This window comes from Alternaria ethzedia, assembly GCF_023757985.1.
Source record: "Alternaria ethzedia strain BMP 0044 chromosome Unknown scaffold_46, whole genome shotgun sequence".
Taxonomy (NCBI): domain Eukaryota; kingdom Fungi; phylum Ascomycota; class Dothideomycetes; order Pleosporales; family Pleosporaceae; genus Alternaria; species Alternaria ethzedia.
This window is the reverse complement of record NW_026056239.1, coordinates 1-138296: the sequence shown is the minus strand read 5'-3', so window position 1 is coordinate 138296 and position 138296 is coordinate 1. Positions and strand designations below refer to the sequence as shown.

The following is a 138296-nucleotide window of genomic DNA, read 5'->3' as shown; positions in this document are numbered from 1 at the left end:
CACGTTTGCTTACATCTGAACTCTCAGCCGCCAGTCCGCCCGACCATGCAGAAGCGCCAGTCCCCTCTCACCGGGTGGGAAGTCTTGACAAAGAGGTGGACGTGGCTCTTGCGAAAGCCAAAGCCAAGGTCGTCATCACGATGTTCTGCAGCGTGGTTATCAGCCAGGGTCTCGCTACGATTGTCGCCATGGTCATGGCTGCCGTGGCGATCGGACAGGCCCTGCTTCTCATGTTCTTCTCGCTCATTGTCATGATGTGGTTCATGAAGAGCATCATCAAAGACCTGTAGGTGGTGGACTACGGCTGGCGTTGGTATCGGGATGGTATGCTGGGCTCCTGAGCTTTTTCTTCTCTGCGCACGGTTCGGGGTGATTCGTGGACCAGCGTCTAGCTCTCTGTCAACCAATTGATGCAGGAATATGGCTTGACTCTTTTGATTTTGTTCCAGCGCATATGAATTGGAATCGATGAGGTTATTGTCTCTCGTGCCGTTCACTTCTCCATCGTAGTGGCTGACCCGTCGATTTTATCCGGGCAGAAATATGGGGAAACATCGATTTAACTAGACTCCTATCCCCTTGCAATGTTCGAGACGAAACGACATGCTTGGTAAAGTATTGTCGCCCTTCGTTGAGGTCCAGTGCGAACTCTCTAGCGCGGAAGTCAGCTGCCTTGCCCGCGCCTAACACGGATGCGATGGCTCTTGTTCGTAGGCAACAGCGCCGCTATTGGCAGATCAGGTGTTCTTCTATGTGCTGACGGAGCAGGACGTATGGAGAGATGCGGAAGTACTCGCTAAGCCTCGAGTGCGGGGAGGCTGGACCCTGCCAAGCTGTCGACACCACGTGCCGACTAGTCAGCTTCCACCCGGCCAAGATCGCAGGCCACCGCGCCCTCGAGTGCGGACACCGCGTACGCCCGTATGCGCATCCGGTATCCGTACCCCCAAACTGAACTTGCGCTCTACACTACCATTCCTGCGTCTTTCTCGACTCGAAACAACGCGGTGCGATGCGACATTGGTGATGTGACGTCACCAGCCATGTGCGGCGCGGACCGCAACGCCAAACCACGACACCCAGCAGTGCCAACGGCGCCACAACCTCTGATCGTGTTCCCAAAGGGGAGAGATGACATTGTAAGTACCGAGGCGCGTATGAGGCGCATCAACTGCCATGAGGAGGGTATTGCGATTTGAAGAGCTCGCGCTGCGATCCCAAATCACCGCCATCCACGAGTACGAACTGCCCAGGCTCCTTTCATCTATATTGGCTTCATACTGACTCTTGGTTTTCAGAAGCGTACCAGGCTGCGGCTGCCTTTCATCGTCCGTCAACATGCCCTTTACCGCATACGCACACGCACCAGTCCTCGACCCCACCCCGTATCACCATCCCTTCCATGCGCACGAGATCAGATAAGCCGACCGAGTGAGAGGGAGAAAATACGGCTACTGGCGTTGCATCGTCTGACCAGTCTTTCTCGATTGATCAAGGCAGGAACTTGCCCTGACGCCAGAAGATGACAAGATATTGGAGCAGTGCCGGGCGCAAAGCCAATGCTATCAGATGAGATGTAGAACACAGCGCATCGTCATATATCTCCGCGCTCGAAGATCTTGGCGGTTTCACTCCGCTATGCGTTGGCGGCCGAGACTGATGCTCCCGTCATCTGCACATCGTTCGCCTCCTATCTTCAGACGAGCCTCCTTCCAGTCGATTCGGGCCGGCCATGCGATTGTCTGCAGCACCTGTTTCAGCCCGCAACGCGCCCACGATGGCCCTCTTCAGCCTCTGTCCCCTCCACGAGGTCTGGAAAGGCGAAGCCGCTCTTTGCTGTGCCTGCGTCTTGGTGATACACGAGGAGGACGTCACATACATACACGCGGTCGCGTGGAGTTGACCTCGCTGGGGTGATGGGCCGGTGAGCTAGATCATGGGTCGTGTCGGGTAGCGAGGAGAGGCGGAGAGGAATGCGCACAGCCCGATGGCCCCTCGACGAGCTCAGATGTGGCCTATACTCCGCACTGGTCCCAACATTGCAATACCGGTGCCGCGCCTTAGCAGGCAACAATATCAATGTCAAATTATGTGGGAGGAAGCCGACATGATGCCTCATTGTCAAATGGTACCGACCCGAGCTGCCCGTCGTACCAGCCTTGGCTTGTATTTCCCGCATTGCTCGCCCAATTGGCATGACGAAAGGTTCAGTGTACTTCTCTTCACCCGAGCCTTTTCTCGAAGCTGAAGACGGTCCACAGAAGGGAATTACATGACGGAAAGGCTAGACTACATATCCAGGTTGGAAGTAAGATTCAAGACCATTGGACTTCTCATCTCCCATAGGGATGAGGGTCTTGTGTATCACCCCTGGCAGAGAAGACGATGCATCGCAATAGAAATATGTTCCTTGGCTCACTCCCGTTCTTTCCGCAGCAACTTCGGGTGAAGACGAGCCCAGCATGGAGAAGGTAGTACACTGGCTATAGCTGATACTCATCCATGACAAATCGCAAACAGGAGACATTCATCCGGTACAGGGAGAGAAATGACAAGATGCTGATAGAATCTTTGCTATGCTAGCTAAGTTTCTTCGCAGTAACTAGGAAGATCTTGGACGGTGATACATGCATAGCAGAAACGTAGCCTCCTTCTCGCCAACATCGCCAACAAAGCCCGGTGGAAGGCAATGGTACACATCCTAGGTGTCGCGTTGTCTGAAAGCCGAGCGGATCATGTCCAAGCGAGCAATGTACAACTCGAACTCATCGCCACTCTTCCTCCTCAGCTCTTCGATGGTGGTTCTAACCTCGAGCACACTCCTGATGGAAGCCATATCGGGGTCCTTGCGATCATGCATTCTGTCCAGAATCGCCATGATGTCGTTATTGGCGTCGACATAGGCTCGGAGTGCGTTCAGGTTTGCCTGCACCGTATCGGTAGTAGCGTCCGATAGGATGAGCTCGAATTCCTCGTCCTCTTCCTCCCTTAGCGACTCTCGACGATGACGCTCGGCGACAGCCAGCTTATGACTGGCTAGCAACATGCTAGACTTGAGCTTCTCCACGTCTCTGATGACCGATTGTGCCCTCCTCATGATAATGTTGGCAATCAGGATCATGACGAACCCGCTCAGAAGCAACACGCGAGCATCTGTGTCCGACCCCGAGACATAGTGGGCATTCAAGTAGCCGAAACTGTGAAGGATGATCTTGGAGTTACAGACAATGACAGTTGCGAGGTTCGTAAACAATATGATATTGAGCCAGATAGGTAGAGGCGAAGGGCGGCAGTCCATTACGCCTGATCTTGGGAGTCAGCGGAGAAGCACAGGGAAAAAGGGTACGCGGTTGGGTATGATAGACTTACGGATGAGTTACAGGGCAGGTCTGATTGAGGTTTAGCGATATGGAAACCTTGCAACGGTTCTCGCCCGATGGGTAAAGGTAATGTTATAGGGATTGCGCAATATGTCACGATGAGGACATCCGGGAGGAAACACGCGATATTTATCATGCCGTCTGGAACGGCCTTCGCTCTATAATCTGGTTGAAACCTTGATGAGGCGTGAAGCAATGATTCCTGGTCTTTGGCTTCGCTCGCAGTGCACTGTGGATGGCATAAATTGCCTCGACATGAGTAGACAATCAGAATATTGGTAGTGCTCTCGATGCCGGCGGACCGTTAGCCAATAGAGAAAGCGATACATCAGGTGCGATGCGAGCACTTGCTTGACCTCGCAACTGCGCTGGCGCTGAACTGATGGGGTGAGAGTAAGGGCGTTGAAACAGTGTCTCATATTTGCCTCGCAGCGACACAAATTCGGAATGACGACAAGAGTTCAGGGAAGTACAAAGGAAACATAAGCTGAAACCAATGTCTCTGTTTATGCAACCCTCACGCGGTTTCGGCCTCTCGAGCAGCTTTGTGGACGACGGACGGATTGAACAAATGTCATCGACGAACACCTATGCAGACGAGTACATGGTACATTCATCATAATATCGTGCTTCTATCACGAAGATTTAGCGGGTGCGACATCTTATCTCGGTCGACCTGAACATGATCGTGTCGTCGGGCGGAACGAGATGCGTTGCGCGTGGGCTTGCTGGTGAGCTGCGAAACTGTGCCACACGACACCACAACCACGACGGGTAGAAATCAGCATCAAAAAAGGGCCAGTACTTCGAGATGACCAATGCGACAAAGAATCCAATTTATGACGGAGACTGGTTCGCTTTGCGGCTCTGGAGAGATGTGCGCAGCCAGGGGACTTGGGGCGGGCGTCCCGCAGCCAGAACCGCCGCAGCTCACCAAGACCTCTGCGTGCAGACAGGAACCCAACTCCAAACGACGTCAGCCTTTCTCAATGAATGAATGTGCAAAACTGTACTTAAGTCGACATGCTCTTGCTACCGCGAGAAAATAAACGCTGCTTTCGCGGTTTCCCATGTCGCCGTTGAAAGAAGGTGCTGCGCATCCCTGCCATCTGACATCAGCTTGGCTACATAGCGCACAGGCAAACTCTCCGGCCCAACCACGATCACTCCTGGCCAGACCAGCAGCGTAGCGCCCACGCTACCCCGCCATCATGACACGCGACGGTATGACCCTTGCTCTGACTCGCTACCGCCATCCGCGTTGTACCTGATCGTCGTACTAACGTCGTGTATATAGTTGACAGCTCCACCGCGTCCACGCGCCGTTCGGTCCGCTTCTCAGCCGCTCGTGGCATCAGCTTCCATGAGCCGCGCACTCGTCGCCCTCGCGCGAAGCTTCGAATCCCGGCGGGTTGGACCAAAGAAACCTCCGAAGTCGACTACCTGATCGACAAAGGATACTCAGAGAACTCCGACGAACCGGAGTATCTTGTGCGATGGGCTGGGGTGGACGACAACGGCAATGAGTGGCCCGACTCTTGGGGGATCGCGAGCGTGATAGGAGATGGCTCGATCGAGGAGTACGAGGCTAGGCATGCGCAGCGTGAGCATGAGGAGATTGACGTCGATACTGCAGCCGAAGCCTCCCTCGAGCCCGATCCCTTTACCATCAACACCGCCCGCGCCCCAGCGCTTCCAGCCACGCCAGCTGTGCAGGCAAAGAAGAAGAAGAAGAAGAATACAAAGGACAAAGAGAAGCAGAAAGTGATGAAGAGGGCAGTGCAAGACGATGACGACATGTGATCGATTCTGGGAGAGGGTCAAGACAAACAGAAGAAGGGGAAGGGCAAGGAGAAGAACAAGGCTCAGAAGAGCGCAGGGCCTCGTTACCGCGTCTCCGACATGAGTCAAAGAAAGGACAAGCGCGACAGCGGAAGAGGCAAAGCCAAGGTGCTGGGCGGAGGGCTGTACGCGCATGCGGATACTGCTGGGAACTCCGACGATAGTCTCTCCAGTCCTACGTTCAGTTCCTTATACGACTCCGTCAAGCGGCGCAGGGCCAACAAGTAGGGCGCTTCGCAGCGCAGCCTCGCCGGCTAGCTCGAGAACGTCCACATCGCCGTACCACGCTGGTGTCTCGAGATCTTGCTGCCTCACACTCCCTGAGACGCAGGCTCATGGTCGTATCGATATCGAGGCCGCACCCGGTGCGCAGATTGGATCATAATAGAAGACGAGCGGAAGAAAGAGCCACGAATAATGGCGACCATGATGATACCCATGCATATCTATGTATTTTTGATGAATGAATGGAAACCTTCCTTCACATCACGTGTTCATCATTCCACTTGGTTGAGGTGTATCTACAATGTGATCCCCCGTTTTCGTCCTTGATGACGAGGTTAAAATTGACTAAGTTAGATGTAGGCAACAAATAGCTATAGAAGTTCTCATCACAGCAATCTCTTAATCCAATACTTCGTGGTCGTTTCGTGCCATGGCTGCCATTCTGCACGCATGAGTTATCGGTTCCGGGACTGGATGCACGCACGAGCTCTGAGTATCCTTTCGGCTAGGGCCCAAACAAGAAAGGCTTTTAAAAAGTCGAGAATGGCGTTTTGCCCGGGTAAACTGAGTGGTGGCCGTCAAGAGTCCATTGCCCGTCTGATGTATCGAAGGTTGGAGGGAAGGGGCGCGACAGCACGCCACATGTGGTGCAGTCTTGCTACCGCTCATCAGGCTAATTCCGTCTTAACACGAACAAATTCAAGCTCTGTGAACACGGTCTTTACACCATCGCGATGTGCCGCACTCCATGCATCGCCGGCACAAGTGCGAAAACTCATACATGCGACGTGGTGCTTCTCCTATCGCCAAACGCCGGGAAAAAGTCATGCCAGGAGCTCAAACCTGATAAAGGATGTAGGGCGTGCAACATCACTTCTACAAAAAAGCTCCTTCTGGTCCGAAATCGTTGATTGAGAAGGCATGGCGGCTGTGGGAAACGTCAGACCCCGTGGGTGATGGATTGCGAAGTTCCCGGCCTGACTCGCGCTCCGCCAATGGCACTCAAGAGAGCGCCGCGGGAGTGGTCATGTCGCGACAGCTCCGCGTTGGGATCGCCAGCCGCGTCAAAACTCGTAACATTCATCAACACGCGCATCTTCTTCCCGTACGCAGGGTCTTTCAACTCAAAGACAGCTCATCAGTATAGGTGCGACGCGATGACAGCACTTACACATCTATATGGGCCCGGCCTCCTCGTCTAAGAGAGATGAGCTGGGCATGAAGGTGCGCGCCGCTCGGTGAGGGCAGGAGGCGATTGCGCGTCAAATCCGCTCAACGCGCGCTCGCTTCAGCAGGTGAGTATCGCAATACGTGGAGTTCACTCTTACAATGCGTGCATCATCAGCAAAACGAAGCATGTGGATGTTGGAGTTCCGTTCGTTTGTGTACCCTACTGGATATGGCTATCTTTTGGACCAGTGCCGACAACGTCACAAGGACAATGTGCAACCCACGCCTTCAAAATCCATACGTCTCACATCAGGCAATATCTCTTCCAGGGAGATACATCACCAGCTCAAGCGACCAAACTAGCGAGATCACAATTGGCTGGAAGATACACCTACCTTTCCCATGGACCGAGGTAACACCCAAAGCTTGACTGGCGCTGACAAGGCATGCAGCACTGGGACATCTCGCTACACCTACCCAGGACCAACGCACGACGGACAAGATTCGGTGAGCTGTTCATTACTGGAGTCTATCCTTGCATCCCTAAAACCATCGCGCGCATCAAAGTCATCAACTTCTCGCTACCGCTTAAAACCGCCATCGCCAACTCGAAAACGCTGATCGCAGCAGACATAGCCAGCTGGGAGTGGTGTCTAGTAGTGATGGGTCGTGCGAGAAGAACAAAAAAACATCAAGCTTTTTGACCCCGCTAGACTCCGACATCACCTCACGACAGAACTCAAGGCCACGCAACACCAGACCCATAAGACTACATCCTCGACACCATAGCCACACTTCTGATGGGGGTTAGTATGTCTCCTTCGCGCTTCATGCAACAAAGGCCGGATATTCCACTCACTACTCGTCCTCCGGTATGTGGATGACTTCAACCGGGCCATCAGACACCAACTTCCACTCGTTGGTCCTACACTCTTCGAGCGTCTTGCCGAGATAGTAGACACCCACACTGTCCGGCTTCCAGAGGTCATTTAGATCGTACCACCTCGACGGCGACATTTCGTTTTCTTCTTCGTCGTCCTTCAGATCCAGAGGGATGGCGTAGATTCCACTGATGAAACCGTTATCTCCAACCTGCCCTACGGCGGCGTATGGTGTTTGTTGCGTGTTGATGCCGCGGTCCTTGGTGTGCTCCTCGGCGTTGATGATCCCGATGTGTACCAACTTCGATTTGTACAGGTTTGGGGATTCCGCGTTCCCGGTTGCATTCGGGTCAGCTTCGAACCACAACGGACGCGTCTGATTTAAGGGTCCAGACGATCCTCCAGACTGTGTTGGTCGGGCGACATCGTCACTGCCGTGTGACTTTCCCAGATGATGTTTGGCGTATATGAACGGGGTGGAGACGGCGTTGGAGTAATGATTAATCTCGCTGATAGATGAAGGAGCGTAATGAGCGGTGAGCTCGGCTGGAAGGATCTCTAGATAAAGATCAACGTTCTTGTGGTGGCCCATGCCGTAGGTATGTCGGCTGGACAGCTGCATTTCGACATCCCGCATAAAAGTGACTGTCGACTCTCGGTTGAAGTTCATGCGAAGCACTTTATCCAGATCGGTCTCTCCGCCCAACTGAGACACCCGTAGTGCCGCGTATTCATCCTGTCTCTTCACGTATTCATCCAAGATGTCGCCAAATTTCTGTTCATCCTCGATCTGAGGTGTAGACACATGAAGTCAGTAAGTTTCTTCAAAGCAGCGCATACACCGTAGTTCTTACATCGACTTTGAAGAACTCGCAGATTTGTTGCTTGAAGGGAAGCGCTTGCTTGTCGTTGCTAGCTCGCCACCTCGAGAAATCTGCATATTGTTGGGCCCCAACGTGTCGCGCTTTCTCGTTCATGTCAGCCACCCTGCCAAAACCTAGCGTAGGTAGGTGTGGACATGCGTTCTTGTTTGTCGACATTCGATGATGATTGAGAAGGCGGGCGGGGAGTGAGAAAGGTGCTGCACGTTGAAGAAGACGGAAGGATGCCATGAGCGCGAAGATTGTTGAGGTGAGCTGAGGTTTAATACCTAAGCAGGTGAGATACGTGGGCACTAGTGGAGGCAGGCAGGTGCCCAGGGTAAGAGGGGTTCTAATAGGCTAGAGGTGAGACTAGCGAAGGGTCTAGCGCGTTGACTGTGATAGCAAAGGTCACGCCCGAATCATCAACGTCGCGATATTATTGTTGAAATCTCGGTAGTGAAGTCATTTCGCACGGATGTTGATCAACTAGTAGACTATTTTGGACAAACTGATCTGCCCAGGCTTCCAAGCGGAGAAATCATTGTGTTGTGCATAGCGGCTGCAACACCAAACATGGTTCCTGTGCGACTACGTCAAAGCGGCGAACGATTGTGGAAGCAAATTCACCAGACTGTGGAGTCTACAACATAAAACTTAGATGATTGCGCATTCTCTCCCAGTGGCAAGACGGTGGCAAACGCCGCGACAACCTGCGGGTTTCTCCACCACACATGAGCAAAGTCAACACCAGTCTGCATGTGTCTTTGAAGGAATACCAAGTGTTTAGAACCCAGGCAAAGAAAGCACCGGTGTCAACATGTTTTCGCAATGGTAGCCTCACAAACATGCTGAACAAAGCGGTACCAAAACGAATCACGAACAAAGATACCTTTCACGGACGCGCGTGTGTCAACATGTCAAACTCAAGCAAAGTCAATCGTCGCCCAAAGAATGCGTTCAGATCTGACGAGGGCAATCATGCTGAGCGCAGGCGGGTCTACCACTGGCACAAGGAATGCTCCCAGACAAGACGCGTAGCAAGCATGTCGATTCGACGAAGTTCCAACGTCGCAAATCGACAGCGCAAGTTGCTTCTCGCCAGAGCTCATCAAAGAGCCAGTAGCAGGTGTAGCAAGCGGTATCAGGTATTTGGGTCACAGCAAAGTACCTGTAGCAGAGAGTTGGGTTGTATACGCATCTTGAACGGTTCACGATAAGTTTATTGCCAATGGCGCTCATGCGAAGATTGAATTCTGTATCAATCCATCGAAGATACTGCGCATCAACGCTGCTAGCCTATCGACCATATCGCTCATTGCCTGCTATCAGATGCAAATCTACACTTCCAACGCCCCCAATCGTTGCTCTATCTCCCGATTGCCCTTTGTCCTCGCTGCATCCTAAACCTATTGTACCTTTCATACACCCTACTGGCAGAGCAGTATGTCCAGTTTGTGAACGTATCGCCTCAGTACATTTGGATCAATTTTTTCCGGGCAACAATACTACAAATGACCGCATACCATGCAAGTGCAGAGCAAGTCTTGGTATTGATGCTGTGCGGGATCTGCCATCATGGACGGCGAGGGTCAACCTCGATTCAATTCCACACGATCCAAAAGACAGTGCGGGAACATTCGCACGAGACGCACATACGCTTCTTTCAGTTGGGAGGGCCATCCAGACGCTCGTAAAAGAGAAGGGCCATCTAGATCTATCGCCATCTACCACTCATCTCAACGCCGAATGGGCCAAAAGCGACCCGAATTCCAGCGTTGGAAGACAGTGGTACCCATACATTGACGACGTGACTAGAGCGCTTCGATGGCAAACGTATGGACTACTCCATCCGAGGTTTGTCAGTCTCAGGGCCAAAGCCATGTTCAAGAAAGATGTGCCGAAAATGAATGCGACGATGCAAGCGCTACGGGAGGTAATCAACTCGCTCCGAAAGCTATTACCAAGAGAGATCCGCCTTCGAAGTGTGGCTCATTGGCATGAGGTGCGAGCATCGCCTTCGGAGATTGCCCTCGAACTTGTTGCTCAAACTGTACATGCCGAAAACGTACATGCTGAACCCGGTATTTATCCAGAGACACCGGAACAATTCAAGGTATTTCGTAAGTTCGCCATAGCACCCTTCGAAGAACACTGGCTAACACTGAACCTAGTTGGGTCGTTTAAGGAGACGTTACAAGACCTTGGCCTAGGAAGGAGAGTCCTTCCCATTTGTTCTTATGTTATCTTTCCATCTAAGGTCGCCGAGCCAAAGCGAGGACTGCACTGGGTCACCGTCCGCTCCACGTTCATGGGGTGGAATCATGAGGGCCAACAAGCATTGCTAAAAAAACGCCGGGATGGCCTTGCAAAGTCGTTCGCTCACCTACCTGCTATGCAGAGCGCCAAACAAGACCTCATCAACAACTTCAAGGCCCATGACATTCCGCAAGGTACCAAGTCACCGTACAAAAAGGCTCCTCCATCTCTTAGTCCTGGTATCGCTTTCAACAATAACATCAAGGCCCGCTTGCCTTGTCAGATATGCGGGTACTTCCATAATTTCCACATCTCGCATAAGGTTGGAAAGACGAAAAGGATGGACGAGCGCCTTTGGAAGAAGGAAAGGGCGATCTTCTCGTGCGCCGAGCTGGGTGTCGCTGCAATTATGCATTGCGTTGACGAGTTCGACCGAAGGCGCGAGGGGTCGTAAACATGCTGCAGCCATGAAAGACGGGCTCTGGCTGTACGGAGAAGGGAGGACGTCGGAGTCGGTAGGAGAAGGTATGGTTTCTCGCTCATCGTCGGGTATGGTGCACTGGTGGATGCTTCTTTTGTGGCTTCTTGTTCAACGTCGTTTGTATGTGGTTTTGGTGTCGCTCCTCTCGTCTTTTCTCAAGGTTGGCCCCAATGCTTGTCGCTTGTTTTGCAAGTTAATGCACACATTATCTTAGTGAGTATTCACCTGTCTAAGTTCAGTTGAGTGTATGGAGCGAAATACGATGCAGATGTTGGCGACATCAAGTACCCTGTTGCACAAATGCCATGTAGCTCATCGTTCATAGGGCATTGTTGTACTGCGTAATAAGCAGGCTGGAGGACAAGGAAGACAGGATGTGACGATTGAAGAGATGAGACGGGGAATAAACTTAGGTATACATGTGCCGTTCACTGCTACGACCTCGCGTCTCATGATGTATAATCTCCGAAGTTCGTTGCGTTCGCCTTAATCTCCATAGCATAGTTGCACTTTTCGTGGTGATTTCGATGAGGCACATCATGGGTAACTGGCATTGTGGAGATAACAGTACCACGCACAAACACCTATCATGATACAGCCACTTCGGAGGAAGATCTCAACACCCAAAGTGTGTGGCGATAGCTATGCGGGCGAAGTCGGGTTTCGCGCTAACGTGTTGAAGCCAACTAGGTACGAAGGTATTTAGTTTTAGTTAAGGGTAGACAGAGCGTTTAGAGGTAGGTAAACAATATATAAAGTAAGCTGTTTACCTAGGTAGTTTATTAATAAATTAGTTTATAATTATAATAAGTTATAAGCCTAGCGCTTTCTTAAAAGTAGTTATTCTACTATAAATAAACTAAACTAATTATTTCTAAGCTACTATACTATCTAAAAGACGCCTATAAGTAAAATCTATAATATCTTAATAGTAAGTAGAGAATTTCTAGTATACTATAGCTATATAAGAGACGCTAGACAAGTAATAGTTAGAAGCCTTACTACGTAGTACCTAAAAAGCTATAGCTACTAAATCTATTTAGTAAATATAGCTACGCAAGAGACGCTAGCCTAGTAATAGATAACTATTCTTATAGTATAGTACCTAAATAAGCTGTAGTAAACTAAATAAAAAATAATAGTATTAGACTATTATTTAAAATGTAAGTGCTACTAGCTAAACTTTAAAATAGTAAAGTAATTAAATAGTTATCTTAGTAATGCGTAACACTAGTAGAGTCTCTAACTCTACTAAATTATAGCTAAAAAACTAAATTTTAATCTAGAACGCTACTCTAAAGGTTAGGTAAACTAGTCTAATCTTAAAGTGTAACATTCTATAAGAATAAAAAAGAAGCTAAAAGAAGTCTAAAAGAAGAGTTCTACTTAATAATAGAGTAGTGCGTATATTTCTATAGAATACCTCTTTTAATTAAGAACTAATAGGTTAGCGTAACTTATTATACCTATTACGTGTTAGACTAGTTAGTATAGAGTAGCTTTAGCTACTACCTGTTTTCTATCTAATAGCAAAATTTTTAACTAATTAGCATTTTTAGTATACTATATATTAAAACAGAATTAATAAATCTTACTAATAAGTACTCTACTTATTATAATTACTAGTAAACTAAATTAAGTATATAAGCGTACTCTAAATTAAGTGTATAAGCGTACTTTATAAGCTTACTTAAGTAGAGCTACTTTATAATAGTAGACACTAGTTCTACGCGCAAGACGCCTGTTTCTCTACCTAAAAAGGTAAGAAAATAGAACTATTATAACTTATCTATTACTAGAAAGATAAAAAAAGTAACTAGCTATAGCTAGTAAGATAATAAAGCTAACTCTAACTATGTATATCTTAGACTACGCCTCTCTACGCTAGAGAATAATTTACTAATATTAGTCTTAGTATTAGAAGATAAGATACCTAAGACTACCTATTAATATCTTATATATAAGAAGTATAAGTAAAAAGCTTATAAAAAGGTATAAGTAGTAACTACTACGCTTTTAATAACTAGTAGACCTATAGTCTACGTAAATTCTTATAGTAGCTATATAGAGGTCTTCTAGTCTATAATAACGCTAGACTTAAGTCTAGCGCTATTTATAGAATAAAGCCTAAGTATTATATAAGCTTAACTATAAGCTTTAGTATAGGCTACTATTTTAACTGCGCTAGTAATAGTAGTAGTACCTTTAGTAGTACTACCTCTAGTAGATAGGCTAGATTTTAAGCTTATCTACTATATTATAAGCTAGAAAGACTAGCTATGTCTAGAAGAACTTTATAACTACGTAGACTAGTTAAATTCTCTAGAATCTACTACTATTACTAGTAGATTTATAGAACTACTTTACCTAGAGTCTAGTAAATTTATAAGCCTATAGAACTATCTACTTATACTTAAATTTATTAAATAATTACTAACTCTAAGTATCTAGATATCTATTTTAGACTTTTTAGAGCTAGTTATAGCTCTAAAACTACTAGAAGAGTATTATAAAGCTAAGAGAAGTGTATATATCTTCTTACTCTTTTAGCGCTTTATTAACTCTAGCCTAGAGTATTACGCTAATGTAATAGCCTTTAAGAATAAGTTAAATCTAATTTAAAATTTACTCTAGGTAGTTAATCTAAGATATATTCTGTCTAGTTAGATTATAAATCTATAGTTCTTAGCTAAACTTAGCTCTAAATTTAATAATAGAGTTAGTCTTTTATACTAAGATAAGACTTTTATTAATCTAGATCTACCTAAGAATTTTAATACTTTTACTAGTAATATTATTAATAAAGAGCACTATAAGCGTAAATCTAATAGCGCCTCTCTTACTCTTATTATCTAACTAGTAGGTAATAACCTCTAAACAACAGAGCCTAATAGTAAAGATTAGTACGTTTAGTGTAATTATCTAGAGTATATCTATATAAAGAAAAGTAGTCTTAGAGTAGAAAAGAAATACTACTATTTTTATTCTACTTAGAAAGATAATTACTAGCGCTGTATAGCTAAAGGCTAGAGTAGAAAAGGTAATAAAAGTAAGAAGCCTAAACATAAAAGAGGTACCTCTACTATAGATACTAGAGACCTATTAAAGCGTTAGGTTAAAATATAAAATTTTAGCTAAACCTCTCTTATTACTTATATAACCTTTCTACCTAATTTTAGCTATCTAGATAACTCTCTAGCTTAGGTAGTAAGAATAGTATCTAGATTCTCTACTATTCTTATAGCTTTTATAAGTTAAGTTACTCTAGCTAACTAGGTTCTAGATAGCAGCGCTATAAGCTATATAATAGAGTTTAGAGAGTATTTTATAACTCTACTTCTAGTAGCTTCTAGCTCTTTTCTTTAAAGTATTAGTAGTAATATATCTATTACTTATAGAGGCACTATTATTCTACCTATCTCTATTAAGAATTTAAATAGTAGAATCTACTATAAGAATTTTAAACTTATAGGTATTATATTTACTCTAGGTCTGCTATTTAATATTATCTTCTAGCAGAATCTTATACTTACAAAAGGTAAGCCTATAGATATAGCCTTCTATACCTATAGATACTTAGTATAAATTATTTAAGTATCTATAGATAAATTACTTACTAAAGCTTCTTACTAAGATAATAACCTCTACGTCTTGCGCACCTAGAAAGCTCTAGTAGCTATTACCTATATTTAATATTTAAATTTAACTACGCTCTATACCTAGGTATCTTTCTATATTTAGTATCTATAGCTAGACTATTTAAAGAAGTTACGCCTTTAATAGCTTCTAAAATTACTTAACATAGAATTTATAGTAGCTTCTATAGCTTCTTATAAAATCTATCTTTAGGCTAGACTAGTTAGAAAGAATTAGTGTATAGTAGTAAAAAGAGCTTTAAAGCCTTTTAAGCGCGTGTTTACTAATCTTTCTAGAGTAGTTACTATTATAGATAACTATAGAATTTAATAAAAAGTCTATAGCCTCTTACTTATAGATAATTACTTCTACTATTACTAGGTGTATATTATAAAAAGTAAAAGAGAGACCTAGATAAAGCTTAAAAGCTTTGTAGCCTAGGTTTAAACTACTTTTAGTATTATTATCTAATCTTTTTACTATAATAATAGTACTAAATTTATTAATAGAGAGCTTAATATCTTTTATAATAATTTAGATATTATAAAAAAGATAATAGTGCTCTATAACTCTAAATAGAATAGAGTTTTAGAGTAAAGTATAAGTATTATAAGCTTTTATATTTACGCTATTCTTTCTTACTTAAACTTACTAGAGGTCTACTATAGAGAAGTCTTTAGATCTATAGTGTAGCTAGTAAATCTTTTACTAATATTAGCTAATCTATAAGATTTAATACTCTATAAGTAGCTCTAGAGCTTAGCGCTACTTATAAATTAGCTTTACGCTCTTAGATGTAAATATTAGAAACTAACACTACGTAAGCTTCTAAAAAAGCTTAGTAACTACACTAAGCGCTATTACTTACTTAGGTACCTAAACTAGTCTATAGAAAATCTATACTAGGTCTAGAATAGTAATAAGAGCTATATTAAATTAGCACGTAACCTTCTATTTTATAAAGATATCTACTTAAGTAAGCTACTATCTATACTAGTTATAGTATATAATAGTAGCACTAAAATTACTTCTCTTAATAATAAGGCTACTACTTAGCTTAAGAGAGAGCGTTAATTTTAGTAACTACCTCTTTTAGCCTACTACTTCTTAGTCTCTTAGACTAGAGATTTTAATAATAAATTTTAGGTCTTCTATAGAGAGCCTCTAGCTAGTAAAGTACTAGCTTAAATTTAATTACTAGATAACTATAATACTACTATCTAGTAGCTTACCTTTTTTAGCTCTCTTAAGAAGCACTAGAACTAGGCCTAGCTTACGCTACTTAATAAAACTAGATACTATATTACTAAACTAAAAAACTATAATACTACTATAGGTAGCTAGAATAGTTATCTTTAGCTTAATTTAATAGCTAAGAAGTGCAAATCTCTAACTAATAATAATACCTAGCAGCTTATTAATAGAGCTAACCTTCTCTATAAAGCTTTAGTTCTAAGTAGTAAATATATTTATAAGATAAAAGTAGACGCTAATAGTAAGCTAGTGCGCTATAAATCTTACTAGGTTATCTATAGATTTAAGTAGAAATATAAGGTTAATTTTAATAAAACCTTTACTTCTATAGTAAAGCTAATAAGCTATAAGGCTTTATTTATACTAGTATACTCTTTAGGCTAGTATATTAAATAAATAGATATTAAAACTACCTTTCTATATAGTAATATAGACGCTAAGGTCTATATTAAGCTACTATCTAACTTTTATAACTAGTACTCTAGCTAAGTTTACTATCTGCGTAAGGCGCTTTATAGCCTAAAATAGGCCTTTAGAATCTAGTACGCTATTTTAAAGGCTACTCTTTAAGCTCTAGAATTTAAATCTTTAATAGAGAATTATAGCGTTTTTAGTAATAAATAGGCTAGTATTATTATAGCTGTCTATATTAATAATCTACTTATTCTCTACTATAACTATAGTGTAATTAATTATCTTAAGAGAAAGCTCTAACGCTAGTTTTAAATAACTAACCTAGGTAAAGCTTCTTACTACCTAGGTATTAAAATTAGCTAAAAATAGATAAAAGATAGTAAATATTTAAAGCTCTAGCTATTATAGAGAGCTTATGCCTAGTAAATTATAAATAAATTTAACCTAGAGGTAGCTAGCACTCTTCTAAAGACTATACTAATAGATAATAAATTAGTTCTAGAGCTTAATACTCTTATAGTAATAACTTAAAAGCGCTGCTAATATTAATTACTTATTAGCTCTCTAATATACTTAATACTATATATCTAGCTAGATATTACCTACTTAGTCTCTTAACTAAGCTAGTTTATAGCTAATCTATTAAAGAAATACCTTAAGGTAGCTAAAAGAGTACTTAGGTACTTAAAGAGTACTACTAATATAAAGCTTAAAATTAATTTAAATTTAAGTAGTAGGTTAGTTAGATACACTAATACAAACTAGAGTAAGAAGATTAATAGGCGCTCTACTAGAGGCTATATCTTTTTTCTAAATAGTATAGCTATTAGCTAGAGTTTAAAAAGATAAGCTATAGTAGCGCTATTAAGTTATAAAGCTAAGTATATTACTAAATTAGAGGCTGCTAAAGAAGCTATTTAGCTAGGTACCTTACTATAATTACTTAGCTATTTAACTAGTAGTGCTCTCTAACTAGTTAAAATTCTAGGTAATAATAAAGAAGCTCTTACTCTAGTAAAGAACTTAATATTTTATACTAGAACTAAGTATATTAATATTTACTACTATTTTGTTAGAGAGAAGATTAAAAAAGGTCTAATCTAAATAGAATAAGTAAGTAGTAAGGTAAACCTTACTAATAGGCTTATAAAGCCTCTAGTTAAATAGCTATTTAAAACTTTCTAGCATAGTATTAGACTTAGGTAGATATTTAAGAAAGTTAAAGCTAAAGAATAGTATAAGCTCTAAGGTTTACTGCCTACTAAAAAGTAAAAGGTAAAATAATTTATTAGTAAACGCGCGCTACTCTTAAAGAGAAGTATTTAGTTTTAGTTAAGAGTAGATAGAGCGTTTAGAAGTAGGTAAATAATATATAAAGTAAGCTGTTTACCTAGGTAGTTTATTAATAAATTAGTTTATAATTACAATAGAAGGTTATTAATAACTAATGTCTGTCTAAGAAGGCATAACTAGATTCAGCACATCAGAGCAGTTGCAGTGTCGTTTGGTGGCTCACAACGAGTCGCTGAGAGCGGAATTCCTTAGCCAGGGAAGTGCTGGAAGTTGAGGAGGAGAAGGCGAGGTGGTGACGCGGCGTTCAATGAGCCTTGGGCTCGGGGCTTTCTCGGCCGCGCTAGCACCCGAAAAGGAAGACTTCCGCGGCGATTTCGAACTTCATGAGTTCATCACAGATGCGTTTTCGGGCAGTGTCTTTATGCGATCGAAATTGTATGGATCAGCTTACATACGTGAGTATTTATCACGATCAAAGATATGTGCTGAAGACCAAGCTCCTTGTACAACGGCCCGATGTCTGACCCCGTTTACCACGGGCGCTCCCCCAGTCGACCACTGACCAACGCAAGAAACTCGATCATCCTAGTACGCCAAATACTCTGCGACTTCATCTTCATTAGGTATCCACATGTCCAGCTCATCATCCTCTAGGCTGGGAGCGCTCATTTCGTTCGCGCGAAGCTTGTCAACCTCTTCGAAGTCGAGAAGGTAACTACAATGCGAGCGTTAGCATTTTACTCATGGAAAACAGGGAGCCTACTTACCACTTGCAAGTCTCCTGATCCCACATGATATTGTGCAGGCCACGATCGATTGGCACAACCCCACATTTCACCACGGCACTGTTGAAAGGTCAGCACGATAGGCCCGGGACTGGTAGAGGAAAACTTACAGCCATGCAACTTTGAAGGCTTCTCGGACAACCTTCCTCTTCTCAGGAGCCATCTCACAGAACATTTCCATTGACAAAGTCACCCCAGGCAACTTGTTCATGAGCATAAGGACACGATAGCCTCCATCTATGGCTTCATAATGGAAACCCGGGCGCACCGTGCCTTCAGACGTACCACAGAGCCAGGGAGAATGCTGACATTTTCCATGCCCAAGATGGTCAAGAGCTTCTATCTCATTTCTTGTCGCGGGACTCGAGAGTGAAGTGGTAGGCGTGGTGCACAGCTTGAGGTGATCCTTGTATGCAGGCAATCTGGTGCCTCTGGTGTCGTTTTGATCACGTAGCTCCGCCTCGCCATCATCGATCATTTCCTGGTACTCCTCAACTGTACGCCTACTCGCGCGAATTCTGATACGGTTATTAACATGTCTAGGAGATTAAGGACTGCTACTTACTGGAACTTGACTTTGACTACACACTCGCCGATGGCTTTCCAGGGCTCATCTAGGCAGACACATGTGTAGACCTGGCGCGCTTCGCAGGGACTGTGGTCATCCTGGAACTCCAGCGTTGATAGCGGTGCGAGTATCCTCCATCGCGCATCTTTGGTGGTGCGGAAGATTTTGCCGACGTATGGATTGTCGCGCAGCCACTTGGGTGACGGCCTTGGCTTGCGGGCTTTCGCATGACTGGGGGCAACATCACTCTCGGGCTTGTGAGAGTCGCCGGAGGAGCTCGAAGTGTTGGAGATGGGACGAGAGGTCATCCTGGAGATATATGAACGGAGAATACTGCAGCGTGTACAATGATGCAGAGGTGGACCGATGTTAGGGCCCCAGTGTGTTGTTGCACCGGCCGACTAAGCTCCAGTCGGAAATGCGCTAACTCTGGTACTAGCTCAGTCCGACTTAGCGCCATCCTGGATCAGTGATCATTGGCCAATTCAAGGCTCCGCTTTCGAGCCTGAAGTCAAGACGTCTCGCAGTTGATATTGAATGTGTTAAACAAAGAGTTATTATTGCAGTCTCGAGAAAGGTACTACTCCCCTTGAGAACCAATTAGTAATCATCATGGAGGGCCGCAATTGAGTAAGCCAGAACAGCGAGTCTCGTAAGTACCCAGGTGCCATTCATGCACACGAGAGCCGATCAGATCTACTCATGAACTCCGTCGCTCCGCTGCCTATACTTTGGGCCTCTTAGATGTACTGTTGGGTATACACCACTAATATCTCCTAAGATCTGTTCACATACATTGATACGAAGAGAGAGCTCTTGAGAATGCAAAGTATCACCAACCCTTTTCAACGAACCGTCATTTAATGTTCCAAAGCTGACTACGATATCCCAGATCAGTGTCGCCTACTGCGCCCGTGCTGACTTCCAACTCTGCATATAGCTGGGGCATCTCTCACCGCTTCTCCATGCCCGAAAATTATTCATAGCTGCCTTACTCGGCTCAGCTATGATAAACTCTTCCACTTCTACTTAGTGGCGTTGGTGTACTCTGTTCCAACCTACGCAGCCGAACAAGGTTCTCAGCCTGCGTCCCCGCTTCATCGAGCTCCTCAGGTCCATCAGTATCGTCAGACGGGTCAAAACCATCATCGATGTATTCACTATCATCGCCATCGTCGATATTAGCCACCTCAGAACTGCGCCCTGACTCTGTAGCCTCGGAATGCTCGGCACTTTGGGGAGGAGTCTTTGCCCAGCTGACCTTGCGCGGAGACCTGGGCTTTGGTGACGGGCTATTCTTTGTGTTCTGTGCCCTGGACCGCTTCAAGTTGTCTTTCAGTCCTTTTACCGTCTTTTTGATCGCATTCGCAGCTTTCATGGGCGATTCTTTGATAGGTGTCAGAACGTTTGAGAGCTGATTCCTGGAACGCAGTCGCCGAATCATGGATTCGGAGGGTAAGGGTGGTGATTTGGAGGGTAAGGGTGGTGTTTCGGAGGGTAAGAGTGGTGTTTTGCCGAGGTAGGGCGACCCTACAGCTGCTGCGGGAGTGTCGGCAGCAACCGTCCGAGAGTACCAATCATCTTGCTTCGGAATATCGCTCGCTTTCAACCTCCAGCCTTCACCTCCATCATCGACGACCTTGTGTAACATAAAGAGAGTTGCGAAGCGGGTACCGAATGTGTGTACGTTGGTCCCCTCGTCCACACAAGTCGGGGTATCGTAGCGGAAGACGGGCGAGTAATAAAGACCATACTCTTCCGGATTGGATTTGCGCGGTTCGATCCTGAGAAAGATAGTTTCGTTGTAAGTCGAGACGATGCCGTACTTAATCTTGTATTTGTACATATACTTGGCGGGCTGCCCTGTGATGGGGAGTTAGCGCGATCGAGGACGTTCAATGCTTGGTGTGACAATGCTGTGCGGACTCGCAGAGACATGTCATAACTCACCAAGAAGGTTGCGCAACGATCCTGCGCTTTTAGAGGCGGGATCCTTGATCATCTTGGCTAGATTATGAGTCGTGCACATCTTGAATTCTCCTATGATGCGCACTGTCTCATCGCCGCCGTTCGAGTCGGAAACATTGAGGATGAGGTCGGGCTCCTGGTCTTTCGGGCGTGATTTGACATCCTCACCTTTAGAGCTGGGAACCGGCGGGTACAACGTCAGTGAATGTTTCACATGCATGTCGCGCAGTGGGCTTACCTAGAGTATTCAATGTGAATGGGCAGGAGCATTGCATCGGCTTCGGATCTGCATCTTGCAAGCGCATGTACAACCGTTCGCACTGGCGTTGCCAGATTTTGCTTGATGCGCCCATCGACGTCGATTTCTGCCGCCATTGTTCCCCCCTCTTCTGTGACGAAGATTGGATGATGTACAAGAATCACCGGAGTGTTCACGTTCGTCATGAGTGGGCAGTTATCGAAACTATACGCGGGTGTAGATGGTCAGTATTTGTCCCCAATGCTGCTCATATAGGGTTACTACTCACCTTGGCTTGATAGCAGCTAAGAAGTCCTCCAGCTCGTCTTGGATGTTCCACTCCCCCAAATGACCCTCGAACATGTGGCGCATGCTGCTCTTTGTCGTGCCCTTTCCTCCATTCTTTACTAACAGGAGCCTTGGAAGCGACGCACAGATAGTCTCCCATGCACTCTCGAAGATATCCGAGAGCTCCAAGGTTTTGGACGTCATGATTTGCGTGAGCGAATTTGGCCTGTCGATCGTGAGGTCGTAGTACGTGATTCGCAATAAGGACGCGTGCTAAGGAATCACAGCGCAGAGCCGTGTCGCCGTGGATGGTGCGTATAGACTTGTTGCCTAAACAAATTTGACTCCTAGGCGCTCATGATTTGCCCCACCGGTGTTTCCCTCTTCTCCCTCTCTCGCTATACCAATCTCCGCACCTTGATCCGTGCGCGCTTTCTCGCTCCAGAGGAAACCACAGTCACCGCTCCAAGAACGCTTCTCTTGAACAAATGTGCGGAAGTGATCCACTATGACTTCCACGCCAACCGTTTGACATACTGAGAACACTGCATACCTCCTTTATCATTACCCCGTGCACGCGAGCGTGCAGTTCATATGTCGGGCGGTATTGACAGTATTATAACTGTGTGGAGTATCTTAAGGCCGTCGCTCTAGGTTATCCGAACATTACTCTTCACCTTGCGCTCTCCCTTTCGCCCTGCGAGTCCGACCCACGTTCACTTTTCCTGCGGCCTTTCCACCCAGGGCGACAGCAGGGGTATCTCTGCTTGGCGCGTTCACTTCCACAATAAAATGGCGTTCCAGCAAATTCTTTCGTTGTCCTTTCTCTTGCAATTAGACTCAAGAGTATCGTTGCTTGATATAACCCATCAGTCAGCATGGCGCTGGTACGTTGACCCCTCGTGCGCCATTAGTCCACTCGATGTTAACAGGTTATGTAGAGCAAGTACGGGTTCAGAATCCGAAAACCGGTAAGCAGACAGCTTCATCAGCTTCAAGTATGTTCTAATCGACAACATAGTCCTTGTTGCCGAATGCGAAAGCTGCGACTAGTTCTACAAAGGCGAGTAAGGAGAAGAGCACACGCGGTGCGCGATCCGGACACGGGGCGCCACGCAGTCGAAAAGGCCAGACCAAGAATCGTCCACTGCCCAAGAAAGTGAGTATCATGCGTTGAGGAGATCGACATTACCGGTAGCATGGACCTGATGTAAATGTAGGCAGCGCCGTCCGTATTGCCGAAGGAAAAGAAGACCGCTGGCTTCCGGACTAATGGCCAGCTTCGTATCACGCCGACCTCTCTGAAATCGCGAGTAACTCTCGATAATCTTGCTGAGGGTACGCAAGCCGCGCCCATCTGCATGGACGACGACGGTGATGATGACATCGGGATCGCCCAACATCAAAAGAGCTCGGTTTCGGTCAACAAGAGCGCAAAGAGTCAACAGAGTCTCGTGAGAGCGTTCACGCCCCTCTCGATGAACGACCAAGATCGCGAAACCGACGTTCCGTTTCCTTCCACACCTACACCCGCAGGTGTCCAGCTGAACGAAGACGTGCCTTCCGGCTCTTCGCGCAGCAGCAGCCCCGTCGAGATTACCAGCGAAGATGATGAGCAAGCCTCGGACACGGAGCCTTCTTCCCCCATCGATGGGTATAAGTCTCCGCGGAGAAGGTGCTTGGTGAAATCAGGGCGCTACCGTGCTTTTCGGACGGGTCTGTACACGTTCGCGATCACGAACCCAAAGGCTCAAGAAATACCGTTTGACAAAGTGTTAAAGATCATCAACGGCCAGCTCCCAGTCGAAAAGCAGTTCTCTCTTCTGGAAGCAAAGCAGGTCCTCAAATATATGAGAGAAAAGTTGTTCGACTCGCTGTGCGCCGATCGGGTAGTGGGCGTGAACCTGGAGGGGATCAAGTTGTATGCGTAAAGGCTGTGAAAAGATTGGCGGAGCAGGGGAGTTAGATCTATCTTTGAAGCTTTGTATAAGACAAATTGAGTGCGCGTTCACTTGGTGTCGATTGAATGGTCGAGGCGACTCAGAAATTGTGTTTAATGTACCATTGCGCGATGGCATAACCATGCCGAAACTTGATACGAATGCCCCATAGCGATAATTGTTGCGTCCCGGTTATCTTGCATGAGACTACCGTCCTCTTGCGCTGATGTAGGGCCGCGATCCGACCTGAACAGCTCATCTTGAAAAGACTTTCTCACTCCGCGTGAAGTCCAGTCATATTCTTATGGTACAGCACATAGGTTGGCCGCAGTCACACCTCACCCCTTCCCGTGTGTATGGTGACGCTGTGTACGTTGGAATATGCGTCGTCTCGTTCGTCGGGCATCCATTGAGGTGTGGGTGGTTATGACATGGGCGCGGTATTGGTGGCTAATCGAGCTCAGCTGCGTCGCGATCTAAAGAGCGTAACCCTGTCGTTGTTAGCATGGCGAAGTGGGAGATTCAGACAGTGACCTGCCTCGTGCCGTCAGAATGGGATATCACTAGATATCCGATGGCTACTCGAACAGGCGCCATGCAGGGGAGACTGAAGATGCGCGTCCGCTATGATGCATATAGACCTCGCAACATCAGCCATATCCAGCCTACGACGGCGTTCCACCAAGGCGCGATGTGCTCCAGCGTTCCAGACTTCTCAGCACTCCGGGCCAATCCTGCGGCTCCGCATCCCTTGAAAGCTCCACTGGCTTCTTCTCCTCATCCTCAGCCGGCGTAGTATGTAGCCGGGCTCATCCCGGTTGCGCGTGCGAGCGTGCGCCATGGGATGTCGCGCTTGGTGTTCGTGTCGTGGATTACGGTGGCTGGCGTGTGGTTCGTCTTGGAGAATATCGATGCGGAGATATAAAGTGAGAGGAAAGTGATTTTGATATCAGTTATCAAGATGATGTCCTAATCATGGTCAGTGATGGTGCATTGGAGGTAACTTGTACGTTCTTACACTGGTGGTGGTCATGTCGATAATGCCCACGAGGGTGCCGGCACGGCTGCACAGAACGATGACCGTTCCATACCGGCTTCGGCCTGGGTAATGCACCTGTTGGAACAATCGCGACGAGTTGAAGCTTTCGCAGGGCGCCAATGTTGCGAATTGTTGGGATAACGGCTTTATGATGCATCGGACGAGACTGCACAGGTGGTGAGCAAGGAGTAAGTGACGTCGCGCGATTGGCCCCGCTTATCGCTTATCGCGCGATAGTATCACGTGAACTCAGTCCTTTGCCGTCGACGATCATGGCTAGCTTTCAAACAATTTTATCCGGGCAGAAGCTATCTCATCTCGATCCTGGAAGCCCTCATGCATGATTGAGCGCAGTAAAACGACTAAATCAAGTCTTCTGAAAGCTCTGCAGTGGTCCCCGCTCATGGGATGCGAAGACGGCCGCATCGTGCGCGGTGATATGGATCTAGGGCTGTAGAAATAGGGCAGCTCTAACACACAGAGTAGTGGCATGCATCAAGCTATGAGTATATTAAAGTGTGTAGGTTCATCCTGGACTAAAGTTCTACGCCATTGATGGCATCTTGGCCGCTGAGCCATCCGCGGTCTGATCGATGCCGGAAAGGTTACAAAAGAGTACAAAGCCCAGAAATACCTTTCGGCCGTACAGAATCACAGCACGTTGTTTCTAACAAGTTCTCGTAACGATGACACGTGTTGCGTCTACGTAACTTCTCCATCCAAAGTCGTCATGCTTTGACGAACAAGACGAAGTACGAGCACACGTTCGACTTGAAGGAAGCAAATAGAGCTTAGTCTCGTCTGATTTGTTGCGTGAGGTTCGCCCATGTCTGGCTACACGATCATATTAGTGGATGAGAGCTTGGTCGATGACAGGTATGTTCCGCGGGAGTCGTCAAGCTGCATTGGAGCTTCGAATGGGTGGCTCATTGATGTGAAATAGACGCCGTAACGATTGCTAATTGATGTTCGAATGGCTACACTCCCTATACTGTGATATTGTTCGGTAGATTCAGACTGAACGTAAACATGGTTGACGGCTATCGCGCAGCAGACATGGAGCTGCCGATTGATGGAGAACCTGATCCTGCATTCATATTCGGTAAGTTGTCGTTCATGACGAACGCGCAATACCTGCTGCAAGGCCATAAAGACGACACAGTGGAGCAAGAAGGCCTGCTCAAACTACCTCGTGCGTGCCGAGTTTCACCACTTCCTGACCTTCCGTTTACGCCTACGTGATGAGCCCGAAGTCGCGCTGTAGATGCATTCTTGGAGACTATGGCCGAGCTGACCGTGGCGCAATGCACCCTTATACCGGAGGGCCTCGTCCACGTTTCGGAAAGCGGTGGCCGGGCTTTGGCGTGTTATGCCCAGGAGCGGAAGGGTAATCCAACCTGCATTCGACCTCCGAGCGATGGCCAGCACCATGCGACAGCCCAGGTATCAGGGCTTGCCCAAGTCGCAGCTACAGCCGCAAGTCCTCCAAGATTCCTCTGATGTTTGTCCTTGCACCCGTCACATTCGAGCGTCGCAATCGATATCGCAACCTGTCTAGCTTTGCGTCATCACGAAGACAAGCCTGGTTATTCGCAGAGGGTGGAGACATGGTGGTGTCCGTGGTTCGCGGTCGCATCGCCTTAGATAGCGTTCCATGCGAAAGAGAGAGGATGAGGAGAGCTGAGAGCTGCGCCAAACAGCATGGTTAGTATATGACTTCGGAGAGAGACGGCGGGGTAACTTACCAGCCAAGCAAGTTGCCATCTCCTTGTGTCAGATCTTTCCAGAGGTCTTGCGGATGCCGTTTCCGCGCTCCGGCAAAATATGCCTTCTGCTGTAGGAGTACGACCGTGTCGGCTCCCTTGGTGCGCTGCAGCTGTACTGATGGTGCGCCTTTTGTTGTTGGAGCTGCCCGCCGTCGCCTTCTTGAAGCGCCGTGGTCTGTTCAGTCGGGATGCCCAGTCACAATGACAAATGCGACATGCAATTCCGAGATGCTCATGATTCGTGAGCTCGTTCGCGTTTCGGGAAGCAGATTCGGACCGTGAGATTGAGGGGGGCGGGCCGGTTGACATCGACGCTCGGTGAGAGGCCTAGGTTTCGCAGGAGATTGGGATTCTAGCAAAGAGATGACGGGTTACAGTTTAGAAGTCAGCGCTCGTTCGTATAGCGACTTCCCTTTGTCGGCAGGGCGTTGTGCACTTGTCCAACGCAGCCTGTGGTGGGCCAAATGCGCTTTTGTCGCTCTGGTATAGCGGGTCCGAGTGCTGAACGTGTGAAGACCTGGCGATGTGCCCCAGGAGCCAGTTCTCGTTACATGAAGCCTACAGTAGATCCTACTACAGCCCCGGTCGAAGTCCTCGCTGGTGCTGTTATTCTGATATTGGGGATCATTGTGAGTATAAATCGGTGCCGCCGGATGCAGCGCAGCGCTGACTCCTGCGTAAACTATTGTGCGCGCAGATGTGGATGCACGGTTCGCTCTATTGCAACGGGCGCGCAAGAGCAGGGTACCCGCCGCCTCGAGCTGGTTCAGCCCTGCGCGTCCCAATTTGCGCAAAGAAGGGTGATGAGGTACGCATTGATGACAGTGATAATAGGACAATGCGAGAACACAGATCAGAGTCCGATGAGCGCGGTTCCAGTGATGTGGTTGGAGAAGTTGTGGTGAGCATCTCCAGGTCGAATCTCCGGAGATGACGTCAGAACTCGCGGGCTTGGCATCTCCCTATTGGCTGTGCGGATCTGACTACGGCAACACCACTTCCGTCTCGTCTTCTTTCGGGAGCCTTTCAATCATGCATCATCTGCACGCGTTTCGCAAGTGTCCAGCAACTGCCAGTCTGATGAGGAGAGATCCTGCTTTTGGATGTCGGGCACTGCCGCGATTCAGTCGCTGACGTTCCTGCGCCCCTTCTGGAAACCGCGAAAATAAACTCCGTGTCGGCCAGTCTACTCACCATCGGGACTCATGAAATCGGCGAACGCTCTTCAGCGGCGGTGACTCAACCATCGGAGCCTAACACTAATGTTGCTGGTTTTTGGACCAATTGGTTAGTTCCGGGATAGCTCCTTTTTCGCTTGGCTATCAGCCGGCCTGGGGATGAAGAGGTTTACCAGTACTGCGGACACTATACACATTCACCCGGTGATCGATATGGAATACCCGCGTTGTGCTGTTGGTACATCATGTGCATAGCTGCTAGCCAGTAAGTCCCATATCACAGGCCTCCACAGATCACAGTTAAGACCATGCTGCAGTGGCTGACTGTATCAGCAGATCTGCTATGCTCGTACACCCAACAAAGTCACTGGATTCACTCCCAGTGGCCGACGAATGTAGTTACACAACACATAAATTAATTCACGTCCAGTCCAGGCGACGTTTTACTCCCTCGCGTCGGAAGCCTCTTACTACGCACGCCACTACCAAACTCTGCGAACTGTTTGCAATTAACGTATGTAAATCATGATAGCACCGACGATGGCGAATCTGGCCTTATCCGTTGATGGCTTCGGTTGGCATAGAGTAACCGCCTTTCCATCCCGTTCCGCGACCACGTCAAGTCGAATTTCTGACCGACACTCTTGAACTTAGGTCAAGGGTCAGACCAGTCTCATCTCGCGCCGTCCTTCCAATTCTCTTGTCTTGGTGCTGCGACACGGGCGCGTCAGCTATTCTCTAATTCTTGATAGGTATTCGCTGCAAGCTTCCAGTCGACTGCAACATGAGTGTTCTATCCGCTAATGGGTTTGGTATACGTACTTCACATGTGCTTGAATCGGGGGCTTGATGCGCCTGCTTAAGGTTTGGTGGTAACTTACAGCAGTGAAAGATTGAAACCGCGCTTGGTACGGAGGGGCTCGGCAGATATCCGACAACCGCTTTCTTTATTACTTTGTCAACACCAAAGATACTGCTCGAGCGGTCTTTTCCCAGCACGCGCTTATCATACAAGCTGCACCGACGTCACTTCACACATACTCACTGCAATACGCAACCCACCCCCGGTCATGCCTGCCGCATTGGGTAGTAAAAGGTCTCTACTTCTGGAGATGCGAGAAATCAAGCGCGAAACCGTACATGGCAATCAAGCCTACGATGCATATCCTGGAAGCTCCCATCTTTCGATCGCAAGCAGTCAGACCGATAGTCTCGGTCGACGCTACGCATTCGATTGGTCACAACGCGTGAGCATCGGTATGCTCTTTCCAACGCCATCTTCATATCAGGCTAACGCGACAAAAGGGCGACTCATGGATACGGCCTTTCGCGACAAGAAAATTGATCTCGAGAGCTTCAGCCGCCTGGTCGTGGAGGTCAAACAATCCTCGAATGTCATATCATCGAGAGACGACATCAGTCACAATGGGCCAGAAGTGCAAGTCCCCTGCACCCCATCATCCTTCGTTCAAGTTCTCTGCACCCCAGACTTGGCGTCTACCTGCTCTTCCAAGTCTCTGAACGGAAAAGTGCAAGTACGCTGTACACCGTCATTCGTGGGATATTGTATGAGTACAAGTACACAAGGTATGGTGAAGACTCCGACATCGGAACAGTATGTATCAGCATGTTCTGGTGTAGATATCACAACTCACACGGGCAGTACACCCAATAGTTACTATGAGTGGGACTACGTCGGCACCAATAAAAAGCAATACGCAACATTCTCGTTTGTCGAAGATCCAAGGGGTGAGTATTCTATCGACTATTACGAATATCCCGTCCCTGACAGTCTAATAGTAGTCGGCGCCCCGTCCGAAGCCCCGGCGACGATTGAGCAGCTATGCTCGCTCGATGCAGTCCACTGCGATGGGATGCCAACATCCACCGGTTTCGTATCACCTCTCCCAAGGGAAGACCACGAGGACGTCGATGAGTTCGCCGACGATACACTTTCGGACGAAGACTTCCTGGCTCTTTGATGATTCACTGTGGTTCTTGTTCTACATAACACGAGCAGAATGCATCACCGCCCAGACGCATATCAGGGCAGATCGTCGAACTGCCGACTCGTATCCTGATTTGCACTTTCGTCGGTGCACGATGTAGACGTTACTTGCTTTTGCCCTACAAATGGGGCAGTTTGTCGATAGCGGTGCCGCTGCTGGCGCCCCGGACTTGAGTTGGAGACGAGGAAACATCAATGAAGTGCTTCCACACACACTTCAAGAAATCCAGGTGGTGTTTATTCCAAGGGCATGAAGTCATCAAGATCAGTGGTTGCGAAGCACGGGAAGCTAACAGTAACCAGAGGTACTTACCTTTGCTATTGTAGCCCACTCATCGCATGAGCGCCTGACACCGAGTGACGTGACGGCTTCTCGAATGGGCTCGATTTGGGAGAGACCTGATTTGATATGGGCCACATAACTTCGCTAACTCCAGCGCGTTGAACGCAATGTAGTCTGTAAACATGGTGACACACACTTTACATGCGCATCCCTGCATGGATTATTACATAACGTTTGATCAACTACATGATACATATCATAAAGAGCAGCCACCAAATGAACATGTATCCACGAACAAAGGGCACGTTTTACCGTTGATTGATGGCGTAACGGCAAGTCTACAGAATAATTGTCTCGAGAGGCGAGCGATCGCGGTCTTATCTTGTTACCTTGCATCAATACCAACATCACGCAACATGGTCAACGCGATACTCGTGGCACAGAGTCAAAAAGAAACATTGAGTACTAAATTCATATAGTCCTTTCGGACCTGCTATCTAAGTGATGCGTGTGTGGATACAATTTGGTGTGTGCTAGAGCTCAGAACAGCCAAACCCATGGGTAACAGAGGTGTCATGCCCAGAGTTGCGCGTCATGACTCCTCCGTTGATGGGATGTCTGCCGTGGCAGTGCTGTTGGACGGCGCGGTGTCCAAGATTGACTTTTGCGATTGACTTCCTCGTCGGAGATCTGGTATTATAGCTCGAGCGATGACCTTATCTCCTAGGGATGGTCCGCAATATGTTGGTATCCCGGCAGCTGTGCCTTTGAGGATTTCGTCAAACTTCTGGATTTCACGAACCCTGGTAACCCACGTCGCGCGGCGTCTTTTAACATCCCTGATATCTCGGAGTATGTCTTCGAAAGCAGTGACGGTTTCCTTCATATCGCGAAGGTCTCCCGAAAAGGCCCAGTCGGCTCTAACTGCAGTTAGACCATCCAATCTGGACCCCAGGTCCTCTTTGATTGCGAATAACTTGGCTTCCTTTCCTGCAATCTCTTCATCAAATTCCCGGATCTTCGCAGCGAGCAAAGGGTACTGGGCGCCGCGCATCTTGCAAAATATGTCGAGGGTTGCCACCATCTGCTTTTCTTTCTCAGTGATGTCCCCGTATGTGTCATCCATTGTTTAGAGAATTACAACGTTGAGAAACGTCAATTGTTTGGTTGATGGTAATGAGAGACTATTGCTGCACTTCATTCGATTCTTATACCACGGCAAGGGCGTTGTGAAGTGGTCGAAAGGAATTACACATTGAGCGAGATTGTATGGTCACATTTGCCATGTACATCAACACTACGTTGTTTCTCGATTGACACTCACTTTCGGCCTACACAGAAGAACTTACATTGTGGCTGCATGTCGAATGCAAAAGCTCACCCAGACACCCTCATCTAGATGCCGAGAGAAAGGCGTTGTAGGCGGAGGGCTGTGGTATAAACCACCTCCGGCTTTGGCGCTCGCAATATCTTTAATTTGTCTTGGAGTCCTCCGGGACTGGTCGCTCAAGCGATTTGGAATTGCGCCGCTGAACCGTACGCTCGTCGTGGGCTTTCAGGTATCTTCTCTAAGAAGGTCAAAACGTTAGCTCTTATCCTTGAGGTTGACATTAAATTTTTCTGGTCTGAGATCATGCAAGCGGTAGGGGATGACATTGGTGGAGTAGATTCCTAGCCTTTAATGACGATAATAAAGGCGAAATTAGCCTGGGGTTCAAACACAATTTAGGAATATCCTGCATTACATTACGACACAGGCTGGAGTGCCAACCCAGTCGCGCGCTTTTGTTCACTTTGGAGTTACGTAACTAAGCACAGTAGATGTGGATCCTGATGTAGATCAGGCCCACCGCTCTGATATGCTCGCAGGATACCGGCGTTGCGTTCTTTGACGTTATTGATCATGCGCTCGATGGCATCAGTAGCGTGCTCTTCCAGGCGCTCCTCATGGGCGGCGTGTGCCTCATCCCGAATCTCATGCAGACGCTTCAGCCAGTACATCCATCGCCACGGCGTAAACCCAATTGGCGAACGCATTCCTAGCTCAGATTCAACAAAGTTTTGACCACCCTGACTGAGCGTGCCTGGGCAGTCGTTCCAGAAAGCGTCGGATAACTGGATGAGGCAGTAGTTGGCCCCTTTGATCCATGCGCAAGCAGCTGGCAGCAAATCCGCAACTGTAAGGCTGCGGATGTCACGAGATAGATCTTCCTCGTCTGGCGTCTCCGGGCTGCAAAGGGCTCGTGTTTCCTCAAGTGTGGAGCGAAACAAGACGAGAGCGATCTGGCAGATCTTGTGGTTGGCCACGCGGGTTGACGCCAGCTTGGCTAAGAAGGAGGCCAAGTTGAGGCGATGAACACCGGACATGGGCGCGCAATTGTTGATCCAGAAATCCGTCATGTCCGTGGCCAGGAAGGGAAGGTCATTCCACAGCGTGCCTTGCACTGTTCGTGCGATATCGATGCCGTAGTTTCCTGACACAGGCCTAGTTAGGGGGCCAAGTCCCTGGATGCGGACGATATCCAGGACCAGGCGGTCTTGGTCAGCGCTTTCATGAGACGCCAGCCGACCAAGCTGATAGTAGATGTGCCAAATAGAATGCAGGTAGCCTTCAAGAGAATCGACTCCGTCGCCAACAGCACAATACCGGTCACTGATAATCCAGGTTCGGTTGGTAAAGGCTCCGAGGCGAAGCTGCTCGATCTCCCCGCGGGCGATGCATTCACGGACGTTCTGCCGGTCGTGAGTGCTGTCGTCTAACTTTGTGATGTCCGATGGGCCCTTGGGAAACGGGCTTAGCAGTGCATCGCGGAAGGATTCCATTCTCAGAGGGCTGTAGCGTGACTGGATACGCCGAATAGATGCAGTAGAGAGTTTGAAAGGATAAGCGAAGAAGAAGGCAGGCAGACATGTAGTCCACGTCGATTTTTGTACTGTCGTCCACTCATGTAGAGCTAGGTCTAGCAGGGTTATAGCCAATCAAAGGGTTGTGATGAAGAAGTGGGTTGTGGCAAAGAAGGCTCCACACGTCTATCGACACAGCCAGCGGCCTCTCACAAACCTTGAAAGAGGCGTGTTAGTGGGTCGTTTCCATGCTCTTGGTAGGCTATACCAAAACAATGAACATGAAGTAGATGTGAGGAAAGTATGCAGAGTACGTGGGCATCTGGTAGCCAGCGGCCTGCATTGAGCACAGGTACAACAGCTAGCACGAATGTCTGCTTAGTAGTGCTGACGTGTTAAGTCGCAAGAGTCATTTGTGAACCCTCTCATGAAGGTAAGGCTACGGCACAGTTGTAGACGCGCAGGGTTCGTGGAGTGAGCTACCCAATGTGACCTTGGAAGTCGCGCGTTGGAGCCGGAATGGCGCCGAAGCTAGCTCAAGCTAGAATGTCCCCTCTTCATGTGGCAGTGCGCAGCCTCTAAATCGACAATAATTAGTGGGGTAGCTGTAGGAGCGACGATTTTGTTGCAGGGGTTGTGGAATTAAGGTTTCTTGCACAACGAGGCTGGGGCGTGGGCCGCCAACCAAGCGGGGATCGTCCAGCGTGGCGCCTTCCGCAGACGCCGGCACGGCACGGCACGCCAGGGCACAGTCACGCGGCAGGCTCTGTCGCGGTAGCACTGGCACCCTCTCCAAAAGTGCGAGTAACTAGGCTTGTTGGTCAAGCGCCGCTGTTCTGCAGCTCGCTTGCGCGCGGACTACGAATCCTGCCTGGGTGAGGATGCACAGGTGGTGACGACGCACGCCCGCCAGCCGATTCAGGCGTTGTCCTCTAAGGAATTGAGTTTCGCCCGCGCACCCAAAGAAAGTAACCCCCATCTTGATGTGGCGGGAGAGTTTCTGCGGCACAAGGGAATCCAGGGCCCGCCGAGCTTCCATGTTTATACCCCACCTCCACCCATATGCAGCTTGTATTCTCCGTGGCCTTCACGGTTGACTGTGTAGCGCGGGGCTCTTCGACGTCGCCTGCGGGCGGGGTTATGCGGATGATGGATCGTTCGAGGGATAAGTTACCGATGAGCGTGTTCACGGGGGACGATGCACGACCTCGGAGGCGGTACAAGCGAGTGAGAATGGAGTGGATGCTGAGACGATGTCAATGAAGAATGTGCCTAGAGAGAACGAGACGACAAACCATGTCATGAGACCGACACAGCGGCATGCAGCGCTCGAGTGATGTCTGGGCAAGCCATCTGATCCAGAACGCTTTCCACGGCATGCAGAAGACACAGTCTGATCGCTCTCCACCTATCAACATATGTCGTCAAGCTCAGCCTGTTCAGCGCAGTGACAAAATGTATGTATGCCTCTGACCCTGAACATGATCAGGCCGCGTGATGAGACGCGCCGACTTGCATTGTAAGTCTCAAGATACGCCATGCCGTCATTGGGCGCGTTGAACGTCTGCAGTTGCTTTTGGAGGGCTCCTTCAGACTGCAGCAGAGTCCTGCTTGCCGAGGCAGCTCGTGGTTGGTATCGTATTCGCGATACGACGTCGTTCGGCGTAGGGTGACTGTCGGGTGCATGGGTAGTGTCATTATGGCGTCTGAGTCGGTGGCCGGGTCGCAAGCCCGCTCGAAGGCTTGTATATGTCGGCGTTGCTCGGGGATTGATTGAAGCTCTGATTGTTAGCAGATGGTGGGTGAGTTCGCACGTTAGTTGTTGTCACGTATCAGCGGGTCGATGGGCCTCTTCGGAGACGTGCGGGCAAGAAACGATATCATCAGGTTTGGCACCAAGAATGGTTGCACGACAAAGAGCAGCATGCTTCAGATGCGACGACATTGCGAGTTCAAAAAAGGTGATTTGAGGTATCACAGTATTTTACATGATGGCGCGCGGGTGCCTTCCTGCGGCAACGTCGGAGCTTCAGTGAGCCGATATCCGACCCCACATGAGCGCCAAGCTATCCAGTCCCCATGCGGACTGCATCGCTCTCGTCAGTCTGTACGAACCAGCCGCGACCTCAGCCACCCCTCTACAACCGCATCCTAGTGTGACCGAGTTTCTCTTCTCGGCCGATGACACACCAGGGCTGAATGTCGCTATGCACAACCCAGCCCTTGCCAAACTCGCCCAAGGCTTCAATCGTTTCGTCTGCCCACCATCTCGGTTCCGGGAACATTCTCCCCCATAATCCGTACAGCCAGGGATGCCGGGGCATCCACCGAGGGAAGTCACATTGCCGGCCCAGCGCGTGCAGAAATCGTAACGGAACATCTGGTGTAGTCTTCTTCATCGCTTTGATGCCTGGAGTCTCGCGATAGTATCGGTCTACGCAGGCAGGCGGGATGCGCGACGGAGCATACGGCTGCAGGTACATTCGCAAGGTCCAGGGGCATGCCTCCTGCAGTGCCGCAAGAGTAGTGTTTTGTGACCCCGCTGTCTTTCCCAAGGCAGCGCTCCAGGCTCTGGAGGCGTCGTTGGTCAACGCCTGCAGCAGAGTCCTCTTTCCGACACAGGTATCCGCCAACAGCGCTCTTGCTTTTTTATATGTCGGGTCTCGCGCAAGGACAGAGTGCAGCGTACCGCCTGCCTGCCCATATTTTTCCCTTCTTGATTTGGGGTCCTCCCAATACGACTCGAAGCGCTCGAAAGCCTCTCGCATGAGCTCCCATACCCGCAGGCCTGTCTCTGCGTCCGGCAGTCCGCGTGCCTGCCACATCCGCTCGTTCCACGAGCGGTTTGCTTCTCGCCAGTACTTACGTACCTGCACCAGCGGAGGAACCCATCGGTCGTCAAGAGGCTCCGGCATGCTCAGCAGAGTGTAGGCGTTCTTTGCGATGGGTGCTATCGCGGGCTGTGCAGCAGTCAAGCAGGAGTAAAGACGCCAGCCGATGCAGCCGATGCAGCCGACGCCGCCGACCACAGCTGCTGCTGCTGCCACCTTCCGCCCGTGGCGTTTGACCACATTTCTTACCCGCCTTCCCAGCTTATGTCTGCGCCGCTCCTCCGAAGGCCTCGCGCCCGATACACTGCGTGTGGCTTCGTGAATATCTCGAGAGGGTAAGCTTGGCTCGCTTCTCGTGCGGCGGCGGTATTTGGAGGATGGCCGAGCAGCTGGAGCATTTGCGCGGTGTACGATGCTGTCCAAGCAGAAGCGCTCCACTGGAATAGAGAAGTCAGTACTCGTTTGATCCGAGATTAGACGGGGGTATGAAGCCAGACGCACCGTTGCTGAGCCTCATGAATCGTCGCGTTTCGCTCATCACCTTGCCAGCCTCATCTCGCGTGACAACTGTCACCCAGGCTCTACTCGACGTTTGATGCGCCATTTCAAAAGATTGCTCGATAGATATCTTCCGACTCGACAAGTTCAGAAGCTCGCTCCTCACGCCAATGTAACAACGGTCGATGGTTGCCAAAGTTCGCGTGGGGTTGAGAGAGCAAACAAACCTCGGAACGTTACACAAAGAAAAGCTTTATGCCGACACCCCAAAACTCAAAGCTCTTTAATCTTCCTCCTTCCCTTTGTTCCATCACGTTTCGACCTTCCTCGATCTCGACAGCCCGAACAAGTGCAGCCGCACCAATCAAGTACAGCCAACGCGTCGCACGAAACATCGATCATGGACACAGGTCTACGCCCACGCGAGAGTCACACGTAAATAGAGACGACTACGACTCGGGAATGGGGGCTAATAGATACACAGGGCGAGGGGCAAGACGCCAAACTTTTCGCGACGTCGCTCGACCGGATGGTGCAGCAGGGTCCTCGTCTTGCTCATCTGCCTCTTGGGCGTGGTCCTTGCGGTCCTTGCACAGCCCATCTGGTCAATAGGCAAGCCGTCTTGTACTTGCCCTCTCATCGCATGCCCCGACGTATCTCTCCCTAGCGATGAATGCACCGATCCTGCGAGTTTCACAATGCTCAATATACGGAGCAGCCACATCCCGCCTCTGACAGTCCGATTGTCCACTGAGCTACGCTCACATGGTCCAGCCTTTGGTGCCAAAGCTATCGACAGGCGTCTTGGCCTTATCAATTCCCGCGCTCTATCACTACACGACCTGACTCTTCATCACACCGCACAGTTTCATCGCCTCCAGACTACGACCATTACTGCTATGTCTGATACTTGCTCCAAGATATGCCGCCCATACCGCTCATGGAAGCTCTGGAAGAACCACAACATGTCCACATTCCTATCGCCTGACGTGCATAACGCCCACCAAGACCAGGCCGTGTTGGATCATCTACACAAGACCGTTCGCGACGCTGCACGGATCTACCACGACAATTTCGCCACTAGTCTCGCTTCCGGTATTCACCCCCTCAACGATTCACTCGGCAACGCAATCTTCGAAGCGTACGAAGCTTGGACAAAACCACTGCCGTCGGAAGTGTGCCACGAGATCTTTGCAGCATCCTGTGATGCTACCGACTACTACAAAGAGAAACCTCAGATGACTTGGATGAATCAGCTTTTTGAAGCTCTGAAGGGAGAGCAAGACGTACTGAGCATGTCGAAGCATGATCTAGATCATTACTTGACAGCGGTCGACCCCCGGACATGGACCACCACTCTTCCGGCGCACACCAAAGATATGGATGCAGAGGACAAGAAGCAATGGATATGGAAGGTCGGCAAGCAGGTTCGTCAAGGCGTCAGTATTGGGTCTGCCGACATGAAGCCCCATGTCGATAATGGCAACGACGTTCTGCCATGAGGCCTGACACACGTGCCTATGCGACCGACTTGAGACCCTTTCACGTCTCCGGGACTACCTCGGTTCTTGCTTGTCTATTGTCGAAGGACGGGTATATGGCGGCATGTCACTTGCCATGGGCAAGGTCTGTCTCATGTCTTCGACCATTACTGTACGTATCTCAACCATGACACACAATGGAAGCTGTTGTCCGATATATCTTATCATTGTCGGACACATGTCGCAGTCATCCAGCACCACGGTCTTCGACTCATTCATGCTTCCAGCATGTGACAGGGCTTCGACGTGACGTAAACAAAGGACAGCAAACCAACTTGAGCAAGCGCAAGCTCGACATATAACAAGGCTCGATGCCTTCCCACTTACACTTCGACGTTTCCTGATGTCGAAGAATAGCCAAGTCTCCGAACATGGAAGCGTACATGGCATGGACGTCCGACAATTTACGACGAGAAATCAACAGGCGCAAGCTGAAACCTACACCAATGCCTACTAAGAAGGTCGATCGAGCGATTCTTTTGCTCGCTCACGATGAGCGAAAAGCCCAGGTGGGGGCGAGTGGGTTGGTTGGAGCGGAAGAGGAGGAAGACAATGCGGACGAAGATGACGATGATTTCGTCGATGCAAGTGAAGATGCTGAAACGAATCATCAAAAACAGGGTGAAGTGGAGGCGGCAATACACCCAGCTAAAGGCGGAGAAGCAAGCATTGATGACACGGAGCAAGACGCTGCTTCAACGTCATCCCCGCAGCCAAGTTATGGCGAAAAGCGTAAGCAACCACAGACAGAATTGGAAGACCGCACCACCAAGCGTCAGCACTACAACGACCCGCCTGCAAATGTACTACTCAATCCAGCATCACCGTCTCCACCAAAATCATCATCGCCGTCACCCTCTCCACCAGAGTCATCGCCGCCATCACCGTCCCGCCAGCAGCAAGACGCCGTCATCGCGCTAGACCAAGAGAACTGGACCGCTCGCGCCGAACGTGCCTTGGGCCCTGTTGATCGCTCTTTCACCAACCTCAATGCCTGGATAAACGATGTCGTTGGCTTAGGCAACCCTGCACCTAAGGACCCGACCCCAGGCCAGATTGTTAGTGAGGTGGCTGAAGATTTCGGACGCTGGGTGGGGCGGTGGGGTCGTGGGATGGATGCGAGAATAGGGCTGGTGGGTAGAGAGGTCGAGGACATGGCTGATCACGAGGATGAGGAAGTTGATGGAGACGGAGGACCCGGCAATGGCAATGAGCTATGAGGCTGGGCGGAAGACGGAGGGATACTCTTGGGACAATGGTATGTATGAGAACTATGCTACCATGGTCCATCGCTAATGTTCCGCGAGCGGACGTTTGCATACAAGATTGACATCAAGTCCAGTTTTCGATCTTTCATACCATCTACCGCGCTATCCAATACATATACCCAAGGTCACCTCTATCCTTCGAGCAATACATCATTTCCCAACCTATCCCAGACGCTCAATTCCACTTGACACCAGCAACCGCATCTTCTCACTCTGACCTCCCCATTCCCGTCTCTTCCACCACCATGGCGACATCAAGTGAAGATGAACTCGTCTTCAATGTCCTTCTCTTTACCTTTCTCCCTCTGTCTCTGCTCACGCTTTTGATGCTTTGGCTTGTCCGCCCCAGCCACCACCTCCAGCGCCTTCTCCAACACCTCAACCCGGAGCAGTAACTCACGTATGTCCTCAGCGTTCTGAAGACCGGATCGACGCACACTCTCCATTTGCGCAGCGAGGGTAGGGTCGTTGGGAAGAAGAGGGACTGGTGCTCCGTCGAGGACCCGGAGTTCGGGCTGAATGTAGCGCGTACGGGGTGACTTTCGGGTAGGGGTGGCGGCGGTACGTGGACGGGTTGGAGGCGAGATGCTGGTTCCTTCGGTTGATGGGATCGGATGCGACGAAGATTCTCCCATCTCCGGGCTCCGTACTCGGCTCACAGTCTTGCTGGCTGGTTTCTTGGCGGCGGACTGCTTACCGGGTTTTGTCGTAGGAGTTGGAGGTCGGGAGGATGGAGCAGCTGGTGGGCTACCCTTCTTGCCATCATTCGAAGGCGGAGGGAAAGATTTCTGGAGTGCGTTGCTGATGGCGTGGTTTGTCGGCTTCTTGCCTTTGGTCGAGGAAGATGCGGTGGTGACGGGCTTCGCAAGCTTCGCAAGCTTGGAAGGCGTGGTGGCAAGGGCTTCTCGGATCGCGTTCGGTTTAGCGGCATGAGCAGTATCATCAACAACAGCTTTGAGCCGGTCGGAGACGTTGCCATATCGGGACGGGGTCGGACTTGGGAACTGGACTCGTTTGCGCGATGAAGGCTGAGGTGTGACCTCGTCTTCATCTCCAGAATCAAGTACTACAGGGCGCTTGGATGCGAGGCGTCTAGTACTGACAGATTCGTTGGGCTTGACGGTGTCCTTCTCTGGCTTTGGTGTAGAACGCTTCATGATTCCCTTGGGTTTTGGCGTATCCACGGCTTCGAAGGCTAGTTCGTCGTCGCTGCTGGTTTCGCTGATGACGGAGATACTTGTTGATGGTTTGCGTCTCTTCGGCTCGATTGTCGCCTTCTTCTTGTTGCCAGGAGAAGACGGCATGAAGCTCGATGAGGTTGATGCTGCGATGGGCTTCTTGACACTTGATGGTGTTGGCTTTTTGGTCGGGGTCTTGTAGTCGTTCTTTTGGTCGACATGCTTTGCGCAACGGTTTGGGGTTGTGTCCATCGCCTTTGACGAGCCGATATCTTCCATGCCAGCAACCCGCGTTGCATGGTTACCGCATGGTGTTCCGTTCTTGCAAGTTCCACGGCAATGGTGAGTAGCCATGAGGGTCGCTCAGAGGAGGTGAACGTTGCAGTTCAATGAGGAGACGTCGAAACTTAGGTGGGCTGGAGCGGGCCTGTTTATATAGCACTTGATAAGCATTACAGTATGCGAACATATGCCTGCGACGCTGCTCATCAGATGTGTGCACGGAGGGACCACGAGGAGATAGGCACGACAGGGCTGTGTGCAACACCGACTTCTCATGGAAATGTCTCGCTTCATGGTCGCACTCATGCATCTCGGTCTGGACTTATTAAGATGTAATGATGCAATGAAGTTTATACTAGGTCTACCAAAATGACCCACAGTACATGAGCTACTCACTTGATACCAAGAACTTGTGGAGGCTCAATGGCGTTCAGTCGCACGGTGGAAAGAATACTTGACATTATAGACACTACTCATGACTATGATCAGGACTTGCTATGGCTCTCGTTCAATCTATCACGCGTCGACAGTGCCCTCAAGGTTCAGCTCGCCCATCAAATTGTCGCTGTTCCACTCCCTCCCCGCTTGCAAATTCTCTATCGCTCTCTTCACCAATACCAGATCACTTCGTCCATGAAGCATGGATAGATACTTCCGCATACCCTCGAGACCTTTGAAAAGACGTGCAGAGTCTTCTTCGTGAACCTTCTCTGCTGCTGTCCGCACAGCGTTCTGAGCTTGTAACGTGAAGAGATCAGTAGCGAGGTCCAATGCGGAAGGAAGATCTCGCCCAAGGGCGCCTGCACGAAGCGCAGATGGAAGGGTATGCCCCAAACCATCGACAGGTATTGCTAGCGAAGTATCGTCTGCGGGGCAAATAGGGGCATGATTCGTAAGGAGCTGGATATAGTCGGCTTGCGACTCGACGAGTTCAAGCTCCCACTCGATGGCTACATCGATCCGCTTGGGTATGAATTGCAACCGCGTTTCTCTCAAGGCATTGCGGCGTCTTTCACAGTGAAGCTCATGTGCCAGGTGCCGTCGATTAGATTCGGCAAAGAGAGCGTCAGCTTCCGCCATTACCCCGGAGATTGCTTCCCACGGGCGAAGCCATAAGCCATCATCTTCACAGAACTGCTCCGCTGGCGCTACATCAACCAAGGAGATCCTGTTGCGACAACGTTGGACTGCTGCGTTGACCAGATACTTCGTGTTGACGGCCCGTTCGTGGGCTAGCTGGGCTTCTAGGTCTCCGATGATGTGAAGTTCAATCTGGCTCTCAACACGACGAGCATCTTCGATCTGGACGAGTAGGGAATCGATCTCTTCGACACCACTCTGACTAGAATCGGGGCGGGTGAAAGCTACTCGCTGCCCGAGAAGCTCAAACCGCTCGAGCACAGCCATATGATGTTGTTCCATCATTCGGACAACTTCTGGTGAGAGAGACTGAGCACCAGTGGACTGAGCAATCTGATCTTTTGGCGCATCCAAAGTCATAACATTCGATTCCTCAACAAGGCTGTCGCCCCTGGCCAACTGACTGTGAATCTGCTCCACCATTGTTAAGATCTTGTCGGATACCTCACTTCGAGCCAGTCCTGATGCTTGCTCAGTGGCATCTTCCGAGGTTGGTATCCAATGAGTTGCGAGTCTCTCCACTGTCTTTTCGATCGTGCTAAGGGTCTGGTAGAGGGTGCGTTCATCTGCCGGCGGATCTCCAAGAGCCGAGCCAGGGTTTAGCTGGCCGTAGATACCCTGTATCATTGTCATCATGGTACTTGGATTGACTCCTAGACTAGATACGGTGGGCAGAGATCTGTCGTGGATGTCTTGTAGTTGTTGTGTCGAGGTTTCCTGGCCTTTCTGAACCAGCCTCAGTTCTTGTGCCAACATGGATGAGTTGGACAAAAGGCCGGCTTGAATTTGGCTTCCTTGATGCTGAATGGTTGCATCGACTCTTTGCAGCTCACCCCGTAGTCCTTTGAGGCGAGATCTTACATCCATGAACTGAACGTTCTGACGCTTTTGGTTCTTTAGTAACCGTGATTGGATATGGCCATTCGCCGCCTTGATAGAAGTGTTGAGTTTTTTGGTCTGCGCCATGCGTATGTCTGATTGATTCTGGGACTGGGTCGAGATGTGTGCATGCAGACTGGTGAAGATCTGGTTAGCTGGCACAACTTGATCACGTAACCATGCACAGCTCTCGCGGACCTGCGTGCTGATCTGGGATTGGAAGTCGCGTATCTGGCCATGGATCTCCGTGGTTGCCGTTTCGACTTTGGTCTCCAATTTTGATGCAGCGCGCGTGACTGAGTCGTCTGTCTTTTGGAACAGCCAGCCACCGGTAGACTGAAGCTGCATCTGCAGATTACTAACATGGCTGTGAATGTCTTCGACGGCTTCCAAGCTGGTCATCCGGCGTTTCTTTCTCGGTTCCACCTCGTGAGTGTCATGTCTTGCTCGTCTCAGACCTATAGGTGATACCGTTGGCTCTCGGGTGATAACGTTGACATCTTCAGCTTCTTGCCGACTGGATTGGCCAGTAACATTAACGTCGCATGACTGCATAGGGTCAGCTCTGTCGACTGACTGCGCCTTTGTTCGTCGAGTATTGTAGTCGTCAATTCCAATGGGAGGATCAGCATCGGATGTCTGTGAAGGCCTAGACAGCATCGAATCACAGTGTTCTTCGGTAATCGGATGGTCGGTCGACTTGGCGCTACCTTTCGGTGATCTGACCCGCTCCTCCATGGAAGACCAGGCAGACGAAGAACGGGCGAATTTTGGCTGCTTCGTAACGTGGGAAGGACCTGACGTCGCCTGGATCGGAATTGACTTCTTTTGCGCGGCTCTTCCATGCGGTAAGTCATCGTCTATTGTTGGAAACGCACCAGGAACGGGTAGAGATGCGGTGACCGACGAATGTGGACCCTTTTGGTTGACCATTTCTGGACATTCGGGGCATTTCGATCCGGCCCGCTCTGGGTTGATAGTGACAGTGGCGGACGATGGCTTGGTCACCGAACATTTCGAAGTGCTGGCTTGTGTGGGTGTGTTCCGCCTTTGGGTTATACGAGAGCTCGATTGGCGTTGTTCTTGCTGAGCAATCTTGTACGGATGAACTGTTTCGTTGGACCGCGCGTTGATCTCAGGAGCAGTAGCAATACATGATGTTGGCGTGCGAACAGAGGGGCGAAGTATACTCTTGGGCAGACATGATGTTCCAGCCACTACAGTATGAATGTCTTCGAGAGCCGATCGCGTTTGGGGTGATTGACGCTTGGTGTTTTCTTTGTCGTTATCATGCTGCCGAACTTTGATCCCTGATATAATCCGATGAAGTTCGGGCCACGGTCGAAGATCTTCCACAGTGTTCATGAGCTGGCGAATGTAGTTTGAGTCGGATTGATAGATCTGGTCCAGCGTTTGGTTCTTGTAGGGACCGAATGGGATAACGCAGTCCTTAGGACGTAATTGTCGTGTGCTCTCCATCGCTGGTCAGGAGAAGGGAACCTTGTACGCGAATGCGCAAAGCGCGTACATCTAGAAGACTTGTAGGACTTGAAAAGGGCTGTACAAACCTGCGTCATCCTCGCAGGAAACGAATGTATCTGATATGAGTCGAGGCCCAAGCGCGCCCTGTCTCACCACAGCACACAACCTTCACAGATGCACGCATATCGCCACGTGACTCGTCTTTCTTCCGTTGCGTGAACAGATCCATCGCAGCCGATATATGCGCAATGTCTCGGATTTGCTGCGCAGCGACGCAAATTTCCTGATCATCCGTTTCCTGTTGACGGTATGACAAAGATCATGGTTCGCAAGACGGTCCGGCAGACCATGTCCCAGCTTTGATCACGCACCCCATCACAAACCTCGTCCACAAAAGCGTTTCCACGGATTCCAGGCCGCAGCGAAATCGGCTTTATGTCTTGCACCAGCTGTTCTACGAGATGGCTCTTCAGGAATTGCGTCCATGGAGTGCCTTCTTCCGTGGCCAAAGCCCGTCCAGCTCTTCTTGCATCCGGGGTTGCCCATCTTTGTGAAGCCTTCACCACCGTATCTCAACATCCTCTATCTGCTTCCATAATCATTGAATCCGCGAATAGTATTGCTGCCTCAATCATCCGGCGCTTTTCACGACTGCGATAGGCTACACACACACGATATCCACGATGACTGAATGCCCCCATGGAATAATGGAAGGAGTGGGAAAGAATTCGATAGGCTGCAACCCGCATACCTCGAACGACTTGGGTGCGGACCCGACTATGGGTCCACCCTTTGACATCATCACTCCGAAGGACACAGCCGAAGTTCACAGCTTTATGAATGAACATGGGGTTCTCGACACCTTCTCGCAACTAGTGGAACTAGCTTCTGGCGAATCTTCGTTCACGGGCGACCAGTCCTTCCTTTCCGATCTTGACAGAACTGGATACTCCACGAATGCGGATACAAGCATAGCCGGCTGTGGTGGCCCCATCATATCACCATTCGAACATTGCCACCAATCAGGAGAAGACGTGCAGAACACGCTATCTATCGATCAACAAGTATACCCGAATGACCTCATGGAGCTAAATCTCAGCTCCACGGTCGAAGACTTGAGCATGGCTATTTGCCGAAGAATGCCGTCTAACAACCCGGATGTGGACGACCAAGCCACTTCATTTCTACTCGACAATACCCCAAGTGGTATTAAAATCAGAGTTGAGCAATTCTTCGAAATGTTCACTCTGGATGTAAGCTCGCATCGCTTGCAGTGATCGATACCCGCTGATCCACCTAGGACGTGCTCAATCTCAAACATCTCGACTCGAACGACGAGTGGAATCCACACACGGTCCAGATCGTGACAGCCTTGATGCCATTTGTGCTTCCAACGTGCGACCAAGGACCAAAGCGAAAGCGTGGCAGCAATGATGACGTTACGTCCCGACCTTCAAAGAAGAGAGACAAGAAGTCAATTGAATGGTGGAGAAGGTGGTCGAAGCTGACGCGCGAAGACATCGCACTCGACTCCGAGCAAGTAACTGTTGTGAACATGGGTCTAGGCGTCCTGCGAGACACCGGCGCTCTGGGTAAGCGAAACAAAGGTACTACCTTTATGGACGTCTACGCCGCGCATGTGGGCAATATGCTCGCTACAGAGCGTGTTACTGCGCTGACCAGCGTCCAATATGTGGTATACGCCATCTTTTTCCACATAGCCTCTACGATGAACCCTGCCAACTGGGTAGCGAAGGGTAACGCTGGTCAAGTAAGGGGGAAGTTCTGTCCCTCTGCGGTACGACGCTTGTTCTCCCATTGTGGCGGTTATGTGCCTGGTGGTATGACGCCGGCTGTTTTCGAAGAGAAGTTACGCGGTTGGCAAGATCATGGGAGAAAGTACGAGTTCATCGGTGTGCACCTTGGCCTTGGAAGCATTGTGCATCTGGGATCGGTATTACACCACACGCAGCTCAAGACGATGACGAAGGGTGGCGAGCAAGCAGTCGATGGTATCAAATCGAGCGAGGTGGCCTTCCGTCATCTGCGGAAACTGGGATTACCGGAACTAGCGAAACAGTCAGGTGCTGATGCGCTGATGCATGATCTCCTCTGGGAGATCTTTGGGAGCTTCCTCGACTTCCCGAAGCGGGTGGGTGATTCGCAGTTTCCCGCATTCGTCGAACACGCCCCAGCGCAGCTAAGTGCAAGCATCATCAGTGACAGCGGCAGCGATGATGGCCAATGTGATTGAGGGTCGGCGATCAAAGTGCGCGGAGAGATTTCTTGGGCGATGTTATAAGGGCATGAGGGGTATGTCTGCGAGGGAGCGAAAAGACGGAGGGGCGAGAAGACCGTCGGCAGTGTTGAAGTACTCAAAATACCAAGTCGTGGCACCTAGAGGCGAAGATATCTTTCCTCCCCAGGACCCTGAGGCATTGTTTCGGTACCGTGGAGAATGTTCTCGACGTCCTCGAAACGTTCACTTGTGTGTCCGAGCAAGCATCATAAACGCCAGCAAACTTCCCTTTGTTCACGACCCCATATTCATCGCCTGAAAGTCGCATTCTTCCCGGCCATACTCCCACTTCTTCTTTCAACTCCCCTAACAAATAACAACTTTCGTCAATAAAAGAAGCCAGCCAATAGGACTTCGCAGATATCTGTCTAGCATGTTGGCATCCATAATTGAAAATGTCGGGAGCAAGGCCGCCATAGGCTCGGCCGTAGCTATAGCCGGGGGTTGGTGGGCGTATACGTCATCTGGCCGTCTTCGGGGATTCCTACGGGCCCTCTTACGAACGCGCTACGCCAAACTCGCAGTTATCGTGGTGATTGTTCTAGTCGTGTTATGCAGCTCGGCTGATCCAGTCTCGAACCGCACCACGTCGCCGTCTCAGCCACGCGCTCCAATCAATCTGCATGATCGGTATCGCCGGTACAGACCTTACTGGGTGCCAGAGAAGTATTCCGACGAACCTGACGAACCTGACAAAACCAATGCGACCAATGCAACCGTCAAACCCAACGAGCGCGACGATACTGGAAGGGCGTAAATTGCGTAAACGTAGCTTCCAACAAGAAAGGCAGGATGCGAGAAGAAAGTCAACAAGATGCGCGCATGGTAGGAGGTTGCGCGATCTTACTCGGGCAGTAAGGGCATAAAGAGGAGAGAGGAAACCACTGAAGCTCGTATGTAGTATAGCAGGTAGCAAAAATGTAGTTCAAAATCGTTTTTGCCCGGGTAATATCGCGTATATTGCTGGAAAGAAGATATATGCGGAACGCAATCGTTGACGAAGACTCATTCCTGCTTCCACGTAAGTTCACGTGCTATGAACACAATGAGCGGTAAAGCCTTTCGAATCTCGGCATCTATCGCCATGTCTGTCATCATAGAGACGAGCCTGGGCGCACGTGTCTGTATCGTAGCGTCGTTCGCTGCCACCGTGGTCGCGAATATCGTCACGAACGGACTGCCATTTCTGCCGTACGGAGGGGAGGTGGCGAGATAGACGTTTTTCTCGACGGGCGATTCCGTATGCGATCATTGGGTATTTCGTTCGTGGTTTGAGGGATGTGTGTCGAGAGCAAATCTGGAGGAAGCTGAGCTCGACGCTAAGCCAGAGCTGTCTGGTTCGGACTAGCGCAGGGGCTGCCCCTCGATATCACGTGTCCCCGGCGATTCTCGAGGTCCCGAGGTTTGTCCTCACCAACCTTAATACCACGCTCAACACCGTTCTCCGACCAGCCCCTTCCTAACGACAACATCGCTGGCTTGAGTTCGCCATCAGCGATGACTCAAGTTCTTATGAAGTCTTCCATGTCTGACGTGGCAGAGGAGAGCGAGGTGGTGGTCTACTTTCGATGAGTGTCGCGTTCATCCAGATCGGCAGACTCTACGCCGCGCAAGCCATGCCTCTTAGGGGCACCGCGACCCTCGGCATCCAGATTCACTCGCTGCGCAATGAATGGTTTGAGAACCTTACGGACTCGACGAAGATAAACTTTCTCAGTCTTCCGGGATGGCGCGCCCGAACGCCGTTGGTATCGCGATCCGCCTGCATGGACCAGTAGCTCCACGTCAACCTAGGAAAAAACTGAACAGGTCTGGAGCCTACATCGACGTTAGGCTACCTACTTTGCAGGTTTCTACCTTAATGTAGGCTGCAGACCTGTTCAGCTTTTTTCTTGTATGAGGTGGCGCCGCGGGAGACCTTGATGGCGCTACACCGGCGAATTGCAACGCCGTCTTGAGGTGCAGGCCGCGCCAATGACCGATCTCGCTGAAGAACGCAATTCTTGCCAGCACTGCGCATTAAATTTAGGCACAATGTCAGTTGAACTGAGGCTTATCGCTCCAATCAAACTTCATCGTATTACAATACGAAAATCGCGACTTCCGAATACATGCGCCACCATCGAGCCTGTCAAAGACTGACAACTGCCTAAGATGTTTTTCCAGCTGACCTTTCTACTGCTCGAATCTCACTCTCAGTCTCTGCCTATCCACGTCAAACCGTGTCTTCCACCGTAACCGCTACCATATTCTCCTACTCCAGGTGGCATCGGCGGCAAAGAGCCTCCCATGCCGAGCCAGCCTACCGAACCTTCTTGGAACCACATGAACTGCCTTGCCAACCTTTTTCCATAAGTCCCCTTCTCCTCGTCCGTCATGGCATCCGCAGCGTCATGCAGTCGTCCGAACAACTCTTCGATATACGCTGCGCGAGCGACTTCCGACATACCAGACATCCCTTCGCTACGCTCTCGTACAAAGATGACACCGAATCTTGCCAGCTCACCGCGCAACCTGGTGATCCAAGTCTCACGGTCAGAGGGCTTCATGTCCGCTGGTATGGGCACGCCACGGAGGTACCAGTGAGGACAATTGAACGAGGCGCCATTACGGCCGAAGAAGTAGCCAAGAACGAGGACTAGGCCGAAGAATAGGGTGTTTTGGATGCCAAGGTAGAGACCGACAGTAGTCGCCAGAAGACTGAACAAGCCAAAGAGAGTATTGGGGTGCATGAGCCACCACAGGCTATCGATAAGGCGGAAATAATCCATGGCTGAAGTCAAGTCTGAATGGATGACCAAGGACGCGGGACGGAGGCTTCGACGTACAAGAGGCAGGATTCTGCAATCCGAGTTGTGAAATTCCGTTCAGAGATCGTTCGCAAGGTAGCAGGGTTGATGCCATCCTAGTTCAAGAGAAACAACGATGCTTTATGTTCTTGTAGGTCGTATAGAAAGCGTCCACGATGGAAGCAGTGGAGCTCTCGAACGACGCTCACAGCAAAGAAAAATTTGCATCCGGCAAAATCGACGAGGCCGCGAGTCTTTCTGTTTCACATTTGCGTCGCAGCGAAGCAAATTTTCTAATGTCACGCGTACCTCTCAGACGACCCTCTTGATTTCATTCAGCGTGACGACATGTAATGCGAGACTACACGATACTTGAAGCATTGTTTGACAGACCAAGCTCCTGCTTCCTATCAGCGTGACTATATATTCCCGGGTCGAGGCACCCACGTCGCACTAATCCATTATTCTATTTCGTGATCATCAACCATACCACATCCATCACATTAGTCTGAAACAAAGATACCATCCCTTTCATTGCGCGCATCGCCTCCACCAAAAATATGGCATCATCAGGTTCCAAATCTTTCCAGGACCTCCAGAAGGATCTCCTGGAAAGCGAAGCCAGACGTCCCGCGAACGACACCCTTCATTATTACCGGCAACAAAACCAAGCCATCACCACACGCCTGAGCCAGGCTCTCGATAAGTTGAGCGAGTACGACGAGCGCATTAAGGAGGCCCAAGCCAAAGAGCTCGAGCTTATCGATGCCAACGGACGCATCCAGTTGCTGGAAGAAAACTTTAAAGAGGTCATTCGTCACATCGATCCGATGGTCAAGTGGGAGTCGATGAATAAGGCTGTGCAAGACTTTGTAACTGGAGTTCTTCACGACAACCCGTCAGCCGACGAGGCACACACAGCAGCGAGTCGTCGTGATCCGGATCTGGGACAATTCGTCCGCGTCATGTTGACCAAGATTACGGAATACGAGCATCTTCTTGAACAACAAAATGTCGAGATCGCGAACTTGAAGCTCCAACACGGTCGAGTCAAGCCCAGGACCACGGAAATCATCGAAACCAGGGACTACAAAGACGCATTTGATCGAATGCACAACATGGGCTTCGTGATGCAGTCTGTATTTGAGTACGCCTACAAGGGCTTCCACCACCGAGAAAACGTCAGTCCCGAGGAAGAAAACTACATGAAATATCTCTGCACACTGTACGCGCGTATCGCACAGGTCATAGAGTTGGGCTGGAAAGATGACAAAAAGAGGAATCTGGGAGAACGCCCTTTGCGATCCGAATTCCACACTAACCATGTTGAGTTCAACGGGGAGGACGGTATGTATTTGACGACGGTGATCGAGGTAGCGCAGGAGGTTAAGGACGATGAAAGGTGCGTGGACACTTGGAAGAACCCGTATGGGATTACGGCAGGTCTGGAGGAATTGATGAAGGCCGCGCAGCTGTAGGGCGACTTGAAGGAGAAGAAGACGAGGTCGTATGGATGATCGCGGGATTGAGTCGTTGGAGAGACCGTTCGTAGTTGATCTGGAAGCCGTAGTCGAATGAGAAGAGCACCCTTGCTACTCCCATGCTCCAACCGAAAGTTGCTTCAACGCAAGGTACCAGTTGTCCGCTTGATTCTTGGAGGCTGCCGTTAGGTAGACCCTGTGAGTGGAGTCTTTAGCCGGCGATTTATGTCGTAAGGCCACAACGCAATCCGACTGCCATGAGACGAGCATGTCTTTTAACAACAGCTGTGTTGGTATAGTCTGCCCTCGTTCGCTATCATCTTCCACTCGCAAGACCAGTCGCTGATGTGATGCATCCAGTGAGGCGAGCACTTGAATCGATAGAGCGCGATCGACGACCGGTGACGTGGAAGCATACAAGCGATGATGAGATGGCGATGCCGATAGTAACGGAAGAAGAGTCTTTGGGTCGGTATGACGTTCCATTAGGTCAACAGGGCGCGGCAACTCTGCGCAGGCCTGCCAGATTATCGATTGACAGCGAGCTATTGGTAGCCAATCTGGTGGATCGTCTAATATCTGCCTGTGAGAAGAGGGCTTCAGTGAGATGGTAGGATCGATTGCTTGAACAGCTAATGGTGGTATGGCTTCCTTCAAGTGCTTCAGAAACCCAGCGGTTGTTTGCGCGGTCATAATCACGACACGATGGCAGCAATGAGTGGGTGGTAAACAGATTTTATATCAAGTGTGAAGTGTGTAGATCGCTCAACAGTGGGCAGATGGCGGAATCAAGCGTAACAGTGTCGCCCTCCAACGTTGGGATGATTGTGAGGCCGAGGTAGTTGTGCGATGAGTGGACGCTAAACTGGTAGTGGCTAGGCACCTGCAGGGACCAATACCGGCTGTGAGCGTCACGACGCGTAACAAAGGCCCTATCAATCGAATGCAAGACCAGCTACTTACAACGAGGAAACAGTTATTAAAGCGCTTTCATCCCTGACCGTGATCATGGCATTCCCATGTGCTTTTCGACATGGCCCTCTCCCGAGCCGACGCCTTCAGAGTCGCCAGGAGGGCCACGCAGCTGACGTGCGACGCGATTGAAGATGAGCTCTGTCAACGCGACGTACTTGAGAAAGATATGCAGGATCAGTTGGAGGGTCTCGAAAGACGCAAAAAAGAGTTGGAACGCAGGGTCGAAGAGAGTAATGCCCATATCATGAGACTGGAAGAGGACAACCGACAGCTAGGGCATAAACTCGGCGAACTACCCATCCAACTCGACGCAGCCAGGAAAGACGCCACTAGCGAGATGAACGAGTCGTTGAAGAAAGCCCGTCAGGCACTTTTCCGTCACATCAATCCGGTCCTGCTTTACTGCCGCGTGCGGCCCAAGTTGCCCGCCCAAGGATCTGCCAACAAAGCACCGTCGCAGCCCATCTCGAAATGGAAGTGGAGCGACTTCTCTATCATCAACGAATCGGGCGAAGCCTACAACTTCTGGCGTGTCTTTGGCCCCCATTGCCCTACTGCCAACGTCTTCGATGAACTCGAACCGATGATTCAGACCGCTTTACACGGACAGCACATCATGCTCATCACTTATGGCGAAACGCAATCCGGCAAAACCCACACTACCATAGAGCCCAACGCAGCTGATCCCTCACTTCTCGATCGCTTTGCTGCTCTCGCTTTCCCCCAATACCAGATCCACGTCTCTTTCGTGGAGGTGTGCTGCAACATGCCTCATGATCTACTGAGACGTGAGGAAGGCAAGCTTGTAGTAGGCAACAGCGAGTCTTCGCGGGCCGATGTATTTCTGTATTCCAGCACAGGCCTATACTTCCGCTACCAAGGAAAAGGCGGCGGATACATGACACCCACGGTGTGCGACTCCACCGAAGAACTCAAGAAGCTACGAAGTGAATCTATCCGGCGCCGCGCCAAACACCATGACAAACCTACGTCTTCTCGTGGCCCTTCCTGGCTCGAGCTTCGGGTACACGATCGCAACGACGGCACGCTTAGGGGCATCCTTACCATCGTCGACCTCATGGGCGCGGAAGACTCTGCCAACCAGCTAGGTAAACACAAGAAAGAAGCAGAGACAGGTCGAACGGTCAACTACAAGGTGTCACAGTATCTCAAGAGTCTGCGCGACCAGCATCGAGTTGCCCGACCTTCCACACAACCTGACCGTACCCCCACACGCAGAAGCAACGCTCATCGTGAGCATCCCGACAACTTCATGCGTATTCTGATTCCCAGTTTCGAGGGTCAAATACTCGACTCGCCAGACCTGCCGCGCGTCGCTGTCCTGGCGCATATATATGAAGCTGCAGAACACGAGAAGCAAAACCAGACCACCATGGACGTGATGGAGGAATGGCGGACCAATCTATTGGATGAAAAAAGAAGAGGTGGAACGCATGAAGCATGCAATGAATGCGAGGCAAAGGATAGAGAGAATGCGCTTCTGAAGCAACAGATGTATGAGTCGGAAGTGGAGAGAGAATCTTGCAGCGAGCTGGAGGATGTGCCGCGCGATGTGAAGGAAGGGAAGTCATTGAGGGAACGCTTCGCTGAGCAGGCGAAGTAAATTGGAGTCCGTCGCCGCCTTCTCCGCATGTATGACAAAATGAAACATGATGTCGTGTTCATGCTCCTTTGTAGCCATCTGGTGTTGTAGTACTCTTGAAGTTCTCGACAGGAGGCCATTCCTCGGATCATGTGATTCGATCGATGTCGATGATTCACTCGCTCAATGTGCACTAACAAGTCAAAATGTCCACCACCAAAATTCCTATGCTTGAAGACTTCTTTTGTATGTAAACAGTGATGAGAGCCCGGCAAGCACAGTGGAGAAGGGCGGTACCTACAAAAGCTAACGTAATGCTTCCAGCCAGAACTCAAGACAACATCTCTCGAATACACACAACCAACTTGATCGTACCAAGGACCAGGAAAGCACGATGAACCAAACAGACTATACATCCCTAGGGAGCCAGGTGCTCCACTACGCTCAAGAGCAGGGCACGCAGTTCGCATTACTCATCGACGTTCTTCTTGTAGTCAACATGCTATGTTGTACTTTACACCACACATCACGAACCCTGTCTTACTTCAGGATATCCCTACATGAATATCTCATACGAACTGCTAGAGGCCTGAATGACTGGATCAATAAAAAGACAGGACTAGACAAACCAGCGGAGGGTTATAAGAACTACTCGGGGATCGAAGGGTTGGCGCTGGACATCTGCAAGGGCGTGGAAGTTGTGGCGCACATGAGCAATTTTTGTTTTGTTGTTGCCAGTGTCGTCCGAGGTTTTGGCATCGACGTCGACCGCAGTACTGTACGCATGTGTATACTGTGTAGCTGCATGGCTATCATGGTCTACGCAATGTTCGAAGCATCCGTGTTGCGTCGTCTCAATCTCCCGGAAGAGATACGTATTGAAGGAAGTAGGATCGAGCGCTCCATGCTTTTGCCAGCGCTTCGGCTAGACGAGCATCCAACCCATCCACAGGATGATACTTGCCCCACCACAACTTCCAAATCACAAGCCGAGACGAAAGAGAAGACGGAAGCGCAATGGCTACCTGTAGAAGCGGAATTCGGCACGGCTTGGGGTGGACGTCCTAGATGATCGCAATGATTCAGAACCGGGCGTTACATCAAGGAAAGTGCTGAAGTTTCTCTGACACCCGTGTAGCTGATCATGGGTCAGAGCGATGACGGAGAAACCGCGTAGTAGATCTACGCTATCTTACTCATCGGTAGCTCTTCAGGATCTGTTATCGAGTTTGTCCGCTGTGGAGGCCATACACGACGATTGTCGTACCAAATTTCCGGAAGGGTGTCATATACCGTATCCTACTTTTGTTCAGCATTTTTTAGTATAGCGTCAAATCAAATTACCTACTGCAACAACTTTCCTTGATCGTAATCGTATGTCATGTGAGTTCTGGTCGTAATTGATCCGTCAGATATTGACGACCTCGGGATGTTGAAGGTTTGTCCAGCTTTCCTGGGTTCAGTCATGTGCGTCACACCATGCCCATGATGGTGATAGAGTCTCGCAGTCGGCATTAGTAGGTATGCCAGTGAATTTTCAGGCAGCAGTGTGCTGGAACAATGTGGGCCGTGGTCGCTTCCTTCGTCGCAGTACCTAGGTACCTGACGCGCGCAAGTCGCGTAAAAGTCTTGGCACGATCAGTCGAGCTTGTACAACCTGAACCCCACCCTTCGCTCCCACCACGGTCGCATTGTGCAATCTTTACTGTCACAAATCTTTCGAAAACACTCACGATGCCCCCAAAGAAGAACGTTGGGCTTCAACGGCACACTGCCGACATTGATGTCACCGCCGTCCCGGCGCGAAGGCAGCGCGGGCGACCACGAAAGATCATGGAGGATGCGCCCATAGCTTCGCTCAGCTCTCATCTACCCAAGCGACGTGGGCGTCCGCCCAAAGTCAGGCCAGTCGAGCAATCGCCTGCTGCAGTCCCTACAGTCCCGGAGAAGCGTGATCGACCTCAAGAGAACGCCCAAGACGACTCGTCAATCATCTTGTTAGGCTACTCCAGGCCACCAAATCCACAGATGCAACCGGCAGAGAGCGCCCCAGAGAAACATAGTAGAGGGTTACCAGTCATTCCAGCCCCCGCGGTTCCCAAGAAGCGAGGCCGACCGCCGAAAGTTGCGCCAGAATCGGAAGCTTCACCAGCTGATTCGACTCCCCTGATACCGCGAAAACGAGGTCCTCCGCGGAAAGCCATCACCGAGAAGGAAGCCACTGCTCCAGCCATTGCAATCGCGACGATACCAAAGAAGCGCGGCCGCCCTCCGAATGGCGCCCAGGCTGAAGACTTGGGAATTACTGCGGCCGTCCCAGTATCATCGGGCGCAAAGAAGAGAGGCCGGCCTCAGAAGCTCGTCCCGGCAGGTGAGCAACTTCCGCCAGTTGCGCCAGCTCGGAAGCGCGGGCGGCCGTCCAAGGTACCGATGCAAACTGAGCAGCCGGTCGATCCGATACAGGATTTAGATCCGGTAGCAGGGAAGCCTACTGATAGGAGTGCAGTATCTCCCATGATCATTGTCGATCCGTTCTCTATCAGCGAGGATGGGCAGCCTGCGAAGCGCAGAAGAATGCATCATAGGCAGAGACCTGGCGTTGTCGAGCCTGTTCCCGAAGACGAGCGGCCAAGCTGGGGTACCAGATTCGTTGATGAATTTGGAGAGCATGCTAATATAAGCGATCAGCGCGGTTCGCCGTCACGGAAGGAGACCGATACAGGAGGTGATGAGGTGCAGGCCGATGTGGAGGTCGATGAAGATCTCGTAATGGGCGAAGATCAAGTCGTGAATATTCCCCGGGGCATTCCTGCGGAGTTTGAGGACAGCGAGGACGAGACGTATCATACTCCAAAGTCGAGTGGAGTGAACCCTCGGCACTACCATGAAGACTCCGTCGTCAGCTTCTTCGATCCGGACGTTGTAAATGATGGAAGCTCACAGGCTGTGATCTATGAGGATGTTGATATGGGCGCCATCGATGTTGCCGAGCAGGACGTCGATGGGATGCGACTCGCAGAAGAGGCGGGGATGTTGTCGCAAGAAGAGGTAGTTAACCCGAGAGGCGCCCGTCGCGACCATTGGCCAAGCAAAATCCAATGCGAGAAGCGTCCCATTTCCACCCCGCAAAGATCCCGCGAAATTCCAGAGACTCAGGAAGAACAGATATCTCCCAGAAACATCCACCAGCTTGCGGAGGTCAGCCAACCTGTGCCAGATACAGCGCGAACAGCGCAAACCGCCACGACCAGCGTCCAAGCAAATTCAATGCTCTCACAAACCTTGCTAAACGACATCGACCGCCAGACTGCCTTTTTGTCAGTCCCAACGGCACCACTCCATCCAGTATACTTAAGATCTCCGCAGTACCTCCAGATCGCCGTACCAGACATCGATGCCGCAGCTCATCGGGGGACGCTGATCGGGCCTTTGGTTGTTCAGCACGACGAGTCTCGATATCGCATTACAGTGCATGTAGTGCGAGAGAAGAGACCTGATATCGCGTAGTCGTGGCATGGTAGAAGGGGTGCTTGTGGTTCAGAGAGGGGGACAATGGTGCGAGTGAATATGACGGGCTAGTTGCGGGACTGGCGTTAGTTTCGGGTCGCGGAGAAGGAGTGGATCCTTAGTATCGAAGACAAAGTCGAAAGGGTTGGGGAAAGGTGAATCGGGATATCGTATTCGGCCGCTGGAAGTGGTATATCGTATGTCGTACGCTCTTTGTTTGGGATAGAGAAACCTACAAAACACGAGATAATGGGTGCGTCCAATGTCCTCTCTTATTGCATATGTGAAGGATGAAGTGACAGTGGGTGAAGAGAACTCGTCTTTGGGTACCTTTAGAAAGGAGCAAGATATCCTGAAAACCGGAGGTTTCCACCAAAGAACTCCTGCACTCACTCGCCATTGCACCGAAGTATGAGACAGAAGACCATGGTATCAGAAGAGGAACATCCAGCCAGCGGCGGTGTCCCGCGACCAGATGCTCTCCGGCGTGCCAACTCCTGTCTCCTCAATGCGCCTCACCGTCATGTGCCTACATACTCCAGTCTTGATGGGCCTCAGTATTAGAGGTACGGCGTCATGATGCTCGGCGTATCGATCGCGCGTTGTCGGTCGTGTGCGTGGTCCTCGGCCGTGGGTTCGAGCTGCGCTGCATGCAAGTATTGGAAGAGTGTGCTGATAGAACTGTTAGCATGGATCGTCTGATAATGCGCGAGAATTTACTCACGGAATTGGGGGAACCTTGAATATTGCTAGGATCTTTCGAGCGAAAGACTCATGCTGAAGTCTGAACAGCGGGAGGTGCACGCGCCCAAGGATGGTGTATTGTGCGGCTGTCTCCAGTTGTGCCAACACCACCAGATCATGCAACGTCTGGATTCTGCGCGACTTGAGTTTATCACTCCCAGATCTTCCATCTCATCGCACCCGTGGTGTGTTACTAGCATATCTCCTTGCTGTATGCACCCCTCTTCATCGGCGCATCTCCATGTCCAAGTCAACAAGTGTCTGGTGCCATCCAAAAGCTCTTGCGCCCCTTCGTATATGACCTCGCTCGCAACTCCAGGCAGTCCGACGACTTCAAACATGCTGGCTGTTGTGTTCCACCACCAGCTACATTCAAAGAAGTATGTCCTAGAGCATTGCGGCCGAAAGCAGATGTTCACGCGGTAACATTGCGCTATAGCTCTGGTCCATACGTGCGTTCATGCGGTAGCCCAATGCGGCTGAGGGGTATGGGACTCTCGCAAAGTGTATCGGTGTGTATCGCTCGCGCAGGGCTTCGTTGCGAAGGGGCCGGAGGGCATGGCGTCGGGTCTTCATGGCGCGATAACATCAGGCGCGCGGTGGATGGAGATGTTCTCGTCAAGTTACAGCATGCGGTATCGCGAGTGGTCTTCGAGTGAGTGAGGATGTTGTATGAGGGGTGCTGGGTTCGACGATGCGAAGGATGCCTCGAATGGGGGCTTGCATGCTGTCATTCCCAGCATCGCTTGAGGTGGCTACTGACCCGTCATGCGGATTGCGGACGTCATGTAGACATTGACCGGGCAAGACGTAAGGTTCTTGGAAAAGAAGGCCAGTTCTGTTGTGTCAGGGAAGACTCGTTGGCGTGGCTGGAGTAGTTGACGATGACGATGACGATGATGCCGTCTGAGGGACGCTAGATTTGGGGATCCTTGGCGCGGGAGCTGTCATGTCTGGTGACGCCGGTGGTGACAGCGAACGCCATGCAAATATCACCCGGGCGGAATTGGTGTACATGATACACAGGAGAGTTCACACTGTCTAGAAGCCACTCCAAATGGCGTAGTATTCCGTCACAGACCGCCCTGATGTTCCCCCAATATGGTGTCTTCTGACTGTGAGAGAAGAACAAGGGAATTGCGACGATGTGACGGCGATGTCAGATATCGGATGTGAAAACTTGCATGATGGTATGAACGAGCGCTAAATTTGGGGCGGCCGGAAGCCATTTAATTGTGGTAGTGCGTATGCTCATGCCCTAGTCAGCATCATGGCGCATCTAATGTTCATTCCCAGCTTAGCCCTTCTACACAAAGCAGCCTTCCTCCGCACGCGATCTAATGTAGCCACTTGACCCAACCCAATCTCCAGATCCTCCTGTGCTCGTCTGTCCATGCCCACGTTCATGCGAAAGTCCGATTGGGTGGAATGCCCGACGATCGTTTCACACCAGGAGCTGCCGCCCGTGACGGTCCTCTCCCACATCCAGTCGTACCACATCCGCGTTCCGTTGTATATAAGAATGTGTTCTTCGTCGCAGCCTCATCGTTTATATCATTTGGGGCTGTTGGCCATATACGTGGACAGAGAGTACGTGTACGGAAGCGTTCGGTGAATATCGCGCGGTATCGACTGCGTTTGAGTGGGGAGGAGAAGACCGCAGGATCTACATGGTCACTTCTATTGCGCATTAGCTCGTGGAATGGTAAGAGGGGATGAAAGGAGTGTACCGGCCACTTGGCCCCACATCTTCGCTTCTCCGTCGTAGATCTCGGCTTGACCATGGCTGGCTTGGGTGAAATCTCGCTGCTGTAGTGTTGGTGGACAGACGTGCTCCTAATTGACCGATGTGAATGAGATGGTCCAGCGGAGTTGGTTCGCTTTTGAGTGTCTGGCACCAAGACTGCATGTGGTTGTGGCGGTTCATCCTCATGATGTGATAGCGGATGCAGTTGTCGCGATTACCAGCGTGGTGCGAGGCCGGTACGAGGCCTGCTGTGTGTTCGACGATTGAGAGAAGGGGTCGGGCTAGCAAGGTGAGTTGCACAGCGCTTCGTTTCACCTCTCGACCATGTCTTCCAGAGCTAGTCACTCCATCGGCAGAACCTCGTCAGGCGAAGAAGTCACGCGTGAGGTGAATCGCGGTGTTGGATTGTGTATCTTCAGCCGGTGTCGATGTCGTGGGAGGGGAATTTTTCCAGTGTTAATTGGACAGCTGTTTCTAGGCGAGAACGATTGAAAGATGCGCATTGAAGCAACGAAGGCATCTGAATGGGCGGGACCTTCGTCTTCTCATCGCGGTGGTCGATCTTCGCTGGCCGGATGTGCCGAGGTCAAGACGTTGAAGTCAGCCGTATCGATGGCTACCGAAGATGGCGATAGAAGTTGGTACCGCGCGCGTCCGCAATGGCTGCTGGGGGAGTGGAGTGATAGAGAGATACTATGGTGTATTGGTGGAGGGACAGAACAGGCGGCGTTGTTATCGCCGGGCGGGTGGGCCATCTTAACTCCGGGCGCCCTCACCATCAGCCTGCGCTGGCTCGGTACGCCATCCACGACCTCGCGCGAATCCAGCTGCGCATTGCTTTTGCGGTGTCGCAGCAGCTAGATTAGCATCGCATTGGAGTTCCCATCACGTGCAGCCATCTTTTGCAAGACGCCGCCCAGAATGCGGCTCCGGGAGTTGAGGCCCGCGATGTGCTGTGCGACCTTCCGTATTGGCCGTATAGTTTCGTTAAGGGTCGCCCTTTGACAGCAGACACGCAGACTCTCAACCACGCCGCTGTGGAGCCCCGACGCTCTCCATGCACGCCACGACTGCACATTCCTGATCCCCAGACTCCTGCACTCTGCGCATATGTGCTGCTTCGGTCGCAAGCGCTCTGCGACTACCAAAGACAGACCACGGTACCAAACATGCGCTTCGTCGGCCTTCTCCCTGACTGACAGCTCCAGGACCGCGTCGTCCACCGCAGACTGCAATGTACGCCTCGACACCCCGAAATCTGGCCAGCCCAATCCCTCCTTCTCGACTGAATCACACCTCACCGACACGCCAGAGCAAATCATAGAGCGGGTGGGCGGCCGGCTCGTCATCCCATACCCCGAACAGGACGGCTGGCACGAAGGGCTGAATTGGCGCGACAAACGAGACACGGAAGATCTGGTGACTCCCGACTACCAGAGGGACCTGGGGGCGGACTGGGACAAGGAGTATGAGGCCCTGGCTGGATATAGAGAGCCGGAACGACAGCCATCAGGCGGCAAGAAGACGGCGCCGGCGGACAGCTTTGCGACGCTGAACCCGCCCGGACGCGCTGAAGGGAGCCAAAGTGTCCGGCTAGAGGCAACAGTGAGATCTCTCGTCCCCTCTTGATCTGGCATCCAAGTTGACCATCTCTTTCCAGCCAGCGCACCAGCTCGCGCCCTCCGCCTTCGGCGCATCGACCGCACACTTCAGTCATGACCCGAGCATGACCACATCAACACCAGCTCAACACAGAACGGGCTGAGGTATGATACGCAGGAGGAGAGTTTGTGGCGCGGCGTTCGCTCAATCAGGGCATCTGCTTGACGAGTTCGTTCTCCTAGAGTACTGCAGTAGAGGGGCGGCGGATCTATAGACGTGGCAGCGATAATGCAAAGTTTAGAGGGATCAAGGCAGTAATGGGCTCACGGGTATATCTCGGGGCTATCGAAATCTGTTCTTCACGCGGCGCTTCGTTACCACAACGGGCTACAGTGCAATGCAGAGCATCCTGAATAGGTACGCGGACCGGTCCGAGGTTGCGGGACTCCTCTCGCTCGCGCACGCTGCAGTAGTGTAACTGATGGCATCTTGTGTTGCTCGTCGTCCAATCCTCGCTCGTGATGTCAGCATTTTGGGTGGGTGCGGCCACGCTAGATCCACGTGGCCCTCCAAACTTCCAAGGTTGGATCCAAGCCTAACGTCATCACCCAACTACACCTCATGCCAACTTTGTCCACTCTCCTCTCTTCTGCGAATGGTGTCACACTCAATATCACAGCGTAAATCGGTAACACAGGTAGCTGGCCTTCCAGCTGTTCATGCCGAGGTGGTCGAACCGGGTGCCAAGCCCGCAGCCACTGCCTACAAATGGCTACAGAAGTTGGACGAGCAAATTTACCTGGGCAGAAACATCACGGGTGCCAAGCTGAGAAGACATGATTTCATTACCGGCACGAAAAGGTCTGTTGAGCGAGCTTTGATGCATACTGATCACCGTCGGCCGGCAGTTTGGCTGGCTGGCTGAGTAGGTGCATACGTTCCATCGGCCATCGAAACTCTCGAAACTACAGGAGTGCCACACACTCCCGACCCTTGAGGCTCGCTCATCCGCTAGATTGAGTGCCCTTTCTCATCAGCTAGGAGCTTCACTACAGCCGTATAGTGCGATAACGAAGTACACGGGCCTCTAGTTCGGACATCTGATTCATCATGCCTGAAGGATATCAAGGCTCCCACATTATTCGCATTTTCCTTACTGCTTGCCATCAGCGGATTGTGTAACATATCATCGATTTAGCTCGGGCCACATTCTAATACCATCGCCATCTGCATGCCAAACCAGAACCTAGTGCAAGAGAAGATAAGTTTGGACATCTCGGAAGCCGCTCGCTCGTGAGTAGAAGTACTGTCTTCTTATTGACAACATCAAGAGCTTTGCGCGGCTTATTTTCGCCCTCTTCACAACGGGCTTCGTCATTCTGACTGCATCTTCCAGTGGCGATGAGCTGAGCAGGAACATCGAGCTCGGAACGATGGATATGTCCTCGAGTACCATAACAGGGTACTCTACATTTTTTAACATGTTCAGTCTTTCTTTTCAAAACATCTATCTTCTTGGCCTCGAACTATATCTGTCGAACCTGGCATATGCTACCTGAGTGTTGCTTCACTCAACTCGCCCGATCTGGTTAATCGTTCGCGCCAACACGAGCCACATTACACGCTCGTCTTCAAAATTGCTAGACCACCGAAAAGAACTCATACTCCGGCGTCGCATCTCCATTGGTATCAGATTTGCCAGACAGTCAGTACTCAAAGAAGACAGCACTGCACTTCCCCGACTTGGTTCCCGAACTGCGACAATTCATCCGCCCGTCGCGCCGAGCGATACCCTCGTACGTTCATTCCATCTACCCCACACTTCCGACTCAGCTATTCACAATATCACAGGGAAACCGATCGCATCAACAGACAACAAAAACCGTCCTCTCGATCTTCTCCCTCCTCATTCGCCATCGTCACCATATTCTTCGCCATGTCATCCAACACCACCCCGAAGCGCGCCGCCAAAACCGCGAAACCCCTCCTACCCGCCCCTTCTTCGCCCCTGAGCCTCGCCGCCTCTCCGTCCTCCAGTCCAACCAAGATGACCTGGGACGCCGCCAACGACCGCAAGCTCTTCCTCCTCATCTTCGGCCGTACCGTCACCCCCGCCGAATACCCGCAACTATCCAAGGTCTTTCCCGGCTCCAGCGTCGGTAGTATCAGGAACCGCATCACCGCTCTTCGAGCTGAGGCGCGCAAGATGCAGGAGAGCTTGGGATATGAGGTAGGCGCCGGCGCGGCGGCCAAGAAGGTTGCTGCTGCTACCCCCAAGAAGCGAGGTGCTGTGGTGGTCAAGAGGGAGGCGGATGCCATGGATATGGATGAGGAAGACGAAGATGAGGATATCGTCCGTGACCCGAGCAAGAGGATCAAGGCCGCTGTGCGCAAGCCACGGGCTAAGAAGGACGGTAGCTCTCGGAAGAAGGGTCGTGGAGGCGCCGGTTCTAGCATTCTTCACCATGGATCGTATGACAGCGAGGATGAGCTTGCCTTGATGGGTGAGGACAAGGTCAAGCGCAGGTCTGTGCCCGCTGGCGTCCCGTACAGGGTGGTCGGAGAGTCAGTCATCAGAGATCCCAGGACTGGCGATGTCATCGTTAATGACGAGGATGTCGAGGATGAAGTCTAGCTATGTACTGACGCAGACCAAACATGCGCTTGTGGACATTGATGAGAGGGATAAGGTGGAATACGTGAAGGGGTAATGGAATAGATGCTTTGACGCAAGTCACCCTATCGTAGCTTACTATAGCACTGTTTTCCAAATACATTACCTGTTTCATGTGGTGTGTTCTCTTGAACTATCCGTCTGACACCCGTCAATTTTCTCTGCAGCTCTATCACACGTCTTCACACAAAAGAGGTTCTGCCGAATACAACTGCGTCGGGGGGTGTTCAAGACGATAGAAACCTTGTACGTATGCTCATGAGCTCATGCATCAGAATAAGATGTCATGGATTTATCGTGGTCATTTCGTTCAGTGTCTATCGTTCATCAGAGGGCTGCGCCCGGGGTATCAAGTCTATAGAAGAATATGCGAAGGCCGCTTTCATGGCGAGCCAGTCGCGAAGTATCTATCGTCTTCGATTCTAGATCACAACCCTTGGAGAGGCTGCGCGCGCGTGGGCAACGGTAAAGGCCCATTCCACGTTCGCTGCTCCGTTTTCTTCACCGTTCTCGTCCCTGTTATCTTCTCCGTCCGCTTCCGGAACCGCTTCCATCTCCTCTTCTCCGGCTGATGCGCGCTTCCTTTTCCTACCGCCACGCTTCCTTTTCTTGCCGCCACGCTTCCTCTTCTTACCGACACTGGTATCACTGCGGTCCTCGCTGTCGATGGAAGGCGATCCTTTGTGGATTGGGGAGTATTCAAGTGGCTCGTCGTCCTCGGAATCGGGTCCGTCGTAAACATCTTGTGTTTCGTCTCCCTTTGCGATGATGTTGCACAATTCTCGGTGAGTAATCTCGATGCTGTAACCGAGGAAATTACCGGTGTTGGGCTGGAGAAAATCGGCCAGTTCGAGCCGGAGCTTAGCGCGAGGTTTAACGGCACCATTGGCATTCTGGAAAACAACCGGACCCTTGGTAGTTTGAGGGTACAGCCGGCCTTTCTTGTTGATGCTGCTCCGATATATCTGGTAGGTAGCCCATCGCTTCTGAGTGCGAAGCCTCTCTCGCGATTCAGGAGTACGATATTCCATGTCAATGCCTATCATGGTTCTGATCCGACCTTGACTGCCGCCGATGTACTTATCAGCTATCGGGTCGAATTCGGTGGCTCCGTTTTGGCTGTGCCCAATCTCGACGACAAGTGAAGGTTTTCGCCGCTGTCCGGAGACAAAAGCAGCGTCGGGGCGACGTTTGTCTTCGCCAGATGCTTTTCCGGGTAGCTCGCCATTATACTCGATGCTGCTAATGACCGCTCGTACTGCAGATTTCGCAGGGGCTTTTTCTTCCAACGTGAAAAGCTTCCTCTGGATAGTGATCATGAATTGACTCTTGACAACCTCATGGATTGGGCTGACCATCTTGACCTCCAAGCACTCTTTCTTAGCGTCGTAGTGACAACTGAACTTGTCGTTGTTCAAAAAGAGTTCATCTTGCAGTGCGAGCCAGACTGCAGGTGTTACGGGGAAGAACTTCTGATTACCCTCTTCACCAATCCACTCGGGGCTGTGAAGATCTTGTAGACGTTTGTAGAGCTCTTGAGCCTCTATCTTGATCGCGGAGTCGATTGGAGATGACTTGGGCGGAGTAGGCAGCTCAAAAACTGGGACAGAGTGTACCTGAGGGCATAGAGGAGGAGGAGATGAGGGAGAAAACTGATAGAGACACGAGCGCTCGCTGTCACTAGAGTCGCGCATAGTAGAGTGCATGGTGGGGTATCGCGCGGAGGAAGTGCGAATTTGCGGTATATAGTCGGTGGTGCGATGCGTACTAGCCGTAATAGTGCATATGTAGTGAAAGGCAGCAATGTTCATGGGTGGCGTTTTGTACTTGAGCGGCTAGCGCGAGCGTGCTTGGCGTAAATAGCCCCACCCAGTATTCACTGAGCGTCGCACCCACCTTGTGCGAAAGAAAAGTTAAAAAGTTACCGTGCAGTCTACATTAGGACGAGAATAACGGTTCTACCAGCTTTTGAGACGATGTAGCCTTGCCAGCTCTGCAGGTTGCGTTCGGCTTTTGAAGTTATTTGAATTTGTGTACTGGCAACTATTAAATCAACAGGATGGCGAGCACCAAAAGATGTAGAAGATGTAGATTGAAGCTTAATCTTACTATTCAGTCGCTACACTTCCTATTCGATCCCCTCAAATGCAGCATAATGTATGGAAGCGTCGCACATTACACCATCGCAAAGATGCGGAAGAAACAATGTTTCCATGAAGAATGTGACATACCTGGGTAGCCTAACACACCATCTTTACACCTGTCCTAAAGAACATTTCGGCAGTGATATTGCTGCAAGATCCCACTCCAAATCGCACGGAAATAGTACAGATCACAATAAGACGGGAAGAGGGCAAGCCTCTTTGAACAGTGGCGTTATGACAGATAGCATATCAGGAGTTGTTCCAGCTTTCCGGACGGACTTCCGTAGTCACGCATTAAGCCAGAGTACAGCGACAATGACTAGTGCTGCGTGAACCCATGATTTCACCCAAAAAACCTAATCACATCGTATAGGGCATCGCAGTAAGAGACTGCAGCGCAAGTATTATGGTATTCATCTGTCGTCTTCAAGCCGCGCGCTTCTATATCGAGAACACAAATCTTTTATTGAACCATGACCCCAGCCAGGATTAACATCAGTCTTGCCTACAGAGAGAGTCTTGGACTTTTAATTCTTCCGCGTAGTATTCTCATCGCATCCAAGTGTACCAACACAGAACGAGAACCCACGCGCAAACAGTGAAGTGGCTACCGCACAGCACATTGAACGCTTTGGGCATACACCCCTCCTACATGACCCTTGTCTTCGTGAACGTCACCAAAGGCAGAGCAATCATTTACATTCTACATATGTCGGTATAGAAGCAGGCGTATATCTCTGCCATGTGAAGACACCCAAGAGAGGAAAGCAAGTAGGGACCTAGGATTAAATGCATGATCAAGATGTCTACAGCATGTGAAGATTGGTATAAGAGCGGGTGAACCTCTCCAAACGTTCTCGGCGCCATTTGTCGCTCTTTGAGGTAGCGATGATTAATCGTGACAATAATCTACATCAATCTGACTTAACTTTGGTATCTGACAGTAAGCTATACTCCGGCAATGTCCACGGTACGTTTATAAGGGAAAGTAAGTGGATGAAACAGATCTTAGATGCATTGAGTACGGAGAAGCTGCGTTCTGAGAGCGGCCGCAGTTCACATTCTTCATTGCTAAGCAAGGGGTATAAACATGACGAAACCGAAACAACAGGCTTGACGTCTAACACGAACTCATCATCTATTCTCCTTCCAGTGGCTCCTTGAGAAGATCTTCCAGAACTTCAATGGAGAGTTTAGCGCTTGGTTTGCCCAGCCACAGCTCCGCTATTCGCATCATATCATCCGCTGTCAAGAGGACTTGATTTGCCTTTCGAGAACATTCCTTCGCCTCCTCTACCTCCCTCGTTGCGGCGCCCATCTTCTCAGCCCACGCTCCATATTGTGTGACACGATGCTCTATCTGCCTGATTTCCGCTTCGCACGCATCTTTCATGGCTTCTAGTTTGGTCACGTCCTGGGTCGCCGAGGCTACTCCTAAGCTGGCGAAGTTGGTGATCGCCGTGATGTCTCCTGCGAGATGCTCATTGTAGTCCTGGGTAGCCTTGAGCTTAGCGGAGAATTCCGTTTTGATTTGTTCCAGGCTATCTTCGCTTGGCAGTGTACTCAGCTGCAGTGCTTTCTGCGCTTCCAAAGCATGACTACGAGCGGTCTCTTGCGCCTGAGCAAGATGGACTGTAGCTTGGAGGTTGTCTTCCTTGGCTGACCGGATTTCTTTCTTCTTCCTGACAATGATGTGCATAACCGCGCGGAAGTCCGGATCCTGTGCGAGCATTTTGAGTGACATGAGGTCTATACTATGAACCGGGGTGAATGGCTGGATGTTATCGTCGTCCCCAAATGATGGGCCGTCCTCTGTGACACGAGGAGTGTCCAGGTCAGTGATGCTGTTACGCCGGAAGGGACTCTCCTGATCGTTGAGTGTGTCCTGAAGGTCTTCTTCTTGGAGTGTGCTGTCCTGGAATGACAGTGAGTCCCGACGGCCTTCGAAGAGGCTAGTGTCGTCGTCTGGTAATTCCGATGGGCCCCGTCTAGGTCGCTCGACTGATTGCGAACGCGAGTGATCCCGAGGATTAGCTGGTGTCCTTGGTGTCACCGCACGCCGTTTGCGATTCTTCTTCTTGTCAGGTGAGTTGGATGGGCGATTCTGGCGTTTCTCAAGGCGGCGCGCCCGCTCAGAAGACACGTCCGCGGCCAGGGTGGCGTTCAATCGCTTGTCCCTCCACGCGATGAGGTCCTGGAAATATCGCCACGACTTGCAGTCCAGACGCTGAGCCTGTGAAGGTGAGAACGCGCCGTCAGTTTATGTAGCAGGTCCAAGTGCGGCTCAAATACGTACGGTTTGGCCGAAGTGGGTCGGATTCCTAGGATCGTATCTTCGCTGGACACTGATGATATCTTGACGCCTGACCTTGTCGAATGCCTGGAGCTCGGCGACAACGTCCGAGAGCGGTTGCGCAGCTTTCGAGTACTTGTTCAGGTAAACGGCAAGGTTGAACGACGGTACTTGCTGGATCCGGATTTGGTGTCGCTGGAGGACGGTCCACCAGTCTGCCCCCCAGTGTTCGGTGACACCCTTGATATTGTGCCAGACGTCTTGGAAGCTCTTGCAGCCACCTGTCTCTCCGAGTGAAGTTTGAACGCGCTTCTCGAAAGCCTCAAGGTCCTCGCAGTAGTAGTCCTGGAATCCCAGCACGAGCGCGGCAACGCAGACAGCCTCTTTGGTCCATAGAAGGTCGTCGAGGGCCCGCAGATCAGCCAGCGGCGTGGGCGCGGCGGTTCGGTCGTGCGGGCTCAGCGCACTCTGGGCAAGGCGAAGCTCAAACACACGGCGGGCGTTGCTGGGTGTGTTCGGCATGATAACGCATGTTGTTCGTGTTATGAGGTGAGGTCGCGTCGCGGCCGATGGCGACCAATGAGAAAAACATGCTAACTGAAAACGGACTAACGCCACGATCAAGAAGAACAACGGAAAGAGCAAGTGATTTTGGCTGCTAAGGAGCCTGTAGCCGGGCAGACATTACAGCAAGAGTCTTTAGCGCTCGAATGAGGAATTTTGAATGCATAGTCAAACCAGTCTGGGGTGCGGGGCGATAAACGTCAGTCGCATCGTCCATTTCCTCGCCTCACCCTATAATGAAGATATCTCCGACAACTACAGCACATGTACCACTCCCCACCAGTCGGTCGGTGATCCCGAATTTACTGCGACGCTCTTCGCAGATCGTATGGCCACGGCCGCCTATGCCAGCTCTCACACAGGCGCGCCCCAGGCCGCCCTCAACCGCCTCGCAAGCTGAATGTCCTTCTGCTGAATCGTGACGCGCTTGGCGTGAATAGCGCAAAGGTTGGCATCGTGGAACAGGCCAACTAGAAAGGCTTCGCTCGCTTCTTGCAATGCCACAATAGCTTGACTCTGCCAGCGCAACGGGCCATCGATACGCGAGACGCTTAGGGCAACCTCGCGGACTACGCGTTGGAAGGGCAACTTCAGCAGCAGAAGGTCGGTAGATTTCTGGTATCGTTTGATCTCGCGCAGGGCGACAGTGCCGGGCTTGTAGCGTCTCTTTGGCTTGGGAGCGGGTGGAATACCGTGATGATTCCGTGGTTCTACGCGGGCTCCTCGGGCTCCTCGGGCAGGCCTCCTGCTTCCCGTCATTTTATAGATAAGCGTTTGGCGTATTTGATAGCAAGGTATGGGTGACAAGAGAAAGAACGGCCTGGGTGTCTGTATCCGTTATGCCGTGCAAGCAAAAGATCAAGTGCATGGGATCATTCTAGGCGTAAAGTAGACATGGTTCGTGGTCCAAGTACTGTCGCGTTCTTTGTATCTGCATGCGTCCATGGTGTAGCCAAGGCTGGATGTATACCAGGGATGTGCGGATGCGGAGGCCACTGGTCCTCGTGAAACAAGGTATTGTGACAATGGCGGCGGTATCATATGCATCTGCCATGTTGAGCCGACCCATGCTATAGGTTGTGCAGACATGGCCTTAGAAGCGCGCATCGCGAATGAAGGTCGTGGAGGCTGGTAGAAGAGACCCTGCCGTAAGATTAGAGCTCGAGATTGAGCGTGTCGCAGCGGTGCAGTATTTGAGGAGATGTTCTCGCAGCACAGCGCTCCGACGGAGAGACGCTTGTGTTGATCTTGCGGTCGTGCGCGACGGCACAAAGCGAAAACGGGATGGATGTCAAGACGTGGCTGGGCCGGCGAAGTGACGCGCTGAGGTGGGAGCTGGAGTTGCTCCGCGCTAGCTCAAATGCGGCGGCTGCTCGGCTGAGCCGAGGCCCTTCCATCACCTCGCGTGCGCGTTGATTCTCCTGCTCCTTGGAACCATCTCATCACGGCTTTGACCAGATGCCAGGTGGAGCATCTACGAACTAGCGCTCAGGAGTGACATAGACACGTCAAGTTCCGCGTGTCGGGTAAACCTGGGGCGGGCTGAAGAGTATGCCTGGAGGCATCCTCTCATGCCACGCGCGTTGCGGAAGAATGGACAGGTAGCGCTGGAGGTTCTCACCAAGGCTTCCAGCGTCTTGGAAAATCTCACAGATAACCCTGGAGGTATTTGATGATGCTGCGATAGTCACGGAAAAGTTAGTATGAAGGCCTGAGGGTATTTACTGCCTTGTCGAATGTGGGATAGGTGCTGTAAACATTGTGGTATTCTTCAAGTGCTCCTTTCATTCATACTAAAACATCAAGATCATATAGGGTATCATCCAGTCCAACGCCTTCCTCACCAGGTTTATCCTTGCACCATCTCCCAAGTCCGAGATCTATTTCCCTAACCATTCACTCACCCAGATACCTCTTAGTCTTCACCAGAGGCCTTCCCGACCTTCCCACTGGTGCGGGCACAGGTTGGGAAACTACAGGCGGCGTCGAGGACGAGGTCGGCTGACGCTTCTGCTTCTTTGACGGTTGAAGAGGTTTACCGGGACTGAGAGACGCCCTGTCCACATCTTGCTGCCGCTCATCACCTTGTTCCAGGATATCGCGGAGTTCCTCGGCAGTAATCTCGATGGCAGGGAACTTGAAGTCCTTCGGAAACTTCTTGATCTCCTCTATAGGAAGGAAGTCGGCCAAAGTAAGGCGAAGGGTTCGCGTGATTTGCTTGCCTTTTGCTGAGTCGAAGAAAGTGAATGTCTTCTTGTCGTACGAGTCTTTGGTGACGCGGTAGATGGATATAGCCGCCTTCGGTGTACGGGGATTGTCGGCTCTCGTGGCTGGGTTTTGGTATTGCAGATCAACGGTGATGACCGTCTTTGTCTTGCGGCTGCTGTCTTTCATCCAAGATTCCGCCAACTCTGTGAGCTCCTCGCCAACTTGAGAATTGCCGACTTCGATGACGATGGGCATGTTGGAACGATGGCGAAAGTAGAAAGAATTGTCGGGCTGTCGATTGCTCGTCAGTAGGATGTCGACATTGGGGTCACCGGACTTTTCTGTAGCATGAACGATCGCAGGCGATGCAAGATTTGCATATGGACCCTTGATGTTCGCCACGAGAGCTTTGATCTCAGCGGACACGTTCCTCATCCGTTTCAGGGCGACGATCTGGTCGCGAAAGGCTAGGCCTATCTCTGCGGCGACAACGTCGTGAAGGTTGCTAGGCGACATCCTGCGCAGAATGATCTCTCCGGTGAGGGCGTTCCAATCGTATGTCAAATAGTTCACTAGCCACCGGCGCAGCTCGTCGTCGAAGGATTTGATGAGATCAACGAACTCAGAGGGAGTCACAACGGCTCGGTACCTTTCCAAGTCGCGGAGAGTAGGATCTTCGAAACGACCGGTATATTGACCGCGAATGAGATCCTCGACAACGGCGATCTTAGACACAGGCTTGCGGCAGTCGCTTTCGTCAGTCGACCTTGATCGCTTGCGCGACTTGGGCAGCGGGAGAAGAGGAGAGGTAGAAGGGTCAGTCGCCATGAGTGCGAGTTTGGCGGGGTTGGTGACGGGCATGGAGAGAAGATATGCTCGACAAACGCTGCGAGCGGTGGGAGAGCGGCGGTGAGGCTGTCACAAGATTCTGTCCGGGTGAGACCCGCGGGACGGATGTGTTGGGCTCGCAAGCTTGCGATCGCTGAGTATGGGCTGTATGTAGACGTGAAGTGTCTGTTTGCGCTTAGAAATTGGTATAGCGTGCGGCCGATATTCGATGCGATTGCGACGTTGGTAGTCGGTGCCGCAGTCTGGGGTTGGTGTGGGGAGTAAATACACCAGCGGCGGCAAAGGCCCGTTACCGAATGCGGCTAGTGCGCCGGCTCCGTTCGCGGTGGGCAGGATCATCGATACCAGCCCAACCCGCAACCTCACCGTTTTACCTGGGCAGAGATTGAGTCGAGTAGATAAGAGAAATGACAGGTCTGTCGTGAGATAGTTCTGCATTGCGCACGCGCCAAAACGCGCGAGTACGCGCGATGATGACTCTCAAGATCCTTCCCAAGACGTAACCCTGCCATCTCAGAAAGTCCTGCGCGGCTGCTCAAACGCAAGTAACTAATCCCAGAAACCTAGTCACGACCTGACCCAACTTTGTCATCATCTTCATCCTCACGCCTGCCGAGCAAACATCTTCGCTCATCCCTATTCAAATAATCACCGACTCAACCCACGCTCCAATGCATCGCGTCGTGTGTACTTTGTCTCGCTCGGGAGTGAACTCAACGCTTCATTGCTGTCGAAGGTGATACCGCATCCACCTTCAGACACTGACGTGATCGCGGTAGTGATTCTGGAGGTATATTCAAATCCCTTACACGTTCCACCTCAAGCCCAGACTATCATGTCTACTTCAGAGCCTCCAAGTCTTGTGACAGCAGGATGAAGCAGTCAACGATGTAGCAAAAGCCGTGGACTGCGTGCAACGAAGCGAACCGTCGGTATGAGTTCAGTAAAGATTTCCGCCCGGGTAATATGGTCTGCATCGAAGATTACCCAACCTCCTCATGTATGCTGTCCGTTGATCCTGCTCATGCGTGCTATTGTGTCTTGTAGTACCGTCATCACTGTGATGCTCATCCACCTACGACGCGCTTGGCTCTCCGCCCCGACGCATCCAGTTCCCAAAACTGCCTCTCCGTAGCTCGACTTTCTCTGGCTCGTGAGCGGCGGAGCATCGTGAAAGATGGCTGTATGGATGATGACGATTGTCTGCGGCGGGATTTGCGAGCAGCAGCGGTGGGCTTAATAGGCGATGCGGAGGTCGAGTCCCCGCGCTGGGGTGACGTATCGGGCGGAGTCGGAAAGGATGGCGGACTGCGATAGGAGCGTTTGGGCGGTGGTGAGGGCGATGGAGTAGGTGTAAGTTGGGGTGATAGTCGGCCCCAGGCGAGTTCGGGGGTTTTGGCATACGGCGCCCGTTTGGGTGGTGCCTCGGTGGTGCCGGCCGCCTGCAGCTGGTCTCGCAGCTTCTTCAGTGCCGCCAGCAGGGGTTTCGTGATGTACTGTTCCTCGTAGATTCTAAGCACCGCATCGGGTATCGCCGGCGAGCGGGGCGGCGATGCCAGGTCGTGCTGTAGCGACGTCATGCACAAGCGGTCGGTGGCAGGGTGTTGAAGGGGCGTGTCGAAGTCGTCCCAACATTCCAGGGCTGGCGGCTATTTCACTGGCCGGTCTAACCGTATCGGGTAACCCCCGCCCGCATTACCCAACTCCATACATTCCGAGGCCGCCCCTGACCTCTCCTCTCCTCTCATCACACCAATGTCTTCGCCAGGGGATACTCTGCCAGACGTAACTTCATGGGAGAACGTGCATCACGGAGTGTCCAATGGTGATTTCGCGCGATTGGTGCCGCATTCTCCAGCGGCACGCAGACTCTTTGGCCAAGTCGTCCGCCTTCTGGAGTCCGATAGCAGCAAGCTGCATCATGTGCGCCAGTACATTCACTACGAAGTCACGCTGTCCAGCGAAAGTACTGCTGAAAGCAGTTTTGCTGCTTCTACCCCGTCACCTCAGCGCGAAGCCCTCCAAGAATTTTGCGGTTACTACCGCCTCAACATGTCCATTCCTCCTGCGAGTCAAGGCTTAGGCTGGGTTGTGGGAAGCTCAAGACTGAACAAGCCAGATCACTTTGTAGACTTTCTTCTTGCTCCATTCACCACTGAAAATTCTCTTCATTCGCGTCATTGCAGATTGAGACGTCAGCTTGAAACTGGCGTCATGGTTGCCGTGTCTGACGGCAGAAAGGTATTGCACTGTGTCTCTTCAGGGGCGCGTTTTGCTCATGATGGTTGCAGATCACTGTGGACAGCAGAACCTTTCAACGCGACGACATAAAGCAGCAGCACGAACGAGATTTCCAAGCTACCCTTCAACATGGCACCAGCGTCCGGCTGGGTGATCTCACTTACGTACTCGTGTACACCGACTTGAGCCAGGAGCAGAAACAACGAGAACTCGAAGAAGCCCTAGCACAGGTCAACGCTATGCCTCCGAATTCCGTGATGCTGCTTTCGCCAACACCATCCAAGCCAACTATCGACTACCACGGCTACAGCATCTATGATGCTGATCACCATGGCGCCACGAGTTCTGTATCTTTGGGCTTTGACAAGTCTAACGGCAAGCCAGTCGCAGTCAAGATGGTCAAATGCACCGCCTCGCAGTTCGGTGACTTAAGAAGAGAGATTGGCATCTTGAGCCGTATCAGTCATGTATGTCATGCGCTGGATTTGATGAAAAGAAACTAAACTTTTGTCTAGGAGAACGTATGCAAGCTTCTTGAGGTCGTAAACTGGGACGCGTCAGCCAATCCACACGAATGGCGACAGAATGAGTGTCTGACTGTGGGTCTCATTATGTCACCACCGGCAACTTCTTCCGCGCTGCAATTACTCCCAACCTGGAAACGTCTTCCGGAGTCTACTACTTTCCTTCGCGAGTCCATACGCCAGATTGGATCCGGTCTTGCACATATTCACAGCCTCAATATACTTCATCGGGACATCAAACCTGAAAACATAGGCTATCGCTCCGAAAGCCCAGTGCACGTCATCATCCTCGACTTTGGTTGCAGCGATCAGGGCCCGCACAGCACTCGCCACAATCGAGGGACGATGACATATCTCGCTCCTGAGGTCATGCGAATAAAGGAAGAAGAGTCTTCGGAGCCCTTCTCGTTTCCATCAGACGTGTGGAGTCTCGGTGTCACTCTGGTCGACTTTCTCACAGGAAAACAAGTTCATCGAAAACTAGGCCAGGCGTCAGTCTACAAATCCTTTAGAGATATCATGGACACAACCGCAGCCAGAGTAGACTACCGAGAATTCTGGGATATTGCGATCGAACTCTTAGCATGGGAGGCAGAGCTCCGACCGACGGCGGAGCAACTAGCTCAACGCTTTTCCCACGAGAAACAAAACGAATCGGAAGTCTCACGTCAACCGTCCCAGAGCGAAGAACAATTGGCCAAGCGTGTGAAGGTATAGAAGTAGAGAGTTGACCCTCTTTCGTTCGCATTGAGAAGTACCTCCTGTCTAATGAGCTGTTTCTGACTTGGGCATGTTTCAGTCTTCCATACAGCTTGGACAAGATCGTTACTCTGAACCACTCTGTCAGCCTCCTAGCTGGATATTCCGTGTTGCACCACCAGCTCCGTCATAACACATGTCTAATGCATCGTTAGGCGACGACCGGAGACTCGTATGATCCTTGCGGCGGTGACGAACGATGATCGTCGGGAGTGCCAAAGAGGAAACAGAACTAAACAACCACAGTACGCCGCAACGGGGAGCAGCTTGATATCTAACCTTCATGGGCCGCAATCATCGCCTGCACCGCTCGCTGTAGCATGAAAGACCCACCCGCCCGTTCATCCACAGCCAATGCCCCTGTCAGATCCGTTCTCATCTTCGCAGACCGTCATGCACGTGTTCGGGTCGATCAAGCAGAATTCCTCCAGCAAATACAGGGTAGCGTTGACAACAATCTTCGTCTTCTTGCTAATGCTGACGGAGGCTTCGTCCGAGGCGCGTAAGTAATCAATATGACCTTCGAGAGTCTCCGAACCGACACTACTAGGGGCATTCCTCTCGATTACTGCAGTGAAGCACTGGAGAAGATGGATGGCGGCTGCGCGGACTATGCTTATCTTCTCTGCATTCGGAAGCTCCTTCGCACCAAAGACGGCATTGATGTGACTCTTCGTACGCATACGATGGTGGGGACGCTTCCTCGCGCATTCAGGGCCATCGAGCGTCCAGAAGCGCTGTAGAAGATGAGCCACGGCTTCACGGACCGCAGCGATCTTATCCCCAATTGAAAGCTTCTTCGCCTCGACCATGGTGTTGATGTAAACGACCGTTGCATCTTCGGGTGGGATCTTACGATCGGAGGGCCAGTCGTAGAAGAGCTCTACAGTGGAAGGGTGGGAGTGGGTGTCAGAAGATTCGTCGGGCGACTTGCGCTTTCCGGGAGTGACTGGAAGTATCTCCATTTTCGAGGATGACGATATCGGATGCTCGAAGTCGGCGTTAGAGGAAATCGAATTGAGAGAGATGGAAGAGATGATGGCAACAGTATACGGGAAGTATATTGCAGGAGTCACGAACACGACTGCAAATGGAAGGTCATGCCACCTTTATCAAATCTGTGGGAAACCCATCTCGTACGATCGCCTGCACGTCCCTTTCCAACCAACGACAGCGTCAAATCCAGCTTACCCATGCCACATCGTCACGTCACCCGTGTGCCGGATGACAGATATTGGTCGCATTGTCGTATCGCACATGCAAGTCGCCGTAGCACTTCCGGATCCGCGAATGGGGATCTCCATCACTCGCCACAGCGGGAGATACGAGATCATATTGCTTGGCGTAGCAAAGCGTCTTGAGGTGCTCACTGCTCGCACGCGCCTGTGTCGCTGCGGGTAGCATAGTCTCAGGTACCGCCCCAACGTGTCGCTCCTACCTATGTACCACACACGACGATCATTTTCTACACAATCGGCATGGTGGTCACGAACTTCACGCCGCATCATCATGTCCATTTCTTCAGGCGTTGCGCTCATCATGTTGTTTCTAGTGTTATTGCGACGAGCAGGCTTCCTTATTCCACGGGCTATCACCCCATCATAATTGTGGTCGAAGCTTTGCGCAAGTGCGGCTCATGTCTCAATCTCATCTCCACGTACCGGCCACGGATGTTCTTGTCGTGCGCGTTTCTCCGCAGCGCGGAACTTGACACCCATTACGTTCGCTCACCATCCATACGTTCACGGCACCTTTGTCAGGCGCATTATACAACTTGGAAACTGGATGGACGATTTGTGCGTGCAGATAGCATAGAGGTAGTGCGCCACTACCTTGGTGCTGTGAACCACCTGCAATTCCTTTCAATAACAGCTACAGTTTCCTCGTATCCCATGTATTTGCGACCACCCACGTTACTTCTTTTGAAAAGTGCTCATATTTGCCAATGCGCGTTTCCTTGTTCGGATTTGCGATTAGCTCTACCCAGCCATGCTGCCAAGGTAGTCTGTGACAAGCATCGTGATCCGGACTGACGAAGGGTATCTGCGGCGATTGCAACGGCCGTGTTCTCGCCCACCCAGCGGAGTTCTTCAAGCGGCGACATCTCTCATCTGAGGAACTTGGCTGTATAAGAGTGGCATAATATGGAAGTTGTGAGTTGCTGGTTGGCCAAATGTTGGTCCCACACATCCACACCTGGGCACGTACCAATTCTTCTTCCTTATCGATACGTTCCGGTCGAATTAAGTCAGCCTAGCACCAACCGGAACTCACCCATGAATCCACCTAAGAGAGATGATTTATTCAGACGTCGCACTACCATGGTAGGACTGGATCACAACGACCGTATGCTTCTGCGACGCGCACATAACAAAAAAGATTCGCGGCTTATGACCAGATCAGTGACTTCCCATTTTCTATCGATACTGGAACTGTCACTGGACACGAACCGCAACGTCGACCATCCTCGTCAACCCACACAAACAAGCCAGCTTCTCGATCAACACATCGCATTTTATACTTGGGGTGCAATAGCCATACCCGCGCATCGAAATGATGGCGTTCCAGGTCTCACCTCTCCAGCAGGGCCGTCGGCAACCACTCCGTCTTATAAACCCAGTCATGGTCGCACAGGAAGCCATTGATCGTTTGAAAAGGTCATTCCAGAAGATGTGCGGTCCGTCAACGTGTGCCCTCGATCTTCCCGCAGAGATTATCTTAATGATCGTAGCGCATCTCGATGAATGCTCTCTAGCGTCTCTTTCGTTGACCTGCAAGAGTCTCCATGGTCTCTGGGATACATGCGGTACGCCCCTGATACTATCAGACAAGGAGAAGCTCTTGCTGTCGCTTGAAAGAGACATTCCATACATCTATTACTGTCACCACTGTACGAAGCTGCATCGCTGGCATGGGCGCTGGAGTAGATCGATAGCTCCGTTCTACTTGGAGCGTCTACCATGCAAGCAAAATTCGGACAACCACTTCTACATCCCGGTTACCTGCCAGATTCCTTACCATCATGCGCGCTTGGTCATGAACCGACATCTCTACGGACGCAATCACGGTTTGCCTCTTGACGTGCTTAACGAACGAGCCCAGTCCTCCCATCACCCAGATGGAGTCATAGACTCGAGGTCCCAGCACGCACGCATCTTCAACCAACAACTCCTGATACTATCGACCATATCCATGACTCATCGCCGAGGTGACTCGTTAGCACTCCGAGACCACATCGACCGCGCTGGACACCTAGTGTGCAAACATCTTACTCTTCAGCGAGGATATCCTGATTCATATCCCACACCACTTCCCCAGCTGGCTAAAGGAACCGGCCCAGACGCGTTTATAGCCTGCAGCCTTGTAAATGGATCATGTAACTCTTGTCTAACAGACTACACCATTGACATAGTCTGGCAAGGTGCAAAGAAAGGGTACAAAATCGAGGTGCTTGTTTATCGCGGGTTGGGTGATTGTCGCACACCGTTCAGCTGGCACTGGCGTACCGCTTCGCTGCTCTTTAGAGATGAACAGCCACGGCTGGCATATTCGTCAGATTATAGGCTGGGGGGAGTTCGAGAACAATGGGATAAAGCTGGCGATACCGCGTAGATTACTGGTCGCTCAAGACAAAGTATCCATGATGTAAAATTTTCCTCGTTTATAAGAAGTGTATCGCAATCTTCAGACTCGCGGTATCTTCGGTGCGTCTGGTTGGTGAGCACCTTCGCGCACGTTTTTACAAGTGCTGTAAAAAGAACGAGAAATTCGCTGATCGCTTCCGCGTCACGATTTTATTGAGAGTGCAGGAACGCATGGCACACTTCTTCTCATTTTGTTTCGAGCGTACTACACGGTACGAAAAAGCCAGATTCATCTTCAGTATGAAGCGAGGCTGAAAGCCAGGATCGTACTTCCACCCCATTCAAGGGAAAAATCGAACACCCAAGAGCCTACATCAAGATAAAAGCTTGCGAAGGTGGTGGCCTAACGGCGACGTAGGCTCCTAGGTGTTCAGGTTTTCCCCTTGTATGAGGTGCTTCTGCAGAACAGGCTCTAAGATCGCCTGCTTTCACCAGATGGCACATGATGTTGCTATCAAATGTTATTGTATTGCTCTTCCTATATGCTTGTGCCTCGCCAGACATGTTTGTGAAGCTTTATAACTGCCGCAAAGCCGGTTGCATGCCTGGGCTACATGCTCTGAGTGCATGCGATGCCGTTTGGTGTGTTCGATGGATTGGAGTCGTCAAGGTCGTGTCCGTGGTCGTAATCGTCGTGTATGTGTCGGCGAGGGCGTCTCGCTCATAGCTGAAGGTTCGCGAGTGGTTGGTTGCAGTTCGAACTCTTCGAGAGGCTGTCGGCAGTGCGCACACACGTCCGGTTTGTCTGCGCGCTCAAGCCAACTCCGTAAGCAGTTGTGGCAGCTGAGCTTCCCTGGTACAGTCAGTCAAGGTGTTGGTGAGTAGACGGATGGGATACATACCGCAGCAACGTAGCCTCTGGTAGTGAATACCGTCCGCTTCAAAAGTCTCGACGCTATCGAAACATATGAAGCATTGACGGTCCAATTCCGTGTTTGCAGCATTTCGCGCCGACTCCGCCATTACCTCCGCCATTAGCCGATGTAATGACTCAGGCCGTCGTATAGGTGGTGAGCTAGGTGGTCTGCTGGATGGGTAGGGCTGATAACGGTAGACAGCGGAGCGCGGCGTAGGTGTGAAGATGGGTGCCGTCGTCTGCCTAGCACTGAGTGTGTAGGGTTGTTCAGTTGAAGGAAGAGGTCGATCGCAGGAGGGTTGGCGAGTACGACGCAAGGACTCGTAAGGTTGATGTAGAAGGCGCATCGCGCGCTCTTCACGCCGGGGAGTTGCTGGTTGGAACTCGCGCGCGAGTGTGAATTCGTCGTCATCAGAGGCCTCGGGTGTCGCGGTCGAATGAGCAGCCCTGGCGACGGGAGCATTGGCAGTATGGTCGACGCGACCACCTCGAGCTTCCAGAGCAGCTTCATCCGCCCGAACGCCTTCAACGATGCGACCGGCCTCGGCGGTGCGCTCAGCTTTGGCTTGATGACTAGCTTCAGCTCGACGGGTAGCTCCAGATTGACGGGCAGTACGAGCTACGACAGCATCTCGAGCCCTGCGGAGTTCCTTCAGTCTCTCCCAGTCCTTCTTCAACGCGTTGTTTGCTCCGTCGGCCGGGATCCAGCTGGGCTCATAGCGCAGACCAGTCTTCGGATCGGTGCCAGCCCATTTGACCTCGTACCACAGTACGCCATCTTCCCGACGCTCCTCTTGAAGGACGCACTCGGCAAGGTGTTCTTCGTCTTCCGATTCTGGCGACGGTTCGGCGTAGTCGAAGCGTGTGGATCTGCGTGTGGAGCGGCGTGGCTTGCCCGAAGCTGGTGTATGTTAGCAAACACGATTGCGCGCCAACGATGAAGACACGAAATGCGGAAGGGGTCGTAGATGACGGGAGGGGTAGCGGGCTACGTGCAAGGGCGGTCATACCAGGCGGGGTCGCCATGATGCGATGGGGCTGGCGCCGGCGCTACTTTGTTGGTGTGGGACGATTCTCGTGTTGGTTGGTTCGGAGCTTTGCTAGTCAGGGCGCGTGCCGTCATCGCCAGGGGTTAAGCGAGCTTCGATCCGCGGTACACGTGACTACGCGTTTAGCCAATGAACAGCGCCCATGCACGGCACATGCGATCTTCGATCCATCCCTCGCGAACGTCCAACTAGTCCGTGGCGCAATGAAGTGGATGCCAAAGGTATTCGTGGCGCCAGTGTCGTGAATGGAAGTGTTGACAGATGAAGCTTGTTAACAGCGGAGCTTTCGCGAACGTATGTCGAGTGCCCGTAAGTCTGTGAAGTGGCAAGCGACGTGAATTTGACGCCGAGAGCTGGTTCGAAGCGAGACAAGCTGGGCTCTGAGGTCGTGCCCGGCTTGATCGATGCCTTCATGTCAACCAGCTATCTGGCGCCTGTTGGAAGGCGCGACGGTGACTTGCGTCGGCGATTCACTCCGCTCACTGTCAAGATCCAGGAGTAAGTGTCCACACATATGTTGGTGGTGCGTGTCGTACAATCTTGCCCGCACCTTATACAAGGGGAAAACTAAACACCTAGAAGCCTACGTTACTATTAGGCTACTAACTTTATAAGCTTTTGTCTTAATATAGGCTCTTAGGTGTTTAGTTTTTCTCTTAAATAGGGTGCCCGGGTTAATGTCGTTTATCTCGAGTGGCGTGGTAGCGTACAGGTGACGCACACTAGCTCGCTTGGCGTATGCCAGCGGCTCCCAGGGTTGGCGCGCAGCGCGTCCTCCTCCACCCCACGTCTCCATTCTCAGCCACCACTCTCCTCAAATCACTGTCGTCCATGATTGCATGCTACGATATACCCACAGGCACACTCGTTCCTTCGTCCATCCACACCAAAAGATTCGGTCAGGCTTGCGAGAACGACGAGGCGCCTTGCGGAAAGCTGCAGATATCGTCCATCATGGGATTAGCGCCATATATCGCTCATATCTCTCGCGATCGCGCAAACAAATTGCATTTTGCGACCTTGAGCTCAAAATGCTCGACGTGACTGCTAGACAAGCGCCTCCTCGACCATCGCCAGCCAGTCATTGATCTTTCCACCCGCCCAACTCACTTCTTCATCTTCGCTCAGCATGGCACCCCCGACCACACCGTCCTCCCAAAGGTTCAGGCGCACGATCGACGAGCTAGTCGAACACAACCTGATCGTTGACTGTGCCGACAAGGCGTTCCCACGAGAGCTGAGTGAGCGTGTGGAGCAAATGCTGAACGCGCCGGTCATGCCTGAACAAGCTCATGCTGCACAGGAGATCGTCTATCAACATCGGGAGGCCCGCTCTATGGACAAGAAGAGTGCTGTTAACATGATGGAACCGCTGCTGCTCTTTCAGGGAGAGCGAACCGGCTATGCACGTGGCATACCCAACATCGATATCAGCCACGACTATACCATGACGACAGACTTTGTTCCAATCCCACCAAGTTCCGATTCAGATGCCCTGAGATATAAACCGGATCTCGCCATTGGATATTTAAATCCCCGCGACAGCGAGACCGGTGTAGACTCAGGGTTGACGGAAGAGGATAACGAGCTCCTGAAGAAGTGAGTTGACGATCACTCCCCAGATTCCCATGCTGACGTTAGATTGCCAGTTTCAAGCTGAACCCCGAACTATCCTTCCCGTTCCTCACTGCCGAGTGGGAAGCAGTAGACGGACATTCCATCCTTAACGCGATGAAGAAGTCTGCTCTCCACGGCGCGACGATCGTAAATTACCATCGGCAATACTTCGAGTCCGCGTACGGCGATATTATACCTGCGACTTCGGCCTACACCATGCACATGTCCGTTACATGCGATATGATGCTGCTCCAGCTCTGGCTACATTGGAGCGAAGGGGTGGACAATGGAAAATACTTTATGAAAGAACTGTACTCGTGCAGTTTGTCTATGGAGGAGCAAATTGCGAAGGCCCAGGCGATCCTGAAAAGCCACCTGGACTGGGCGCTTGGGGATCGGCTCCAAGCTATGAAGGACGCACTCCCCCTTTGGCAAAAGACTCGCGCCGTGGAGAAGGCGAGGCACGAATTGGAAGAGGCTAGACGTGTGGCAGCCCTCGCTCTTCGCGGATCGGTTTCTGTCCGTTCTCACGTCACCCAAGCCACGGTAAATCCAAAGACGCCTCGTAGGAGTGTGGCAACACCCAAGTCGACCTCAAAGTCAAAGGCCACCAACAGCAACCACACATCAATACCACGAACGCGGAAGAGGCAGAGGGATTCCGCTGAGAGTTACGTTCCGCAAGACCAGATTGACGAGCTCTCACAATCCTAGAGGAGGTTAAAGATCACGGGCGCCACAGCTTGCCTGGAAACGCAGGTGCCAGTGGTAGCGCGACCGCCATCGGATGCAAGAAGACAACGACCACGAAACCAATGGTGGAAGTGATGGGGACGAAGGAGGTCGCGCAAGTTATAGCAATGCTGTCCTGCTACTCATCGTGAGAAGCACGAATGCCGCTCGATTGTGAGCTCCTCTTCAGCTCATGCTTTGGAGCACGAGATTTGAGGTACCGGCAATGTGTTATATGGCACCGCTTTTGGTTTAGTCTTCATATTATGTAAACGTAAATACCAGCACACGGTGCACCGAGCTTCTCTCCGTTTATTCTCGAGACGCCTAGGCGCAGTCAGCACCAATGAATGTGTCGTATGCGCCCTTCCTTGACTAGCATTCAATGATACAAATACATCCAAAGCCATTACGCATATCCTTCCTTATCTTCTCGCTTTCATAGATGTGTTGGGCTGAAAATCTGGTGAGCGAGGATGCAGCTGCCAAAAATGTGTGAGGCTCGGGAGACCGGAGACAGCAGGTCACCTCTCTGCCCCACTTGTCTCTCCCATCGAACCTTCGCGTCTACAACGGTTTACACGGGCAAAAACCGGGAGAGATCTAGCAAGATCCAATGCGACAGATATCTGCACGACTCCCCTCAATCTTCGCCCTCACTGGTGGACTTATTGGGATGACTGCCCTGGACTGAGCGGAGCCGCAGTCGCGGTGCGGGCCGTATGCTGATCTTCAAGCTGCTCAACGGCGCGGATCTAGCTCGGAGTGGTTTGCGATTGGCCACCATGCGTAGCACGGTCACGGAGCTGCTGACACTTTCTCGAAAGCTGTGATGGACCTTTTCGTCGCGGCATTGACCGGAGGAGTGGCCCTACACGCACCAAGCAGTGAGATATCCTCTCGACCGACCACATGGACTCTTAACGTTGCGACACGTCTCACATTGTCAATTTCTCTGATGAAATGCGCGAACGCGGCAACAACAGCCCATAAAATCTCCATCGATGAACAGCCTTTTTGCTACTTGTTATACTGCAGACGCCCGGGTGCTGCTCGTGCGGCAATCTATCCTCACTACCGACACAGCGAAAATCGGGACGTCGCTTACATCTCGACCAGTACTGGTACACGGCCGAGGCGAACGCTGAAGTCGTCACTTCCGTCACATGCTAGGGGCCAACATGCGAGACGAGCCACTCATGACTCCCGGAATACATACCCACCACATACGCAAAATTTACTCCTCACCAAATGAGAGATCGCGATTTTCAGACTCTAGGGGCCGACATAACTGAACAGTGTGGCTTCAGAACCTCCGCATATCGAACCCGATTTTCCACATCCAGACGACTACACAGCGACAAAGAAGGTCATGAGACGTGCTGAAGTGTGTTTCAGAGCAGACAAGCGGTTTAGACGCAGACATTGCTTCTGGGTTGGGTCAACGTCGTCTCCATGGTTGTGGATCGCAAGACCACGCACTCGAACATGGCAAACGGTCGTCAGTTCCTTGCCCTGCATATTAGGGGATCGCATCATCGACCGCAACGGCATATTTCCTGGGATTGGAACAGCAGGGGCCTGCATGATATCGGGGGAGGCCTGTGTGCACTTCCACAGAACATACCTTCAAGATTGAGCATCGGCTCACCCTCGAGAAGATCAAGGCCGATCACCTGCGCGTTCGCTACACTGATCCGCTAAGCAAGATGGCCAGAGAAGTGGGAATCCTCAAAGTTCAGGACGACGACAAGCACAAGGTCGAGGCCGCTCTACCCCGGATAAGTCTCCACTACTACGGAGCCAACGGGCATTCGCGAGAATTTGATATGGAGAGGGAGGCCACGCGTGGCTTCCAAATAAACAGCCTGATACAGCAGAGACCAGGCATCCGCGTGTACAAGGAGGGTTTCACGACCGGCAAAACCTTCGGTATCCTGACGAACATACACTTCAGCATGAAAGGTGCCTAGTATGCACCAGTGAAGCAGGAGGTCAGAGACAACCCCGACGAAAAGCTCAAGATCAAGGATCTCGGTATTCCCTTGGAGAAATTATGGTGGCACGACATGCACAAGTGGGCCGGCATCGTTAACTGGATCGCTGAATGCACCCCGTTCGCCGCCCCGGGCGACAGTGGTGCTCTGGTATGTGCAGTCGAAGAGAGTCAAACGGTGCCCTTGGGCATACACATTGGTCGCCTGACGTTCCAGGAAGACTGCAGCATTTTGTTGGGTCTCGAAGCTTGGTTCGTGGAGGGGGGATGCCGTCAGCTCAAGTTGCACTTCTGACCAGCTTGCTTGTCGTCGACATCGACTATCATCCCTCAAAATACACGACACCCAAATACCCATTCATAGACTTAGATGATTTAATAGCACCGACTGAGCGGCAGACGAGAATGCTACTAATGGTTTCCGCACTGAGTCTCAACTTCGCGTGACCCTCGTTTGGCCGTTACACCAATGTTATACTAATATGAGCCTAACATCGAACAGATGTTTGAACAGGGTTTATGCAAGCCCTGGTCTTGCGTTCACGCAGGCGTCAAGCCACGTGGCGAATCACATAAGAGGCTTGCCGCATATCTGAGCATCCTAGGTTACACTGGCGATAAGCAATTTAGCATTGCAGGTAGCAGCATGGTATTGGATGCTTCCCCTATTTAAAGATCAAGGTGGAAGAGCGCTCCGTACGCGCTCAGGTTGGCGATATATTTCACTAGGCTCGATAGAACCAAGACTCCTACACTCCACTTCCTACCCCATCAACTCATAACTCTTATTTCACACCCACGAACCATAATCAGCCCTGGAGCTACGGCCAACAACAACTCCCTCGAGAAGCTCATCAACGGCTTCTACGGAGTGCCGCTGCCGCCACGACCTCCGCCCGCACCAACCAAGCGTATCTCCGACATCGCATGGAGAGGTGACGGAGTGGATCCGGTTTCCTCGGAAGACGGATGGTCAACAGAAGCGCCGGATCAGATGCAATCCAAGAAGATCTGTCGTCGTCGCGCAGACCTCGAGTACCTTCGCCATGGGCATCCTGACTACTTGGACCTCGCCGTTGTGATCGGCCCAAAGTCCAATGGGAAGGACTGGCTTGAACGAAGGGGGGGCAATGAAGCAGGAAGTGTCCATCATGCATGGCAAGCTAGCCGGTAGGCAGTCTTTCATTGCCATGACTCTCGAGGCTGATATTTCGCTTTGCAACGTCAAGATGAGCACTCACGATTACCACCAGAGAGGCCTTAAACTCGGAATCCTCCCGCTGCTTTTGAAGCCGCCTATCTCTCTTCCTTTGAAGTGTATCAACGAAGACGTCGAGTTTGGTGTTGGTGCTGATGGGGAGGTTACGTTCAATCATTGCGTGAAGCACGGGGTAACATGCATGAACCCGCCACCTCATTGAACCTGGAGATCGCCCAGACGTAGACCAAGGATGCACTGGGTCTATTCTTTCCCCGGAAGAGACACAGTCGAAACGGCGGGCATGGCTCACGGGCAGATCATTTTGTGATAGCTCTAACATTGCTTCTTGTTCACCCAAGTCCATGATATATACCTACATATGATTGTACGGTTCTACAGCCACCACTAATCCACTCAATAACTTCTTTTCATTCTTGTCCAATGTATACTGTCTGTCCTCGAATGAACCCGCTGCCAATGGAATGAGCTAAGGGAGTTGAACTAATTCCGCTTAGCCCAGAACCCCACGAGCACGGTATGCAGTATATGATGTTGGCTCTGGGCTGACATCGCGGAAATTTGCGGCAGCCGACGAAGGGCGAAGACGGTGCCCTTCCCTGGAGTCGGAATTCGAGGAAGAGTCGCGAGATGTTTCATCCAGGAAAGGATTTGTCGGGCTGACGGCATGATGACCTCCGGCACTCTTCGATACGGGATGCATTTCCTGGTTGTCTTCCAGATCCGAGTCGTCTCCTAGGCGTTGATGATGAGGTCCAGCGTGGCCAAGCTTACCATTGCAGTCGTCGCAACGACGTTTGCCACAGCAGCAGCAAAGATGACGTGACAGCCACGAACGCGGCATCTTGGCGTCTGGGCCACGGATAAAGCGACCGGGATGGACTATGTTCCACACAAAGATGGCTAACCACATTGGAGCTGACTCCAAGACGTACAGGAGAGGCTCGTTGCTCGGCAGAGGGTTGCTTGCGCCAAGACCGGCGGAGAACTCGGCGAGACGGTAGATGATGCGAATAGTGATAGCCAGCAAGCATGCGTACAGCGCGTACAGCAACCATTTCCAGCCACCAATCTTGTCCGCGGGCAAGCGTCCCACCCTCTCCGCCTGGAGCTGGTCGCGGTGAAACTTGACGACCAACCCCAGAAACAGAACAATGAAGCCTTCCTGCATACCGATACCACCCATGTATATGTTCAAGCCCTTCTTTTGTGCTTCCAGACTTGCACCTGGACCTGCCATTCCACCGCCAACGAGCTGTATGACAAAAGAGACGATGTCGAGGGTGACGAAGATGAGTGCGAGGATGGAGGGGGAGAAGATCCAGACCTTGCGAGTGGGTGAGTAGAAGTGAACGATGCGGGCGAAGACCATATAGGCGAAGGCGTTCACCCAGATAGGCGCTACCAACACCAAGATCTGAGCGACCGTTGCAATGCCAGAGGATTGTTGGTCCTTGGAACCAAGAGCGCGAAACGCATATGCGCCAGTTTCCCAAAGAGCGGCCATGATAATAACCCAGCAGAAGCCATTGCGGTACACTATTGCTTGAACCAGATGTACGATGGTGAGCATGCCAAACAGCACGGAGAAAGCTACTGCCGCGGCGAAGTTGGGAAAGTATACCCATAACGCATTGCATGCCTCCGCAGGCACGTAGCCATCGAGCCCGGGAGTGGCGTATGAGCTGAAACCAGGCGTGCAGGTCTCAGGTGGAAGGTCGAGTGAGAGTGATGGTATGGAAGGTTCTGCGATCGATATTGTGGAGAGGTATAACGAGAACGGCGCAATGTCTGGTGCGAAGTCGTCATCGCGACGAGAAGGCGGAGCGGTTGCTGATGGCACGGAACTTATGACATCTCTAGCGGCAGTGGCTGGGGAGGGTATTGACGTGGGTGTGGGTGAAGCGATGCAGTGGAAGGGCAGTAGGAAGGCGCTGAGAAGCGCAAGTGTATATCTCATGGTATGAGCAGCACGGGAAGCAGATGTAGATATCTGTGATGTTTTGTGCGGGCAATGAACCCACGGGGCATTTCACCGTTATACATATTGACTAAAGGAAGCTGTTGTTGATACATACGTAGGCAATCCTGCTCTAAGGTCGTGGACAGCGAGGCTGAGGATGAAAGACGTACGCACCTCGCAAGCCTGTCTCGATCGGGCGGCTGAGACATGTACTGTAGATGTTGCTTGCGGATGGGGCGTAAATGGCTTGCATAGCGTGGCTGGCGGCTGTAAGCAGCCACCTCCCCATATTTGACGCTGGAGAGTCGCTTAGCCCCTGGTAGGGATCGCGCGTGCGAGAGATTTTGGGTGATAAGATGCAGCTCGTGCTGGAGAATATATTGCCGTGGACATGGTGGTACAATGGGTTCGGTGGTGAGAGACGTTGACCGTGCAACCACTCCGAACCGATGTGCGTGTTGACCGCGATACCAGGGTTGCACCCCTTGGAGGAATTCTCCCAACTAACCTGGGAACGAGGCGGAGCGCTACGGTTAATGCGTAGGGCGCCTTACCAGTTGGGCGACGTTCGCAACTCCCGCTCAGTCTTCTGCCGCACGTTTGAACGTGTCCCTCCTCCTGGAAATAGAGCGTCGCAGACGTATCAGCGTGGAAGGTAGGATCTAGAAGCCGTTATGCGGACACCAGTTGCGCGGCCGTTGGAATTGGCATGGCAGGGACAGGAATACGGCGCGGACAGGGGCGAGCGATACGGACGCCCAGGTGAAAGCCAGCGCAATTCGAATGACGAGCGCCGCGAGCCGCGGAGACCGAGCATGAGGGAGAGATGAAGATGAGGGTAGGGCCCGGAGGACGAGACGAGGGGCATCGTCCACGCTAGTCCGGTTCTGGATAAGTCTGTGTCGAAAAAACCATGGTGTAAACAGTGGTTGCAGAACACATCCGAATGCCACCCTCCGACCGAATTACCACGAGATATCCTGGATGTACTTGCAGACACCGATTGACGCCACAATAGAACGCCAATTCGGCGGTAGCGTTGACTGCTGTCAATGTCGCAAGTGGTGCTATGATGTTTGTGTTGCGCCCTTGAACATGGGAAGAGTCATCTGCGCGTACTGAAGCTATTGTGCCTCACTCGGACAGAAGTCGCAGTTTCGATAAAAAATTGAGCGTTTGCAGCGGTCACATGACTCCACCCACGGCCCCACTCCATAATTCACATTCGGGAGCTGGAGCGGCGGCCTAGACGACATCAATCTCTACACGACCAACGCTTTGATTCGCAACCACCCATATCTTCCCCATGATGTCGCTCGGCAGCCTCGATACGGATGCGGTATACATGGCAGCGCAGGTTGTTGAAACACAGGGCCGCTGCCTCATCACTCGGCCCGCTACACCCGACTGGGCCGGGTCATACGACTTTGACTTCGTCCTGGATCTTGACGAGAGCCTACGTTTGCTCCTTGATCAAATGGAACATAGAAGAGAACACTACGGTCGTGATGCTATCGAGTCGCGTCCTGCCCATACACCGGAGGCGATCTTGGCGAAGCATTGCAGCACCGAACATGGGAAGGCGCATCGCGAGGGCAGAATGACCATGGGCGCTTCTACACCGGAGGAAGACTACATGCGGGATCTTTGGGAAGGCGTACCTACCAGATACAAACAAAACATTCCCTTGCCACAGCTCTACCCCGACTACACCAGGAGCGTCGGCGTCGCAGCCACGGCGCCGCACTCTCACCAAACCAGCGAATCCACTGTCGTTCAAAAGCACTCTCGCGGTTCAAGCAGCAGCGACACCGATGATCAAGACGCCGTCTTCTCTCGGCCACAGCGAGGTGACTGGACCGTATTGATCAGGCCGTCCGAAACCCCCAGTCAAGGTACCCTTCTGCACGACTCCACCTGCGGCCCGAGATTCCCCGCGCGTAGGGCCAAAGATGCGTCTCCATGGATGACATCTGGATGAAACGAGCGAAATCAGAGTCTGAGTGTCCAGCGCACACGATATCGATACTGGCCGAGCTTCCGACATCTGTGGCCGATTACGTCAAGAATACCAGAGAACGATGCGCCGAACGGTTCATAAGCATTTGGGCAAAGAGTGGTACGCGGCACTTGTTTCCACAATTTTATCATGCTCTTACCTCCCTATGTCTCCATTTCCAAGACCAGCATGCGGCGGACGTCAAGTGCCAGGCGCGATCTTTCGATACAGTCGAGATACGGCACGTCATTGGGTCTGGCTCACATGTGTGCGAAGAAAGTGAAGTTGTCCTCTTTCTACGACACTCTCAGCTAGTAGTTGCGCTTCCTACGCGATGCTATACTGAGCTGTATCGCTTCATAGCCTTATCACTTGGAAATAATTGGCAGTGGAGATAACGCAAAGATCTCGCCAGTACAACGCACAAAATAGTCATATGCTATGCATACAAGAGATCCAACAAGCTCAAAGCCACAGAGTCATTTAAACCATGAACATCACATACATGCACGTTAACTAAGAAAAAAACTGAACAGGCCTGCAGCCTACATTAACATGTAAGCGTACAATACAGATGACCTAGCGTTGATGTAGGCTCTAGACCTGTTCACCTTTTTCTTGTATGAGGTGCATGTGTCTGCTTCGTGAACTACTGGTGCGTCATTGTGGCAATTAGTATCAATAGAACCGGATAAGCTCACACAATGTATACGGGATCGCGATCTTAGCTCAATAGTCAAAATTGCCCAAACTTTTCTCGTTTGAGGAATACGAGAAAGCGTAATACTTTCAGAATCACCTGATACGGTATTGTATCCATGAACTACCTCCCCATGTACGGGTGGTGGTTGTGCCCTCAAGATGCGACCAACTCCCAGTCTTGATCCTTCTCAGCTTCTTTTGCATGTCCATTCACACTCGCATCCAAGGACCTGTTCACAGCATCTCTGCTAGCCGCCTTAGCACTTCCACTATGCGCCGACGCCATCACCGCTTTTCCATCCAACTCTCCAGCGCGTCGCCCTGCATCCGCGGTGTCAACGGCGCCGAGCATCCGCGCGTACTTGTTGGCTCCCTCTGCTGTCTTCTTCTATCCACTGGGTCAGTGCATATAAGAAACTGGGTGGACCAAGTCCTTACGACGATGGACTCCACCCTGCGTCGGATAGGCAAGCGCTGGTTATGCTCCCCCAACGATTGCTTGCAGTCCATGTGGAAGATGAATTCCTCTGCATCTCGCTGAACGGCCCGCAGTTCTTGCCTGATACGCAGCGCGCGTTCGTCAAACTCGTGTAAGAAGGCGCGATCGCGCAGGGTCGCCGCCTGCAGTGCCGCTTCTTCGGCTTGACACTTGGTTTCCAGCGTCGCAAAATGTTCGTGGAGCTTGCGGTAAGAGACACTGGGGTCGGAAGCTGTCGCCATATTCTCGCGATGCACTTGCAGAACGCTCGTGTGTGCAGGTCCGGGGTGTTTGGGGAATGATGTGTCGTGAAGAGAGGGAGAAGAATATGGTCGATGCTAATGGCAATGAGAGTTCAAGAGGATAGAATGATGTAGCTCTTTGATCCCATCGTTCAGATTAGATGTGTGCGAGGTGAGTGAGGATGGAGAATGCCGCGTAACGCTTGTCGTTGTGTAGCAGGTGAAGGTGATGAGTGAGCCGTGAAGGTACCATCAACTACGGTTCCACCCCGTGGAGAAAGGATAGACTGCATACTCAAGCACTGGGGTCAGAACAGGCTGGGATAGAATAGACGCAGTAGTAGTAGTAATAGGAGAGAAGAGCACGGTATTTATTCTTCGTAGCTACAACTACCAGACATATACGAAAAGGAAAGATAGCACCTCAGAATGAGATCGAGAGTATACGGTTGACGCATGGGATGATCGGGATGAAGATGTCTCTGTCAGTCGATGATGTCGACGACAGGGAGCTAGTCCTCTTACGCTCAAGCTCTCGCGCACGTGAGCACGTACGCTAGCGCGCATCGACGCGACCCCGCATTGACATGTCGCGACAGCGCTCCCAGCTCCTGGTGTTGCGTGTCTGCCGTCCACACATATTTCCCCATCTCACGCATCACAACGAAGGATCAATTGCGTGATCGCGATTCCTCTCCGTTAGTCTCGTCGCGCTATGACCATCCGAACTCGAGCTCGCCCCAAGCGAACCGCTGTCGAGCTCCTCCAAAGGAGCCGGAGTGGCTGAATCATGCGCGGACGACTTCATTCATCTACGTAAAGGTGCCGTCTCTACAACTGGTCCTCGAGAGTAATGGCGCTGGTACGACATCCTCCTCTCCCAAAAGTGGAATGGCAGCTGCTGACATCATCACCTAGACGGCCTCCACGACCGATGCGATGGTCACAGCCGAGCCGCTTTCCCGAGGACCAGCCCGAAGCAAGCACGACGCGCATGCTTGACGTCTTGCCCCGCGTCGCACAATTGCCTACCTCTCTTCCACGTTGCCGCGAACAAGAAAACCGTCAAGGGGGAAATCTGCTATGACCGAGAACGCGCAACAACGAGAACCGATCGGCGGCGCAGCGCTTGAGTTTGCTGTACGAAGGAGAGGCGGTATGAGCTGGAAGGTCATGGCTGGACGGAATCTGCGCCGTCCCCATCGAAAGGCCTCCCGCCTTGAGCGACGACGTCCGTAGGCTCCCTGCGATACTTCCTCCCCACCACACAAGCGGCCCCTTTTCACGACATAGAAGACTTTACGGATGCACCGAAACGAAAGTCGCCGGAGGCAGAAAAGTATGAGTCGAGTTGGAGTAGTCTGTGGCGGCAGTGGAAGCTTTCGACCGCTGCTTCGGCCATGTCTCGAATATCGTGGTGCAGGGGCTCAGCGAAGGGATTGGTATGAGTCGCCAGCAGCTCCATGTGGCTTTCTCCTCCTGTCCCGATCAACACTCTTTCCCTACTCATGGAGGCTGGATAGCAACTTTCACGTTCCTGACAACGTCGACATCCCCATGTATCCTGTTCCCGTGCTTCTGCTTCCACAGGTTGTATTACCTTCTGCCTTGCTAGCATAGTATCAACCACCCTCCTGTCTGACCTGGATGATGATGAAGGCCGTAATCTGACATCGAGTCGACTTCCATCGTTCCCACGCGAATACTACTTGTTGCTTCCCTTGAACCTTGTCGTAGTGCCGAATTTCATACGATAAGAATCGAAACACTGGTTCACAGTTCGAGTAGTGGCAGTGTCGCATTTGCGCAAGGGCTGTGCGTTGCGGCCTTCAGATTACAGCAGCATCTATTCGAAGAAATTCTTGCATTTCACCGAAGCCGAGTGTAGTAAGCGTATCAAATCGCTTGTCGAGATCTTCTCATTGTGTCGTTCATTTCGGTAGACACCCAAGAAGATGCACTCACTGTCGGAGGTCGACCAGATGACGCTGACCCAAAGCAGCCTAGCTCGGGTTGCCGTCACTGCCAACCATGGATTTCGTCGTGGCCGTGAGTTCCTTCCCACTCATCAAAGCACGCGGGTCTTCTCTCACCTTTCACCCCACATCATCCAAGCCGTGAGTTCCTTCCCACTCATCCAAGCACGCGGCTCTTCCTCACCTTTCACCCCACATCATCCAAGCCGCCAACAATGGGCATTCGTGGCCCACCGTCTCGCGTATAGCATGGGTACCTCGTTAGCGAAGGATGCCCGAGCACTACAACGCCAGATCTCTACCTTGCACGCAGACTCGGAAGCCACACTGATCACATACTCCAAGCTACTGCACAAGTACCCCGAAGACCGTCGCGCCTTGCTCGCACTGCTCGACGCGACCGCACACAGCATCATCAAGGGGTGGAGGCTACGAGCGCTGGATGACCACACGAACGCACGAGGAGCCTTCAATAGCCTGGAGAAGGGACGCTGGGAAGCGTTCGGCTGGCTTGAACTTGACATCGCCTTCGCATCGGTCTGGATCGACAAACCAACCTTTCTAATTCAACTGCGAGCGCTGCACGACAAGACCAAGCTCAACTGGAAAACAGCCGTTGGCCTCATCGCAACTGCTAAGGGCAACGCTCGCGACGTCAAACCAAAACACATCAAGCACGTACTAGAGGAAGCGCAAGCAACCGAGAGAAGCGTAAGAGTCACGCACAGAAAGACGGCTGTTCACGGTGATCAGAGAGAAGTGTACGGGCCTGCGACTGGCGACTGGGAGGAGCAGGAAAGCAGTGCAGAGCTGGACGAAGACGGAGACGTAACGCTCGTAGAACACGACCCCCCGACGCAGAAGAGCCCTGATCATCCACCCGTCACCCAGTCTGATCCCCCAAGCTGGGGCGAGGACGACACGTGCTTAGACGACGGCATTGTCCCGGTACACGAGACCGGAAGGCAGCATCTTCAGCGTCAGCATCTCGACGAGCAGCGTATCGACCCGCATCTTGTCACGATGGCCACAAGCAATGCACAAAGCGTACAGCCTGAAGATCGGGTCGCGATTGTGAAGCGATGGAAGCAGGAACTGAAGGACAGTCGCGCGAAGGCAAGAGAGTCTCGAGAAGCCAATGTCGCTGCCGGGGTACATCTTGAGGAAACGACCAACACATCGAATCTGAACGCACGCAAACGTGTCGCGCGTGTCGCCTTTGGTATACCAGATGATGAAGGTCAGGTGGGTGGTGAAGCCGCTGGAAAGGTTATGGATGATGCGACGGCTGATCTGGAACGTACAGCGACGGCGTGGAAGGCCGATCGTGAAGAGACTGCACGGAGGGAAGCAGAGTTCGTCGAAATCACACGTGTGATCCTTGAGGGGGTATGAGAGCTGTAAGATGATAGCACTACACTGCCATTGCGGAGACCACGAACATGATCGAAGCGAAACTAGGGGGCATAGACTCATGCGGTTTGCATCTATAGCGTCCTTACCGTCATGAAATGGACATGATCCGAACATTGGTGTAATAATGTAACCTAGCGTAACCAGCAAAACTCTGCCTTTGGTGTTTTCCCTCGGCGTCACATCTCCACCCAACTCACTACGAGGACAGGCAGTCTGATCTGCTCTGAGCCAGACTACGCGTAGCAGCAGCTGTATGACTAATCAATACGTTTCGATCTCAACAAAGTGACTCCTTCAACCTCGCCGGTCTCGGGCCCTTACTATGCTGGCAACGTACTACCTGCACCCGATACAAGAAACGTGCTGAACGGGATTCCTGCTTACAGCCGACTGAGACACGTCTCAGCGCACCCACGATAACCTGGTTGCCCTCATCACCATGCCTATCCATGCCGTGCAGGAGACGACCGTAGCGTAAGACGCCGCTGGCTTCGCTGAACGGAAAGTATCCTTTGAGCACCATCAATGCTGTGAACATATGTTTCCCTGGTGACATCGATCGATATTGAGGGCGGATGGCTGGATCGGCGCAATGTCGTTGCTTCTGATATATTCGCATCGCTCCGTCCGCTGTATAGTATATCTGCTGAGAGCTAGAGTTAGCGTCGGTGCTTGGGTGTGTCTTCATGAACTGGAAATACGCACCGGAATAAGCTCGCTACTCAAACAGCTCTCGGTAGTCCATCGGCGTGGCTCTCACGCATCCTAAGCGCAACGAGGCGCACATATCTGCGACTGCTTCAATGGACACAAGGACGTAGGTGTTGGCTACCGCATCCAGGAATGACCCATCGTGAACAAGATCGGGCGACCGGCGACGCGCTCCACGCGATAGGCACTTCCTCGGCCGTGGTCTGTTGTTGGATATGTCGAGTGGTCGGCATTGGTGCTTAGAGACGTCTGCGCACCCGCTAGCTCATGGGCAGCTTCTGTCGGCGCTGTGCCTTTCGCACCCGTGATTGTCGTTGCGCAATGTTGTGGGATTCGGATCGCGACGCCTGCGAGAGCGTGTGTGTCCTGCGTGAGTGTGCGTCAAGTCACAAGGTGGGGGTAAGTTGGGTCTGGGATGAGGTGCGGCCGAGGTCGACAAATTAGACTGGACTCCTCGACGTCGTTAGCGCGCACGTGGCAAGCACGTGGTAGCGCCATCAGATTAAGCAGGTGGTGCTCATGTATACTTTCGTCTCAATACTTTGTCATAGCATGCGATGCGGAATGCAATTGGCCCTAGTGACGCTTCTGTCGAAGCCGAGTGGTTTGCACTCATCACCGTAACAATGACCAGATATCGCCTGGTCTGCGATCCATGGCGGTTCGCATGTGGTATGGAACGCAAGAAGTTGCCCTGTGGCATGTGATCAAGGGGGTGGTCAGTATCGACTAAAGGATAGTGAAAGCTTGTGAGATCGGCCATGTCCCCCATATTGCTCACCCTCGACGCGATCAAGTGTCCACCTTGGACATTCTACGTCCGTCATGCGCGCGACCATGTCTATGCTAAGGTCCCGGAAGTTGGCTCTTACTTCCATCATCGGTTTCCAATGCCTTCCGGTTGTCCCCACCGCCATCTTTTCCGAGGATATGGCATTGGTGCAGGTGCTGGTCATGTTTTCTCTCGGATCCATTGGAAAAGTCTGCTGCCGTCGCGGCGCATGTCAAAAGTTGCCGTCCTTCCGTTGTCGGGCGATTGGTCATCGCCGCTGGTTGAGTCGCACAACAGCGTTGCGGATGGCCAGAATAGACTCCGGCAGATTGTGGCTGCCAGCGATGGCTTCAGGTCGCGATGACTTCAGGCCGCGATCGTAATTTTGTTTTGGTTGAATATGGCGAGTCTAGGCTGGCAGCGACGCCTATCGCTTGTGATTGAAGATGCTGTGTCGCGATGAGGTTGACGCGCGGTGGGGTGGCTCGCGTGTCGCCGGGCATGGTCCGCTCTCATTGGCTGATCAGCAGGTGGGCGATTTTGCCGACCCCGCGAAACTCGAAGCCGCCACATCTCCTTCACCTCACATATGCATCCTCGTTCCACTGGTCACTCCCGGTAATTCTCGTAGCACACACAACGTCTTTCCTTCACTTTCCGGGGCAGAAATCCATCAACCTATTGCGCATACGTGGCCCGCGCGATGCCCATGTGTGACAAGGACCATTCCACCCACGTCCGTTACCCTGCCTAGTTGCTGCATCCGTCCAGCGTTATGTCGATTCTCTCTGTCATTTTCTATCGATCCACTGTCGCAAATTCCATGTTTCGAGCCAGTCTCCACGGCCTTCTTGGTGTCCCCAGGAACAGAACACGTTCACGGTACTGGTCGTGTCAATGACGGGTTTCGATACAAGCGCCTCAAAATGAGTTTTCCTGCGACATTGATATTCTCTGTATCATTTCCTTATGGTATAGAAAACATCTAATTCGTGTGTCGTCTCAGCATATTGCCATGTATCACCGTACTTTAGCCTGTTACTACATTTGACCTCACACTTGCGTTAAACGCAACGAGAAGAAGCCACGTATGAAGCCAATCGGTGGAACATCTGCTTCTGTATTCATTGGTAGACGGCCGCCTCTTTGCTATAATGTCGCGGGTGGAGCTTCGTCGGATGCGGGTCGTTGCGGCGCTAGCGCCAAGGATGTTAGGGCATGATGCAGGTACACAAACAGTTCGAACGCGCACTTGAACCAAAGTGAAAAGTACATGCGAGCCACCCGACACTCGCTTCCTCTCGCGCTTCCAACCGTTCACTGTCATCGTAAAAGACACTAGTCAACGACACGATTAGTTCTTTTCCAAGGTCATTGACATGGAGCGACCGCGTCCGCAACAATCACGTCCGATCAACGATATATCGCCCCAATCCGGCAAACGAGCGGTCAAGTACACAGAACATGAGAAGCTTGAGAGACATACCATGGTGAAATCTGAGCAACTAGAAAGTGCGTCAATATTAACCCACTTTCTCTTCCCCAATGCTGACCTTTGGCCAAGTCAAGATCGAAGACTGTCCCTCATCACTGCCCGTATCTTCCCACGCACACATCGGCTCCTCGTCTTCAGAAGCTAGAATAAGCTCCCCGTTATATTCAAGAGATCTCAGCACTCGTGCGTCTCTACAATGTTCCTTTCGGCCAATCATACCCACCACCTACACAACATCTCTGAGCAAGGGCGATACGTGCATCCCAACTGTCCAAAGTCTTCGAGCTGCCGGATTTATTCACCCCTCATGGCCCGAAGCTCGATCGCGTGCACCCTACGTCCTGCCCAGGGGCTGGTACCGAGCATCAGATGAGAACGGCAATACGTACTTCTACAATGGCTTGGGCGTTGCGACCTGGCTGCGACCGACGGAGGTACCAGGTTTGCTTCCGGTGACTCAAGACATGGTAGACCGATACAATAATCCACGAGCCTGGGCAGAGGCTTCACTGCACACCACCAAGCCGACTGAGACACTGAATACCCCTCCGATAACCCAAGGTCTGGTGAATAAGTACAATAGTCGAGCCGAGACAGAAGAGGCAGAGAGGTTACCGCAGACCCCCGAGCAGGCTGACGTGCCGACTGACCAGCCCGAACCTGAGGAAATCCCTTACGCGCAGCAGCCCACCCCTTCGGGCTCTCGAGGCGCCGTTCCATCCAACGCGAGCTCAATGCCATGGGCACCCCGCCGCCCTTCGCTGCTCCGCTATGAAGCCTCTGCCAGATTTCCAGAAAATGGAAACCGTCACACGCCACCGGAATTACGTCGCTCAAGATCCCCACGCTCCCCACCGCCAGCCCTTCGTAGACCTCGCTCCGTCGAACGTGGTCGCGGGAGAGTTCGTTTCGCCCTCGCTGAAGATGAAACCACCACCACATCCACTATCATTGCTGCAGAGACGAGGCCAAAATTCCACAGCAAAGAACCATTCAGCCACCAAAAGGGCAAGGAACACATCCGAACCTGTTTCTTCTGGAACCATCTGACCATTCCTCGCTGCACTAACGGCAATCACTGTCGATTTATGCACGAATGTAGTCATTGCCATAGTCTGGCTCACGGGCGCGCTCACTGCGACAGTGATCTTGGCGAAGGTTATCGACGTGGTCCACGCCGAGAGGGGGACGTATACTCACGTCGCTGAGATACGTCATGCGACCGCGCATCCAACATAAGAATGGCAGAGGACGCGAAGAGGCTTTGTCGCCGAGCGCAAAGGAGGGAGAGTACCGACGTGAATGCGGATGATGGCAGTCAGCGAGAAGATATGGGGGTCATCTTGAGAAAGTATGGTGTGCGGTTTCATAGCGGCGAGCCTGTAAGAAAGCCGAGGATATAATTACCAGTTTGCCCGTTGCAATGATACATGAACTGTAATCATGCAGACCTGAATCTCCGATGTGTCTCGAGGCAGAGCAGATACAACGCATCTTGATCGTCGCTCCAATGTGCTGCGCTCTTGCAGGCCTCCCTTCTCCGCGTATTCTCGTCACGAAAGCCCTCCTATCACTTCGTGTCCTGACCGACACGTCACTGTGCTGCACCTTTGGTGGCGCGGCTGGGTTTCGATGCCGAGATTCCATAGGCAGTATGGGAGCCTGAAGGTGGAAGTTCGAAGTTCCCAGGCCTGCCACCGGTCAGGGTTCAATACAGCAACCTCGGCTGATTAGTAAGGCTCCATCCCGCCCATGATGTGATCTTGCAACAGCACCCGGGCACCTTCCAAAGTCATCAGCAACATTTCGCCACGCCAATATTACCACACCGAATGTCGCGTTCAATTTACCCGAGCACAAATGCGACAGAACTGGGATAAGCTTGGTACATGACAGGTGGCATGCTGCTAGTAGATAGCACTAGCCAGCCTGACGCGACGCGTTTGCGCTGAAAGCGCGCCATCACGTGATGCTGACGCGCCGCATGCTGCATGCGCAACTCTTGTCAGTTGTCATCATATCGCGTGTCGCATCTCTCAGGTTTCCATCTTCAAAGAGGAGAAGACAGCTTCGACTTCTGCATTCGAGATCACTGCAGGTTACTTACCGGCTTGATACGACACTGCTGCGGAGATGCGGAGATGGGGCAGGAGAAGACGCTATGCTGATCACATACTGCAACGTAGATGAACAGACCCGAACTCCTCACAGATGTTACGGACTTATTAGATGGGATTCAGCCAAGTTGCGGACTACTCGTTTTGCCCGGGTAAACCTGATGGATAGCATTATGTAGACGTTCTCTTCAAGCGGTTAGATCGTTGAAGCTGCCTCGGCAATGTGTGAAGACGCGTCCGACTTCCTCATGCGAGCCTTGACTCAACCACACCGCGACCACTTCTCCGCACCGCTTCGCATCGCACCATTGCATCTCAAGCTCTCACGTCGGGCTCTATCAATTTCTTAATGTCGCGTCACTCGTGGGAACTTCGTATAAAGCCTTCACCATTGTTGACCACATGTTCTTCACGATCATGTCTACCGTCCATCATGTCGTAGCATGCTCCACTGTAGACTTCGCATGGATCGGTTTTGGTTCCTCTGATGGGAAGTGGCTCATAGTCGGGGACACAAGAAGGTGATAGGGATGGCAATGGTTCGCAGTCAAGATCAAGGCGCTCATGAAGAAGATCATCGATTGATAGGTATTAGCAGAAGCCCAAAACGCTTCTCGTGGGAAGATATCGTAAGGGCAAAGTCGTCTCGCTAGCGAAAGTTGTCGTAATCAGACCGGCCTAAGAAGACACACCGGTCTTCTTCGAGCTGCGTCGAATGAGTAAAAACGTCCCATTCGCTTGTTCCCTGCAAACGCGTTTATAAATAACCCCTTCCAGAACCGCAAGATCAATGGCGACCGAGTCACCGTAACATTGGCTATGGTAGAGCCCTTGACACCACACTGATCTCAACTACATCGTCAGCCCAGAGCAAGCTCATAGGTATCGCATGTACTTACGGCCGCTCCGACCGCTTATAGCTCGAATGTATCCACACGAACAAGCTCCAGCATGACTTAACAAGCAATGAGCACTAAGAATGGGACGATCAGCCAGTGGCGATGAAACGGCTCCGGAGCTTCTGCGAGCGTGTCTTCAGTCCGTTCCGGAAGACGGCGAGCGTGGTGAGAAAGCCGGACCACTGAAGCCTTAGCCACTTCCTGAGATCGCCTGTGACGGACGAGCTTTTGGATTGCGTAGCGTGGAGAGCCTTTTCGTTCATGATAGCCGTGTCGCGCCTGGAGAGTTCGTTGTTCGGCAGTGGTCGATGAAAGCGAAGGAAGTGAATAAGTAAATCACCAGGCCTCCCTTGAACGCTGAGCGATAAAACGTCAATGGCTGGTCTGGTTGATATGGGAATTGAATGCGCGGTGAGGATCGTGAGTAAGTGTGGTACAGGAGTAAGTGCCGGACGAGCAAGGCAAACGAGCGCAGATGAGAAAGCTTTCCCGTTGCCTTTTGCTAAATCGGGCTCTTGTCGGTTGTGTCAGATAAGTCAGCTGTTCAACTGGCTCGTTCATGTGTGCACCTGATCGTCCTGCCTCAAGAGATTCAGCACAGTGAAAGATGCATGTCGTGTGTGAGGACAAGAGTACATTGTGCATCACCGAAGAGCGTCTCGCTCGTGAGGTCTGGTGAAATGGCGCTACAGGAACACAATCACTACATCAAAGTCACGATTCGATAATGTTGCCCAATACCATGTTTGAATATCTGAATTATGATTTGATACAACGCTGAGAGCGACATCCCCAGCGAGTGTCGAAAGTCCAGCACTCACCAGCCACCTGCGGCATTGACCGCGCTTTCGGCCATGTATATCGCATCTCAGATGAATGGGGCCGTGACCTCTATGTGGCCGACCACCGGGTCGTCTCTTGCAATGGGCGCATATGTATGACTTCCATGTTTCCTTTTTGGGTGTCAGTTCGCTCTTTACTGATGCTTCCCGAACAGTGGTTGCCATCTAGAAAGTGACCTTTTGGAATGTATGGACCAGCAAAACAAGGAATGGAATGTACGAGAATGGGTGGTCCAGGTTCGGGCGCCTGGAGCAACAAAGATACCAGCGTAGGAGCAGAGGGATGAACTGGGCATACTTAGCTGGAGCAAGCTTGACGTATCGTCTTGCACGAGGGCGAGAGGACAGCGATCAAGCTTAATTAAGCGCGGAAGGCTGGACAGGTTTGGTCGTGAAGGCACTCAATGATAGGCAGTGTCAATTATGGGCTAAGTGCTGCAAGCGCGCGGTATGCCAAGGACGGAAGTACATCGACTTCGGCCTCTGCCCAGAGGATCCTTCTGATAGTCGAGAACATCGCGTAGTGCTCGCGGGGAAGTCTGTTACGCGCGACATCTGGTTTCTTGTCATGCATCACAGGACGTGAAAGGTACATGCGGTGCAGGGCCTGCCCATCGCAGCAGTTCGAGTTTCCAGACGCTCATGTCGACATTGCCTTCAAAATTCTCACGACTTGTGTTTCTCTACCCACGTAGACGGCAGCGCATCTGCTCGGCCTCTTGAATTGCGAATGGCGTAGCCTGCGTACGGTCAGATGGTGCTCTTGTTAAAGTGACACGCAAATGCGCCGCTCACGCATCCTCTCGCGCGTGGAGGAGTAGTATGCATTGTTGGAGGCGGTCGGAGGCGGTCGGGGGCGGTCGAAAGTGGCTAAGGATAGGTTTTATGGCGTTGGGGAGGCTCTGTGACGTGACTGGAGCACGAAAGGGAGTTTCCCTGCGGTGCAAATTGGGCCTCGTTCATGTCTGTAATCGCGTAAGCCAATGGCTGCCCCTGAACAAATGTGCGCGCCATCGGTGACATGTCGCCCGTCCCCGGTGATGGACATGCCGAGTGGGCATATGGTGACCTCGGCCGCGCAGCCACGGCAGAGTGCGATGTGGACGTGTCGATTCAGTGGGCGTGGACGGGTTGACCAGCCGATGACGTGATACGCGATACCGCTGTTGAGGTTCCGGAACGAAGGACCGCTGGTGGCAATGGTAGAGGGCAATGCGGTGCAGAGACACCTGGGCAGCCTTGGCACGGCGCACAGACTCCCGCGGCCATCGTCATCATCGCCAACCACCTCGCCCTCCCCATCTCAATTACCACGGAAGATTCTCTCCACCTTCGCGCCAAACCCATCTGTTCCTGCAAATGTGTTGGAGTGCGACAGATCTTTCACCTTGTATGACCAAGAGCTGACCCTTCGCCACCCTTAGGTGCAGTGCTGTCCTCTTCTTCACAATGGCCATGAACCTTCCAGTTATCTGGTCTCGACCCGTGCACCCTCTGATACGCCTTACACACTGAACTACATCCGACACCTCCTCAAAGAACATCGCCTGGTCATTCCACTTTGCATGCAATGCCACGAGCACGCGGCTGGGTTGCAGGCCACAACGCAGTTGATGCGATCGATATATCACCAAATATTCGGATCGAATCTACAAACTCTTACCATGTTCATTCCATCAGAAGGACAGGTATTTTTGCGCCTCGCTTGTGGATAGAACAGTGCCTTCACCCCGCTACCTGTCGCTTTTCACTTCCCATGTTACACGACTGATGGCCAGCTGCATGTTTCAGTCTCAACCACGCAATGGCATCTTGGCACCGGTGCGCTCATCAAGCAAGCAGATCCGTCATCTCCTCGACCATTCCTTTCTTTCTGTGAGCCCGCGATTCGCACGGCCTATATCGTCTCATATACTGTGTCGCTTTCTCCACACTCTCGGATTACTATCCAACAGCGTTTGTTTGGCTTCCAGACGATTCACGCCCTTCTGGTGAGCCTACGAGAGTTCCCAAGTCATGTCTGGTGCTGTAAACGCATCCGTCAGACACACTAAGCATTGCCTGTTACAATGCGACCAGTCAATGAGAAGTACTAACAACAATCAATGTAGCAGTCCCAGCGCCGACCGCTTCCGCCATCGACATCGATGCGTATCAGCGCGCAAGCATCAACAAGCCGCAGCCGACCACCGACGATCGGGTATCGTCTCCTCTCCCACACGCTCGGTGCCTCTGCAAACCCCTCGCCTCTTTACCTCCACCGTTTCCATCCCTTGGACTACCGCTACATATCGATAGTACTGCATCTCCACCTTCAGAAACATGCCTGCGTATCCGCGATTGTCACTGGGACCTCCGGCAGATGCGGTGTCGATACCCGAAGTCACGGCGCATCCCATCGATTCTCAGGCACCTAGCTTTCTCAACCTCTCGGGTGAGGCACGTAACATAGTCTACGAGCTGCTCTTCGAATTTGAGCAGCCGATAGCACTCTCTGTCCCGCCATCTGCGCATGCATCTCAGAATTTTGTACCTCCAGTAGCGCTACTTTCGACATGCCGGCAAATATATCATGAAGCTGTCGGCATCTTGTACACCCGCAACCGTTTCCTTGCCGCGACCGAATCGGGTTCCACATGGTTATCTGCCCTGAACCACACAACTAGTTGGCTTTTGGGACTGGGATCACAAGCAAGGCATCTTCGCCACCTAACCGTACACGTCGTTCACCGCGGTCGCGACCTGAACGAGCTGCAATCGTTTCATCCGGTTACCGCATCAAACGCACGGCTTTTCGAGGTCCTACCCCTGCTGCGCGCGCTCTGGGAACTTCGCTTGGACCGGTGTCACATCCAATACGCTCTTGCCCACCAGCATTATGCCAATGATCTCGATGTAGACCGGTCAGACGCGCTTTGTGCAGCAGACGCCGCCTTTGCTACTATTGCCTATGGACCGGTCGCTCTGACTACACCACGAAAGCTGCTCGCTAGCGTCCAAATTTCTTCATCCGGCACTTGCCTTCTTCGATTCAAGAGCTCAACAGAAGGGCTCGTGAGCTCCATCGAGTGTCTTACGCCAACAGGTGCATGTCCCATGCCCATCGAATGCCTCCCTGCGGAGCTTCATCCTCACCCTCATCTCGTCAGACACCCAGCAAAGAAGAGCCAGGCGAGATTGGCGGGTCTTCCCTTCAGCGTACAAGGTCGCATCGTCTCGGCGTACATGGCGGCTGCGGAAGAGCCGTCTTCGGCAATTGAAGTAGACCTTGGTATGCGCCGGATACGTGGCCTCGAGCACCTACACGCCTTGCTCGCTCTGAATCGCTCCTTTCGGCTGAAAGCGCTATCCTCCATCACAATGCTGGCCGAGCCAGTAACGGTGCGCCTTCCGATGAATACCACCTCTACGGATAAGTCGGGTTTCTGGGATCTCCTTCGCTATGTACGCGAAGATGCCGGAGGTCCAGATCGCTTCGATTGTTTGCACTGGGCATTCTTACGTAACAGGCATCTGAGCATTTCTGTTACCTTTCAGCTCACCCCCACGACGACCCTGCGCAACGTCGAAATGGATGTGCATGGCTTACTTCAGATCGAGATGCGTCGCGAGTGGTCGTGGCCTGTGGACTTTCCTCGACCGGATATCCCCATCCGTGTGCAACTTGTGCATGTACCTGGCAAACACTCCGGCCTCCAGACAGTTCACACACGTCAATTTCTCCTTGGCCTGTTGAATCAGAAAATGCTGTTGCTTCTGCGCGACGCCATCCAGACATCGACGATTCATTACCGCCACGGGATCAAAGTCAGCACCGATGGCCACGGATCAACTCCGCCAGTCAATCCCGCAATGTCGGAATACTGCGAGAAGTTTGGGGTAACGACGCCTGACTGGCTTCTCACGAGAGGCGTTCTGATCTTCTGGATGGACGGATTCGGCGAGCCTTTGCGTGCAGACTTTGCTACCTCTGCTGGTGATGTTGGGTTCTCGGTGCCCTACTCGCATCCTGGACTAGCCAATAAAGCGATGCGCAACAAGGTAGACCGCCACTCGGACGAGGAGTGTAGTCACTTTGCCAGAGATTATCAAGAGGGCGTTCACGCAGGTCTCTACAAGTTGTATCACGCACAGGCTGAATGGGTACGTCTTTACTATCCTCGAATCGGTGGAAGTCAAGGTCACTAGTAGTTACATATCGTTGCAGTCGGCTTGAATGGGTCTCTTTCGTGTTATCTTTCCTCCCCTTTTGTCTTTCTTTCCCATCTTTACCTTCTTGACTTTCTTTCCAGTTGGGAGGTTGGACTCGATCGAAAGTCGCAACCGATCAGACTATATGTCCCAAGCATTATGTGCGCGCATAGTCTGCTGTACCGTTGGAGAAGGTTCGCAGGAGCCAGATCGAACAACTATGCATGGAACTCCTCTTCACCACCAAGTTTTTATGCATATCAACGTCGCCACCCGCAATGTCAATGATTTGGATAGACATCTGAATACTTTCAACCACACCTCGCATCAGATGTCTCCTCCTAGATACCATGGTTCGTGCCCGCAATGAGCCAATACAAGACACGTATGCACCCTGCTCACAGTCTGTCCACCCTCATACCTCTGCGACGGCCACTTCCTTGTCTTGGACCCAGGCTGACCTTAGGGCTCGTTTCCTATTGTGAGGTGCGCTGTTTGCATGCGAGTGATTCAAGTGCTACCTTGGTCACCGAGCAAAGCTTATCCCGTACCGATGACACGGTGTCCGCCACCGGACTGCCACAATCATGGGGGGCGCGAGATGAAGCCCGACCTCCTCATGGGTCGAAAACCATGTTCTTCCTGCCCCAGCTCTGGTACTTTATGAACGCATTTAGTCGAATGCTCTTTGTTTTCATGACGATGGCCATGTCTTTGGCTGACATGGGGACTTCGCTTGCGCGCATGGGGGGCAAGTGTGAACACACACGCTAGTCATGAACGTCTCACGATCTAGCGCCACGACCAAGGCAATACTGTGCCGCGAACTTCGCTGGCCTTGATCTGGATACTTGACAAGTATAAGTATATAGACGCACATCGGGACTGAGGTAGCGTTATTCCCGAAGATCCTGAAGGGCCAACTCTCGCCTGCGTTCACCAACGATTCCATAGAGCAAGCCTCGACATTGCCAGTCCACTCCATCGCTGACACAGGTACAAATAATTTCATGGATCTTGCTGGTCTTGATCCTTTTGCGCCCGCTACGAGCAGCCGTTCCATGCAGACAATGGAGCCAACGAAACCTTCCACCAGTCCGCAAACCGACACTGAAGACTTCGATGACATCGCAGCAGCGATCAGTCTGATGATGATGCAGACCGCCGACTCGGCCAAAGACAAGTTCTCCTTGGACAACCGCCATTCCGGTGCCCTCGAAGCTCCCGAAATCCCCTCCATGCGGGTGACAGAACCGAACAAGAATGACATTTCGTTGGAGACCAAAGACTTTGGTAGTTTTATCGCAGCTACAACAACAAGAAGAGCGCGCCCAATTCGTATCCCTTCCATATTCACCAGTCATCGCGTTGCTGCTGGCTCTCCCACTCTCAGCTTTGCGCAACAATCCACTGTGGTTGATGAACAGCTGCCACTGACCTGGCTCCAAGACATGTCCAACGGCCCTGAGTTCGGTGGCGGCGATGTGACCAATTGGGATGACCCCACACCGGAATGCTTTTCCGCACCGCCGCCTTTACTGGAGCGTACTCCAATGTTGCCAACGCAAGCGGCTATGAACTCAACTCACGACATATGTCTTCCATTGGACAATGCCATTTCCATAAGCCTGTGGCTCGACGATATCAGCAGTGGGTTCACACCTGAGTCCTTGAGTTCTTCTCTACCATCACCGGAGGAGCGCGCAGCCCCATGTTCGAGCCGAGAGTACGACTCGCCAGGGCTATCTCAATTATGCGAATTGCCTACGATTCCACCGAAGAAGCGCAAGCGCTCGTCCTCCGTCTTATCAGATGTCCAGTGCGCACGACGCCCGTCCTGGAACCAACCTTGGCCCTCATTATCCATCTTACCGGACCATGACGTTCCAGTAAGTCGTCACAGCACGGTCAGCTGGCATCTCTTTCTCCCATTATGGGTCATTGCTAACGCAGCTTGCAGCAGTTCGCCCATCCCGATATGGCAAACGATATGCATGCGATAGAGAGCCTATGGGAGGGCCCAACGTGCGTGGAGCAGGCCGACGACGACAACCACCCTGTGAACGAAGCCTCCTTGAACCATGTGACAGGTACGGTGCTGTTCGTATCAGAAAGCCAGCTTCAGCTTGGGAGCGACAGCTGCTACACATCGGCTAAGTGGTTGGTCTAGAAGGGGGGCGAATCGATTGTACAATACACAGGTAGTCTCCTTTGTTTCTATAGGTATCAATGTCGTTTGATCGTGTCCGGGATAGTTGCAACGAAGTACGTCAGATTGTGAGTTCCATACTAATTTACTTCCTCCCCCTTCGTTTCTTTGCCACATGCGAGACGGTCATCAGTAAAGTGCCGACAATCTGGGCAATGAAGAACTCGACCGTATCCCTGAACTAGGATACAATCTCACAGAGACAAAGTGGCAGAAGCTGAGAAGTTCTAGCCGGCAGTGAACCTGGGAGCTCTCATCAAAGCGTCAGGACAATCGAGGACGGATGCAGGCATTGCTGCGGCGCTCCACCACGCAGCTTCACTGGATGCATCAACACCGTCCTCCTTCGCAGGAGCCTATCCTAACAGCCATTGTGTTCATGGGTGAATTTCTGGCTTGCTGGCGCGATAGAAAGATTGTCAAACCCGATAGATGCTCAAAGAAGTCAGGTAACGAGCCAGATCAGCATCGTCATTGTTTGCAGGCTGTCTACGTTACGAACGATTGCAAAGGGCACGTGGCACACATTACGCTGTACCGTAGTCGTTACGTACTAGTATTCCCAGAGTATTTGCTCTTAATGTCTCACATTGTCGTCGCAGCGACGCAAATTCTGAGTCGCTACAGCCACCTGTACAGTCGTCCCCAATATCCCCTGGTTCTCACTGCATCGACCCCTACACCACCTGGGCATGCGCAGTGCTTGTCAAAGTCACTCTCGATGGATTGGGGAGATTTGATGTCTTTGCGCAGAGCGCACACGATCGCATAGAACCAGAATGCGCAACAGTAGAACCCCTTACACGCGATTCCAAAGTTGTCGGGCTCATATCCGGGTCAGGTTTCAGCGCGTGCCAACGCCACATCCGCCATCGTCAACAGAAAACCCAAACTCGTCACATGTTCCTCATCGATCAGAATACAGGCAGTCTGCCAGCCGTATTCATTCGCTTCGATAGACCATCTCGTTGTTGCTACTGCTCAGGCTGGAGCGCGTGAATCTCGGTGATGTGTTGAACGCCATCATGTGGCTCAGCCATGACCGTGGTAGCAGCGCGCAACCCACTTAATTGCTGAAGCGAACCCGGGCACCCGTGCTTTTCCAGGCGCGCCTTAGCGTGGGGTCAGCCGCCAGCTGCATCTTCAACGGCATCTCGCCATCTTCAGCGAAGCTCACGCCGTATCCTTTCCAAGATGTCTTGAGCACGCTCAAACTGTGATCAATTCCCGGTTCCCAACAGCGATACTCCAACGATGCGACATCCAGCTCATCTGTCTCCTGATCTGACAAAGCCCATACAATGACACGCGCGAGTTTGCAGCAAGGAGACGAGACTCACATCCATACGACAGGGCAGCACTAGTCCGTGAACACATCCATTCCTCGGCTGCTTTGCCAAGTACGTGTGTTGTTGAGGCTTGCAATTTGCTCTTCGCTGTCTATTATAAGCTGCAGGGCTGTCTGGTTTCTGCCTTGTATCAGGTATCTAGATCTTCCACGGATGCACTAGCGTCCACATCGGGCGCCTTGAACACGATGGGAATGGGACATAGTCCAAGAGGGGCACTACGGAGACTTCGATGTGCAAGTGAATCAAGATCTCAAAGAGCGCTTCCGGTTCAGCGCGAGAGGGTGAACCAGGCCCGAAACCGTCCCCTTCACCTTTGGTCTTTCATCCAGGGCATTCCAAAGTGACCTGGAAAGATACCAGAAAGAACCGACCATATGCCACGTGCGACGCTGATCGTGACTACTTAAGCTCCTTTTACTCATCTCGTCACCCAACCCTTTGGCAACATCATGAGCACCACCGCTACCATCACAATGCAGGCGTCTGCGCAACATCATCGTGTAGCCACCCCAGATTCCACTTCAACCTCTATCGATTGCGCAATCTCAAATACACGACGTTATCTACGAACAACTTACAGAGAGAGAAGACACAAACCCGACTTCGTCATCTACGCCGACAACTCCACGAAGACTTTTCGGAGACCGTTGCTGCAAAACAAGGGTGCACGCGTCCCGCTGCGCGAAAAGACCAACCTCGCGAACACGGTGATGATACCTGCGTATCGCCGCGCCGCCACTCCTTTCGTATCCAGTGCCGCCGATCCATTGTGGGAAGATAATGAGAACTACACGAGAGAATACATAGCGAGTCGTTTTACACCACCGCTGCATCGCATATACGAAACGCTGCCGCCGACCGTCTCGACTCGCTCCAGGTCATCACGACGGGTGAGGAGATTAGCGCCTTTACATACCCCACCTTTCACTCCTCATCGCCGCACGACACAACGTCAGATATCTGAACCAAAGTCACCAGTCACATCGATATCTATACCAATTCGAACTGCGATACACGGTCAAGTCAATGCTTCCTCGTTTGACTGCACGACCTCGTTCACACAACCATACATTCTGCCGGCGCAACGCGTTCATCATCCCATCAGCCCCTCGAAGCCGGTAAACAATGGTACATCATCCTCTCTTTTGGCTCATAACGCTACGTCGCCATCAACACATCTCCCGATTGACGAGCCTGCTGGCGATCGCGAGTTCTGCCCCTCAATTGTCTCTTCGCCGATAAAATCTGTTCACGAAGCTCCGGCGACGTATGCTCGGGGGTACAACTAGCTCGGTGCAAAGCAAGCATATGAGGACCGGTGTATGGCCGCGGTTCTAGTGCGTAAAGCAGCAGTCGCAACGCGAAGAGGACAAGAACAGTTGAAGGATAAGGGATGTAATCGTTTCCTTATCGACACAGGTCAGTTGCGAGCGTGTCTCTGATGCCTGCGTGAATTTCCTTTGCGACGAGACCGTTTATGATGATAGTCGTGTTATAGCAAGGTCTTGTACTGAGAGCTGTGATGTACATCTGCCACATTTGCCAAACTAGCGTCTTTTGACATATTGCCAACTTCATTGCGTCTGTATTATTCACTCGTATCGATGTTAATCGTCTCACAACAAAGACACTCGGTGCTTTGTATTTGTAAGAGCTAACTTCCCTGCCTGGAAAACTACTCAAATTCTCTCAAACTCTGCATGTTCACTGGCCATTCGCATCATATCCACCCATTCCTCTTTCGTCTTGCCCTGAAACCAGCGTTCCGGGGGCAACAACCTCATTCCGCCATCCATGTTTCGTTGGATCTCATCATCCATCTCTTTTTGAAAAGCGGCATCATTGAGTCGCCAACCTGATGTAGCCGGCATATCGTCTTGAAACGGTAAGAATTTCTTAATGTGGTTGTACGCTGCGGGCGAGTCTGGCCCCCACTTTTCGTGCCCACTGTTACCAATATATAGTCGGTTGCACGATGACGGCAATTTTTCGGCGACATCGCTCCATTTGTACCCTACGGTAGCGAGATAGATGTACTCGAAGCGAGCATATCGCAATTGCGACTGTCGGGAGAGAAAGGTGATGAGAGTCGGTGTGTCCAGAACCAAACTCCGTAGCTTCAAAGTTGTCAAGGCCGGAAAGACTAGCGGTGTAATGTCTGCTGAGTCGGTGGCACTGATGCTACGAAAGAGCCTAGCGATGTTGTGCTCGCCCACATCCGGTAGTTGGGGATGTGATGTAGTCATGTTGCGGAACTCGAATGTTTTTAACGTCTCCGATGAGCAACGAATCAAGGCAGCGAGGGATTCAGCTTCGTTGTTAGATGTGTCAAGCATGAAGTCGACACTCTCGGCGTTGAACGAAAGTGCAGTGAGAGAGTTGAACATGTGTTCCAAGGCGGCACTTGTCGTGATTGAAGATGGATCAATCTTGGGGAGAAGCAGACTCTGGATGCGACTGTTCGACGCTTGAACGGCGGAGCATAGGAGTTCAAGGTGCTTCCAGGTCGTGCCGCATCCAGAAAACTGCTCGTCCACTTCATCGCTGACTGCGTTAGTTTGGTGTCATGCAAATCATGTGGTCATACTCACTCGCCACCCTCTTCGAATCCATAGTCGCCCAAGTCACAACGCCACTCTTGGACTTCGATAGCTTTCAGACACGGCATATGTGCGAAGAGCTTGACCATTGCTGCCAGAATCGCGTCTGCCCTTACGCGCTGCTCCTCCACCTTGGCGGCCCAGATCGCTTCCGCCTGCTCGATCAATTCGCGCTCTCTATCGGGTCTTGCTAGTCGTTCCGCGGCGAGACGACGAATTCCGGCATACTCACCTTCAGAGTCAGTTTCAAAGTCTTCTTCATCATACATTCGATGAAAGTCCTCCTCGTAATCTTGCTCACGCTCTAGCCAATGGCGATACCTCGACCAGAACCCTGGGAGAACAGTCAGTATCCGTCTGGCTATGGATAAATATCCATCGGCTGAGCTTACCATCTACGTAGTATTTGGGACTAAACTTGAGCTTCCGAACATGCCGCGCAATGTCGTGCGCAATGAGCTCATCCACTGTACTTTCCAAAGAAACCAACTCCACCGTGCGTGAACGACCCGGGTACATGACACACTCGTCATTTTCCATCCTGCCAAATCTGCTCTGGGGAGAGCCATCTAGATGAATTGTGGCGAACATCAGCGGCCTCACAATGGTCGCAAAAGCGCGACATGTTTGAGATACTGAGCGCAGGTGGTGCTGGGGCAAATGTGAGAAGATCTCGAGGTAAAGTTCATCGGGAAGTTCCATGGTGATCTGTGGTACTTGAGACTAGGGAAAGACAAACGAGCGCTATATGTAGGAAAAGCGTGCGGTCGGCAGCAGCGCGGGCGTGACTGCGCGATGGTTTCGCGATATTAGCCTGTTCGCGTGAGGCACTAAGCAGCAAGGCAGCAATCTCGAAATGGAACACTGATATTGACGACGCGGCCCGATTTCATGAGTGCGTGTGCAGAGACACGATTATTGGTGGGTGGTGCATCCAGTGTTGGTGATGAGGACTTGGTGCCAGGCAGCAGCAGCGCCTAAGATTCGGCGACAAGGTGCGGGGCGTTGGTGGCGCATTGCGATAGTAGCGGCAACTGATGCGGCAAGTCGAACACGTGCCTGCTGCAAAAGGCTGTGACAACGATACTACATCTGGGCAGATAATCCTGATGTATGCAGTGCTGGGTAAATTCCTGGGGTGTTTTTCCATGGTCTTGTAAGCTACAGAGTAGAATCAATGTGTTCACACCTCTTCAACTTCCTCCTAACACAGGCAGGTGACGAAATCAAGGTTTGCTGATATTGCAACTCGTGCACATCGTCCGTCACAGCACAGCTGCCCTCAACAGCTCGATCGCCCTCCCGCAATCGCAACAATCTGCATGGAGTGGAATGCGACAAGCCGCGGAACGATTGCGACACTCCCTTCTCGATGAGTGCAGAAAATCTGCTGTCGAGATGTTGTTCCCGCGCCCGACCCACACCCGCAACTGACCACAGCCCCTCCATGAAGCACAAGACAGTCCATGTACACAAGAGTCAAGCAGGGCTGGCACTTACATTGCGCTGGTAAGCGTGACCTTCGGAAGAACAATGGCCGGGCTTCAGGGCAGGATTCTTCGCTTCTGATCCAAGTTGTACGCGACGTCCTCCCGAATCCAATCTGTCGTGATTGCTGACGGCGTTTCGGCCATTTTGTTGTCGCCATGTTCATGCCCATGGCGCATGTCATCTTTCGTGGGAGCAATGCGATGGCGACATACTCTCGCCGCGCCGTCCTGATTGTCTGCAGGTTAAGGAATAGTGTCGAACGTTGGGGTGGTATAGTGCGATCGTCGAGCGCGCCGATGTACGTGTAGGCTTAGGGGGTGCTTCAGTCGCGGTAGCAGTTTGTCGCCTACACCATGTCAGCAATCTTGCAGCGTCGCGTGACGCGAGACATCTACTTACAGGATGGAGGACCTTCTTCCGCGTCCAGACTATCCAAGCTTCGTGCAGCGTGCTCGTCGCAAGCGGTCATTTGCGAGCCGGCCGCGCGCGCCAGTTCCGAGCTTGAGAGCGGCAGGCGAAGTAAGTCGTCTTGTTGAGACCACCACAGTCATATTGGCGTGATGATGTCGTCACCCAGAGCAGAAGGTGCACGATGTAGCAACGCCAGTTCCATCCCGGTGTTCAAGAGCTCAGTGTTGTTGATGTTGAACGTGTTGCCGGGGCTAGAGTGTCGGACGCTGCATCCCCGCAGTCAGGCGGTGCTACCGCGAATATCTCAGAGCCATCAATAGTATAGGCTATAGCGTCCGTACTGCACCGAAGCCTCGAAGAGAATCGCGAGCCATAGTCATGGAAACGATAGGCATGCTGAGGTTGAGTGTCGAGCGGCGCGACTCAATCTGTCCAATCGGAGCTCGTGGAGATTTCTAGCGCGGCCCTAACTGTATTCAGCCCACCACCCACTGCTCGAACATCACACGGCTCGCAGGCTACGTGAGTGACATGTCTGCACCTCTCCGGCAAAGGTACATCCACGCGCGCCTCATCTGATCTGCCTAGCAGCTAATGCATCGCTGCAAAGCCCTCGCGTTGGTCTTTGCTTCACGTTCCAGCCTCCCGAGGTCTCTTAGCCGGCCTTGTGGACTTGACGCCAGCAGTAAGGGGCACTGGCTCCATTTTGTCGACGGTACCTAGGTATTGATCCGCACGGAGACATATGACAGACAAGTCACCTGCTGCGACATGGTGAGTAATGCAACGGGATAACACCAGAAACCGACATGCATGTCATGCAAGTCTTGTGGCATGTGAGATGGCCACAGTGAGAAGAGATTGTACCATGTATTAGACTACCGATGACTACCTTCGCCGCGTTCTCATTAGATCCACCAGTTCACACGAACGTTCAGCATTATACAAAGTTTCCACCGATACGACAGTCTGCCCCAACATACGAAACGTTACTCCTTCTTAGCCTTCTTCATCACCGGTCCTTGGTTGGCATAGCCCACACGAGGACGACTGTCACGATCCGAACCCCCTGATGCTGATGCCGTCTCCTTCGCTGGCGCGGACGATGTAGCTGTTGTGCTTTTTACTTCCTCTGCCAGCTCCTCGCGCCATCCCTGGAGAAAACCCCGAAGGTTCGCCTCGCCGCTGTTGACCTCGTTGACGTGAACGTTCGGAAGCATTACGTCCGGTACGGTCGCTGTAGTGGCTGCCCTGCCTGCGACGACATTGGAGCCACTTCCAGCAGCCTCTGGGTAACGACTTGGGTCGAGGAGTGTTCCTGGCCCCCTCAGAGGCGACTCTGCAGCTCCTTCCTCATCGTCCGCTTCCTTGTCTGGTTCTTCCACCATCTCATCTAGCGCCTGGAGTAACAGACCATCGACCTCTTTCTGACCGTCTGTGTTGTTATCTCCTACTACTTCCTTGGTGCCTTCTCCCATGACATCTCGCCGGGGTTTCTCTTCACCAGTATCGCCCATCTCATCTTTTCCTCCTCCAGCCCCCTCTTCTTTGGCCACTGTCCTGACATCTTCTTTGCTCGTACCAACAACTTCATCCTTGTCATCAGTGTCATCCCCTTCCATGGTCTCTTTGCCTATCGCCTCATCGAAGCTCTGATCTCCCTCCTCTTCGTCATCTTGTCTCTTCCTCTTTACACCTAGATCACCACCAGTTTCGACGGTGTCGATTGGGTCGTCTTCGCCAAGATCAATGTTGAGATCATCTTCCGGCAACACAAAGGTCTGGTGGGGTGCTGGGGTTTTGACAAGAAAGGTGGTATGATCCCAGGCCGTTGCCGAGGTGCTCGGCGCCTCCGGTACGTCGGGTTGAGCCAGCGGCTCTGGGAATTTGAACTCCGTCAGCGGGTCCGCCATTGGGTAGAGAAGTGACCCAGATAAATCCAAATATCCGCCTTTGGCCGTGGAACCGTTGAGAGGCAGCAGTTGTAGGCCCGTTGGGAGATCGGAAGACGTCGTGACTGGTGGTATGGGGTGTGATGCGGTAGTAGGAGGGGCGGGTTGCGGGCTCGGGCTCGGTGTCAGTGGTTTGTAGCGCCCTGTGGACAGGTCAGCATGAGCAGTATTATTGACAATTGCTGATCCGATACTTACTTCCATTTCTTCTACCCTGTGTGGGTGTCTCGTCCGCCATAGTCAGGCGTGTGTTGAAGGTTGACTGGGCGGCGTTGGATTCCAAGGTGTGGTCCGCCGGATTGCAAAGAGAGGGAAAGTGTCAAGGTCTTTGCACGCGCAGCTGAGGGAAATTCTCTGTTTATGTGTCGTGCGCAGTGCGCGTCACTTCGTATGCAGGTAGCCATGCAGCAAACGCTCACCGCGACGCGTCGAGAGAGAGCGCAAGTCGACATGTCATCTTCACTCTCACTTTCACTTTCACCTTCATTGCGTCGGCATCCACGCTCTATACAGCAAAGCAAATCTTGTGGAGAGCATTACTCGGAAGCATTCACAAATCTGCAGTCGCTTCTTCCTCTGCGTGCTATCAATGCGGTGAGTGGAGAAGCACGAGTAGTGACCAAGTTGGGGTTAGCGTAAGATCGGTACCCGCTAGCGCGCGGGAAGGGGAGAGATTCACGTGGGTGTCTCTGGAACATGAGAAGTTAGCTCATGTGCTGCATTGACGACGTGATTGAGGGGAGGTTTTCGTTCGGCTTCGTGATGAAGCTTCCCTGGTTCGGCTGAAGTGGACGTAGTCCAGTGTGCGCCAGTGCGCCCCAACAGGTTGCAGAAACTGTCAAGCCGATCGGGATGCGGGTATGTCTGCACAACAAATTCCTCAACACAGCGCATCATGATATAGTGGCTCCTCCTGAAAGCTGCAACTGCGATCTCGGATTGAGGTCGCCTTCTAATGGTTCAACGCATGAGTGGTCTCATGGAGGCGCGTGAGTGGTACCTGAGAGCATCAGAAAGAACGAATCAGGCCCAACGTAAGCATAATAATAACGGCAGCTCGCCTGGTAGGGATTGCAGAGATACTGAGTTCCTGCAGTATGCAGTACCTGATGATAGTCGGTCCGGAATGTGATGCAGCTGAAAGCAACGACGTCTGGAAGGAGGAAGCGAAGCACATCTGCTACCACCGATGTCGCCACTACTGTGTGTAAATCGTGGAGCCACCCCAAGCTTGCGTGGACGTCGCACGATCGCAGGTAACGGGCGAAGACCTCCGTATAAATATGACAGTGACGTTGCATACTGTCTCCTGCATCTAGCATCTTCGCGATCGGTGTTTGGCAGCCCTTTCGTGGTGACGAGAACAAAGGGATTTCCTCGGAAGGATTGTCATGGACGGTTAGGCAGATGTGGATAAGTTCGCGAACGAAGATGTAAACAGCGGCCACTCGGGTGGTGGTCGCAGCGCTCCACTCGTTGACCAGCTCATGACAGTTGAGGCCGCTCATGTTGCCATCATATGCATGTTCAGGCGTTTCGACTTCTGTCAAACCACCTTATCTCGGCTAGGGCATGAAGGAGTGCAGGGCGTGGCTGCGTGATGAGCGTGAAGAGCATAGAATGGTGTCAGAGGGAGGAAAGAGGAAAGCAAGGGGAGCAAACAGAAGCAGATTAAAGCACACAGGGAAGATACGAAAGGGTGGAAATGAAGACAAAGAAAAGCCAGAGAGCAAGGGAAGAGCAAGAAGAGGTAAGTTACAGTGTCTGGCGTTCAGTGCACAACGAAAGTGCGCACGCTGGACAGGCCGCTCGAGAAGAAACAGCCGATCTCAAGATGCTGTTTTTCTGGTTTCGTTTGAAGCGATGTACAGCTGCTGTGAGTTCTGGTGCACTATCGCACTATCCGGCGGGTCCGTTCCAAGCACCAGCAGCATGGCGAAGTATCTACACGGGACATGTCGTATCACATCAAATTTGTCCAGGAACACCCCTCCTTGCTTACCATTGCAACCTAGATCTTCCCAAACATGGCAAGATACACTGTACCTTTGGCGATGCCGTACTGACAAACGCCTGCACTATTCCGCCACCAGGATTCAGGATTATGCCTATGCATTGCGATATTGCCCGGAGTCGCAAAGGCGCGATGCCCGATCATGTATGTGCCAAAGTGACTTTGTCCGGTGGTTGACGGCTCTTCCGCTCGGTTCTTCAGAGCCCAGATCTAAATCGCTTCGTGGCCAGTCTTTGTTGTTCTTCAACCACGTTGTTCGTATCCCGGTTACGACTCCCTCTTGCTTCCTCCACCAGTGCTTCTTAATATGCTCTGGGTATCATTGGACCAGACCCTGTCGAGTCGTATACGTTGTGGATGCGAGTGAATGCTATGTGACGCGTTGTGTAGGGAGGCCGATAGCGGGATAGTTTCGTGGGGGTGAGGCTCTGCACCGTAACTGTAGTTAGCGGAATGTATACAAATCTTCCATCCTGTTCGTACGAAGCTCACATTGACTTCCATCGTTAGATCCGATGGGGCGTCAAAGCTTGTAGGTCGCAGGCCCGACTGCCGAAGCGCGATCCCTGTGGTGAGCACATGTGCTAGGCGCGGGGCGAGGCGCGAATGCGCATGCATTGTTACCACGCGCGAAAAAATTGCAGTGGTAGCATCGTCAACACATCGTGTTTGGTGGGTGAGCGCTGCGTAAGCCCTGCCCGGGTAAGTTGTTCAGCGCGGCCACAAGCTCGACGGGGGACCTGCCCTCGTGATCTTTTGTGGGGTGCATGACGCTATGCCTGTCATGGACTAGACCACGAGGCAGTCAGCGCCCCACTGGGCACCGAAAGTTAGAAGAAAGCGCCTAACTAAGTCAACAATGCGAAGCTCAAAGAAATGGTCAAAGCCAGGCATATTCGCACGACGTTGACCATTTGATGGAATTGGGTGATGTTGCGACACCCCAGCAGGAATCTTCTCTCCTCAGCCGAGTTGGCCCCGTCGCTTCTTGTGCCAAGCGCAGCATCGTCGTCGAACATATAGCGTTGGCTTTTACTGGTCAGGCTTTCTAGGGCTTCTTTATGAAGTCTTCACCATCTCGACAAGCCTGGCCTTGTCGTTGGAAGTTGGGCACTCGGACAGCCAGCGGAGGACAACGTACGACTGCGTGGTGTGCTGCTATATGACGACTCTGGAGTGATGCGATCTTGTTCAATACGTCATTCAGTGAACACACCTCGAAGCATACTGCATAGTGAAGGTTAGCTGTCTGACATCGTCGCACCAGAGGCGTGCGCATCATGTCGATCGGCTTCGCGTCTAGTCGACCTCGGAGGCAAGTCGCGTTAGCATCGCAGCCGTCAAGTCAGACGAGGCGTGCGTCGGTTAGCTCATGCAGAGGATTGATGTCCAGGTGGGGGCTGGATGAAGTGGGAGGACTCGCGCTGACTCCAGGTCTCGAGTAGAGCATCTTGCAGTCTGCGTAATTTGGCTTTGATGATAACGGCAGTGGTGGGCACGGGCTGAGTTTTCTTGTGAAGTCCGAGTTGCGTGGCACCGACAGGCCGTTACGTAATCACTCCGCCACCACGTAAGCAGCCGCCTATGGCTGCCAGTGACCAACACCATCATCGACCATCACACTTCTCGCATCACAAGCACGTCTTTCGTTGGTACTCACTTGCAATGGCTTAGCCCCGATATCCCTTACACTCTTCTGTCTTGACAGGATCGCAGACCAGAGCAGGTTATTCCTCAGCCGTTGTCATGAGCATTCCTCGAAATGCCAGTGATCATTCGATTATCATGAGGTTGCACTTGATGCACTATTCTCCAGTCAAAACGATTCTGCAGTCAAAACAATGCACATATTCAGGGTTGTGGAGCCGTATCAATGGATTAGCAATCTTGGCGGGACTGACGCGGTCATGCAATTTAGCTGTGCAGCTTAGAACCCAATTCCGTCAAGCCGAATCGAAGCGACACAGTGCGCTTAGCGGCTTTGATAACCTCGATGTTTGAAGAGCAATTGGTATAGGTGGGTACTTCAATACAATGCCGATGAGGTCGTTCTCACTCGCCTTTCTAGCCCCCTCCTTTACCAACAATGATTCACACTATCCATAGTTTCGAATTCATTATGCGAGCGTCCTGTGTCATAATGTACACAACGATTGCATTGGACCAGGTATAGCATTGACGTTTTCTTCCTCTCTCGTTCTCTCGACAACGAGTTGTCGACCACGAGATCCACACGACACACGCAACATACAATGGACACAGCAAGTTGCCCACTCGAGAACGGCTCCATAGAAATCGAACACCCCACTGACCGCGTTGCCGCTCTGGAAAAGCTAATCTTAGAGCTTCAGACCACCATTGCGTCTCTGACAACTGAGGTCCAGACACTCCAGGCCGAGAATCGCCGTCAGCACAAGTTGACAATAGACGCAAAACAATGGTGCTGCCAGACCTACGGTCAGTGGATGGATGCTTTGAAGGAGCTCACTGGCATTGAATCCGAAGCTAAGAAAGACAAGTCTGTGCTCCGAGAGAAGATATTAGAGCTTAAGGCCAAAAATGCTTATCTCACGAATGAGATCCAGACACTTCAGGCCGAGGATCGCCCTCAGACCGAGTTGAAAATAGACGGAGCACAATGGTGCTGCCGGACCTACGATGAGTGGATAGAATCCTTGAAGGATCTCGATGCCGTGGAACCTGAAGCCGAGGAAGACGAGTCGGTGCTCCAAGAGAAGATATCCGAGCTTGAAGCCAAAAATGCTTCTCTCGCGAGTGAAATCCAGACACTCCAGGGTAGTCTTCGCGATATTTGCGGACAGAACTCTTTGTGCACACAAGTTGCAAAGGAACTCGACGATCAGGTTATGCAGCTTGCACGCGCAGAAACCGAAGCTCAGCAAGAATTGTCGGCGCTTCGACTCAAGATATCCGAACTCGAGCAAGTCATCTCAAAGCACGACAAAGACAGCACTCCATCCGCGGAGCAGGAAGAAAGTGTTAAGGAGTAAGCAGATGGAACAAAAGCCTGTCGTGAAGTCGGGGCAAATCCACAAGATTTAGGACGCATCCACAGTCACACTGATGGCAAATATGGAATGCTTGATTTCGCCTTGACACGATCTATATTCCAGCGTAAGGGTCTCATGATTGGATGCTACTCTCTTTATGTGTTGATCTTCGGCAACTCTGGTGTTTGAACAGATCGGGCATTTGTATAAATGCTCCTACTACAATAGTCTAGTGAATACATGCAAGACACAGCTTATGCCAAGGAAATAACTGTGATACATATGGAGATCCTCCCGCTGACACCCAATAGATGATACCATTACGCACCTTCGCGTCCTGGCCGCTCTTGACAACGTGTCTGAGCAGCATGACAACCAAGGATGCTTGGCTGCAACAGTACCACCATCATGACCCGCTGCGCCATCAACGGTTCATGACGACAGCAGTCACAGGTTTCGTAGTGATAGTATTCTTCTTTCCTTGAAGCACGGGTTTCTTCCCCACTTGCAGATCATCCTCCTGTTGCGCACCCGATCGCCTTCCCTCTTCATGCCCGGTAACATCAGCCTGCATCATCTGCTCCCGATGCAATGCGACTGCATCTCGAACTTTCGCATCAAACTCCTCAGACGCGAAATAGCCTTCACACCTTGCTGCAGTTGCATATTCGCAGGATGGTGGCTGCCAGGAGATGAGCTGCAACCTGAGCATGTCCAGGTCCTGAATGTCACGTCTCTGCATGTCACACACAGTCAATAGCAGTATATTGACAGCGAGGAGGATGGCGATGCTGATGCGAACATATTGCCATGACAAAACCGAGAACATGATCGTGAAGAAGATGCCGAATGTGCGCCATAGGTTGACGTAGGAGTCGAGAAAAGCGTAGATGTTGTCAAGCATGTTGGGAAGCTCGGCGACGAGACACGAGGCATGATCTGATCCAATACTGAGTGGACGAAGAGGAAGACAGAGCAGCACGTTGTATAGGTCGTAGGAGATGTTTGGAACGCTGGAGACGGACTTCCAGACCGCGCGTAATCCGTGTTCAAGGGGAGGTGGATCGAACAGTGCGGCGAGGGCGATGGGTAAGAAGAGCAGGAGGTATTTGAATCGCCGGAAGTACGAAGAGGGCGTAGTTGCATCGTGGTTGATCCCGTCTGAGCTTGCAGCTACGTGGCTGACTTTCTGCAACTCAATGGGGTTCTCTTTGTCCATCGATTCGCGCGGGGACGTCTCGCCGGAACGCACAGACCTTCCAGTGAGGCCTCCGGTCGTTGCAACCACTTCTTCATCGGATTTGGTCGGCTTAGTCGTGTCATGTTCCGTAGTGTCGAACTTCAGTGGCATGGCAGGGTTGTAGAGGCGTGGCTGCGGCGTGCCGGATGTTGGTGAGATAATTCGTATAGTTGAGGCTTTTGACACTGGGTAGTATGGACGTGAGTGAGATCCGTGAAACTAGCGAATCCAAGGCACATACCTTGCGCCTGACCATCGATCGGAGTGCCATGACCAAGCTTGCGTACACTTGGGCAAGATGGGCTACTAATCTCATCACATGCTATACGGCTTGACTCGATAGTGTTCTAGGAAGAGAGTTGATTAGACAGCATGAGAAGCTGTCGCAAGTATACTGACCTTGGCTGGTCGTGGAGTTTCAAATGATGACATCGTAGAGAGGGTAATGCGACAACACGAGATGCGTGAGCTTTGACAAGAGACGGAAGAACAAAAGTGGATGATTAGTTGTAATGCGATGAGGAGAAAACCCAGGATACAATCTTAACGTGGTTGGTGGGAGGAAGCCAGCGCAGTATGGAGGAAGCGGGGGCTTATGTACCGTGTTGTTCAGAGGCCGGACTTGGCCATTTGTTCTGATTGTTGACTTGGGCGATAAGAAATGAACATGAGACAGCTCGGAAGCCATTCGCCGCTTGATGTGACGGCCTGGTTTGGCTGAGACAATGAGCGGACTTTAGTTGACCTGGAAAGCTACGCTCGAAAGTCGTGACGATGAACAGCATGTGTGACATGCGTGATCAGCCGTCCCTGATGCATGTTGCGACATGTAGGCTGAGTAAGACAGCCACATCCTCACCCTTCACGGATCGTTACTGGGCCTGACAAACTTTTGCCTACGCCATGATGAAGTGAATCACGACACGAAGCGTACGCCAGCGAAACCCACGTCGTGGTTTCTGAGACCGCGCAAGCCAGTGTGCGCCATCCTCTGCACTGAAGAGGTGCCCACGTACGCTTGGTCTACCTTAATGCACCCAGACCATGCACGCGGCTGGGTCCATGTGGTAGGCAAGGCCTGGGGAAGCGCTCACTGGCATTCCATAGCGGAGAGTATATAGACCGCCGGCTCTTGAGCTGTGAGCAATGAGGTTATGCTGTTGGAGGACATGGGCGGACGTCGTGGCGTTCTGGGTCGCTATCGCGCATGCTCCGGTACTGCACCGCTCAGTGCCACCGGCCTCTTTGTTCGTGCTCATCGTTGTGCAGGAATCGCTCGATCGAGTGTGGCTTCTTCCGAATGCCAGAGGACGGTACGTGCGTGTTCGCGCTGGTGGCCATGACGATGCGCCCGGGTGTCTGGAGTTAGGCGGCGGACAAGGCGAGGCGGATGGACGGGTTGTGGTCGGATTGCGATCTGTCTAGGTAGCCATGCTGGGCGATGACGACACGGCGGTGGACAGATGCATACAGAAACCAGGTGAATCTCGCGACGCAGCAAAAACAGTGCCTCTACATGGCCACGTTGCTGCGAGCAGTGAAAGTGGAAGAGGAAGGCTCGGCGCGTCGGCTACAACAGCTAGCGGCAGGATGAGAAGTGCCCAGGTGGGTTCGGGCTCGGAGTGCACTAGCGTCCCCTTCGCGTCGAGTCTGCCCATCGACTCCATCATTATCATCCCTGGCCGAGACTTCGATACACATGTCTACTGCGAACATTCTCCTCCGCTTTCACTGTCAAGTCTGCTCGAGCACGACCTAGCCCGCATGGCCAAATCTTCCACCTCGAAGCCCTTGGAAGCCGCGCATCATCTTCGACCCTGCCACGACATGCATCGCCGCACCCCCATGTATGCTCCAGCACGTGGGAAATGCACCAATAGGTTTATAGTGTGTTCATCTACAGTCCATGCGGCATGCGCGCAAAAAGAACGATCTTGGGATGTACATGTGAATCATCCCTATCTAGCCGCGATTATGTCCCCGCTCTGTATCAGGCTGCGTACCATCACCTCCTCTCAAGGTGACCCTTCGCAATTGCATGCGCTGATTAGGGCTTGACAGTTCTGAAACTGTACCTGGCCAAATCCCAATAGCTGACACCAGTCTAGAGAACAGCGGCAAGTCTTGTTCAATTGAGACAAGTCCACGGATTGGAGTTGTACGATCGAATTGCCTTGCCCGGGCACTGCTTGCATGAATATAGATAACTTGGAGGAAGAAGTGAGAAAGCGGCCCTGGTGATGGGCTAGCCGAACAAGCGGCACGCTAAAGTATATCATCGTAGGTGAGTCCATATGTCCTTGATCAAAGATTCGCCATTGCTGTCGCTTCTAAAATTCGCGAATCATCTTTCTGCTCGGGGAAGTTGACCAGGAGTTGTGCTGGCACCGCGGTGACGCTCAAACATACAGGAAGGATCGTGATTTCGAGGGGACCGGAAGCGAGATGTGACTGTTAGGTACTGCATCATCGCTGGAAGATCTGATGCGGCATCTCGTAGTCGAAGATTGATGAAGGTGAGAAGACATCTACGCGGCGATGCGCTCATTGACAGGATTGTCGAACCCGTGCACGGTTGACTCGCGGGGAACCAATGGCAGCTGCGATAGGGCCGCGGGGGTGGTCATGCAGATTCCGGCCGAGATAACTCTGTCCGTGCCGAAGCGACTGAGCTCCAGCCACGCCATCTTCCAGCTCTGCGGGGCGGCTGCGACTTTCTCTCTCTGGCGTGTATAGGCAGAGGCGACGCCAACTATGTGTAGTGTGCATTAGTACTACTCGCACATCCATCGATACTGGCTCTTTGGCGTGAAAGATCCTGTTATGGATGTCGACGGCTGTTGTTTTGGGCCCGTAGCACCAGCTCCGGATGTTGTAATACATTTCGTAGGACTAGACGGTGATGACGAAAATTGCGAGGGATCCGTAAAACGTAGCACAATACGTTCGGATAAAGTATTGCAGTGAGCCAGTCAAGAGACTCTTGAGCACGACATATGAAATGGATCTCCCAAGTTGTCAAAAAATCTGTCTGCCCATGAGTTCATGTGTCCACTACTTGAGGACTACGGCAAGCTTCGGGTGCATGGTTGATGGCCGTGGGTAAACGCGCTTTGCGGAGATTGTGTTGAGATCTGTCGCAACGCGGAAGATACGTAAATGGCGGTGACGAAGAGTTTGGAATGTGGAATGTGGATGTTCAGATGGGGAGTGGTCGAGATAGGAAGCCAACTGGTGGCTGGACGTTCTTTTATTTCTGGGTTTGTAGCTTCCATGCATTGTCGCGTGATGACTTTCACGTTGTCATCGCGCCTGCCAGTGACGTGTTATTGGCATCGCCAAGTATATCACAGAAGGAGAAGTGCGATGCCTACGACCACATTGCGCGCTCTGATTGAAGTCCGGTTGCAAGCCATCGCCTGGCTTTTGGATGCTATCGCGCGATGAATACCGGTCCGCTGTGAGGTGAGTGTTTTCCCTAGCACGCAATGCGCGAGCACCGTGTCTGTCGCATATTCAGCCAGTCTTCTGCATCGCAATGGTTTGGTTTTACTTCGTCGTATAGTGACCTATTGCAGGCATCGACACTCTCTCCCGGAATTCAACGCTGGACCGGCCACGGCGGTGATGGTAGTGGCGTACAGGCGCAGGTGGGCTAGTGGGGGATGATGGTCGCGGTTTTTGCGGTCTTGCCAGATCCGTGGGTGACAAGTCGGAGTTCTGTTGAAGTACATATCATGTCGGTAGAAGGCGTATCCGGTTCAGTGGCTAGCGACCGAAACTTTTAGGTAGTCCATCGATAAACACATACTTTGCGGCGCGTGGGACATGTGTAGTTGGGGTTCCGTTCAGCAGTAGCTGATAATCGTCCTGGTAAAAGCATACGCATGGCATGCCCAACGACTCGCACCTTCCACATCTGCCGCCTATAACCTGCAGGCAATTGACGTTGACATTTCTGCAATTGTTACCCTAAAGTCTAGTAGAACTCGTAATGATATGAAAACTTACAGCGTCATAGTAAACGTTATTCTCATAACAAGCACCTATATGCATACGGAGGTGTTTGATGTTGTTATACACAAATCCAATGCACTTTGTGTACCTGCATAGTAGCCATCTCGTGCCCGTGCGATCTTGTGCTGTGTTGCGATTTTGTACTAGGACAATAGTTCGCAAGAAACTTCTCTTCTGCGTCTCTCGAACTGGATCTCTGGTTGACATCGTCTTCGCTGTGGCTGGATTTGTGCACATCGGCCTCTACTGTTGCTCGCGAAGTGTTGGTGTTGGTGTTGGTGTTGGTGTTGGGAGACATGCTTGGGATGATATCTGGCATGTAGAGTTGAGTGAGTTTGAGTGAGTGAGTTTGAATTGAACTTGAAGTGCTATCGATTGTCACGATCTTGTCGTCCTTCAGATTGGAAGCTGGGGTTGATGACATGATGGCATGGCCGCTCCTTCCTTCCTTCTTCAGGATCAGTGCTACGGCCCCGGGGAGCTCTCTGGTGGCCGTCCGGCTGCGCTGCAACCTACATCGACTGCCAACGTCTTCTCGACACTGCACGTCCGCATTTCGCTACGTTGTTAACGCTCTGCGCGGCATGCGGCCGCTTCTCAGGCCATAGCCGCATGTGCTCTCGCAATGTGAACGGTTCCCCCATGTTTCTGCCCGGGGAAGGTTTCGTGTTCCCGAGGTCGAGATCATGATGCGCTACTCTCCGTTCCATCTAGCGTCTTGGCGCGGACATCCAACGTCGTGGCGCGGGGCACCGTGTGCACGACAATATTGCTCATCAACACAAGTATAGAGTGTGCTTTTGACTCACACTGCGGTCCAGCCCAATCATCAACACCAATCCTTGCGCCGATAGCGACCTTGTGATTACGATGCAGTAAGCACAGCGTAGTTGTCGCGCATCATCAGGGTCTGATCCTCTTGCACGTGGGGGTCTCTTCCCTGCGTCTCGAGCTGCGATGGTGAAATTTGCACTACCTGAGAAACGTACCCGGGCAGAACCAACGCAGAACAACATTACTAGATGTCGTTCTCAAGGAAGGTCAGTAGGCCAAATGTAAAGAGTCAAACTCCAGATATTCTCATTGCAACTATAACCCAAATTGCCCTTGCTGCTTGTCCATTCTCTTGTGTACGCCGACCCATCCTGGTCGTCCGCAATCGACATGCATAAGACGCTGCTCAAGGGGCTCATGCGCCGTCATCGCATGTGAGTTGGACGAAATCCCCACACATCGCCATTCTAAAAACCAAAGCCGCTATCAAATCAAAAGTCGGATGTCATACGCAAATGTGTGCTGGCCGCGCGGGTCGTGAGCCCAAACCCGCGCGACGTGTTCCCGCAATGGTACGTTGTGATTACCGCTCGAAGACGCTCGAAAATAAACCGTGGAAGATATAGATGCGCAAATTCTGTATTGGAAAGCCAGTAAGATGGTGTTTGAAGCCATGTAGCTGTCACGCAGGTCGTGGGCGGTTCGAAACCACACGTGTACAGGAGCAGCGACCGGCGCAAGCACGAATGTCGATGCTTCGCCCAAGAGCTGACACCTTGTGAGGAGGACGAAAGTGCCGAGTATGAACACGTGGTCTTGTTACTCAGTGAGTCTTGAAGCAGATAGTACAGTATGTTCCGGGTCCGAAATCTGCTATTTGCCGTGCTTTACGAGCAGCGCACACCTCGCAGCGATACCTGCCTGTCGACGGTCAACATGCCGTAGGAAAAGAAAGGGCTATCGGGTGCTTACTACAGCAGGACGTAGGAGTCAGCGCGTTCAGGTTCGCAATGCTCTCGTGACAAACGGCGCACTTTGTGACGGGTCGTCTCTGAGCCTCTTGCTGCTCCGTGTCACAGCTGTAAGCGTCCGCGTGTCCTACGCGCCTCGTCCTTCCCTCCCAGATGGTCTTGGCCTTGGCGGAAACGACACCGGCGGGGCGCCATTCGTTCATGAACGAGACGTCGTGACCTCGCTTGGCCAAAGTCTGGACAAGGTACCTGTTACCATGGGTGGAGCAACTGATGTCTTCTCCGATAATGCGCATGATGGTCGATTGCGCGCGACAGACTGGATACGCAGACGGCGGTGGTCGCTCTTATCGGCCTGAAGATGTGAATTTGGTGTGTTTTGAGGTGGATGGTGTAGATGGTTCGGTATCTTCGTGTGAGGATAAACTTGAAAGTAGAAGAGGTGGTGCTATTTTAGGACACCCCGGGCCGTTTCAATCTATCGTGAGAGAAGGCCATGAGATCAAATAGAGGTGAAGGAGAGAACCGAGGACATGGCAGTTCTCGGTGAAGCTGGAACAGTGAAAACGTCCTCCGGAGTCGTCCTTGCTAATTCGCGTTGCGGTGCCTTGTCCAGATGTGCAACGTCGATGTTGTGCCTTCTCGTATTGCGTTCTACGAAGTCCATGGCTTCTGATTGCGAATCGGCAAGGCTGATCCCTTCATCGAAGAGTCTCGACTCTGGCGTCGGTTTGTACACGTCTGGCATAGTAGGCAAGGCTTCTGTATCCATCACCGGGATTGCTGGTTTCACTTACGGATCCTCTCCGCCACCATGAGCAGACTGGCAGAAAAGTGAAGGCATAGCCTCATCGGTGCGATTGCGAAAGTATGGCGATCCAGGCTACGTCATAGGCCGTGAGTAATCGGGAACGCAACACCACATTGACCGAGCCGCTAAATCACACGCGGAGCTCTCAATGTTAGACGGCCCACGCACACTGTACGTCGCGCTCATTGCGGGGTACGCTAATGCAGGCACTCCCGAGGTCGCGCTCTTTGGGTCCTCCGCGACGACACCACCAACATCAGATCACGACGCATCACCACCAACGTCACCCTCCACATCTTCTGCAGCAATCGCGCTGCTCGTCTTGTCCGGCTTGCGCGATGAACCATCAGACGCGACGATCATCGGCTAGCCCTTCCACCACGCACGTCACGACCACCATTCCATCAACTACGGGCGACGGCAGCCGCTGATCAACGCGTCGCAGGCGCCATATCTCGTCCGAAGTGGACATGCTTGTACAAACCGGGACATGCACCACGCTTCGCTATTAGTGAACGACGCGGCCAGCTCGCTTGGGTCCGACACGCCGTCGCGTCTGCCGTTATGGGCCGAAGTGGGAGCCACTTCAATGGTTTGTATGCCTCCGGAAGGGACGCTTCAGACCTGGGCGGGCAACGACGCGCTCCGGCAGCTTGAATCACCCCACCCCGGCGCTTCGCAAGACACAACGCTACTTCCTCTTTAGTCTCATAGCACACAGGCTTATTCCCCTTGATGTCCCTAGCGTCATTCACGTCCTAGTCAGAGGGCGCGTCGCTCCGAAGACCCCAAGCATGCCCACCAGCGCACGGCATGTCCTAGAGTCCACGCTACCCCTCGCGAAAGACCACGCCACTTCGCGTCATTGACAACATCGAGAACACCCGACGGTGCACATTCGTGTCTGCAACGAGATGGACAAGGCTCAGACACACGGTCGCTCTCGTAGCCCGTCAGACATCCGCTGCTACGGCATGGTGGTCCACTGCGATAACTTCGGGTCGCCCGACCACTCTTTCCGGTATACTGGCCTTCATCCATCGCAACATGGAGTTGATGACGCCCAGTTGGCCACGAGCCTTTGGCGTGGAGCTACTCGATCGGTCGCTCAGCTACAGGTCTTGACTAAAACCTCACGGTAGCGGATGACTGTGTACCCAGAACGCGGCCTGATGTACACTGACTCGACCACTCTCACCGAGCCATTCACAACGAGTCCCAATGAACCAGGCGAACACGCACAATGTCGGCGGCTTGAAGGCTTTCCGGCGCATCGCCCCCACCAACGGAGCAGCCTTCATTGTTGCTATCGCTCTTCACGCGCCCAGGGTCGAAGCACATCATGGAACAGGGCAGCATTGCTAGCGGACATTACCGGTGAGGAGGCATGGATCTGACGCTGTTGCTCTGCCCGACTGGCCAGCCACAAGGGTGTCGGGGCTACTGTGTACTCCTGCAAACAGTCCGACGACACATGCGACAGCTCAAGCTCAAACTCGCGACCGTATCAGCAGCATGTGTCGGTCGCGGCCATGTACATAACACCGCCCTCCTTTCCGCACATCCCCGGGACGCCGACTCGCGCACGAAACACATTCGCCGCCGCCAGCCCAACGGGGGAACACGGGAACATGGAGAGGGAGGAGCCCGGGGCCATACCTTTTACGCGTCTGGACCCTGCCATTGCGTGGACGCGATCAAGGGGGACTGTCACAGGTGAAGCAACCAAACACCGGTCTCGCGATTAACGCATAGCCAGCACCTGTGCCGCAGCAATCATAGTGTTGGATTCTGAAAGACACGAATGACCTGCATCCGAGTCTCGAGAGTGAGCGACTCCTTCAGCAACACGGTCGCCCTGGACATTGCAGCTCGATAGGTGCGCGAGAACATCGCTAGAGGCATCGAGCGGCCCGGCGTACGTCTCACCACGAAGGCTCTCGAATGGGATGCTGACCTCTCCAGCCTTGAGCACCACTCCGTCTCCAGCACCACTTCGCGATTCCCCCGTCCCATCGCTTCACCATTCAACGCACGTCTCCATATCGCCCACACTCCAGACACATCATGAGCGAGTCGCGCCGTGGTGACTATCTGGTCACAACCTCCACTGGCATGAGCAGCAGGAAGGCCTTGCCGAGACTCCATCGGCCCCGGTCCGAGTGGACCCCATCCCAGCTCTTGAATACGGTTGTCGCACTGCAACGGCCCCGTGTCCAGGCGCGTCGTTCCAGCCCGTTAGCGGTCACAAATGACAGCAGGGCTATGAGGATACCCTGGAAAGTCTTTCCGAAGTACTAGCAAGCACTGGCTAGCGGAACGCGATCTCGCTTTCTCTTGTGAGTCTATGCGTGGAACCAAGTGCGACATGTCACTCCGCCACTCGCCTCGACCAATCTCACCGATCCGCGAACAATGGGCACGAGCCTGCTTGGACCCAAACTTCTACGGCAACACCAGATCGTGTGTTCCACTTCACACCGGATCCGGCGGTAGCTAGGTGGATTACATCATCATGACTCGAGCAGCGCCAGGCTTTGTAGCCGATAACGCGGCAGAAGGCCTTCGTAGAGCTCTAGCGACCGAGCGTCGTGGTTCTCTTCGCGCAAAGGCTAGCTAGCAACATGGTGGTGGAACGGGCCATTTTCTCTCTGGGGTAGCCGACAGCTTATTGCACCATGATCGGGCTCATCCCTCCACATCCACAGCTTGTCGTCGCATGGCGGCAGCTCAGGCTCATTGCGACAGTGGCGGCCCCATTATATGGCGCGATGATAACACAAGTCCAGCCGAACGTTGAAGGATCTAGGAGCTCACCTGTTGCCTCTTGCAACTGGAATCTGTAATGCTACGGGCTCGAAGCCGTCAAGTGCATGGATCCGCGCCGTGCCACAATCTTTTGCAGCTGGCGCAGCTGCAAGAACAGCCCTAGAGCTCTCGAACGCGCTGAACCCTCCCATCCTCTTCTACATACATCTCACTACTCTTCATTTCTCTCCTTTGCGTCGCTGTAGTTTTCTCCGTGACTGTGTGAACTGGCTTCTGATTAATCTCACTTGCCTCCAAGTGGCTTCCTGAGGCTCACACATTACATTCGCTGCCCGTCAACCGGGGTTAGCCCTAGAGGGCCTCGCGGGCGCGCTAGCCCACCGACAAGGCGCGACGCTGTTGCCTAGCACCGGAACTAGGAGTGCTGCCATTCCCAAGCCACCGACTACACAATCTGCGATTGCGAGCTGAACCTTGAATCCGCGACACTCTCCGCCATGCGCGTGACAAGGTCCATGGCGAGCAGCGAGCAGCTGTTACCCTCCTCTGCATCCAAGCGGCCCCTCGATCAACCCTCCTCACACACCCCGACGCTACCGGTGCCACACCTCTTGCCCAAACCGAGATACCATGAGATTTACGACTTCATCCAGCGACTTCGCGATGGCAAAGAATTGGTCAAGTACAAGGATCATGAGTTCGCCGTCGTAGTTCGACGTCGAGACTGGCCTTCACTGGAGAATGAGCTGTTCGAACCAGGAGTGGAGAGCGAGAACCTGAACCGGCACACTGCTGGTTGGGCAGGCGACAAAGTCTACTACAACTACGATGACCGCACAAGATCTCTTACCATCAAAATGCGCGGTTACGCGCTCTACTGTTCGGTCACAGGAGACCTTAGGTCCCGGCTGTGTGGGAATTTGGCCAGTGTGAAGAAAGACGTGGAATTGGGTGTAAGCATACTTGATCCAGATCATAGAACGCTTACATGCTCGATCATCGATGATATCGAGTTTGTCGGCCGGTACCAAACATATGTTCGCCCTCAGTCCCTTCGCACGCCTTGCATCGCTTTCAACTACGCACACAAGAATCTTCCAGGATTCGTCATTGAGATTTCGCATGGTCACATGGATCTCAGACGAGCAGCGCATGATTATATAGCTCGCAGGAAGGGTAAGTGACATCGCCTGTAAACTACGTGTGGGATATACACTGACATCAAACACCGAGTTGCAGGCAATACCAAGACATTCGTCGGGATTGAGTTTGAACATCGTACGCCTGAGCAACAACGCGTGTTGCGCGAACAGCCTCACTGGGCCACCTAACAAGTGTTTCGTTTCCGTGTCAAGGACAAGAAACTGGCGGTTATAGACGCCGGCACTCGTGTCAAGTTCCGAGATGCTAATGGTGTCATCTCGCCAAACGCCAAAATCCCGTTCTCTGTAGCCGACTTTGTAGCCGATTCTGCGCAGCCAGATACGATCGATCTTAATGCTCTACAGCTGGACTTTACGCATCAAGAGCTTCACGACATCTTCTCATACGCAGAAAAGTTTTCACGCATCGTAGACGAGTATAGCGACAAGATGCGTTCTGAAAGGAGGCAGGAGTATCAATACGCGGAACTGAGCGATGCGGATAGTGATTCCAACACTTCTGATTCTAAGGATGTCGGCACCGATGGGAACAACAAGGACCAGGGCGATTCTGATATCCTCAGCCATGTCGATGAGAATCTCAGCGAGCATGGCAGCCCCAGCGCCACGATTGCCACTTCACCGGCCCCTGCACGTGGCTCACCCCCTCTCAAGAAGCGGAGGCGCGATGGTCATGGCAACATACAGATTGGCGAGATCAGAAAGAGCTGAAGGGTGGTTGGACCCTCTGGGTCGGGCGTACAGCCTCTCGCGCGTGGGTCATAATCACGCTTATAACCCTACTGGCTCGTCATCAAGGCGGTCTGGTACACGCTTCTTTCTGTTACACGATACCCAGAGTTCGACTTAAGCTCAAAAGGCGCGACTCGCGGATCATGAGTGACCTGATACCATGACGGGATTGTCACGGAAGTTTAACTTTCATATGATATCGCGGTGTCCACATACGATGGGTGAATTCCACAACGCAGTCCATGACGTGCGCATCCAGTGATTACCTCTTTCTCATCCCTTCCATTATTTAAACGGCGGATTCAGTCATCGTGTATCTCGTGTGTGTTGCGGGAGTCATTGCGACATTGACTTCTACGAACAAGTCTCCTCTTCAACGATAAATTGCTCATGACATGTAGATGTGAGCCTGCCACGATCTTTGCCCCGTTACCAAGATCTGAAGGCTGAGCTGTCACATGCTTATCGGTAACGGCAGTGGAGACAATGTTGATCAACGCCATCATGATGTTTACGCTCTACTCATAGACAAGTTTCTATAATTGGTGACAAAGAAGTAGATGCATAGACTGAAGGACATCTTGAGCTGGAGGGAGAAATGCCGACAGAGAGCCTACGTTCCAGGAGAGTACTGGAGCAACGACAAAAACCTGAATCGAGTTCTGCGCTTGCACGACAGAAGACGCGATAGTATCACAAGAGTGGCTCGATGGAAGGCGACGCTAATCGGGTGAAGGAGCTGATTGGATCAAAGAGTCATGACGCCACGAAGTCACGAATGCTTCACTGATAGGGACTGAGAAGGTACTAGAATCTTAGTCATCGCCATCAGCGGTTGGTGAGCTCTCCAGTGCGCGTACAAAAGCGACTGCACATAGGCCAGCATCATACACGACAGATGTTACACGACATGTATCGAGGACCCTGTGTCGCGGTCGGCGACAGCGTGTCGACACGCAAACCGTAGATATCTCCTCCGTGCCTCCATATGAACAGAGTCGACTTTGCCTTGCTAGCATACTTGAAGCGTAAAAAAGAAAGGGGTTTGCTGCATTAAGCAGCACTAGGACGTGGTGGTTGGCTTTGAACAAACAGTCCTGCGACGGGATGAAGAGCTTACCGCGCGCCCCATCGTTACTTGCGCATCCAGCCGACGTCGTTTGAGAGCGCTGTCCGGAACGAGAGCACACCTGTCAAGCCAGACGCCCCGCTTTCCAAGCGTCACGAACTCTCTCCAGATGTCTGATGAGCTGCCCAGACTCTGCTTCACCTACAGGCTTTGCACCCATCCTGCCACGACTCCCGTGATTTGCACAAAGATGGGGCATGACATGGTCGTGCTCATATCGTGGTCGTAATGAGGGCATACCGTGCGTCGCAGTGCTTGAAGCGGAGGTATCATGTAGTCTTTGTCGGGTGCGGCAATCGAGAGCTGGCTGCGGGGATACGGACGGGCATGTAGGGATACTCGTGTTGGCATAAAAGCACGCAGCGGCGTGTGATGTGAATGCGGGCAAAGCGGCGGGTTGTATGTGACAGCAATCGCGCAAACTGTAAGGGAAAGCAGCTACATGGAGCATCCGTCGGCGAAGACGAGACCGAACACAACACGTGTTCCTGCGATCCCAACGACACACCTCTACCTGAGCGAAGGTTTGCCGAGTCCAGCGTCCCAGAGTCCATCTCTTATGACCGCCAGTTTCTCCAAGGTGTGCTCCGACAACTACTGTGCGGCCCTTACACCGATCGCGAAGGCGAGAATCTCGCTCATTGGAAGACTGGGATCGATATGCTGCGAGCAGTATTTCCAGCTCTACAAAGCTTTTCACCAGATCAGCCACATGACATCGGCGAGAAGCCGGCTTCCCTAGATAGCGCCTCGAACCTCTCTCGCAACCATTGGGTTTCCACCTCTGCTCAGGAACTCGGTACTTTCCTCAAACAAGGTCGTGCTCTGAACGCGCATACACCGACTTTGCGGATCTCCAATACCTTTGAACGTTTCCAAGATGCTGAAGCAGCTTTCCTTCGCTTCGCACAGCACCGCGAAGTCGGTTTGATGTACCAGAATTGGGAGATTATTGGCGGTAGTACCTCAGAGATGACCGCTCAAGACTTTTGCAAGCGATACGAAGTTCGCATGTCAAAGGAGAGGCGCGCGACCTCCGACGAGTTTAGAAACCTTTTGAGCATCTCCGGAGCAGCTCTGGAGCACGTCGTACCAGGGCCAGACTGTCTTCGGAACCTTGGATACAGCTTGCTCAATGATCTCAAGGTTCAGGTTCATCTCGACGAACAATCTCAGTTTGGACCAGCCGGAGGCAAAGAGACAAAGACGCGAACAATCGACTGCGAGGCCTGCCTTCAGTTCGTGTTGTATGGAGAGCGGTTTTCATTCTCTGGGTGGCACCTGGATGTACTAAATGGAACGTGGCTGACAACCATCACCGGCTTCCGTGCCTGGTTCATATATACTGGACCATGGACCGAAAAAGAACAGAAGGAACTAGAAACCTCGGGGGCACAGTGGAGACCAGCTGCTGAACATGTTGAAATTATTCTTCTCCGCCCCGGCGACACACTCATCATGAGACCTAGTCATCCGGTAGTACACTGCGTCCTTACATTGGACGACTCTATTGCACGAGGAGGCATAATCTAGTCAGCAGCCGACATTGGCAGAACTATCAAGAACATCAATTACATTATCCAGTCGCTAATGGCTACAAATAAAGACATACCTTGGCAATTCTGCAATTACCTAGATGCGTTGTATTATCATGTTTAGGATGGGGCACCGACAGATACGAGCGCGGAATACGCACGTCGATTACAACATCCGGTGTACTCTTCTAGCGACCTGGAAAGCATCGCAAACCTCATCAAGCAGCTAAAGGACAGCAAAGTCTTATCTTGCGCTTGTGCAAAGACATGTAAAATCCCGTCGCAGAAAGACTTTGACCGTTGGGAGAAGCTTGTGAAGCAGGGCAATGACGAGAAACGGAAAGAGGATCGGAACAGATTCTGTCCGTGCTGGTGTTCTGGAGAACGTGTTCATGCTCGGGGCTGCAATAGGTGGTGTCATGCAAAGAAGAAGCTTGCTTGCATGGTGTGACGGAATGCATTCGGATCAGTGCGCGAATGCTCGTAGATAAAGATGCTCAAACCACTAGACTCATCGGGTAAAACATACGACCGCTCGTTGTGAAGGTGCTTCGTTGCCGGCCTAGTGCCTGTCAGAACCTTGGAACGCTTCCACGTCACGATATTCGCCATTCGACCGTTGGCGCCACTGGGCTCGTCGCCTGCAACTTCCCCGTCCGTTCGCACCTGTCTCTGCCTCACGCGTAACCATATAGAAGGTGATAGAATCTTCGTCTCCCGAGATATTAGTGTAGTGTAGAAGCTCATCTTCACTCTCATCGCCAAGGTCGATGTTTCGCGGATCAAAAGTACTAACGTAGACCAGTAGTACAGACTAATCAGCCTCATATCTTTCGAAACAACGTACTAGTTGCGGACGAGCGTTTCCCTGCCCCCGATCTTCCTAACCCACCATTGTCTGCTACTCTCTACATCGGCAAGGCCTAAATCTCGATAGACCGCCGTTGCGATGTTGCGCAGGTCGGCGTCGACGCTTAGCGGTTGCATCAGCGCCGAAGCCTGCTAACCACAGCAGAATGCAGGCTATCTAACTAAGGGCGCGCTAAAACATAGCATACTAAGGTATTTATACGCAGTTAATGCGCACGCTAAAGTAGTGCCTTAGTAAATTAATTATAAATTATTCTTAAAATAATCTTACTTAAATAATAATAATATAACTTTACTAAACTTTTCTACTAAACTACGCTACTTATAATAGCCTACTAAATTTAGAGTGTTCTCTAAAAAAATATATAAACTATTTTTAAATTAATTTATAAATAATTCTAATAAATTTAGCCTACTTATAAGTAATTTCTCTAGCTTAACTAATATCTATTTAGGTGTCTACCTTTTACTACTAATATATAGAATAAGCTAATTATCTATATAGGTTAGCTATACTACTATATTAGAATCTAAGGTAGAATTCTTTATAGAGTATAAACTATTTCTAGATTATTTCTTAATTATTTTTAATATTTCTTTTAGTAAAAGTACACTAGTTACACTACGCTTAAAAACTACTTATACTAAGCTTACTAGCTAAGAATAGCGTTTACTAAGTAAGTTAGAAATTCTACTAATACTCTAATCTAAGCTAAGATAAGTAAGTTTATTTAAATTACTTCTTAATTAATTTAATCTAAGTTTCTATATTTAGACTATAGCTACCTATAATACTATTACTAACTCTTTTACTATTTTCTCTACTAACTCTTCTACCTCTTCTACTAACCTAGTCTAAGTAGAATCTAATAATAAGTCTAAGTTAGATTATTTATTAAGTAATTTAGACTATAAGTTAGATTAATTAGTAAATAATTTAGACTATAATAATTTTAAGAACTTTACTACTATACTAGATAATAAAAAAGAAAAAAAAGAGTAGAAAAACTAAGAATACTTTCTCTAAAATATTATCTAAGTTAATAATTTAGAGAGAGAATAAGTAAATTATTTTTTAAATGTTTCTAAATTATTTTTAACTTTTATAGCTTAACTTTACTACTATAACTAATATAGTTAGAGACTATTATAATAATTAAGCTAAAGATAACCTTCTCTACTAGGCGTATAATATTAATAGTCTAGATATAAACTTTATTTATAGTAAGTTTTATTTAGATTATTTCTAGAATAATTTAGAATTATTTCTAATAGATTTAGACTATATCTTTTTCTAGAATAAAGAGAATAAGTGTAAATCTTACTAGTTCTTCTTAGACTTTTCTTCTAAGCGTGCACTTACTCTCTCTAAAAGTAGTAGTTCTAGTAAGTAGTTAGATACTATTTCTAAGTAAATTATTTCTAGAATAGTTTAGAATTAATTTAGTATAAAAAGATATATATTAGAAATAAAATAAATAAATATTGTATAACTCTTTCTCTACTATATACTTTATAAATAAGTACTATTATTATATTATTAATAAGAATAATATACTATATCTTACTTAGTAGAATATACTAAGTAAAATATAGTTAATTATAAAGTATTTTTTATTTAAGTTTA

The 138296-nt window shown here is 51.6% G+C and overlaps 37 protein-coding genes across 37 annotated transcripts in view; 21 read left to right on the top strand and 16 right to left on the bottom strand.

Annotated features, from left to right (window-relative positions):
* J4E87_010342 (uncharacterized protein) overlaps window positions 1-290 on the top strand; it is a gene marked incomplete at both ends in the record, with an annotated part of 655 nt that extends 365 nt beyond the window's left edge. The window contains one exon of the mRNA XM_049381916.1: window positions 28-290. Within this exon, the coding sequence (XP_049228380.1) occupies window positions 28-290 (263 nt within the window). The remainder of the gene's footprint in view (window positions 1-27) is intronic.
* A 2411-nt stretch (window positions 291-2701) lies between these two features.
* On the bottom strand, window positions 2702-3298 carry J4E87_010341 (uncharacterized protein; the record flags this gene model as incomplete). The annotated part of the gene is made up of 1 exon (XM_049381915.1): window positions 2702-3298. One exon carries the CDS (start codon window positions 3296-3298, stop codon window positions 2702-2704), a length of 597 nt encoding a protein of 198 aa, XP_049228379.1.
* A 1293-nt stretch (window positions 3299-4591) lies between these two features.
* Window positions 4592-5183, top strand: J4E87_010340 (uncharacterized protein; the record flags this gene model as incomplete). Its single annotated transcript, XM_049381914.1, has 2 exons — window positions 4592-4604; window positions 4678-5183. The coding sequence occupies 2 exons, from the start codon at window positions 4592-4594 to the stop codon at window positions 5181-5183; spliced, it is 519 nt and encodes a 172-aa protein (XP_049228378.1).
* A 2292-nt stretch (window positions 5184-7475) lies between these two features.
* J4E87_010339 (uncharacterized protein) lies at window positions 7476-8475 on the bottom strand (the record flags this gene model as incomplete). Its single annotated transcript, XM_049381913.1, has 2 exons — window positions 7476-8288; window positions 8353-8475. 2 exons carry the CDS (start codon window positions 8473-8475, stop codon window positions 7476-7478), a joined length of 936 nt encoding a protein of 311 aa, XP_049228377.1.
* Window positions 8476-18280: 9805 nt separating this feature from the next.
* J4E87_010338 (uncharacterized protein) lies at window positions 18281-19356 on the bottom strand (the record flags this gene model as incomplete). The annotated part of the gene is made up of 4 exons (XM_049381912.1): window positions 18281-18410; window positions 18463-18540; window positions 18591-18998; window positions 19046-19356. The coding sequence occupies 4 exons, from the start codon at window positions 19354-19356 to the stop codon at window positions 18281-18283; spliced, it is 927 nt and encodes a 308-aa protein (XP_049228376.1).
* Window positions 19357-20073: 717 nt separating this feature from the next.
* On the bottom strand, window positions 20074-21746 carry J4E87_010337 (uncharacterized protein; the record flags this gene model as incomplete). The annotated part of the gene is given in 4 exon segments (XM_049381911.1): window positions 20074-20096; window positions 20111-20911; window positions 20999-21192; window positions 21544-21746. The coding sequence occupies 4 exon segments, from the start codon at window positions 21744-21746 to the stop codon at window positions 20074-20076; spliced, it is 1221 nt and encodes a 406-aa protein (XP_049228375.1).
* A 674-nt stretch (window positions 21747-22420) lies between these two features.
* Window positions 22421-23473, top strand: J4E87_010336 (uncharacterized protein; the record flags this gene model as incomplete). Its single annotated transcript, XM_049381910.1, has 3 exons — window positions 22421-22429; window positions 22564-22701; window positions 22763-23473. 3 exons carry the CDS (start codon window positions 22421-22423, stop codon window positions 23471-23473), a joined length of 858 nt encoding a protein of 285 aa, XP_049228374.1.
* A 5417-nt stretch (window positions 23474-28890) lies between these two features.
* On the top strand, window positions 28891-29447 carry J4E87_010335 (uncharacterized protein; the record flags this gene model as incomplete). The annotated part of the gene is made up of 2 exons (XM_049381909.1): window positions 28891-28907; window positions 29141-29447. The coding sequence occupies 2 exons, from the start codon at window positions 28891-28893 to the stop codon at window positions 29445-29447; spliced, it is 324 nt and encodes a 107-aa protein (XP_049228373.1).
* Window positions 29448-30348: 901 nt separating this feature from the next.
* J4E87_010334 (uncharacterized protein) lies at window positions 30349-30882 on the bottom strand (the record flags this gene model as incomplete). Its single annotated transcript, XM_049381908.1, has 1 exon — window positions 30349-30882. One exon carries the CDS (start codon window positions 30880-30882, stop codon window positions 30349-30351), a length of 534 nt encoding a protein of 177 aa, XP_049228372.1.
* Window positions 30883-31556: 674 nt separating this feature from the next.
* Window positions 31557-32579, bottom strand: J4E87_010333 (uncharacterized protein; the record flags this gene model as incomplete). The annotated part of the gene is made up of 1 exon (XM_049381907.1): window positions 31557-32579. One exon carries the CDS (start codon window positions 32577-32579, stop codon window positions 31557-31559), a length of 1023 nt encoding a protein of 340 aa, XP_049228371.1.
* Window positions 32580-36828: 4249 nt separating this feature from the next.
* On the top strand, window positions 36829-37431 carry J4E87_010332 (uncharacterized protein; the record flags this gene model as incomplete). Its single annotated transcript, XM_049381906.1, has 1 exon — window positions 36829-37431. One exon carries the CDS (start codon window positions 36829-36831, stop codon window positions 37429-37431), a length of 603 nt encoding a protein of 200 aa, XP_049228370.1.
* A 485-nt stretch (window positions 37432-37916) lies between these two features.
* Window positions 37917-38690, top strand: J4E87_010331 (uncharacterized protein; the record flags this gene model as incomplete). Its single annotated transcript, XM_049381905.1, has 1 exon — window positions 37917-38690. The coding sequence occupies one exon, from the start codon at window positions 37917-37919 to the stop codon at window positions 38688-38690; it is 774 nt and encodes a 257-aa protein (XP_049228369.1).
* Window positions 38691-38992: 302 nt separating this feature from the next.
* Window positions 38993-40168, bottom strand: J4E87_010330 (uncharacterized protein; the record flags this gene model as incomplete). Its single annotated transcript, XM_049381904.1, has 1 exon — window positions 38993-40168. One exon carries the CDS (start codon window positions 40166-40168, stop codon window positions 38993-38995), a length of 1176 nt encoding a protein of 391 aa, XP_049228368.1.
* A 546-nt stretch (window positions 40169-40714) lies between these two features.
* J4E87_010329 (uncharacterized protein) lies at window positions 40715-43696 on the bottom strand (the record flags this gene model as incomplete). The annotated part of the gene is made up of 1 exon (XM_049381903.1): window positions 40715-43696. The coding sequence occupies one exon, from the start codon at window positions 43694-43696 to the stop codon at window positions 40715-40717; it is 2982 nt and encodes a 993-aa protein (XP_049228367.1).
* Window positions 43697-44406: 710 nt separating this feature from the next.
* J4E87_010328 (uncharacterized protein) lies at window positions 44407-45953 on the top strand (the record flags this gene model as incomplete). Its single annotated transcript, XM_049381902.1, has 2 exons — window positions 44407-44952; window positions 45000-45953. The coding sequence occupies 2 exons, from the start codon at window positions 44407-44409 to the stop codon at window positions 45951-45953; spliced, it is 1500 nt and encodes a 499-aa protein (XP_049228366.1).
* Window positions 45954-49347: 3394 nt separating this feature from the next.
* On the top strand, window positions 49348-50265 carry J4E87_010327 (uncharacterized protein; the record flags this gene model as incomplete). Its single annotated transcript, XM_049381901.1, has 1 exon — window positions 49348-50265. One exon carries the CDS (start codon window positions 49348-49350, stop codon window positions 50263-50265), a length of 918 nt encoding a protein of 305 aa, XP_049228365.1.
* A 1036-nt stretch (window positions 50266-51301) lies between these two features.
* Window positions 51302-52867, top strand: J4E87_010326 (uncharacterized protein; the record flags this gene model as incomplete). The annotated part of the gene is made up of 1 exon (XM_049381900.1): window positions 51302-52867. The coding sequence occupies one exon, from the start codon at window positions 51302-51304 to the stop codon at window positions 52865-52867; it is 1566 nt and encodes a 521-aa protein (XP_049228364.1).
* A 1713-nt stretch (window positions 52868-54580) lies between these two features.
* Window positions 54581-56353, top strand: J4E87_010325 (uncharacterized protein; the record flags this gene model as incomplete). The annotated part of the gene is made up of 1 exon (XM_049381899.1): window positions 54581-56353. The coding sequence occupies one exon, from the start codon at window positions 54581-54583 to the stop codon at window positions 56351-56353; it is 1773 nt and encodes a 590-aa protein (XP_049228363.1).
* Window positions 56354-60013: 3660 nt separating this feature from the next.
* On the top strand, window positions 60014-60473 carry J4E87_010324 (uncharacterized protein; the record flags this gene model as incomplete). Its single annotated transcript, XM_049381898.1, has 2 exons — window positions 60014-60022; window positions 60111-60473. 2 exons carry the CDS (start codon window positions 60014-60016, stop codon window positions 60471-60473), a joined length of 372 nt encoding a protein of 123 aa, XP_049228362.1.
* A 1406-nt stretch (window positions 60474-61879) lies between these two features.
* J4E87_010323 (uncharacterized protein) lies at window positions 61880-63081 on the top strand (the record flags this gene model as incomplete). The annotated part of the gene is made up of 2 exons (XM_049381897.1): window positions 61880-61887; window positions 62298-63081. The coding sequence occupies 2 exons, from the start codon at window positions 61880-61882 to the stop codon at window positions 63079-63081; spliced, it is 792 nt and encodes a 263-aa protein (XP_049228361.1).
* A 461-nt stretch (window positions 63082-63542) lies between these two features.
* J4E87_010322 (uncharacterized protein) lies at window positions 63543-64826 on the bottom strand (the record flags this gene model as incomplete). The annotated part of the gene is made up of 1 exon (XM_049381896.1): window positions 63543-64826. One exon carries the CDS (start codon window positions 64824-64826, stop codon window positions 63543-63545), a length of 1284 nt encoding a protein of 427 aa, XP_049228360.1.
* A 1576-nt stretch (window positions 64827-66402) lies between these two features.
* Window positions 66403-68079, bottom strand: J4E87_010321 (uncharacterized protein; the record flags this gene model as incomplete). Its single annotated transcript, XM_049381895.1, has 2 exons — window positions 66403-67497; window positions 67561-68079. 2 exons carry the CDS (start codon window positions 68077-68079, stop codon window positions 66403-66405), a joined length of 1614 nt encoding a protein of 537 aa, XP_049228359.1.
* Window positions 68080-70017: 1938 nt separating this feature from the next.
* On the bottom strand, window positions 70018-71190 carry J4E87_010320 (uncharacterized protein; the record flags this gene model as incomplete). The annotated part of the gene is made up of 1 exon (XM_049381894.1): window positions 70018-71190. One exon carries the CDS (start codon window positions 71188-71190, stop codon window positions 70018-70020), a length of 1173 nt encoding a protein of 390 aa, XP_049228358.1.
* A 2202-nt stretch (window positions 71191-73392) lies between these two features.
* On the top strand, window positions 73393-74660 carry J4E87_010319 (uncharacterized protein; the record flags this gene model as incomplete). The annotated part of the gene is made up of 3 exons (XM_049381893.1): window positions 73393-73401; window positions 73470-73886; window positions 73935-74660. 3 exons carry the CDS (start codon window positions 73393-73395, stop codon window positions 74658-74660), a joined length of 1152 nt encoding a protein of 383 aa, XP_049228357.1.
* Window positions 74661-75043: 383 nt separating this feature from the next.
* On the bottom strand, window positions 75044-75667 carry J4E87_010318 (uncharacterized protein; the record flags this gene model as incomplete). Its single annotated transcript, XM_049381892.1, has 1 exon — window positions 75044-75667. One exon carries the CDS (start codon window positions 75665-75667, stop codon window positions 75044-75046), a length of 624 nt encoding a protein of 207 aa, XP_049228356.1.
* A 5713-nt stretch (window positions 75668-81380) lies between these two features.
* Window positions 81381-82582, top strand: J4E87_010317 (uncharacterized protein; the record flags this gene model as incomplete). The annotated part of the gene is made up of 2 exons (XM_049381891.1): window positions 81381-81850; window positions 81901-82582. The coding sequence occupies 2 exons, from the start codon at window positions 81381-81383 to the stop codon at window positions 82580-82582; spliced, it is 1152 nt and encodes a 383-aa protein (XP_049228355.1).
* Window positions 82583-84055: 1473 nt separating this feature from the next.
* J4E87_010316 (uncharacterized protein) lies at window positions 84056-85770 on the top strand (the record flags this gene model as incomplete). Its single annotated transcript, XM_049381890.1, is given in 4 exon segments — window positions 84056-84061; window positions 84235-84565; window positions 84584-84848; window positions 85410-85770. 4 exon segments carry the CDS (start codon window positions 84056-84058, stop codon window positions 85768-85770), a joined length of 963 nt encoding a protein of 320 aa, XP_049228354.1.
* Window positions 85771-86308: 538 nt separating this feature from the next.
* J4E87_010315 (uncharacterized protein) lies at window positions 86309-87775 on the bottom strand (the record flags this gene model as incomplete). Its single annotated transcript, XM_049381889.1, has 1 exon — window positions 86309-87775. The coding sequence occupies one exon, from the start codon at window positions 87773-87775 to the stop codon at window positions 86309-86311; it is 1467 nt and encodes a 488-aa protein (XP_049228353.1).
* Window positions 87776-93424: 5649 nt separating this feature from the next.
* Window positions 93425-94570, top strand: J4E87_010314 (uncharacterized protein; the record flags this gene model as incomplete). The annotated part of the gene is made up of 1 exon (XM_049381888.1): window positions 93425-94570. The coding sequence occupies one exon, from the start codon at window positions 93425-93427 to the stop codon at window positions 94568-94570; it is 1146 nt and encodes a 381-aa protein (XP_049228352.1).
* Window positions 94571-103749: 9179 nt separating this feature from the next.
* J4E87_010313 (uncharacterized protein) lies at window positions 103750-105615 on the top strand (the record flags this gene model as incomplete). Its single annotated transcript, XM_049381887.1, has 1 exon — window positions 103750-105615. The coding sequence occupies one exon, from the start codon at window positions 103750-103752 to the stop codon at window positions 105613-105615; it is 1866 nt and encodes a 621-aa protein (XP_049228351.1).
* Window positions 105616-106394: 779 nt separating this feature from the next.
* Window positions 106395-107788, top strand: J4E87_010312 (uncharacterized protein; the record flags this gene model as incomplete). The annotated part of the gene is made up of 3 exons (XM_049381886.1): window positions 106395-106400; window positions 106491-107507; window positions 107579-107788. The coding sequence occupies 3 exons, from the start codon at window positions 106395-106397 to the stop codon at window positions 107786-107788; spliced, it is 1233 nt and encodes a 410-aa protein (XP_049228350.1).
* Window positions 107789-110858: 3070 nt separating this feature from the next.
* On the bottom strand, window positions 110859-112370 carry J4E87_010311 (uncharacterized protein; the record flags this gene model as incomplete). The annotated part of the gene is made up of 3 exons (XM_049381885.1): window positions 110859-111723; window positions 111771-112113; window positions 112172-112370. The coding sequence occupies 3 exons, from the start codon at window positions 112368-112370 to the stop codon at window positions 110859-110861; spliced, it is 1407 nt and encodes a 468-aa protein (XP_049228349.1).
* Window positions 112371-114670: 2300 nt separating this feature from the next.
* On the bottom strand, window positions 114671-115871 carry J4E87_010310 (uncharacterized protein; the record flags this gene model as incomplete). Its single annotated transcript, XM_049381884.1, has 2 exons — window positions 114671-115776; window positions 115832-115871. The coding sequence occupies 2 exons, from the start codon at window positions 115869-115871 to the stop codon at window positions 114671-114673; spliced, it is 1146 nt and encodes a 381-aa protein (XP_049228348.1).
* A 4028-nt stretch (window positions 115872-119899) lies between these two features.
* On the top strand, window positions 119900-120658 carry J4E87_010309 (uncharacterized protein; the record flags this gene model as incomplete). The annotated part of the gene is made up of 1 exon (XM_049381883.1): window positions 119900-120658. The coding sequence occupies one exon, from the start codon at window positions 119900-119902 to the stop codon at window positions 120656-120658; it is 759 nt and encodes a 252-aa protein (XP_049228347.1).
* A 424-nt stretch (window positions 120659-121082) lies between these two features.
* J4E87_010308 (uncharacterized protein) lies at window positions 121083-122009 on the bottom strand (the record flags this gene model as incomplete). The annotated part of the gene is made up of 1 exon (XM_049381882.1): window positions 121083-122009. One exon carries the CDS (start codon window positions 122007-122009, stop codon window positions 121083-121085), a length of 927 nt encoding a protein of 308 aa, XP_049228346.1.
* Window positions 122010-131737: 9728 nt separating this feature from the next.
* On the top strand, window positions 131738-133114 carry J4E87_010307 (uncharacterized protein; the record flags this gene model as incomplete). The annotated part of the gene is made up of 2 exons (XM_049381881.1): window positions 131738-132193; window positions 132596-133114. The coding sequence occupies 2 exons, from the start codon at window positions 131738-131740 to the stop codon at window positions 133112-133114; spliced, it is 975 nt and encodes a 324-aa protein (XP_049228345.1).
* Window positions 133115-134642: 1528 nt separating this feature from the next.
* J4E87_010306 (uncharacterized protein) lies at window positions 134643-135797 on the top strand (the record flags this gene model as incomplete). The annotated part of the gene is made up of 1 exon (XM_049381880.1): window positions 134643-135797. One exon carries the CDS (start codon window positions 134643-134645, stop codon window positions 135795-135797), a length of 1155 nt encoding a protein of 384 aa, XP_049228344.1.
* Between the last annotated feature and the right edge of the window lie 2499 nt (window positions 135798-138296).